Source organism: Parasteatoda tepidariorum, chromosome 11, assembly GCF_982258835.1.
Source record: "Parasteatoda tepidariorum strain Cologne lab strain chromosome 11, Ptep-v5.0, whole genome shotgun sequence".
Lineage (NCBI taxonomy): Eukaryota > Metazoa > Arthropoda > Arachnida > Araneae > Theridiidae > Parasteatoda > Parasteatoda tepidariorum.
Window position 1 is genome coordinate 44048077 of NC_141765.1, and position 123344 is coordinate 44171420.

At 34.1% G+C, this 123344-nt stretch overlaps 1 protein-coding gene and 190 non-coding genes across 191 annotated transcripts in view; 1 reads left to right on the plus strand and 190 right to left on the minus strand.

The window, feature by feature from the left end:
- Positions 1 to 25970: 25970 nt before the first annotated feature.
- Positions 25971 to 26052, minus strand: TRNAL-AAG (transfer RNA leucine (anticodon AAG)). The gene has a single exon. It is a non-coding gene; the product is annotated as a tRNA-Leu (tRNA).
- Positions 26053 to 26240: 188 nt separating this feature from the next.
- On the minus strand, positions 26241 to 26320 carry TRNAL-UAG (transfer RNA leucine (anticodon UAG)). The gene has a single exon. It is a non-coding gene; the product is annotated as a tRNA-Leu (tRNA).
- Positions 26321 to 26562: 242 nt separating this feature from the next.
- Positions 26563 to 26644, minus strand: TRNAL-AAG (transfer RNA leucine (anticodon AAG)). The gene has a single exon. It is a non-coding gene; the product is annotated as a tRNA-Leu (tRNA).
- A 188-nt stretch (positions 26645 to 26832) lies between these two features.
- TRNAL-UAG (transfer RNA leucine (anticodon UAG)) lies at positions 26833 to 26912 on the minus strand. Its single transcript has one exon. It is a non-coding gene; the product is annotated as a tRNA-Leu (tRNA).
- A 245-nt stretch (positions 26913 to 27157) lies between these two features.
- On the minus strand, positions 27158 to 27239 carry TRNAL-AAG (transfer RNA leucine (anticodon AAG)). Its single transcript has one exon. It is a non-coding gene; the product is annotated as a tRNA-Leu (tRNA).
- A 188-nt stretch (positions 27240 to 27427) lies between these two features.
- On the minus strand, positions 27428 to 27507 carry TRNAL-UAG (transfer RNA leucine (anticodon UAG)). Its single transcript has one exon. It is a non-coding gene; the product is annotated as a tRNA-Leu (tRNA).
- Positions 27508 to 27750: 243 nt separating this feature from the next.
- TRNAL-AAG (transfer RNA leucine (anticodon AAG)) lies at positions 27751 to 27832 on the minus strand. The gene has a single exon. It is a non-coding gene; the product is annotated as a tRNA-Leu (tRNA).
- A 188-nt stretch (positions 27833 to 28020) lies between these two features.
- On the minus strand, positions 28021 to 28100 carry TRNAL-UAG (transfer RNA leucine (anticodon UAG)). Its single transcript has one exon. It is a non-coding gene; the product is annotated as a tRNA-Leu (tRNA).
- Positions 28101 to 28344: 244 nt separating this feature from the next.
- On the minus strand, positions 28345 to 28426 carry TRNAL-AAG (transfer RNA leucine (anticodon AAG)). Its single transcript has one exon. It is a non-coding gene; the product is annotated as a tRNA-Leu (tRNA).
- A 188-nt stretch (positions 28427 to 28614) lies between these two features.
- TRNAL-UAG (transfer RNA leucine (anticodon UAG)) lies at positions 28615 to 28694 on the minus strand. Its single transcript has one exon. It is a non-coding gene; the product is annotated as a tRNA-Leu (tRNA).
- Positions 28695 to 28936: 242 nt separating this feature from the next.
- Positions 28937 to 29018, minus strand: TRNAL-AAG (transfer RNA leucine (anticodon AAG)). Its single transcript has one exon. It is a non-coding gene; the product is annotated as a tRNA-Leu (tRNA).
- A 188-nt stretch (positions 29019 to 29206) lies between these two features.
- On the minus strand, positions 29207 to 29286 carry TRNAL-UAG (transfer RNA leucine (anticodon UAG)). The gene has a single exon. It is a non-coding gene; the product is annotated as a tRNA-Leu (tRNA).
- A 243-nt stretch (positions 29287 to 29529) lies between these two features.
- Positions 29530 to 29611, minus strand: TRNAL-AAG (transfer RNA leucine (anticodon AAG)). Its single transcript has one exon. It is a non-coding gene; the product is annotated as a tRNA-Leu (tRNA).
- Positions 29612 to 29799: 188 nt separating this feature from the next.
- Positions 29800 to 29879, minus strand: TRNAL-UAG (transfer RNA leucine (anticodon UAG)). Its single transcript has one exon. It is a non-coding gene; the product is annotated as a tRNA-Leu (tRNA).
- Positions 29880 to 30121: 242 nt separating this feature from the next.
- Positions 30122 to 30203, minus strand: TRNAL-AAG (transfer RNA leucine (anticodon AAG)). The gene has a single exon. It is a non-coding gene; the product is annotated as a tRNA-Leu (tRNA).
- Positions 30204 to 30391: 188 nt separating this feature from the next.
- Positions 30392 to 30471, minus strand: TRNAL-UAG (transfer RNA leucine (anticodon UAG)). Its single transcript has one exon. It is a non-coding gene; the product is annotated as a tRNA-Leu (tRNA).
- A 244-nt stretch (positions 30472 to 30715) lies between these two features.
- Positions 30716 to 30797, minus strand: TRNAL-AAG (transfer RNA leucine (anticodon AAG)). Its single transcript has one exon. It is a non-coding gene; the product is annotated as a tRNA-Leu (tRNA).
- A 188-nt stretch (positions 30798 to 30985) lies between these two features.
- Positions 30986 to 31065, minus strand: TRNAL-UAG (transfer RNA leucine (anticodon UAG)). Its single transcript has one exon. It is a non-coding gene; the product is annotated as a tRNA-Leu (tRNA).
- Positions 31066 to 31308: 243 nt separating this feature from the next.
- TRNAL-AAG (transfer RNA leucine (anticodon AAG)) lies at positions 31309 to 31390 on the minus strand. Its single transcript has one exon. It is a non-coding gene; the product is annotated as a tRNA-Leu (tRNA).
- A 188-nt stretch (positions 31391 to 31578) lies between these two features.
- On the minus strand, positions 31579 to 31658 carry TRNAL-UAG (transfer RNA leucine (anticodon UAG)). Its single transcript has one exon. It is a non-coding gene; the product is annotated as a tRNA-Leu (tRNA).
- A 243-nt stretch (positions 31659 to 31901) lies between these two features.
- Positions 31902 to 31983, minus strand: TRNAL-AAG (transfer RNA leucine (anticodon AAG)). Its single transcript has one exon. It is a non-coding gene; the product is annotated as a tRNA-Leu (tRNA).
- A 188-nt stretch (positions 31984 to 32171) lies between these two features.
- TRNAL-UAG (transfer RNA leucine (anticodon UAG)) lies at positions 32172 to 32251 on the minus strand. Its single transcript has one exon. It is a non-coding gene; the product is annotated as a tRNA-Leu (tRNA).
- A 242-nt stretch (positions 32252 to 32493) lies between these two features.
- TRNAL-AAG (transfer RNA leucine (anticodon AAG)) lies at positions 32494 to 32575 on the minus strand. The gene has a single exon. It is a non-coding gene; the product is annotated as a tRNA-Leu (tRNA).
- A 188-nt stretch (positions 32576 to 32763) lies between these two features.
- Positions 32764 to 32843, minus strand: TRNAL-UAG (transfer RNA leucine (anticodon UAG)). Its single transcript has one exon. It is a non-coding gene; the product is annotated as a tRNA-Leu (tRNA).
- A 244-nt stretch (positions 32844 to 33087) lies between these two features.
- Positions 33088 to 33169, minus strand: TRNAL-AAG (transfer RNA leucine (anticodon AAG)). Its single transcript has one exon. It is a non-coding gene; the product is annotated as a tRNA-Leu (tRNA).
- Positions 33170 to 33357: 188 nt separating this feature from the next.
- Positions 33358 to 33437, minus strand: TRNAL-UAG (transfer RNA leucine (anticodon UAG)). Its single transcript has one exon. It is a non-coding gene; the product is annotated as a tRNA-Leu (tRNA).
- A 243-nt stretch (positions 33438 to 33680) lies between these two features.
- TRNAL-AAG (transfer RNA leucine (anticodon AAG)) lies at positions 33681 to 33762 on the minus strand. Its single transcript has one exon. It is a non-coding gene; the product is annotated as a tRNA-Leu (tRNA).
- A 188-nt stretch (positions 33763 to 33950) lies between these two features.
- On the minus strand, positions 33951 to 34030 carry TRNAL-UAG (transfer RNA leucine (anticodon UAG)). Its single transcript has one exon. It is a non-coding gene; the product is annotated as a tRNA-Leu (tRNA).
- Positions 34031 to 34274: 244 nt separating this feature from the next.
- TRNAL-AAG (transfer RNA leucine (anticodon AAG)) lies at positions 34275 to 34356 on the minus strand. Its single transcript has one exon. It is a non-coding gene; the product is annotated as a tRNA-Leu (tRNA).
- A 188-nt stretch (positions 34357 to 34544) lies between these two features.
- Positions 34545 to 34624, minus strand: TRNAL-UAG (transfer RNA leucine (anticodon UAG)). Its single transcript has one exon. It is a non-coding gene; the product is annotated as a tRNA-Leu (tRNA).
- Positions 34625 to 34868: 244 nt separating this feature from the next.
- TRNAL-AAG (transfer RNA leucine (anticodon AAG)) lies at positions 34869 to 34950 on the minus strand. The gene has a single exon. It is a non-coding gene; the product is annotated as a tRNA-Leu (tRNA).
- A 188-nt stretch (positions 34951 to 35138) lies between these two features.
- On the minus strand, positions 35139 to 35218 carry TRNAL-UAG (transfer RNA leucine (anticodon UAG)). Its single transcript has one exon. It is a non-coding gene; the product is annotated as a tRNA-Leu (tRNA).
- A 245-nt stretch (positions 35219 to 35463) lies between these two features.
- TRNAL-AAG (transfer RNA leucine (anticodon AAG)) lies at positions 35464 to 35545 on the minus strand. Its single transcript has one exon. It is a non-coding gene; the product is annotated as a tRNA-Leu (tRNA).
- Positions 35546 to 35733: 188 nt separating this feature from the next.
- On the minus strand, positions 35734 to 35813 carry TRNAL-UAG (transfer RNA leucine (anticodon UAG)). Its single transcript has one exon. It is a non-coding gene; the product is annotated as a tRNA-Leu (tRNA).
- Positions 35814 to 36060: 247 nt separating this feature from the next.
- On the minus strand, positions 36061 to 36142 carry TRNAL-AAG (transfer RNA leucine (anticodon AAG)). The gene has a single exon. It is a non-coding gene; the product is annotated as a tRNA-Leu (tRNA).
- A 188-nt stretch (positions 36143 to 36330) lies between these two features.
- Positions 36331 to 36410, minus strand: TRNAL-UAG (transfer RNA leucine (anticodon UAG)). Its single transcript has one exon. It is a non-coding gene; the product is annotated as a tRNA-Leu (tRNA).
- Positions 36411 to 36653: 243 nt separating this feature from the next.
- Positions 36654 to 36735, minus strand: TRNAL-AAG (transfer RNA leucine (anticodon AAG)). Its single transcript has one exon. It is a non-coding gene; the product is annotated as a tRNA-Leu (tRNA).
- Positions 36736 to 36923: 188 nt separating this feature from the next.
- On the minus strand, positions 36924 to 37003 carry TRNAL-UAG (transfer RNA leucine (anticodon UAG)). Its single transcript has one exon. It is a non-coding gene; the product is annotated as a tRNA-Leu (tRNA).
- Positions 37004 to 37246: 243 nt separating this feature from the next.
- On the minus strand, positions 37247 to 37328 carry TRNAL-AAG (transfer RNA leucine (anticodon AAG)). The gene has a single exon. It is a non-coding gene; the product is annotated as a tRNA-Leu (tRNA).
- Positions 37329 to 37516: 188 nt separating this feature from the next.
- TRNAL-UAG (transfer RNA leucine (anticodon UAG)) lies at positions 37517 to 37596 on the minus strand. The gene has a single exon. It is a non-coding gene; the product is annotated as a tRNA-Leu (tRNA).
- A 243-nt stretch (positions 37597 to 37839) lies between these two features.
- Positions 37840 to 37921, minus strand: TRNAL-AAG (transfer RNA leucine (anticodon AAG)). The gene has a single exon. It is a non-coding gene; the product is annotated as a tRNA-Leu (tRNA).
- Positions 37922 to 38109: 188 nt separating this feature from the next.
- TRNAL-UAG (transfer RNA leucine (anticodon UAG)) lies at positions 38110 to 38189 on the minus strand. Its single transcript has one exon. It is a non-coding gene; the product is annotated as a tRNA-Leu (tRNA).
- Positions 38190 to 38433: 244 nt separating this feature from the next.
- TRNAL-AAG (transfer RNA leucine (anticodon AAG)) lies at positions 38434 to 38515 on the minus strand. The gene has a single exon. It is a non-coding gene; the product is annotated as a tRNA-Leu (tRNA).
- A 188-nt stretch (positions 38516 to 38703) lies between these two features.
- On the minus strand, positions 38704 to 38783 carry TRNAL-UAG (transfer RNA leucine (anticodon UAG)). Its single transcript has one exon. It is a non-coding gene; the product is annotated as a tRNA-Leu (tRNA).
- Positions 38784 to 39027: 244 nt separating this feature from the next.
- Positions 39028 to 39109, minus strand: TRNAL-AAG (transfer RNA leucine (anticodon AAG)). The gene has a single exon. It is a non-coding gene; the product is annotated as a tRNA-Leu (tRNA).
- Positions 39110 to 39298: 189 nt separating this feature from the next.
- On the minus strand, positions 39299 to 39378 carry TRNAL-UAG (transfer RNA leucine (anticodon UAG)). The gene has a single exon. It is a non-coding gene; the product is annotated as a tRNA-Leu (tRNA).
- A 243-nt stretch (positions 39379 to 39621) lies between these two features.
- TRNAL-AAG (transfer RNA leucine (anticodon AAG)) lies at positions 39622 to 39703 on the minus strand. The gene has a single exon. It is a non-coding gene; the product is annotated as a tRNA-Leu (tRNA).
- A 188-nt stretch (positions 39704 to 39891) lies between these two features.
- TRNAL-UAG (transfer RNA leucine (anticodon UAG)) lies at positions 39892 to 39971 on the minus strand. The gene has a single exon. It is a non-coding gene; the product is annotated as a tRNA-Leu (tRNA).
- Positions 39972 to 40215: 244 nt separating this feature from the next.
- TRNAL-AAG (transfer RNA leucine (anticodon AAG)) lies at positions 40216 to 40297 on the minus strand. The gene has a single exon. It is a non-coding gene; the product is annotated as a tRNA-Leu (tRNA).
- A 188-nt stretch (positions 40298 to 40485) lies between these two features.
- On the minus strand, positions 40486 to 40565 carry TRNAL-UAG (transfer RNA leucine (anticodon UAG)). The gene has a single exon. It is a non-coding gene; the product is annotated as a tRNA-Leu (tRNA).
- Positions 40566 to 40808: 243 nt separating this feature from the next.
- TRNAL-AAG (transfer RNA leucine (anticodon AAG)) lies at positions 40809 to 40890 on the minus strand. The gene has a single exon. It is a non-coding gene; the product is annotated as a tRNA-Leu (tRNA).
- Positions 40891 to 41078: 188 nt separating this feature from the next.
- Positions 41079 to 41158, minus strand: TRNAL-UAG (transfer RNA leucine (anticodon UAG)). The gene has a single exon. It is a non-coding gene; the product is annotated as a tRNA-Leu (tRNA).
- A 243-nt stretch (positions 41159 to 41401) lies between these two features.
- TRNAL-AAG (transfer RNA leucine (anticodon AAG)) lies at positions 41402 to 41483 on the minus strand. The gene has a single exon. It is a non-coding gene; the product is annotated as a tRNA-Leu (tRNA).
- A 188-nt stretch (positions 41484 to 41671) lies between these two features.
- Positions 41672 to 41751, minus strand: TRNAL-UAG (transfer RNA leucine (anticodon UAG)). The gene has a single exon. It is a non-coding gene; the product is annotated as a tRNA-Leu (tRNA).
- A 244-nt stretch (positions 41752 to 41995) lies between these two features.
- On the minus strand, positions 41996 to 42077 carry TRNAL-AAG (transfer RNA leucine (anticodon AAG)). The gene has a single exon. It is a non-coding gene; the product is annotated as a tRNA-Leu (tRNA).
- Positions 42078 to 42265: 188 nt separating this feature from the next.
- TRNAL-UAG (transfer RNA leucine (anticodon UAG)) lies at positions 42266 to 42345 on the minus strand. The gene has a single exon. It is a non-coding gene; the product is annotated as a tRNA-Leu (tRNA).
- A 243-nt stretch (positions 42346 to 42588) lies between these two features.
- Positions 42589 to 42670, minus strand: TRNAL-AAG (transfer RNA leucine (anticodon AAG)). The gene has a single exon. It is a non-coding gene; the product is annotated as a tRNA-Leu (tRNA).
- Positions 42671 to 42858: 188 nt separating this feature from the next.
- TRNAL-UAG (transfer RNA leucine (anticodon UAG)) lies at positions 42859 to 42938 on the minus strand. Its single transcript has one exon. It is a non-coding gene; the product is annotated as a tRNA-Leu (tRNA).
- Positions 42939 to 43181: 243 nt separating this feature from the next.
- Positions 43182 to 43263, minus strand: TRNAL-AAG (transfer RNA leucine (anticodon AAG)). The gene has a single exon. It is a non-coding gene; the product is annotated as a tRNA-Leu (tRNA).
- A 188-nt stretch (positions 43264 to 43451) lies between these two features.
- TRNAL-UAG (transfer RNA leucine (anticodon UAG)) lies at positions 43452 to 43531 on the minus strand. The gene has a single exon. It is a non-coding gene; the product is annotated as a tRNA-Leu (tRNA).
- Positions 43532 to 43774: 243 nt separating this feature from the next.
- Positions 43775 to 43856, minus strand: TRNAL-AAG (transfer RNA leucine (anticodon AAG)). The gene has a single exon. It is a non-coding gene; the product is annotated as a tRNA-Leu (tRNA).
- Positions 43857 to 44044: 188 nt separating this feature from the next.
- TRNAL-UAG (transfer RNA leucine (anticodon UAG)) lies at positions 44045 to 44124 on the minus strand. Its single transcript has one exon. It is a non-coding gene; the product is annotated as a tRNA-Leu (tRNA).
- Positions 44125 to 44368: 244 nt separating this feature from the next.
- Positions 44369 to 44450, minus strand: TRNAL-AAG (transfer RNA leucine (anticodon AAG)). The gene has a single exon. It is a non-coding gene; the product is annotated as a tRNA-Leu (tRNA).
- A 188-nt stretch (positions 44451 to 44638) lies between these two features.
- TRNAL-UAG (transfer RNA leucine (anticodon UAG)) lies at positions 44639 to 44718 on the minus strand. The gene has a single exon. It is a non-coding gene; the product is annotated as a tRNA-Leu (tRNA).
- Positions 44719 to 44962: 244 nt separating this feature from the next.
- On the minus strand, positions 44963 to 45044 carry TRNAL-AAG (transfer RNA leucine (anticodon AAG)). Its single transcript has one exon. It is a non-coding gene; the product is annotated as a tRNA-Leu (tRNA).
- A 188-nt stretch (positions 45045 to 45232) lies between these two features.
- On the minus strand, positions 45233 to 45312 carry TRNAL-UAG (transfer RNA leucine (anticodon UAG)). Its single transcript has one exon. It is a non-coding gene; the product is annotated as a tRNA-Leu (tRNA).
- Positions 45313 to 45557: 245 nt separating this feature from the next.
- Positions 45558 to 45639, minus strand: TRNAL-AAG (transfer RNA leucine (anticodon AAG)). Its single transcript has one exon. It is a non-coding gene; the product is annotated as a tRNA-Leu (tRNA).
- A 188-nt stretch (positions 45640 to 45827) lies between these two features.
- TRNAL-UAG (transfer RNA leucine (anticodon UAG)) lies at positions 45828 to 45907 on the minus strand. Its single transcript has one exon. It is a non-coding gene; the product is annotated as a tRNA-Leu (tRNA).
- A 244-nt stretch (positions 45908 to 46151) lies between these two features.
- TRNAL-AAG (transfer RNA leucine (anticodon AAG)) lies at positions 46152 to 46233 on the minus strand. Its single transcript has one exon. It is a non-coding gene; the product is annotated as a tRNA-Leu (tRNA).
- Positions 46234 to 46421: 188 nt separating this feature from the next.
- On the minus strand, positions 46422 to 46501 carry TRNAL-UAG (transfer RNA leucine (anticodon UAG)). The gene has a single exon. It is a non-coding gene; the product is annotated as a tRNA-Leu (tRNA).
- Positions 46502 to 46744: 243 nt separating this feature from the next.
- TRNAL-AAG (transfer RNA leucine (anticodon AAG)) lies at positions 46745 to 46826 on the minus strand. Its single transcript has one exon. It is a non-coding gene; the product is annotated as a tRNA-Leu (tRNA).
- A 188-nt stretch (positions 46827 to 47014) lies between these two features.
- TRNAL-UAG (transfer RNA leucine (anticodon UAG)) lies at positions 47015 to 47094 on the minus strand. The gene has a single exon. It is a non-coding gene; the product is annotated as a tRNA-Leu (tRNA).
- Positions 47095 to 47338: 244 nt separating this feature from the next.
- On the minus strand, positions 47339 to 47420 carry TRNAL-AAG (transfer RNA leucine (anticodon AAG)). The gene has a single exon. It is a non-coding gene; the product is annotated as a tRNA-Leu (tRNA).
- Positions 47421 to 47608: 188 nt separating this feature from the next.
- Positions 47609 to 47688, minus strand: TRNAL-UAG (transfer RNA leucine (anticodon UAG)). The gene has a single exon. It is a non-coding gene; the product is annotated as a tRNA-Leu (tRNA).
- Positions 47689 to 47932: 244 nt separating this feature from the next.
- TRNAL-AAG (transfer RNA leucine (anticodon AAG)) lies at positions 47933 to 48014 on the minus strand. The gene has a single exon. It is a non-coding gene; the product is annotated as a tRNA-Leu (tRNA).
- A 188-nt stretch (positions 48015 to 48202) lies between these two features.
- On the minus strand, positions 48203 to 48282 carry TRNAL-UAG (transfer RNA leucine (anticodon UAG)). Its single transcript has one exon. It is a non-coding gene; the product is annotated as a tRNA-Leu (tRNA).
- A 244-nt stretch (positions 48283 to 48526) lies between these two features.
- On the minus strand, positions 48527 to 48608 carry TRNAL-AAG (transfer RNA leucine (anticodon AAG)). Its single transcript has one exon. It is a non-coding gene; the product is annotated as a tRNA-Leu (tRNA).
- A 188-nt stretch (positions 48609 to 48796) lies between these two features.
- On the minus strand, positions 48797 to 48876 carry TRNAL-UAG (transfer RNA leucine (anticodon UAG)). Its single transcript has one exon. It is a non-coding gene; the product is annotated as a tRNA-Leu (tRNA).
- Positions 48877 to 49120: 244 nt separating this feature from the next.
- TRNAL-AAG (transfer RNA leucine (anticodon AAG)) lies at positions 49121 to 49202 on the minus strand. Its single transcript has one exon. It is a non-coding gene; the product is annotated as a tRNA-Leu (tRNA).
- A 188-nt stretch (positions 49203 to 49390) lies between these two features.
- TRNAL-UAG (transfer RNA leucine (anticodon UAG)) lies at positions 49391 to 49470 on the minus strand. The gene has a single exon. It is a non-coding gene; the product is annotated as a tRNA-Leu (tRNA).
- A 244-nt stretch (positions 49471 to 49714) lies between these two features.
- On the minus strand, positions 49715 to 49796 carry TRNAL-AAG (transfer RNA leucine (anticodon AAG)). The gene has a single exon. It is a non-coding gene; the product is annotated as a tRNA-Leu (tRNA).
- Positions 49797 to 49984: 188 nt separating this feature from the next.
- TRNAL-UAG (transfer RNA leucine (anticodon UAG)) lies at positions 49985 to 50064 on the minus strand. Its single transcript has one exon. It is a non-coding gene; the product is annotated as a tRNA-Leu (tRNA).
- Positions 50065 to 50308: 244 nt separating this feature from the next.
- TRNAL-AAG (transfer RNA leucine (anticodon AAG)) lies at positions 50309 to 50390 on the minus strand. Its single transcript has one exon. It is a non-coding gene; the product is annotated as a tRNA-Leu (tRNA).
- A 188-nt stretch (positions 50391 to 50578) lies between these two features.
- Positions 50579 to 50658, minus strand: TRNAL-UAG (transfer RNA leucine (anticodon UAG)). The gene has a single exon. It is a non-coding gene; the product is annotated as a tRNA-Leu (tRNA).
- Positions 50659 to 50902: 244 nt separating this feature from the next.
- Positions 50903 to 50984, minus strand: TRNAL-AAG (transfer RNA leucine (anticodon AAG)). The gene has a single exon. It is a non-coding gene; the product is annotated as a tRNA-Leu (tRNA).
- A 188-nt stretch (positions 50985 to 51172) lies between these two features.
- On the minus strand, positions 51173 to 51252 carry TRNAL-UAG (transfer RNA leucine (anticodon UAG)). Its single transcript has one exon. It is a non-coding gene; the product is annotated as a tRNA-Leu (tRNA).
- A 244-nt stretch (positions 51253 to 51496) lies between these two features.
- On the minus strand, positions 51497 to 51578 carry TRNAL-AAG (transfer RNA leucine (anticodon AAG)). Its single transcript has one exon. It is a non-coding gene; the product is annotated as a tRNA-Leu (tRNA).
- Positions 51579 to 51766: 188 nt separating this feature from the next.
- TRNAL-UAG (transfer RNA leucine (anticodon UAG)) lies at positions 51767 to 51846 on the minus strand. Its single transcript has one exon. It is a non-coding gene; the product is annotated as a tRNA-Leu (tRNA).
- Positions 51847 to 52090: 244 nt separating this feature from the next.
- Positions 52091 to 52172, minus strand: TRNAL-AAG (transfer RNA leucine (anticodon AAG)). Its single transcript has one exon. It is a non-coding gene; the product is annotated as a tRNA-Leu (tRNA).
- A 188-nt stretch (positions 52173 to 52360) lies between these two features.
- TRNAL-UAG (transfer RNA leucine (anticodon UAG)) lies at positions 52361 to 52440 on the minus strand. The gene has a single exon. It is a non-coding gene; the product is annotated as a tRNA-Leu (tRNA).
- Positions 52441 to 52684: 244 nt separating this feature from the next.
- On the minus strand, positions 52685 to 52766 carry TRNAL-AAG (transfer RNA leucine (anticodon AAG)). Its single transcript has one exon. It is a non-coding gene; the product is annotated as a tRNA-Leu (tRNA).
- Positions 52767 to 52954: 188 nt separating this feature from the next.
- On the minus strand, positions 52955 to 53034 carry TRNAL-UAG (transfer RNA leucine (anticodon UAG)). Its single transcript has one exon. It is a non-coding gene; the product is annotated as a tRNA-Leu (tRNA).
- A 244-nt stretch (positions 53035 to 53278) lies between these two features.
- TRNAL-AAG (transfer RNA leucine (anticodon AAG)) lies at positions 53279 to 53360 on the minus strand. The gene has a single exon. It is a non-coding gene; the product is annotated as a tRNA-Leu (tRNA).
- A 188-nt stretch (positions 53361 to 53548) lies between these two features.
- On the minus strand, positions 53549 to 53628 carry TRNAL-UAG (transfer RNA leucine (anticodon UAG)). Its single transcript has one exon. It is a non-coding gene; the product is annotated as a tRNA-Leu (tRNA).
- Positions 53629 to 53872: 244 nt separating this feature from the next.
- On the minus strand, positions 53873 to 53954 carry TRNAL-AAG (transfer RNA leucine (anticodon AAG)). Its single transcript has one exon. It is a non-coding gene; the product is annotated as a tRNA-Leu (tRNA).
- A 188-nt stretch (positions 53955 to 54142) lies between these two features.
- TRNAL-UAG (transfer RNA leucine (anticodon UAG)) lies at positions 54143 to 54222 on the minus strand. Its single transcript has one exon. It is a non-coding gene; the product is annotated as a tRNA-Leu (tRNA).
- Positions 54223 to 54466: 244 nt separating this feature from the next.
- TRNAL-AAG (transfer RNA leucine (anticodon AAG)) lies at positions 54467 to 54548 on the minus strand. The gene has a single exon. It is a non-coding gene; the product is annotated as a tRNA-Leu (tRNA).
- A 188-nt stretch (positions 54549 to 54736) lies between these two features.
- TRNAL-UAG (transfer RNA leucine (anticodon UAG)) lies at positions 54737 to 54816 on the minus strand. The gene has a single exon. It is a non-coding gene; the product is annotated as a tRNA-Leu (tRNA).
- Positions 54817 to 55060: 244 nt separating this feature from the next.
- On the minus strand, positions 55061 to 55142 carry TRNAL-AAG (transfer RNA leucine (anticodon AAG)). Its single transcript has one exon. It is a non-coding gene; the product is annotated as a tRNA-Leu (tRNA).
- Positions 55143 to 55330: 188 nt separating this feature from the next.
- On the minus strand, positions 55331 to 55410 carry TRNAL-UAG (transfer RNA leucine (anticodon UAG)). The gene has a single exon. It is a non-coding gene; the product is annotated as a tRNA-Leu (tRNA).
- A 244-nt stretch (positions 55411 to 55654) lies between these two features.
- TRNAL-AAG (transfer RNA leucine (anticodon AAG)) lies at positions 55655 to 55736 on the minus strand. Its single transcript has one exon. It is a non-coding gene; the product is annotated as a tRNA-Leu (tRNA).
- Positions 55737 to 55924: 188 nt separating this feature from the next.
- On the minus strand, positions 55925 to 56004 carry TRNAL-UAG (transfer RNA leucine (anticodon UAG)). Its single transcript has one exon. It is a non-coding gene; the product is annotated as a tRNA-Leu (tRNA).
- Positions 56005 to 56248: 244 nt separating this feature from the next.
- Positions 56249 to 56330, minus strand: TRNAL-AAG (transfer RNA leucine (anticodon AAG)). Its single transcript has one exon. It is a non-coding gene; the product is annotated as a tRNA-Leu (tRNA).
- A 188-nt stretch (positions 56331 to 56518) lies between these two features.
- On the minus strand, positions 56519 to 56598 carry TRNAL-UAG (transfer RNA leucine (anticodon UAG)). Its single transcript has one exon. It is a non-coding gene; the product is annotated as a tRNA-Leu (tRNA).
- Positions 56599 to 56844: 246 nt separating this feature from the next.
- Positions 56845 to 56926, minus strand: TRNAL-AAG (transfer RNA leucine (anticodon AAG)). Its single transcript has one exon. It is a non-coding gene; the product is annotated as a tRNA-Leu (tRNA).
- Positions 56927 to 57114: 188 nt separating this feature from the next.
- Positions 57115 to 57194, minus strand: TRNAL-UAG (transfer RNA leucine (anticodon UAG)). Its single transcript has one exon. It is a non-coding gene; the product is annotated as a tRNA-Leu (tRNA).
- Positions 57195 to 57438: 244 nt separating this feature from the next.
- Positions 57439 to 57522, minus strand: TRNAL-AAG (transfer RNA leucine (anticodon AAG)). The gene has a single exon. It is a non-coding gene; the product is annotated as a tRNA-Leu (tRNA).
- A 186-nt stretch (positions 57523 to 57708) lies between these two features.
- On the minus strand, positions 57709 to 57788 carry TRNAL-UAG (transfer RNA leucine (anticodon UAG)). The gene has a single exon. It is a non-coding gene; the product is annotated as a tRNA-Leu (tRNA).
- A 243-nt stretch (positions 57789 to 58031) lies between these two features.
- TRNAL-AAG (transfer RNA leucine (anticodon AAG)) lies at positions 58032 to 58112 on the minus strand. The gene has a single exon. It is a non-coding gene; the product is annotated as a tRNA-Leu (tRNA).
- A 188-nt stretch (positions 58113 to 58300) lies between these two features.
- Positions 58301 to 58380, minus strand: TRNAL-UAG (transfer RNA leucine (anticodon UAG)). Its single transcript has one exon. It is a non-coding gene; the product is annotated as a tRNA-Leu (tRNA).
- A 245-nt stretch (positions 58381 to 58625) lies between these two features.
- TRNAL-AAG (transfer RNA leucine (anticodon AAG)) lies at positions 58626 to 58707 on the minus strand. The gene has a single exon. It is a non-coding gene; the product is annotated as a tRNA-Leu (tRNA).
- A 188-nt stretch (positions 58708 to 58895) lies between these two features.
- TRNAL-UAG (transfer RNA leucine (anticodon UAG)) lies at positions 58896 to 58975 on the minus strand. Its single transcript has one exon. It is a non-coding gene; the product is annotated as a tRNA-Leu (tRNA).
- Positions 58976 to 59218: 243 nt separating this feature from the next.
- On the minus strand, positions 59219 to 59300 carry TRNAL-AAG (transfer RNA leucine (anticodon AAG)). The gene has a single exon. It is a non-coding gene; the product is annotated as a tRNA-Leu (tRNA).
- A 188-nt stretch (positions 59301 to 59488) lies between these two features.
- Positions 59489 to 59568, minus strand: TRNAL-UAG (transfer RNA leucine (anticodon UAG)). The gene has a single exon. It is a non-coding gene; the product is annotated as a tRNA-Leu (tRNA).
- A 244-nt stretch (positions 59569 to 59812) lies between these two features.
- TRNAL-AAG (transfer RNA leucine (anticodon AAG)) lies at positions 59813 to 59894 on the minus strand. The gene has a single exon. It is a non-coding gene; the product is annotated as a tRNA-Leu (tRNA).
- Positions 59895 to 60082: 188 nt separating this feature from the next.
- TRNAL-UAG (transfer RNA leucine (anticodon UAG)) lies at positions 60083 to 60162 on the minus strand. Its single transcript has one exon. It is a non-coding gene; the product is annotated as a tRNA-Leu (tRNA).
- A 244-nt stretch (positions 60163 to 60406) lies between these two features.
- Positions 60407 to 60488, minus strand: TRNAL-AAG (transfer RNA leucine (anticodon AAG)). Its single transcript has one exon. It is a non-coding gene; the product is annotated as a tRNA-Leu (tRNA).
- A 188-nt stretch (positions 60489 to 60676) lies between these two features.
- Positions 60677 to 60756, minus strand: TRNAL-UAG (transfer RNA leucine (anticodon UAG)). The gene has a single exon. It is a non-coding gene; the product is annotated as a tRNA-Leu (tRNA).
- A 245-nt stretch (positions 60757 to 61001) lies between these two features.
- On the minus strand, positions 61002 to 61083 carry TRNAL-AAG (transfer RNA leucine (anticodon AAG)). Its single transcript has one exon. It is a non-coding gene; the product is annotated as a tRNA-Leu (tRNA).
- Positions 61084 to 61271: 188 nt separating this feature from the next.
- TRNAL-UAG (transfer RNA leucine (anticodon UAG)) lies at positions 61272 to 61351 on the minus strand. The gene has a single exon. It is a non-coding gene; the product is annotated as a tRNA-Leu (tRNA).
- Positions 61352 to 61595: 244 nt separating this feature from the next.
- Positions 61596 to 61677, minus strand: TRNAL-AAG (transfer RNA leucine (anticodon AAG)). The gene has a single exon. It is a non-coding gene; the product is annotated as a tRNA-Leu (tRNA).
- A 188-nt stretch (positions 61678 to 61865) lies between these two features.
- TRNAL-UAG (transfer RNA leucine (anticodon UAG)) lies at positions 61866 to 61945 on the minus strand. Its single transcript has one exon. It is a non-coding gene; the product is annotated as a tRNA-Leu (tRNA).
- A 244-nt stretch (positions 61946 to 62189) lies between these two features.
- Positions 62190 to 62271, minus strand: TRNAL-AAG (transfer RNA leucine (anticodon AAG)). Its single transcript has one exon. It is a non-coding gene; the product is annotated as a tRNA-Leu (tRNA).
- A 188-nt stretch (positions 62272 to 62459) lies between these two features.
- TRNAL-UAG (transfer RNA leucine (anticodon UAG)) lies at positions 62460 to 62539 on the minus strand. Its single transcript has one exon. It is a non-coding gene; the product is annotated as a tRNA-Leu (tRNA).
- Positions 62540 to 62783: 244 nt separating this feature from the next.
- On the minus strand, positions 62784 to 62865 carry TRNAL-AAG (transfer RNA leucine (anticodon AAG)). The gene has a single exon. It is a non-coding gene; the product is annotated as a tRNA-Leu (tRNA).
- A 188-nt stretch (positions 62866 to 63053) lies between these two features.
- Positions 63054 to 63133, minus strand: TRNAL-UAG (transfer RNA leucine (anticodon UAG)). Its single transcript has one exon. It is a non-coding gene; the product is annotated as a tRNA-Leu (tRNA).
- Positions 63134 to 63377: 244 nt separating this feature from the next.
- Positions 63378 to 63459, minus strand: TRNAL-AAG (transfer RNA leucine (anticodon AAG)). The gene has a single exon. It is a non-coding gene; the product is annotated as a tRNA-Leu (tRNA).
- Positions 63460 to 63647: 188 nt separating this feature from the next.
- On the minus strand, positions 63648 to 63727 carry TRNAL-UAG (transfer RNA leucine (anticodon UAG)). The gene has a single exon. It is a non-coding gene; the product is annotated as a tRNA-Leu (tRNA).
- A 244-nt stretch (positions 63728 to 63971) lies between these two features.
- Positions 63972 to 64053, minus strand: TRNAL-AAG (transfer RNA leucine (anticodon AAG)). Its single transcript has one exon. It is a non-coding gene; the product is annotated as a tRNA-Leu (tRNA).
- A 188-nt stretch (positions 64054 to 64241) lies between these two features.
- TRNAL-UAG (transfer RNA leucine (anticodon UAG)) lies at positions 64242 to 64321 on the minus strand. The gene has a single exon. It is a non-coding gene; the product is annotated as a tRNA-Leu (tRNA).
- Positions 64322 to 64565: 244 nt separating this feature from the next.
- On the minus strand, positions 64566 to 64647 carry TRNAL-AAG (transfer RNA leucine (anticodon AAG)). Its single transcript has one exon. It is a non-coding gene; the product is annotated as a tRNA-Leu (tRNA).
- Positions 64648 to 64835: 188 nt separating this feature from the next.
- TRNAL-UAG (transfer RNA leucine (anticodon UAG)) lies at positions 64836 to 64915 on the minus strand. The gene has a single exon. It is a non-coding gene; the product is annotated as a tRNA-Leu (tRNA).
- Positions 64916 to 65159: 244 nt separating this feature from the next.
- On the minus strand, positions 65160 to 65241 carry TRNAL-AAG (transfer RNA leucine (anticodon AAG)). The gene has a single exon. It is a non-coding gene; the product is annotated as a tRNA-Leu (tRNA).
- A 188-nt stretch (positions 65242 to 65429) lies between these two features.
- On the minus strand, positions 65430 to 65509 carry TRNAL-UAG (transfer RNA leucine (anticodon UAG)). The gene has a single exon. It is a non-coding gene; the product is annotated as a tRNA-Leu (tRNA).
- Positions 65510 to 65753: 244 nt separating this feature from the next.
- On the minus strand, positions 65754 to 65835 carry TRNAL-AAG (transfer RNA leucine (anticodon AAG)). Its single transcript has one exon. It is a non-coding gene; the product is annotated as a tRNA-Leu (tRNA).
- Positions 65836 to 66023: 188 nt separating this feature from the next.
- On the minus strand, positions 66024 to 66103 carry TRNAL-UAG (transfer RNA leucine (anticodon UAG)). The gene has a single exon. It is a non-coding gene; the product is annotated as a tRNA-Leu (tRNA).
- A 244-nt stretch (positions 66104 to 66347) lies between these two features.
- TRNAL-AAG (transfer RNA leucine (anticodon AAG)) lies at positions 66348 to 66429 on the minus strand. The gene has a single exon. It is a non-coding gene; the product is annotated as a tRNA-Leu (tRNA).
- Positions 66430 to 66617: 188 nt separating this feature from the next.
- On the minus strand, positions 66618 to 66697 carry TRNAL-UAG (transfer RNA leucine (anticodon UAG)). Its single transcript has one exon. It is a non-coding gene; the product is annotated as a tRNA-Leu (tRNA).
- A 244-nt stretch (positions 66698 to 66941) lies between these two features.
- On the minus strand, positions 66942 to 67023 carry TRNAL-AAG (transfer RNA leucine (anticodon AAG)). Its single transcript has one exon. It is a non-coding gene; the product is annotated as a tRNA-Leu (tRNA).
- A 188-nt stretch (positions 67024 to 67211) lies between these two features.
- TRNAL-UAG (transfer RNA leucine (anticodon UAG)) lies at positions 67212 to 67291 on the minus strand. The gene has a single exon. It is a non-coding gene; the product is annotated as a tRNA-Leu (tRNA).
- A 244-nt stretch (positions 67292 to 67535) lies between these two features.
- On the minus strand, positions 67536 to 67617 carry TRNAL-AAG (transfer RNA leucine (anticodon AAG)). Its single transcript has one exon. It is a non-coding gene; the product is annotated as a tRNA-Leu (tRNA).
- Positions 67618 to 67805: 188 nt separating this feature from the next.
- Positions 67806 to 67885, minus strand: TRNAL-UAG (transfer RNA leucine (anticodon UAG)). The gene has a single exon. It is a non-coding gene; the product is annotated as a tRNA-Leu (tRNA).
- Positions 67886 to 68129: 244 nt separating this feature from the next.
- On the minus strand, positions 68130 to 68211 carry TRNAL-AAG (transfer RNA leucine (anticodon AAG)). Its single transcript has one exon. It is a non-coding gene; the product is annotated as a tRNA-Leu (tRNA).
- Positions 68212 to 68399: 188 nt separating this feature from the next.
- On the minus strand, positions 68400 to 68479 carry TRNAL-UAG (transfer RNA leucine (anticodon UAG)). Its single transcript has one exon. It is a non-coding gene; the product is annotated as a tRNA-Leu (tRNA).
- Positions 68480 to 68723: 244 nt separating this feature from the next.
- Positions 68724 to 68805, minus strand: TRNAL-AAG (transfer RNA leucine (anticodon AAG)). Its single transcript has one exon. It is a non-coding gene; the product is annotated as a tRNA-Leu (tRNA).
- A 188-nt stretch (positions 68806 to 68993) lies between these two features.
- On the minus strand, positions 68994 to 69073 carry TRNAL-UAG (transfer RNA leucine (anticodon UAG)). The gene has a single exon. It is a non-coding gene; the product is annotated as a tRNA-Leu (tRNA).
- A 244-nt stretch (positions 69074 to 69317) lies between these two features.
- On the minus strand, positions 69318 to 69399 carry TRNAL-AAG (transfer RNA leucine (anticodon AAG)). Its single transcript has one exon. It is a non-coding gene; the product is annotated as a tRNA-Leu (tRNA).
- A 188-nt stretch (positions 69400 to 69587) lies between these two features.
- TRNAL-UAG (transfer RNA leucine (anticodon UAG)) lies at positions 69588 to 69667 on the minus strand. Its single transcript has one exon. It is a non-coding gene; the product is annotated as a tRNA-Leu (tRNA).
- Positions 69668 to 69911: 244 nt separating this feature from the next.
- On the minus strand, positions 69912 to 69993 carry TRNAL-AAG (transfer RNA leucine (anticodon AAG)). Its single transcript has one exon. It is a non-coding gene; the product is annotated as a tRNA-Leu (tRNA).
- A 188-nt stretch (positions 69994 to 70181) lies between these two features.
- Positions 70182 to 70261, minus strand: TRNAL-UAG (transfer RNA leucine (anticodon UAG)). The gene has a single exon. It is a non-coding gene; the product is annotated as a tRNA-Leu (tRNA).
- Positions 70262 to 70505: 244 nt separating this feature from the next.
- TRNAL-AAG (transfer RNA leucine (anticodon AAG)) lies at positions 70506 to 70587 on the minus strand. The gene has a single exon. It is a non-coding gene; the product is annotated as a tRNA-Leu (tRNA).
- A 188-nt stretch (positions 70588 to 70775) lies between these two features.
- Positions 70776 to 70855, minus strand: TRNAL-UAG (transfer RNA leucine (anticodon UAG)). The gene has a single exon. It is a non-coding gene; the product is annotated as a tRNA-Leu (tRNA).
- A 244-nt stretch (positions 70856 to 71099) lies between these two features.
- On the minus strand, positions 71100 to 71181 carry TRNAL-AAG (transfer RNA leucine (anticodon AAG)). The gene has a single exon. It is a non-coding gene; the product is annotated as a tRNA-Leu (tRNA).
- Positions 71182 to 71369: 188 nt separating this feature from the next.
- Positions 71370 to 71449, minus strand: TRNAL-UAG (transfer RNA leucine (anticodon UAG)). The gene has a single exon. It is a non-coding gene; the product is annotated as a tRNA-Leu (tRNA).
- Positions 71450 to 71693: 244 nt separating this feature from the next.
- Positions 71694 to 71775, minus strand: TRNAL-AAG (transfer RNA leucine (anticodon AAG)). Its single transcript has one exon. It is a non-coding gene; the product is annotated as a tRNA-Leu (tRNA).
- A 188-nt stretch (positions 71776 to 71963) lies between these two features.
- On the minus strand, positions 71964 to 72043 carry TRNAL-UAG (transfer RNA leucine (anticodon UAG)). The gene has a single exon. It is a non-coding gene; the product is annotated as a tRNA-Leu (tRNA).
- A 244-nt stretch (positions 72044 to 72287) lies between these two features.
- On the minus strand, positions 72288 to 72369 carry TRNAL-AAG (transfer RNA leucine (anticodon AAG)). The gene has a single exon. It is a non-coding gene; the product is annotated as a tRNA-Leu (tRNA).
- Positions 72370 to 72557: 188 nt separating this feature from the next.
- Positions 72558 to 72637, minus strand: TRNAL-UAG (transfer RNA leucine (anticodon UAG)). Its single transcript has one exon. It is a non-coding gene; the product is annotated as a tRNA-Leu (tRNA).
- A 244-nt stretch (positions 72638 to 72881) lies between these two features.
- Positions 72882 to 72963, minus strand: TRNAL-AAG (transfer RNA leucine (anticodon AAG)). The gene has a single exon. It is a non-coding gene; the product is annotated as a tRNA-Leu (tRNA).
- A 188-nt stretch (positions 72964 to 73151) lies between these two features.
- On the minus strand, positions 73152 to 73231 carry TRNAL-UAG (transfer RNA leucine (anticodon UAG)). Its single transcript has one exon. It is a non-coding gene; the product is annotated as a tRNA-Leu (tRNA).
- A 244-nt stretch (positions 73232 to 73475) lies between these two features.
- TRNAL-AAG (transfer RNA leucine (anticodon AAG)) lies at positions 73476 to 73557 on the minus strand. The gene has a single exon. It is a non-coding gene; the product is annotated as a tRNA-Leu (tRNA).
- Positions 73558 to 73745: 188 nt separating this feature from the next.
- On the minus strand, positions 73746 to 73825 carry TRNAL-UAG (transfer RNA leucine (anticodon UAG)). Its single transcript has one exon. It is a non-coding gene; the product is annotated as a tRNA-Leu (tRNA).
- Positions 73826 to 74069: 244 nt separating this feature from the next.
- TRNAL-AAG (transfer RNA leucine (anticodon AAG)) lies at positions 74070 to 74151 on the minus strand. Its single transcript has one exon. It is a non-coding gene; the product is annotated as a tRNA-Leu (tRNA).
- Positions 74152 to 74339: 188 nt separating this feature from the next.
- On the minus strand, positions 74340 to 74419 carry TRNAL-UAG (transfer RNA leucine (anticodon UAG)). Its single transcript has one exon. It is a non-coding gene; the product is annotated as a tRNA-Leu (tRNA).
- Positions 74420 to 74663: 244 nt separating this feature from the next.
- On the minus strand, positions 74664 to 74745 carry TRNAL-AAG (transfer RNA leucine (anticodon AAG)). Its single transcript has one exon. It is a non-coding gene; the product is annotated as a tRNA-Leu (tRNA).
- Positions 74746 to 74933: 188 nt separating this feature from the next.
- On the minus strand, positions 74934 to 75013 carry TRNAL-UAG (transfer RNA leucine (anticodon UAG)). The gene has a single exon. It is a non-coding gene; the product is annotated as a tRNA-Leu (tRNA).
- A 244-nt stretch (positions 75014 to 75257) lies between these two features.
- Positions 75258 to 75339, minus strand: TRNAL-AAG (transfer RNA leucine (anticodon AAG)). Its single transcript has one exon. It is a non-coding gene; the product is annotated as a tRNA-Leu (tRNA).
- A 188-nt stretch (positions 75340 to 75527) lies between these two features.
- TRNAL-UAG (transfer RNA leucine (anticodon UAG)) lies at positions 75528 to 75607 on the minus strand. The gene has a single exon. It is a non-coding gene; the product is annotated as a tRNA-Leu (tRNA).
- A 244-nt stretch (positions 75608 to 75851) lies between these two features.
- On the minus strand, positions 75852 to 75933 carry TRNAL-AAG (transfer RNA leucine (anticodon AAG)). Its single transcript has one exon. It is a non-coding gene; the product is annotated as a tRNA-Leu (tRNA).
- A 188-nt stretch (positions 75934 to 76121) lies between these two features.
- Positions 76122 to 76201, minus strand: TRNAL-UAG (transfer RNA leucine (anticodon UAG)). The gene has a single exon. It is a non-coding gene; the product is annotated as a tRNA-Leu (tRNA).
- A 244-nt stretch (positions 76202 to 76445) lies between these two features.
- Positions 76446 to 76527, minus strand: TRNAL-AAG (transfer RNA leucine (anticodon AAG)). The gene has a single exon. It is a non-coding gene; the product is annotated as a tRNA-Leu (tRNA).
- A 188-nt stretch (positions 76528 to 76715) lies between these two features.
- TRNAL-UAG (transfer RNA leucine (anticodon UAG)) lies at positions 76716 to 76795 on the minus strand. The gene has a single exon. It is a non-coding gene; the product is annotated as a tRNA-Leu (tRNA).
- Positions 76796 to 77039: 244 nt separating this feature from the next.
- TRNAL-AAG (transfer RNA leucine (anticodon AAG)) lies at positions 77040 to 77121 on the minus strand. Its single transcript has one exon. It is a non-coding gene; the product is annotated as a tRNA-Leu (tRNA).
- A 188-nt stretch (positions 77122 to 77309) lies between these two features.
- On the minus strand, positions 77310 to 77389 carry TRNAL-UAG (transfer RNA leucine (anticodon UAG)). The gene has a single exon. It is a non-coding gene; the product is annotated as a tRNA-Leu (tRNA).
- Positions 77390 to 77633: 244 nt separating this feature from the next.
- TRNAL-AAG (transfer RNA leucine (anticodon AAG)) lies at positions 77634 to 77715 on the minus strand. The gene has a single exon. It is a non-coding gene; the product is annotated as a tRNA-Leu (tRNA).
- A 188-nt stretch (positions 77716 to 77903) lies between these two features.
- Positions 77904 to 77983, minus strand: TRNAL-UAG (transfer RNA leucine (anticodon UAG)). Its single transcript has one exon. It is a non-coding gene; the product is annotated as a tRNA-Leu (tRNA).
- Positions 77984 to 78227: 244 nt separating this feature from the next.
- Positions 78228 to 78309, minus strand: TRNAL-AAG (transfer RNA leucine (anticodon AAG)). Its single transcript has one exon. It is a non-coding gene; the product is annotated as a tRNA-Leu (tRNA).
- Positions 78310 to 78497: 188 nt separating this feature from the next.
- Positions 78498 to 78577, minus strand: TRNAL-UAG (transfer RNA leucine (anticodon UAG)). Its single transcript has one exon. It is a non-coding gene; the product is annotated as a tRNA-Leu (tRNA).
- A 244-nt stretch (positions 78578 to 78821) lies between these two features.
- TRNAL-AAG (transfer RNA leucine (anticodon AAG)) lies at positions 78822 to 78903 on the minus strand. The gene has a single exon. It is a non-coding gene; the product is annotated as a tRNA-Leu (tRNA).
- Positions 78904 to 79091: 188 nt separating this feature from the next.
- TRNAL-UAG (transfer RNA leucine (anticodon UAG)) lies at positions 79092 to 79171 on the minus strand. Its single transcript has one exon. It is a non-coding gene; the product is annotated as a tRNA-Leu (tRNA).
- Positions 79172 to 79415: 244 nt separating this feature from the next.
- On the minus strand, positions 79416 to 79497 carry TRNAL-AAG (transfer RNA leucine (anticodon AAG)). The gene has a single exon. It is a non-coding gene; the product is annotated as a tRNA-Leu (tRNA).
- Positions 79498 to 79685: 188 nt separating this feature from the next.
- Positions 79686 to 79765, minus strand: TRNAL-UAG (transfer RNA leucine (anticodon UAG)). Its single transcript has one exon. It is a non-coding gene; the product is annotated as a tRNA-Leu (tRNA).
- A 244-nt stretch (positions 79766 to 80009) lies between these two features.
- On the minus strand, positions 80010 to 80091 carry TRNAL-AAG (transfer RNA leucine (anticodon AAG)). Its single transcript has one exon. It is a non-coding gene; the product is annotated as a tRNA-Leu (tRNA).
- A 188-nt stretch (positions 80092 to 80279) lies between these two features.
- Positions 80280 to 80359, minus strand: TRNAL-UAG (transfer RNA leucine (anticodon UAG)). The gene has a single exon. It is a non-coding gene; the product is annotated as a tRNA-Leu (tRNA).
- Positions 80360 to 80603: 244 nt separating this feature from the next.
- Positions 80604 to 80685, minus strand: TRNAL-AAG (transfer RNA leucine (anticodon AAG)). The gene has a single exon. It is a non-coding gene; the product is annotated as a tRNA-Leu (tRNA).
- A 188-nt stretch (positions 80686 to 80873) lies between these two features.
- TRNAL-UAG (transfer RNA leucine (anticodon UAG)) lies at positions 80874 to 80953 on the minus strand. Its single transcript has one exon. It is a non-coding gene; the product is annotated as a tRNA-Leu (tRNA).
- A 244-nt stretch (positions 80954 to 81197) lies between these two features.
- Positions 81198 to 81279, minus strand: TRNAL-AAG (transfer RNA leucine (anticodon AAG)). The gene has a single exon. It is a non-coding gene; the product is annotated as a tRNA-Leu (tRNA).
- Positions 81280 to 81467: 188 nt separating this feature from the next.
- Positions 81468 to 81547, minus strand: TRNAL-UAG (transfer RNA leucine (anticodon UAG)). Its single transcript has one exon. It is a non-coding gene; the product is annotated as a tRNA-Leu (tRNA).
- Positions 81548 to 81791: 244 nt separating this feature from the next.
- On the minus strand, positions 81792 to 81873 carry TRNAL-AAG (transfer RNA leucine (anticodon AAG)). Its single transcript has one exon. It is a non-coding gene; the product is annotated as a tRNA-Leu (tRNA).
- A 188-nt stretch (positions 81874 to 82061) lies between these two features.
- Positions 82062 to 82141, minus strand: TRNAL-UAG (transfer RNA leucine (anticodon UAG)). Its single transcript has one exon. It is a non-coding gene; the product is annotated as a tRNA-Leu (tRNA).
- Positions 82142 to 104209: 22068 nt separating this feature from the next.
- The window catches only part of LOC107450522 (fatty acyl-CoA reductase 1), a 32196-nt gene continuing 13061 nt past the window's right edge, over positions 104210 to 123344 (plus strand). The window contains exons 1-4 of the mRNA XM_016066337.2: positions 104210 to 104445; positions 118407 to 118536; positions 119395 to 119511; positions 121967 to 122142. Coding sequence (XP_015921823.1) covers positions 118453 to 118536; positions 119395 to 119511; positions 121967 to 122142 — 377 coding nt within the window. The 5' untranslated portion in view covers positions 104210 to 104445; positions 118407 to 118452. The remainder of the gene's footprint in view (positions 104446 to 118406; positions 118537 to 119394; positions 119512 to 121966; positions 122143 to 123344) is intronic.

The following is a 123344-nucleotide window of genomic DNA, read 5'->3' on the forward strand; positions in this document are numbered from 1 at the left end:
GTCACTGATATATTGTCACAGATATACTAATATTTATTGTACCTATATTTTGTAAATCAAAAGCTCTAGTAGCACTTACTACGTATTCAGATTTGTAGGGAATTTCCGAAGAACATTAAATTATTATCAATTATAATCTTCAATTATAATTATAGTTGATAAGTGATCAATGATAAATTATAATTATCGATATATATATATATATATATATATATGTTTAAATATTGAGAAAATATGGAAAATAATAAAAAAATAATGACAAAAGAAGAAAAATTATTAAAATTATTTTTTAAAGGTATTTGAAGAAACATATTTTATTTATTTAAAAAAAAATTGTTAAAAATCCGGAAAACAAAATAAAGAAAAAAAGACATAATCCCTTCATCAGCTCACACGATTATATCCGCAAAAAGGGGTGCTTTCTAATATTGTATGAATAAAGCCAAAGCAAAAATATATCAATACAATAGTGTGAGGAACACTAAAAAAATCATTATTATTATATGTATTGTAAATAATATATATATATAATAATAATAATAATAATAATATATGCAGGATAATAAAGCATTTTATGAAAACAGAGCGGCATTGCTTTCGAAATTCACAACGTACAAAGATAGTCCCTAGAGATACGAAGAAAAAGTTTCAGACAAAAGTAATGAATAATAAAGGAAAATTTATATTTAAGTTCAATTCTTTTTTAATTCAATTAATTTTTATTTGAGTTATTGCGAAATATGCAAAAAACAGAATTATCACGGAGAGAGACAACTTTTCATCACTATTATGATCTAAAATATTAAGATAATATTTTCTAGATTTTAACAACCCCTCTATATTTGAACCGTGAAAAATCTGAATTTTTAAATACAAAGAAAAGATACGAAAGTTTGTTCAGAGAATGAACGATTTCGTTTTTCCAATACCTTAACTTTAATTAACTTCTGTGAAAACTATACTTTTTCTATCCCTTGAACCTTGCAAATGAAAAATCCGTATAATAAATCAAAAGTTATTCAGGTGTTCTAATTCTCTTTTCATTTTCCTTTTCACATAATAGAATCACCGAATATGAAATGAAAATTAATAATAATTACAAACAAGACGAATGGTAAAATAAAGTAATTAACATTCCAAGTCCAATTCGTTTAAATTGATCTTATTTACTCTAGTTTCGATATATTGCTGAGACGATATTCATAATACTCTAAATTATTTTTTTAAAAAACGAATCGACAATATATCCATATTTCGATAGATGACTGTTATACATATATGGCAACGTTACTTTTAAAAAGTAACGAGTAAAAGTACAAGTATTTTTAAAAAAAGTAACGAGTAAAAAGTAAAAAGTTCATATTTTAAAAAGTAACGAGTAAAAAGTACAAGTTAAAGTACAAGTACTAAGCAAAAAAAGTAACGAGTAAAAAGTACAAGTTAAAGTACAAGTACTAAGCAAAAAAAGTAACGATTTAAAAGTACATTTCTAGGAAATCGAAAATTCAAAGTAACCTAAAATTTTATTGAATAATATTCTTATGTTCTTTAAAGTTTTTGCCAAATTGTTGTCATTTATTTAATTATTTTTAATTTTGAAAGTTATGGATTTAAATGTATTTTTAAATTCGAAAGAATATTATAATATAATTTTATAATATAATCGTATAATATAATTTTAAAATCAAATATAGTTTTAATTTCAAACTTTTTATGGATTTGCACGAAAAAGAAATTTTATCTATTGATTTTAATTTTTAGTTTATTATTTTTATTTATTTAAATTACCATTGATTTAAGATTGTTTTACTCTTTAGAGACGCGTTTCAAAAGCACAAACGTAAACAAAGCAAACACAGGGTTTCAGATAGCTTTGTGATCTTTGAGCTAGTAAAAAATAATTGAATGTGCTGTATAAGTTGAAACAGAAGGTATTTAAACACGAAGTTAGCTGTGAATGCATGTATATTGCACATTAATTTTATTAATTAAAAAAAAAACATAAGCATTTTTTTTCAATTTAATATTTTTTTTACTTTACCTACCGACTTTGCTTACCGAGTTTTAGAAAAAAAGTAACGATTTCGTTCGATATTTCCGTTGCAAATACTTGTACTTTTTCCCTAAAAAAGTAACGAAAGTACAAGTAAAAGTACTAAATTTAAAAAGTAGCGAAGTACAAGTAAAAGTAAGTACTTTTTACTTGTTCCGGCGGTACAAGTAACGAAAGTAAAAGTACTGCCATATATGCTGTTATATGAATGTTAATTTCAATTTAACAACAATAAGCATAAAAATAATCTTTCGTAAGAGGAAAAATGACCACATGAAATATTTCTTACAAATAAAAATAATTGAAATTTAATTTTATTAACGAAATTTAATGTTTGTTTAAATTCCATTATTTTTGAATGTCAGCCCCAATTGGTTCTACATGTTTAACATTAAATAAATTACGGAAAACAATGAATCTTTTAACAATAAACAAGCTATTATTTTTAGAGTATGTCACCGATGCTTTCCCTGAAATATGACATTAATAAAAATTAAGGAAATAATAAATAAAAAATAAAACAAATTTTGAGAAATAATTATCAAACTCATTAGGTATATAAATGGTAAGAATTTAATATAAAAACTGAGTAAGAAACTTTCGATTATTTTTCTTTGTTAAAAACAGCCCAGATTTCTACTTTTTGATGACGTTATTTTATATTTCATCATGCTTGATATAGATGTCAAGGTTTTTGCCCTACCCTTGAAAAGGTTATTGGACTTAAGTTGAATTTACTTTAGAAAGTGGTATAAGTAAGGTCACGTGGCTCTTGATTTTCTAGAAATTCTGTTGCGAAAATATTCAGACAAAAAACTTTACTAAAATGTTGTATTTTGTGCTTAATGTTTATAGCCTAAATATTTGCTATACAAAAGCTATCAAGCCTGCACCAATTATATATTAATTAATTAATTAATATTTTAGGCATTTAAATTGTATGAAATTAATTTTTAATTTTTTGTTGCATAAATATATGGAGAAATATTACTTTGCTAAACTATTAAGATAAAGGAAAAAACGACGCATAATGACCAGTGCTTTCGAATAGAATTTTACCGTTTCGAAAGCACAACACGGAGTTTTCGTCCAGTTCCTTTTTGTTTCCATTTTTTTTAAAAACTTATAGGGAACTTATACTAATAATATAAGTAGACTGTTAAAATCCAGGGCAGGTAAAATCTCATTCACTTTCAAATCAACTCCTGCCTGAATACCTGACAAATCATACCAACACCTGTCTGAATACCTGACAAATCATACCAAAACCTGTCTGAATACCTGACAAATCATACCAACACCTGTCTGAATACCTGACAAATCATACTAACACCTGATAAATCATATCACCCTTTGGACCTCATACAAAACCGAGTGCAAAAAATTTCAAAGAGTTGCGAAGAAAAAAAAGTTATAGCAAATTACAAAAGATGAAATATGAAAGTTTTAACTTATAGATAAGGTATTATTTTCACTGAATAGAACAAAACTAAATCATATAATTTCAGAGAAAAAAAAAGAAATAAATAATAAATATTTATGTTATCTTCTAGAACAGTGTTCCCCAACCTTTTTATCACCGCGGACTTGTCAACGTTTGATAATTTTACCGTGGCCCGCTGGGGGACGGGCGCTGATTATTTATATTTTAGATTATTTTGATTTATTAATTTGACTTATAAACATTATTAGTTTAAACATTAATTAGTTTAAGCATTAATATTAATTTAAGCATTATTAATTTTAATTTGCATTTAAACATGCCTTCAAAATAAAATACAGATGCTCCCCAAAAAATAAATATAAAGTGATTTAATACTTTAACTTACTAACATTTTAACTTACTTAAATCAATTAGTCACGATCGAGAGAGAAGGCGAAGTTCTTCATTAGTTCTAATGTAAATTTCACGCCGCACTTTCGTGTTTTATTTATGATATTTACAGTTATGATGATTGATTTTTTTAAAAAACAAATTGAAAAAGAAAATAGTTGTAGTAGTTTTCTTTTTTTACTTTTTAAAACATTAAAAAAATTATGTCACTACTTTCGGGGCATCTTTTTTTCAAATTAATAAAATTTTAATGGAACGATTTTTAATTTGGGATTTATTTTTAATTTGGAGTATAAACCTCGGAATTTAAATTCAGTTTTAATGAAATGGGCGGCCCGGTACCATTTGACCCACGGACCGGGAGAACACTGTTCTAGAATATGAAGGTACTGATCAATAAAAAGTGGCGTTTAAGAATAGAAACTCTGTCACAAGAGAGTTGCGCTATCACAAGAGAGTTGCAGTCACCAAGATGGCGGCGTGTCGCTACTTAATCAACTACTCAATCAAGTTATCCAGGGCTTTAATGAAAAGAACGTCTTGTTCGGGGGCCTTTATCAAATTCAAATTGCATATACAGTGCGCAAAATAATAACACGGACCATCCCGAATAACTTTTGATCTAATGATCGAATCTTCACGTTCCAGGATTCAATCTTAATGGTTTGACGTGGTGATCTCAAATAAAATAATTAATTACTGCAGACGATATTTTAAGTTATGAAATCGGACACAAAAAAGCACCTTCTCTGAATAAATATACTTTTTTTGACGGATTCGGATTTCTAACCCCCAAAATATAGGGGGTAGCCACAATTTAGGAAATATGGTCCCCATAGTTTGGTCAGGAGAGTGCTCCAAAGTTTGAACCCCTTAATGTTAATTTTACTTCATACGTATTTCGCTATATCTCGAGAACTTCTTAAGGGAATCGAAAATTTTTTGCACACAATTATAAAATTCGTTTATCCAAAGATAATTCCATCCAAAAAATAATTTTCAGTAAATATTTATTATTTTTTTAAGTTTTATTTAATGATGGTCGAAAATTGCTAAAATGTAAGGTAAACAAATTTTTCATCATTTAAAAGAACATAATTTTACAAAGGAAAATACAAAATATGAGCAAAATTGGTCGAATAGTTCATGAGAAATTAAATTTTGAATATCTGACTTTTTTAAAATTTAATTTCCCACTATTCGACCGATTTTGCTCAAATTTCGTATTTTACCATTTAAAATTGCAGACTTTAAAATGATGCACAAAATTTATAGCTTACAATTATAAATATTTCCGACCATCATTAAATAAAATAATAAATATTTACTAAAAATTATTTTTGACAAGGTATTATTTTTAGATGAACAAATTTTATAATTGAATTAAAAAAACCATGCATACACCTTAAAAGTTCGAGATATAACAAAGTATGCAGAAAGTAAAATTTCCATTACTTTGAAGCTCTATCCTGAAAATATTTCCCAGATTGCAGCTACCACCTATATTTTGGGCGTCAGAATTCCGATTCCATCCAAAAAATGTATGTTTATTCCGAGAAATCATGTTTCTGTATCAAATTTCGTAACTTAAAATATCGACTGCACTTATTAATTAGCATATTTGAATTCACCAATACGAGCCATTAAAGTAGAGTCCTAGAGCGTGAAGATCCGATCATTAGATCAAAAGTTATTCAGGATAGTCCGTTTATTTTTCGGCTCACTTTACATGTTATTCGGGCATATGTATTTATATTTTAATTTTCGCCACAATTTTTTCATTGAGAAATTGTTCAAAAATTTGTGACATACAAATATGTACACACAAAATATGTTTAATTATTTAATAATATAAATTCAGATACTGATTTTTTAAACAGTTCTTAAATTACAAATCTAAATAAATTAAAACTATAAATTATTTGTAATTTTAGTAAGTAATTGTACTTATATTGCATTACATATTTGTATTTCTTAATTGAGCAACAATTATTTCAGCTAAAATTTATTTATTTCTCTAGAAGCTAAAGAAATTAGTTATTTCAATTTGTTAAAATATGAACAAAATATTATAAATGATTTTAAAATGAGTTTAACTTTAGAAAAGCTGAAATATAGTAGTAGGAAACCGATTATCCGGAACGATCGGGACCATCGCTATTCCGGAAAACTGATTTTTCCGGTTTTCTGAATAGCTACAAAAAGCCGTTCTTTTATTGTTAAACCCAGCTAAAAAAAAAAAAATTTGGAATTAATCTTAAAAAGAAGAAAAAACTATGAAGTAATACACTAATGATTATTTCCAAAATGATGGTAAGGTAAACATCTTTCAAAAAAGAAAGAAAAATCCTAAAATCTTATGAGGAAAAAAATTTTTTTTTTTTAAAAAATGCGAGAAAATTTATCGAAATTCGTTCCGGTTTTTTGATTTTCCGGTTTTCTGATTTCCGGATAACGGGTACTGTACTGTATATACCTATATTGCCCAAAAGTAGTCAAAATGACTAGATTGTGGAAGAATAAAGAAATTTGTTTAAAATTAATTTTTAAATTTCTTTTATAATATTTAAAGTTAAATAACAAGTTATTAGTAAATATTGACAACAAAAAAATTATATGTTGTACGAAAAGTCACAAAATTCTAAGAAATACGCCATTGTTTTTCTAATTGAAATTAAAAAGCAGTCAAAATGACTTCCTGAGGCAATCTAGTGTTTAATAAACTGATTTTGCTACTGCAAACTTTAAAAACCGAAATAAATAAACACTAAGAGATAGAACCCCATCTAATTACTTACATAATTCATTGGGGATAAATAATCATTTTATTTGAATCTTATACTTAGCACTGATTTCAGAGATAATAGCTTTTTGTTTCATTGACTGATGGTAAATTAAGGAAATTATGAAAAATGAAAATCTTCTAGGTAGAAATAACATTGTGTGGTTTCGCAAAAGGAGGGAACCGGTCACATGACTGGGGGTTGCTGGTTTCCGCGTGTAATACTTCGTGAGTAGTCTACCCATATTATAAGTTTATGATATGGAAGAAACTTTTCCGCATGGTTATTCTTCAAAAGATTAATATAGGTACACAACTTCAAATGAATTACACAGTTTAACAATTTTTTGAAGTTAGTTTTTTGTTGTTGTCATTTTTAAGTTACATGAAGGAATTTTAGTACAACAAATGAGTATAAAACAGTATTTTTAGCGTCATAGATTAAGTTTTTACCATATCTAGATATGGTTTTGTTATGTTTATTTTTGAGTCTAATGAATTCCCTTAAAGCAATAATTTCTTTTTAATACTTTATAGAATATTCATTGAATATGTATTTAAAAAAACCACTTTGATTATTTTTTATTATAATAGCGTTAGTTATATATTTTTAACAAGACACAAGCTGTGACAATTTAAGTAGACCGCGACATTTTCAGTAGCTAGTTCGCCATTGGCGAACGAATATTTAGGCGCGGGCGATTTTAACAAGACGCAACTTCGGTAAACTATCGAGACCATGAGACACGAAATTCGCTAGAATGATTTGCTCAGAATTTCTATAAATGGAACCTCTAATATATTTTGACCCAGATAAATGTTATTTTAGTGCTAAAAGGTAGCGGTATACAAACATTAAGAGTTAAGAATATAGGAACATTTCTGATATTTTTCTTATTTTAATAGCTTTTAATAATATTTGGATGATATTGGAACCATTGAAACCATTAGGCGACCTTATTTTAAATTAATATTATTACTATTATGTATTTGTATTAAACATGTTTCTATTTTTCTGGACGCCTTTTTTTAGTTGTAATCACTAAAAATTTTTCATTCTATTCTTAAAATTTTAAAAATTATTCGTATTTTTCGAGAAAATTCTATGGAGCAAAAAATTTAGTCTGGCTAGAACATTAAGAACTGAAATTTCCTATCCTGAATTTCTATAAGTATAAATGCTTAATTTTGAGCACCAGTTAATATTGTTTGATGTCATTGAAATAAAAAAAAATATCCAAAGAACAAAAAAATTTATAGGGAAAATCTTTTAACGAAAAAAATAAATGGTAAAAAGTGAATCTAAGAAAGCACTAGTTATTATTTGACCAAAGAGAATAAGTAGAAAATATTTCAAACTTAAAATATTTTGAGTTAAAAAATATGTTCAAGGTTTTTTTCTTCTTCTTAATTTGACAATATCTCCGAAACTTAAAGTTATGATAAAAGCTTATATTATCTCTTAGTAATATTTTCTTTTTAAAGAGCGTTATTAAGATAACATTTGAATCAATACTCAAGCAACGAAAATGCCATCATAAAAACATATGTTTCCAAAGATATGTTTAAAAGTTTATCTATTTTTTAAATATTCATTTTAATATTTTATCTTTTTTCGCAGATGAATGTCATAAATACTATTATAAATTTATTGGAAAGGAATATTTTAATTAATTCTCACATGAATAAATATTTTTGTTCAGTGCGTATGACATATGATTTATAGATAGACTCTTCATGCAATGTCAAAATAGCGGAATATTTTTACTAATGAAAGACATTAATTTCTTCTCACATGAAGTAATATTTTTGTTTAATGCGTATGACATATGATTTATAGATAGACTATTCATGCAATGCCAAAATAACGGAATATTTTTAATAATAAAATAAATTAATTTCTTCTCACATGAAATAATATTTTGTGTTTAATGCGTATGACATATGATTAATAGATACTCTTCATATAATGCCAAAATAACGGAAGACATTAATAAGTTTTATTTGTTAATGATGTTGCAGTTATAATTTGATGACTTGAACATTAAAATGGGTTAACAATTGTGTTTTATTTGCTTGGTAGTTGAGTAACCTAGATGCAAAACCTGCTGCTAATTGCTTCTTAGGCGAAATGGAAAATTGTTATAAAAAAGTGAACTACGAAACGTCTTTAGTAGAAATTCCCTTGAAAAAACTAAAATATTAAGCTAATAAAATTTAAACAAGAGTTTGTTCATATTATTCCGCAAAAACACCTTAATTGATGATAATCCAAAAACTAAAAACTTTATTTGAAATTGCAGTTAGCAGGATTCACATCTGAATTACTAAAAAAAAAAGAACTTTACAACTTAGATAAAAAATTTACCAAAAGTTCACATATTATAAATTTAGAATTATTCAAACAGGCGACATTCGAATTTATCGGAAAGTATTCTATATAACAAACTAAACTTATTAGCAAAGAAAAATTGGTTTATTCTTATTGAGGGTGACGTAAGTTTTCAAATCTTTTTGTTTTAAATTTTGTTATGAAAAATAAAAGAATGAATTAAACATAAGATTTGGCTACACATTTACAAACTGTGTAATTGAGACCAAAATAAAAATAATTAGTAATTGAGTAACAGAAATAGAATGGTGCTAGAAACTATGTGAGATGTAAAATTAAAAGTAAAACCACAAAAAAGGGAAGAAAAAACATTTGCTACTTGGTGTTTTGATCTGTGCATTTATCTTAAAAGGTAAACCCTCTCAAAAATAGAATTATATATCAAGAATTAATGACTATAGCTAATTCCCAGAACTTAAAAATATCTTATATACTTTTCGAAATAAATGAAGATGCACGTTTTTTTCCCTAAATTCAATAAAATTTCAACTTTCAGGAATAAAATGTCAAGAAATCAGCAAATATTTTTAAACAAAAATATTTTTCCTTAGTGATTTTTCAGAAAATTTTGATTTAAATTTACAATATCAAACTGCACATTTTCAAAAGGCTGCAATATTTTCAATTAATGCAAAATCCAATCCATGCTACCTTGTAGAAATGTTTTGAAGTTTAAGGTTATCGTTTTTTATGCATAATTAATTTTAAGATACAGTACTTGTGAGTATATATTTACAAAGCTTAATTTTTTCAAAATGCACAGTTTTTACGTAATATATACATTTGACGAACTTGATGACTCGGTTTTCTCTCACACAATGCAATATTCAGAAATGATCGAAATAAAAAAGACCTAAACAAACACACTTAAGCTGAAATTGTTTGATTAAGTATTGAAACTGAAGAAAGAAATAAGCATTTTACCTTAGCAAAGTGTAAGAAATTACGAACCCATGATATAAAACATTATATTTAAATTGTGATTGAGTGCACTTTAAAAATTAGTGATAATGATGCTGCATCGAATCTCTTTCAACTTTGAGTTCAAACATTCGTTATAACCGAGTTAAACTTTTTAAGTGTTTATAGATTATAATTGATTTTCTGATGCAATTTTATTTTTTAATGTAGCATCACTTATATTCCATTTTGTTTACGGTTTGTTGTTATCGTCGCACTAGTGTTTCACTAATAGGCTATTGGTGAAGGTCTAGGATTGGTTATTGGTTATTGCAATTACATAAATTTTCAGGCTTGTGTGCTCAAAATAGGCTTAGCTCTAGTGCGACGTAAATTAACAACAACAACAACAAACTAGGCTTATAAACCTTCGTCAAGTAGAAGAGGACAGATAGCACAATAGGAGAGACAGCACCAAGTAGTACCGCCGCTGAAGGTCTAGGATTCATCCTTAATGTACACTACTAGAAAGATAACCCACATGATCCAATAACAATACTGGTGGGCTCACACTACACTACCAAAATTTAGATCGGAAGACAGATGATGTTAATAATCACCGGAATCCGTACCATACTTCAAATCCATCCAATTGTGTGTGGACTTTTCTGGCTATGAAACCGAAGGAAACATTACATTTAAAAGGATTCCGAATATAGAAAGATAACCCACACGACTATAGAAAGAGAAATCTGGTCAATCAGCCTTTAACATACAGAAGCGAACCTCAGTCCCAGCCGTGGTAGGCGAAACTCTACTTACCACACCGACTGGGTGGTGTAGTACCCAGCCTCATTATATTTGTACATGATATCGAAAGGACCAGCACTGAAAGTATTTTACACTTAAATCAAGCATTTGTGTGCTATAAGTGATGAGGTTTTTTTAAATGACTTCAAGGCACGAAGTTAGATACTGCTATGTAGCAATCCTAGAAAATGGTATCTTAGTAAGCGTGACATGTTAAGAAATAAAAGGCCTTATTTCAATTATATAATATTAAATTGAAGGACAACACATCGCAAAGAGAGGTTGGAGGAAAACTTCTCAATTGATTGAAAACTTCTCAACTGTCATGAGAATCAAACCTGTGACCTTCTTCACTCTAGATCGATTGGAGAAAAACTACTCACTACTGCAGCAATTCCCACTTTCTTTTCTAACTGCTTAATTTTATATTTAAATCAAGCGAATCATTAAGATTCGTTTATTTCTTTAGATAAAGAATGGTTTTACCCTTGTCAAACAAAAAGACAGCACAAATTACAGAAAAAAGCTTCTCTACGAATACAGATAAGCATTGGCAAGTCACCTGCTCCAGGTGTTAAAGCAGTGCAAACGCTGCGTAAGGACAAATTCGCTTGAAAAACAATTAAAAAAACTTCTAACGGGGAACAAAGAACGGATTGAACTCAAATTTTGAAATTAATTAGTGCACTTAGAGCATTTTACTTTTTGATAAAAACGCGCAGAAAAATCTTGATTTAAGCTTAGGTTAATTGGTTTGGTTGTTAGCGTCGCAACTAGAGCTAACCTTCCTGATTATCAATGATGGTTTGGAATTAAACCTAAATAATGATTCGAAGACAATATTTGCTCATGATCACACTACACAACCACAATTTAGATCGGAGGGCAGATGGAGGTAGTAAATCACATCCGCCTACACCCCACGCTCCGAAACCGTGCATGGACTCTTCCAGCTCTGAAACTGATGGGGACATTACATTATTCTATTTTATAATCGGCGTGGAACAGCCGACCCGATTTCGAGCTAACCACTATCAATATTCAACTCCATAGCCTAGTAATTTTGAACCCAACCCAGAAAACAAGATAAGTGCTAGATCAAATATTCGGACAAACAAGACATCGTGGAGGGTTTTTTTGGTGGAACCAAACCGCATTTGTTTCATATGGAGAGGAAAACCTCCAAAATATCTCACGGTCAGCTCGATGTCAAGGGGATTCTAACCATAATCCTTCTACCACTGAGGATATTTTACGTCAGCACTGTGGTTGGTGGGATCCAGGAGCAGAATTCCTATCGGCCATCCACCTGACTAGTCATTCGAAAATGGGTCATCTCATTGGAAGGCAATTACCCTTTCCCATGAGCCTATCGTCTTGGACTATCGTTTAACCTGAGACTTCATCCGTTAATTGTCCCACAGTGAACAACAGATCGTGAAGACAAGGTTCCGAGTAAACCACCAAAGTCACTTTCTGCTGTCAGTAAGCGGGTGAGTGACCGCTTTCATTTGCGTATGGAAAGAGGGTGCTGGATATTAGTCATCATTAAACTGATGTACCGTAAAGTGTTCAACTTCGCGCGCAGGTTGTCGGGCTATCAAAGCGAGGGAGCCATCCCGTCTGCATAGGATCAAAATTCTGATGGAATGTCTTCTGATCATTCTCAAGGATGTTTCCCCGACCGTCGCCAATAGCCCATAGGACAGCCTTACTGGAACCGAGCTAAAGTGCCTACCTACCTTCATCCTTCAATTATGAAATTTTAATATGAACTATGAGATTTTAATATTAAATATGAAATTTAAAAATTTGAAGAGCTTAAGGAGAAGGAATGTTCCAAGCGAAGTTTTATTTTTCGTTTCTTCACTCAATATCTGTTTCATTGATAACTTTGTCAATGTATATCACACGAAATGTTTTGGCTATATTGATTTAGAATAAGTATATAGGATGAATATATAATAACTTTGCCCACATATGACCTCTGGTGAGCATACCATTCAAAAGAATGGAATAAAGTTTTGTATCACGATACTGTTAGGTATGCACTGAAGAATAGTATTAAAAGCGATTATTCAGCAGACACAGTTACTGTTACAATTACAGAATTTCGAAAATTTTTTAAATGAAAACAGCGTTTTTTCCCCAGCGCTGCATGATTCATACAGTAAAAAACTAGAATTGAGTTCAAATATATTTAGTGCCGACCAGGTGGCCGAGTGGTAAACGTGTCTGACTGCGGAGCCATTGGCCACGGGCTCGAATCCTGCTCAGTGTACGGATGTTTCTTTCTCTCTGTGTTCTTTCTCCTTTGTGTGAATGTGTCCAGCCATATAAACGGGCTTGTGGTTGTGGGACGTGGGCGACGCTGCTCCCCCGCGTGGCTTCGCCATAGGTGCCCACTGGGTAACGAGAAAAGAGTAGCAGTTCTGGCATTCCTGTAGCCAATGGGACAATCCCCAAGTGCCCGCCATTAATATATATATATATATATATATATATATATATATATATATATATATATATATATATATATATATATATATATATATATATATATATATATATATATATATATATATATATATATATATATATATATATATATGTATATATTAAGTATGGAAAAGGCGGATAAGCAAAAAAGTGGAAAAGGATATTTTATAAATTTTCGACTTCTCAGCAATTCATTTCAGCTCTGTTGTACGTGCTCTGACGACAACAGGTAAAAAGAAAAATGATTTTTATGCTTCTGAGCGAGGAACACGTTTTAATAAGCAAAAACACGTGTTGCCATTTGATAATTTAGAAAATTTACTACTGTAACCGTGAAAGCTGGGTAATCGTTTTTAACACTATTCTAGAGCGCACACATGCCTTATACAATACTTTATTGTATTTCCTTATAGAATGTTCTAGGTTTCCGTTTCGTTTTCTTAGGCTCACTAAAAGGTCATACGTTGGCAATAGGTTAAATATATTCAAGGCCATACAGGAGGCGCGACAATCTACCGGACTAGTGTTAAAAACTACCTTTATTGAAAACATTATACAAATATCTTCTAGTCCCCTTCAGCATACTTCCCTTCCCTATCAATACATTGGTGCAGTTTTCCATTGTTCAAAGCAGTGATGCAGGTCATTAGGTGTCGCCTTTTTTAGAAAGTTTGCCGTTTTTGCTTTCACCTACTATACAGGCTGAAAATGTGTTCCCTTCAATTTACTTTTAACTTTTGTAAACAGGTAGATGTAGCATGGTGCGAGATCTGGTGAGTACTGTAGATGCTTGAGCACATTAATGCGCTGGTCCACCAAGAACTGTTTTGCAGAGTGAGCCTGGCATGTCAGGTTTTTGGTACCAGTTTTGCGCAAACCTTTGTCATACATAAGTCTTCGGTTAAAATTTTTCACTGAAAGCATCTAGGTAACTACATTCTATATCCATTCCCCACCCCAAGCCCAATGGCGCTAGGGCATGCACAGTTCGGTTATTTAATTGTCACACCTCGTACTGTACAACCCTCTATTTTTTAAATCACTTAGTTATTTTTTAGAGAACTTTTAGGCTGTGCGATAAAAAAAAATTTCTCAAAATAGAATGCACTTTTTTTAATGTGTAAAAATAAATGAATCAGTTTAATCAAATTATTTTTATGATTCATCAAAAACCTGTTGACTTATAAGAATCTGAAATTAAATTTAGAAAAATTATTGCACAGACATTTCAATGTCGGAAAAACCTACGCAATCTCTAAGTTTCTTCTGATAAAAAAAAATTATTTAATGATAAAATCAGTTCATGACAATAAAATTGGTTTATCAACAGAAATTAATATTCGTTTAAACAATAAAGATTATTTATTTTATCCTAAGAGCTCTTTTGACGATAATTATTATAATTATTACTCGACAAGATGTTATTCGAACTTTATTGTTGCAAAACGTCGAGTAATGTTTTAATGGGGATAATTAAATGTTAATATGAAAGTTTAATAAAGCAATAACTTTTAGAAAGGAACATTGTTTTTAAATGCATCGCATGTATACGCATAAAATATAAAATAAAATTTGAAAAGTTTAATGCAGAAAGAGGTGGTAGTTTCTATTTTGGGTTTTCTAAGTTACATAAGAAAAAAAAATAATTCCCCTCCACAACAAAACATTATTTTTGATGAAAAAGTTAGAAATTGTTATGGGCAGGTGCATGAGATTTTTTTAAACAGAACTTAGATACTTTCGTATCTCTGATTTCAAATCTGCAATCGATTGCTGTCTTCAAGCTACAATTTTTAAGACTTTTTTTGTCAAAATGTACAAATTTAAAAACGGTAAATTAAAAAGGGGTTGTATAAATGTTTCGACAAACTTTTAGGGGAATTAGGGCACAAAACCAGATTTAAAATTGCAAAGCAATCAATGGCTGGAAATGTCATCTACCGCCGCTAGAGTCGCCTACCTATAATGAACTGATTCTTCGTGTGTTTCTGAACAGGTCATAATAGGGAGGCTATATAGCTTTAGCTTTATAGTACTATAGCTTTAACTATAACTTTATGAAAACTATAGCTTTAGGAACGAAACTAATTTCAGATTTGAAATCCCAGCACAAAATTGGGCAAGACCAAGTATTTATATAAATGCAACGAAAAATGTATTTCCTAGTGTTATCTTTGGTAACATACCTGGCTGACCGGACAAAGCAATTAATAGACAATACGAAACAATTAATATGTACCAGGAAATTTTTAAAAAAAACAAGGATATCTTCTAGATTATTTCAATAAATCGATTTTTTTTTTAAAAAATATATAAGTGTTTTGAAGTTATTTTGCATTTTGGAAATTGGTAAAATATAATAAAGACATTTGACAATATAATCCTAGACATCCCATTTTCTAAGATTGTTCTTTGTTAAAATTTTATAGAAAATAGAGCGTTTGACAAATTCCTATAATATTATGCATAATAACTCTTACTCATATATATTTTTGAAAATCTCAAACGTCTAAGGCAATAGACTAAATTCCCTAATAAGGGCCGGGATAGCCTGGTTGGTAGGATACTGGGCTCATGTCCAAGAGATCGTGGGTTCGATCCCCGCCAACCGAAGACTCTCCGTGTAGTAAATAGTGACTGATGCACCTTAAATCTGTCGAGTCGCAAAGTCCACCATGTTCCCATAACAAATCAATACCTTCGGGGGTACTGATCCAGGAGTTTCCTTGTCTTCTAGATTGGTTCAAAATTACAAGGCTACGGAGTTGAGCATTAGTAGTCGTGTAAACCCAAAATTGGGTCGGCTGTTCAACGACGGATATAAAATAAAAAAAAAATAAAATTCCAAAATAAGAAATATTCCTTTGTCGGACATAAAAAACGCCTCAAATTTGAAATTGTAAACAAAATCATTATTATGGAAGTGGAATAAAACTTTTGAATAGAACACATTAATTACAATTCCCGTAACTAAGAAGAAAAAAAAACTTCCAATAAAGAGTGTACCTATTTTTGATAAGTGTCATGGGCAGCTCAACCCTCCAAACAACTATTATGATTTTTAGCAACAATTCATGACTTTTAAATCCCTACCCATTGCCTTGCATTTTTTTTTAAGTCAAGCAACACGTGACGCACGAATTTTTCAAGCGTCAAAACACGTGCATGGTCATCTTTTCATCGAAGTGAATGGGTACTGACCCGAAGCTATTATTAATCATTTCTCTTTCGTAAGATTAGTTTGATCATTTGTATCAGTATCCCTGAACCTGAAATTTATAAAAAGTAGTTCATGGTCAACTGTTACTTCTAGAATAGATTGTTGATGAGTCTTATTATATATTCAAATTATATATAATTGATCGACTACGTGATGATTGTATACCTAATAATATTTATCCCTGGCCGATGCAAGGCAGTGCCGAGATTTGAATTGGTTACATTTAATTGCTGAAATGGTCATGAAAGTATTGTGTAAGAAATTATTCGAAAACAGCTGGAGACATAGCTGCATTGAGAATTTAGAAAAGATTGTTGATATTTAAAATAAAAATAATTAACTACTGGATTATGTTTCACTCGTTTATCAAAATACAAACAAAAGGCTTTCGCTATGCAAATTGACAAATAACCTTACGGGGACTACGAATCAAAATATGTATTACCATATGTCCTGATATGAATATTAAACTTGGGCTCGTCGTAATATTAGGATGAAATGAGAATATAATTAATGATATTTAGTGTAATAGATGCTTAAATATTTCATAATTTTAAGTATCATTTGTTTATAAACAATGCTTCTTCCTCCTGTATATTTACGAATGTATTTTAAACTTTCTATCACGAGTACAAAGCGAACGTAACAAAAATATTTATCTTTTTTAATAACATTATTTTTACAAAATTGCATTTTGTACTCTGGCCTTATCGTGCTTATCGGAAGAAAAAGAAATAAAGTGGGGGTTTTAAAGGGTGTTCTGTAATGACTACCCTTATTATATAATTTTAGAGTTTTCGTTAAAAAATCATTTAAGCTTGCAAAAAAAGACGATGTCGAAACGAATCACTATTGAAGCGAATTTTCAAAAACTTCAAAACTTGTTTGATTGCAAGAAGAAGCAGAGAGGAGACAAAAGGTGATTATTAAAAAGATTCTTAAGTTTAAACAGGCAATCAAACTTGTTTAGATGGTTTTTGACGCTACTTGCTCTATGAGTGATTTATTTATTTTGTCACTTAAATACTGGTTTCTTACTCCTATGGTGCGTATTTTTATTCAGTTTATCGTAAAGAGTCTAAAACTTTACGATAAAAGCTGTGAGAGGGGAACTCTCTGAAAGAGCTGCATAATGAAGGTCACTATAAACAAAATGTCAGTGCGTTCAATGTTGTTGTTGTCTTGTCCAGTAGTGCAAAGAAAATTAAATTTGTCCAAAAGTATCTAAAACAGCTTTGGCCACATCAATAATCTCCATGGAATAGAGGAGTTGCTGCGGGGGTTCCAGGTGGATCCTGACAAGCTTCGCTAGTATGGCTGGGCAATCAAAGACATGGTCGGGAGAGAGTTGTGTGTCGACACAGTGAGGACAACTTCTGTAGCTTCGATGGCTATCTGGAGATATTTTCATTTCCTTGAAGTGTTTAGTCCTCAATCTAGCTATGGTTGCGGAAATGACTCGATCACAGTTTAGGGCAGGGATGGAGTGCTTCAGAGAGGTAGTAGAAAGTAGTCTGCGATTGGCTATCGCATCAGCATCAGTTAGGGTAAGGCTGTTGGAAAATTGGGAGTTATCTCGGGACACCTTGGCTAGGACATCAGCTTTCTCATTACCAATAAAAGACTGAATAACTTTTGAACCTAATATAAATCTTAAGGGTTCGAGCGACTAATCTTAAATGTGTACATTATTTTGTGCAGGTGCATTTTAAGTTACGAAATCAGACACAAAAACATATTTTTCATGAATAATAAAAAAAAAAATTTCTCAGTACTTTTTAATTTTTGATCGTTTGAACGATTTAAGCAATTCCAAAAATTTTTGTAAAAAATTTTAGGATTTATTTATCTGAAAATAATTCCATAGATAATATTTTTTCTAAATTAATTCTTATTATTTAATTGACTAATAGTAGAGAATTTTTAAATAATATAATACTCAAATTTTTACATAATTTTTAGCTATGAAATTTTAAATGCTGAACATCACTTTTTTATTATTTGCACACAATGTAAGATTAGTAATCCTGAATCCCCATTAATATACCTGGGGAAAAGTGACATAGTTCTGATGTCATGGACTAAAACAGATTCTTGCACCTAAAATGGTAACGAATTCGTTAAACATAATTCCTTTTTATCAGGCAAAAAAATAATTCTCTTGTTTTCCTGCAATCCAGAGAATCAGATAACAAAGTGATTATAATTCCTTGTTCGAAAAACGTGTACAAAAGTCTATCTACGCACGGTAATATTTAAAACATTTCGCATACTATGTTATTCTATGTTAGCAATTAATTCAGTCCTAGAGAATTCACCAGTTCATTTAAGTTTAACGTTCTAAATTTATTCTGTAAATGAAAAGACAAGGTTTTGCTTTCTGATATTTTAGTTTTTTTAATACTAATCTTAATGAATGAGGTTCGCCTAATACAACCCTTTTCCGAGTAACTGATATATATATATATATATGTGTGTGTGTGTGTGGGCAAATCCGTGGGCAAAATTATTTACTAAAAAATTCCTTTGTTAATTTATATAATTTTTCCATGCGCAAATCCATTTCGGACCAATCTGTGGCTAAAATTATTTACTGAAAACTTCTTTATTAATTTATAAAATTTTTCCGGTTGCAAATCCATTTCGGGCAAATCCGTGGCTAAATTTCCCCCCCCCCCAGTTGTTTGTTATTTTTATTATTATTCCCCCCCCTTTTTTTTCCATCTGTCTGTAATTTCCTTTGTTATTATCTTCATTTTGAACTTATGAAATTATGACTTAAGGATTTTGGATCCTTGATACTCATACAATCTTTGTTTTCTTTGTTTTCTGGCCATGTAACTATATTTATCTTAACTCATCAGAGCTTCTTTTGAAATAATAACAGATATATATATATATATATATATATATATATATATATATATATATATATATATATATATATATGTATATATATTTCGTTTTTTTTTTGTTTGTTTGTTTTGTTTTGCTTTTTTTTTTAAATTTTTTTTTCTGTTATTATTTCAAAATAAGTTCTGATGAGTTAAGATAAATATAGTTACATGGCCAGGAAGCAACGAAAACAAAGATTGTATGAGTATCAAGGATCCAAAATCCTTATGTCATAATTTTCTTAGAAGAGATTCGTGGTTTTTATATATTCAATCCTGAAAAAGACCGGTTTATGTCAGTATCTCAGCAAGAGTTCCACTAAAAAAAAAAAACTTTATGATAGAATATATTTTCTAGTTTTCTTCAGCAATAATATTCTTATGCTTTTGTTCGATGACGGATTCAATTATGTTGCAATAGGTTATTTCCTTCTCCCCTTTTATTACCCACGTGGAATCAACATTTTTTAAAAGTCGTTAACAGTTTTCTGATGGTACTTCTGTAACTTTCTTTTGAATCTGGAAATTGTAATAACTGTAGTGGAAAAACCAGCGTCATTTGCAAGAAGATGACGTTTAGAAGAAAGACTGCCCAGTCCTTGTCTGTAGGAGAAGATTGCCCAATTGCTATAAAATGCTTTCAAAAAGTGAAGTTCTATCGCCTTTGCTTCCTTCCCTTGACCCTCTCATTAAATGACCCTGAAACATTTTCGCCAAGGAAAATAAACTCGCATTGCTCTCGCAAATATAAAAAATATAATCGTTAAGGCCCAAAACTCCGAGAACATTCATAAAAATAGAATTTTTTTTGCATAACTTTAGACCAAAAAGGGCTCAGAATTTCGAGAACCTTTTTAAATTTTATTTATTTCATTACTTTAAAACGTTAAGGTCCAAAACAGTCCAGAATTTCGAGCACCCTTTTAAGAATGAAATATTATTCCTTTCATTACTTTAAAACGTCAAGGCCCAAAATGGTCAGGAGTTTTAAAAACTTTTTTAAGAACAACTTTAATAAAAATGTTGTTCCTTTTACAACTTTAAAAATATAAAAGCACGGAAGTTTTAACACTTCTGAAGCTGAATATTTTATGTTAACACAAAATAAAAAATGTATAGCTTAAATTTTTGACGCAGATGGGACACTTGTGTCCCTTTTATATCTTTTTTTCTGACGCTCTAATTACAAGCAAAAATATAATTTGTTATTTTTCAATTATATCGTACTAAAATATAACATCTAAAAAAAGTATTTGAACTTTTTTTCCATTCATATCCAAAAATGTATCAATAAATGATTTTGAAAATTAAAGAAATTTCAATGATGAGTAACTGCTTCTCTTAGATGCAAATAAGTGCAAATTTGAAAAAGTTTCGTTTGGAAGTCAGTCGTGTTTAGAAGATTTTATCTTTAACGAGAAAAAGAAACCGGGGTTACATGCAGTATTTCATAACCCTAAATTATTAAATGCTAATTATAATATTTTTCACTTATTTTGACCTAAATATTTTAAAAATTAACTAAAATAAATAATTCCAACAAAATAATTAAAAAGTACTAAAAAAATCCTGCATCAAAAGTTTAATCAGAAATAACATTTGAAGATCTTAGTGTAAAATAATGTTAAGTAACATACTTTATAATTATTCAAATTTCGGAAGTTAAGAAAATGTTATGGTCACAATAAGTCATTTATTTTTGCCAAAACTTTGAATGAGTTAGTTTTTAACAAATAAATAAAAAAAAATTAAACAGCTTCATGATACATTTCTATACACTACAAAGATGAGTTTCTCAAATTTACCTCAACATATTCTTTGACTAAACAAAGTATTTCCTTTATTAAACTAAATGTTTTCATACATCTAAAACTGAAAATGTGACATTCTGATGAAAAAATGTAAAATAAGGAATACAAGTTTTAACTTTAACTAACATGGTTAGTTTTTAAAATGTTTAAAATACATATAAATGCTTCTGAAGTTTATATTTGATTCGAACTTTTTAAAAATGTTTAACACGTTTAACGAAAGTTTTTTAAATAAAACAAATATTTGTAAAAAGCAAATCGTATCATATCTTCATTTTTTTTCGTTATATCTTCATTTTTGTATTTTCACATTTATTGTCGCTCGCCAACCGTTACAGTTAGAGTGGTAAACAAAAAATTTAAGTAGTTTGATACGCGTTCTTTAGAAAATGTAACTGAATAGTTTAATTACTCTAAAATATTTCGAAATCTGTTCTCCATTCGAAATCTAAACAAAGTTGGAAGTCAGACGTTCTAAAACGTAATTGCAAAAAATCATAATTCCCCAGTTATTAACTATAATTTTCAACTTCGGCATAAAATAACTTAAAAACTAATGCTCTCTTATATTCTAAATTATAAAACGGGCTACATCCCCGCTTGTTACTGCTCGTCAGCTCTTGGAACTGTTGGCGCAGTTCTTTTCAAATAGTTTAGCCAACTCATCTCACACGTTATAAAGTTAAAATAATTAATATTGTCCAAAAAATTCAAAATAAAATAGTATGGGTTTTGATACCGAAATTGCAAAATCAAACTAAAACGCGATCATAGTGAAATTATTTCTTTTAGTTTTTACCCAGCGTAAATGTGTTTTAATTTCAAGACGCAACTTGAAAGAAAATATCATAAAAGCTACTAAAGTTCAGAATAAAAAATAGCAATGCAAATCGAATAGCGAAAATGGAACTCAAATTGAAAGTCTTAAAAGTTAAATTCAATCTTTTAATTTTCACGTGATAGTAAGTGCATTGAAATTATTTGACTCTGTAAGAAAACTTTCAATAACATATATATGTTTAAAAATTTAAATCGCAAAGATTTAAATGAAGAAAAAAAATAATGATTCTCTGGAAATTAGAGATATCAGAAAGAGGAAAGGATTGATGTCACTATGCGTTACTTGAGCAAGGATCATATTGAAATTATTTCTTTCAATTTTTCGCTGGTGTTAAATGTATTTCAATTGCTATAGGCAACCTGAAGGAAGTTAAAATAAATCTACTGAAGTTCAGAATAAAAAATAGAAATTCAAATTGAAAATGGAACAAAAGTTAAATAAAATTTTTTAATTTTCAGTCGATAGTAAATGCATTTAAATTATCTGATTCAACCTGTAAAAAAATTTAAATAACATATATATGTTTAAAAATTCAAATCGCGAAGATTTAAATAAAGAAAAAAATTGATTCTCTAGAAATTATTAAAAAATTCGGAAGGAGGAAAGAAAGAATGTCCCACACGTCACTTCAACGAAGATCATATTGGAAAAAATCATATTGGAGCGAAGATATTCAGCGAAGATCACATTGGAGAAAATTGATCATTTTCAAATTATTTCGTTTAATTTTCCCCTGGTGGTATGGAAAATGATCATTAAACAAATGATTATCGCGCAATGGATTTTTATAATTTTGATTTCAAGAAATTTAGTGGTCAATGGGAGAAATAAAACCGTTTTTGGAAATGAAAGGTTTTGACTTACTGACCCATAAAGGAATTTTAAAAAAAAAACATGCTAATTTCTTCTTCAGTTACTAAATAATAACAAATTAGTGAAGGTTTATTTGAAAACCTTTGATTTCTACTTTAATTCTTAGGCTCGGAAGATCACTGCCTAGAGATTTAATCATTTTCAGGATGTGGAGAAATTTTTGCTTCTAATTTTAATGAAAATCTTATCCACGGACAAAGATTTAAAAGTTTCAAGTCGTTTTTATAAAGATTTACATTTAAAGAAAGTTAAAGTGATTTATTCATTGCAAATTCATTTTAACTCGCCTATTTATCCTTTTCAACATAATAGTCAAATCGGTAATTTTTTAAGCGGGATCAAATACTATATCTATTTTCTTAAACGCGCATTTTAAATTGTGTTCCTTTTTAAAATACGCATTTCAAACCATGTCCATTTTCATATACGCGTAGTTTAAGCTGGTTTATTTTTTTAAAACCCGCGTATCGAGCTGTTCCCATTACAAAAAGCTCACCACGAGGTTTTAACCTCTTAATTTAACTTAATTTAATTCTAATATTCAACTGCATTGTTCCAGATAATTCATGTACATCAAGTTTTATATTTAAGCCGGAAAATTAATATCGTAGATAATTAGGTTCTAGCTTTAAAAGAGAATATGCGTTGTAGAAATACTAAGAAATAATAGAAAAATATTCTTTTTTCTTTGACAATTTAATATGTTTTATCAATCGAAAGAAAGAGTTTGTTTTCGGAGCAATGAAAAAGGCAGGAAGGAAGTTAGCCACGGGATACTTTATAAAAATAATAACATGTTGTTTGAAAATTTTTCATGGATTTTTGATTGACAACTGACAGCAACTATCACGCATGTCTAATGTGGAACATTGAATTTTCTTTTGAATTTAGGTGCAAAAGTTAACCTTGGTATCAATGACGATCGTAATTCTCTTGAGTTATAGATATTTTGTCTGAAATTCTGAATGAAATCTGAAGGAATTATGTGACGTCTAAAGAACGAAAATTAGATTCTGTTATTTTTATCATCAGCTTAAATTGAGGAAAAATAGTGTAAAAACATCTAAACACCATTGCAAATGTCAGGTCCTTGATTTTAGTGTTTAATTTCTGGGTAAATTAAATAATAGAAATGTCTCTATAAAGGGACAATACACTCTCAGACGATTGATTTATAAAGAGTTGTTTTCTCAAAAATATAAGTTTTTTAAACAAAAAGTGACAGTAAGCTTAAAAAATTCAAAAACCTTGATTTTTGGAAATATACACGGAAGTTAATTAAGAAACTGTGACTGTGAAAATGTCGCGTTAGTTGGAATTTTTTTTTCTTTGTTTAATAGTTAAAAATTGGGATTCTATAATTAACATTTGGGAGTGATAAGCATTGCTTTGGATTCCGACATAGCTTGGGACTCAAAAAAATAAAATGTTAAACCAAATTTCATGAAAATAATTTAATAAATGCTCTATAAAATTTAAAATTGGGTGAGTCATCTGTTTAAAATGTCCCAAATGGCGCAACACGCTCATACTATCTGAATAAATGCAATATTTTCATGAAGGCCGTGATTAGATTAATCGCAGAGCTAAAAGAATAGCTACAACTTCGGCCCTGAAAATTGAACAAACATCAGGAGTTTTAAAATTTTACTTGGAATCAGCAATAATGACGCCAGAACCGACGTGTCCAAGAGATTTTGAGCCATCTGTAAATATAGGAACGTATTGAGAAATCTGATGATGATGAGAAATGAAGAGTTGCAAAAATATAATCGACACTTGAAATTTATTATATGCAACAAACTGAGAATCAAATTGGTATTGTGAGATGGTCCATGGTGAAATAAGCAAATGCTCAACTGATTGCGATGGTGAATCGCAAATAGGCGGTTTTACAGTAAGTGATAGCATGCCAACGTTAAAAGGGTGAATATGAGAAGGACAAGCTTCATAAAATCGCAGAAAACTTGATGGTGTAAAATTACGTTGTAGAGGATGTGTGGCAGGAGACTTGACGCGAAAGTAATGCGTCAGGCACAGCTGCATGTGGCGTAGGTCCGGAGGTAATTGATTACAGGTAACATAAAGGCTTTCAACAGGTGAAGTGCGGTAGGCGCAGCTACATATACGCGAGGCAGTATGATGCACTGTATTCAAGCGTCTTAACCTTTTGCTTACGACTGGTATAACAGGTGGACCAGAATGGCTTGCCTCATCGTACCAAGCTCCGTAAGCAAAGGGTTAAGTTAGAAGGAAAACAGTGTCATGTACTGCACATGCGTAATCAAGACGCTATAGTATTAGCGCTTGATATATTCGCAGTAGAGCTATAGGATCAGCATCTCAAGACGTGTTTGAAAGCACTCGTAATATGTTTAAAGCCTTCTCGCATCGTTTTCTAAGTTGTTTGATGTGAGGCAAAAGTTCTCTTTGTCTAATATCAGCAATAGAAATAATTTTGTGTTCTCAGCGATAGGTATAACAGTGTTATTGATGTGAATGGCAGGTTCATTATGAAGCTTGCGCAACCATCAGAAATGCACGCATGAACTTTTAAAGGAAGAACTAGAATGGGCATTTAGTTCACACCACTCCACTATTTTATCACGCTCATTTGATTTGCTCTCATGTCTGATCTTGAGCATGATACTTTCAAATCATCAACATAAAGCGAACCATAAACTGTAGATGGTAGTATGTTTAATATAAGAGAAACATGAACAATGAAAAATATGGCACTTAAAACAATGCCATATGGAACACCTTCAGAACCTGATGAAAACATCAGAAAACGTATTGTGTGACATTAAATGGCCGTGTCGAGTCCATTTTCGAATTGCCACCCTTAACAATCAAATTGCCCCCCAGTGGGGCGTGGGCACAACTTAGGGAAGCACTGCTTTAGACTCTCTTTATTCGAAAGTACGCGAACCGCCGTCAAAATACCGGATAAATATGTCATGATATAAAAAAAAAAAATGTTTACGATAGATTCATTGTAAATCTGCTTGAGGGCAAAATACTCTAAGTTTTTTTTTCTCAGTATACTTAAAAAGCTCCCTGGCAGCGGTGGGATTCGAACCCACGCCTCCGAAGAGACTGGTGCCTTAAACCAGCGCCTTAGACCGCTCGGCCACGCTACCGATAACGCACGAATTTCCCCCCTCTTTTTACAGCTTTCCGTCTGTGAAATAACGAATTCGGATCAGCGCTTTTATTAAAAAGAATTATTATCCAACATAAAGCATTTATTTTTTATGAAGTACTTGCATTTTTTTTCTCCGTAATTACATGTTTTTTGCAAAATGTTTGGGAACCAAAAGTACAATATTGGCAGCGGTGGGATTCGAACCCACGCCTCGAGAGACTGGTGCCTAAAACCAGCGCCTTAGACCACTCGGCCACGCTACCTCATTTCAACCAAGTGTTGAAAACTTTTTTTTACAAATAATGCAGTTAATTCTTGCTCGGACTCTAAGTTTTTTCAAATACTTTAGACTCTCTTTATTCGAAAGTATGCGAACCGCCGTCAAAATACCGGATAAATATGTCATGATATAAAAAAAAAAAATGTTTACGATAGATTCATTGTAAATCTGCTTGAGGGCAAAATACTCTAAGTTTTTTTTTCTCAGTATACTTAAAAAGCTCCCTGGCAGCGGTGGGATTCGAACCCACGCCTCCGAAGAGACTGGTGCCTTAAACCAGCGCCTTAGACCGCTCGGCCACGCTACCGATAACGCACGAATTTCCCCCCTCTTTTTACAGCTTTCCGTCTGTGAAATAACGAATTCGGATCAGCGCTTTTATTAAAAAGAATTATTATCCAACATAAAGCATTTATTTTTTATGAAGTACTTGCATTTTTTTTCTCCGTAATTACATGTTTTTTGCAAAATGTTTGGGAACCAAAAGTACAATATTGGCAGCGGTGGGATTCGAACCCACGCCTCGAGAGACTGGTGCCTAAAACCAGCGCCTTAGACCACTCGGCCACGCTACCTCATTTCAACCAAGTGTTGAAAACTTTTTTTTACAAATAATGCAGATAATTCTTGCTCGGACTCTAAGTTTTTTCAAATACTTTAGACTCTCTTTATTCGAAAGTATGCGAACCGCCGTCAAAATACCGGATAAATATGTCATGATATAAAAAAAAAAAAAAATGTTTACGATAGATTCATTGTAAATCTGCTTGAGGGCAAAATACTCTAAGTTTTTTTTTCTCAGTATACTTAAAAAGCTCCCTGGCAGCGGTGGGATTCGAACCCACGCCTCCGAAGAGACTGGTGCCTTAAACCAGCGCCTTAGACCGCTCGGCCACGCTACCGATAACGCACGAATTTCCCCCCTCTTTTTACAGCTTTCCGTCTGTGAAATAACGAATTCGGATCAGCGCTTTTATTAAAAAGAATTATTATCCAACATAAAGCATTTATTTTTTATGAAGTACTTGCATTTTTTTTCTCCGTAATTACATGTTTTTTGCAAAATGTTTGGGAACCAAAAGTACAATATTGGCAGCGGTGGGATTCGAACCCACGCCTCGAGAGACTGGTGCCTAAAACCAGCGCCTTAGACCACTCGGCCACGCTACCTCATTTCAACCAAGTGTTGAAAACTTTTTTTTACAAATAATGCAGTTAATTCTTGCTCGGACTCTAAGTTTTTTCAAATACTTTAGACTCTCTTTATTCGAAAGTATGCGAACCGCCGTCAAAATACCGGATAAATATGTCATGATATAAAAAAAAAAAAATGTTTACGATAGATTCATTGTAAATCTGCTTGAGGGCAAAATACTCTAAGTTTTTTTTTCTCAGTATACTTAAAAAGCTCCCTGGCAGCGGTGGGATTCGAACCCACGCCTCCGAAGAGACTGGTGCCTTAAACCAGCGCCTTAGACCGCTCGGCCACGCTACCGATAACGCACGAATTTCCCCCCTCTTTTTACAGCTTTCCGTCTGTGAAATAACGAATTCGGATCAGCGCTTTTATTAAAAAGAATTATTATCCAACATAAAGCATTTATTTTTTATGAAGTACTTGCATTTTTTTTCTCCGTAATTACATGTTTTTTGCAAAATGTTTGGGAACCAAAAGTACAATATTGGCAGCGGTGGGATTCGAACCCACGCCTCGAGAGACTGGTGCCTAAAACCAGCGCCTTAGACCACTCGGCCACGCTACCTCATTTCAACCAAGTGTTGAAAACTTTTTTTTACAAATAATGCAGTTAATTCTTGCTCGGACTCTAAGTTTTTTCAAATACTTTAGACTCTCTTTATTCGAAAGTATGCGAACCGCCGTCAAAATACCGGATAAATATGTCATGATATAAAAAAAAAAAAAATGTTTACGATAGATTCATTGTAAATCTGCTTGAGGGCAAAATACTCTAAGTTTTTTTTTCTCAGTATACTTAAAAAGCTCCCTGGCAGCGGTGGGATTCGAACCCACGCCTCCGAAGAGACTGGTGCCTTAAACCAGCGCCTTAGACCGCTCGGCCACGCTACCGATAACGCACGAATTTCTCCCCTCTTTTTACAGCTTTCCGTCTGTGAAATAACGAATTCGGATCAGCGCTTTTATTAAAAAGAATTATTATCCAACATAAAGCATTTATTTTTTATGAAGTACTTGCATTTTTTTTCTCCGTAATTACATGTTTTTTGCAAAATGTTTGGGAACCAAAAGTACAATATTGGCAGCGGTGGGATTCGAACCCACGCCTCGAGAGACTGGTGCCTAAAACCAGCGCCTTAGACCACTCGGCCACGCTACCTCATTTCAACCAAGTGTTGAAAACTTTTTTTTACAAATAATGCAGTTAATTCTTGCTCGGACTCTAAGTTTTTTCAAATACTTTAGACTCTCTTTATTCGAAAGTATGCGAACCGCCGTCAAAATACCGGATAAATATGTCATGATATAAAAAAAAAAAATGTTTACGATAGATTCATTGTAAATCTGCTTGAGGGCAAAATACTCTAAGTTTTTTTTTCTCAGTATACTTAAAAAGCTCCCTGGCAGCGGTGGGATTCGAACCCACGCCTCCGAAGAGACTGGTGCCTTAAACCAGCGCCTTAGACCGCTCGGCCACGCTACCGATAACGCACGAATTTCCCCCCTCTTTTTACAGCTTTCCGTCTGTGAAATAACGAATTCGGATCAGCGCTTTTATTAAAAAGAATTATTATCCAACATAAAGCATTTATTTTTTATGAAGTACTTGCATTTTTTTTCTCCGTAATTACATGTTTTTTGCAAAATGTTTGGGAACCAAAAGTACAATATTGGCAGCGGTGGGATTCGAACCCACGCCTCGAGAGACTGGTGCCTAAAACCAGCGCCTTAGACCACTCGGCCACGCTACCTCATTTCAACCAAGTGTTGAAAACTTTTTTTTACAAATAATGCAGTTAATTCTTGCTCGGACTCTAAGTTTTTTCAAATACTTTAGACTCTCTTTATTCGAAAGTATGCGAACCGCCGTCAAAATACCGGATAAATATGTCATGATATAAAAAAAAAAAAATGTTTACGATAGATTCATTGTAAATCTGCTTGAGGGCAAAATACTCTAAGTTTTTTTTTCTCAGTATACTTAAAAAGCTCCCTGGCAGCGGTGGGATTCGAACCCACGCCTCCGAAGAGACTGGTGCCTTAAACCAGCGCCTTAGACCGCTCGGCCACGCTACCGATAACGCACGAATTTCCCCCCTCTTTTTACAGCTTTCCGTCTGTGAAATAACGAATTCGGATCAGCGCTTTTATTAAAAAGAATTATTATCCAACATAAAGCATTTATTTTTTATGAAGTACTTGCATTTTTTTTCTCCGTAATTACATGTTTTTTGCAAAATGTTTGGGAACCAAAAGTACAATATTGGCAGCGGTGGGATTCGAACCCACGCCTCGAGAGACTGGTGCCTAAAACCAGCGCCTTAGACCACTCGGCCACGCTACCTCATTTCAACCAAGTGTTGAAAACTTTTTTTTACAAATAATGCAGTTAATTCTTGCTCGGACTCTAAGTTTTTTCAAATACTTTAGATTCTCTTTATTCGAAAGTATGCGAACCGCCGTCAAAATACCGGATAAATATGTCATGATATAAAAAAAAAAAATGTTTACGATAGATTCATTGTAAATCTGCTTGAGGGCAAAATACTCTAAGTTTTTTTTTCTCAGTATACTTAAAAAGCTCCCTGGCAGCGGTGGGATTCGAACCCACGCCTCCGAAGAGACTGGTGCCTTAAACCAGCGCCTTAGACCGCTCGGCCACGCTACCGATAACGCACGAATTTCCCCCCTCTTTTTACAGCTTTCCGTCTGTGAAATAACGAATTCGGATCAGCGCTTTTATTAAAAAGAATTATTATCCAACATAAAGCATTTATTTTTTATGAAGTACTTGCATTTTTTTTCTCCGTAATTACATGTTTTTTGCAAAATGTTTGGGAACCAAAAGTACAATATTGGCAGCGGTGGGATTCGAACCCACGCCTCGAGAGACTGGTGCCTAAAACCAGCGCCTTAGACCACTCGGCCACGCTACCTCATTTCAACCAAGTGTTGAAAACTTTTTTTTACAAATAATGCAGTTAATTCTTGCTCGGACTCTAAGTTTTTTCAAATACTTTAGACTCTCTTTATTCGAAAGTATGCGAACCGCCGTCAAAATACCGGATAAATATGTCATGATATAAAAAAAAAAAAAATGTTTACGATAGATTCATTGTAAATCTGCTTGAGGGCAAAATACTCTAAGTTTTTTTTTCTCAGTATACTTAAAAAGCTCCCTGGCAGCGGTGGGATTCGAACCCACGCCTCCGAAGAGACTGGTGCCTTAAACCAGCGCCTTAGACCGCTCGGCCACGCTACCGATAACGCACGAATTTCCCCCCTCTTTTTACAGCTTTCCGTCTGTGAAATAACGAATTCGGATCAGCGCTTTTATTAAAAAGAATTATTATCCAACATAAAGCATTTATTTTTTATGAAGTACTTGCATTTTTTTTCTCCGTAATTACATGTTTTTTGCAAAATGTTTGGGAACCAAAAGTACAATATTGGCAGCGGTGGGATTCGAACCCACGCCTCGAGAGACTGGTGCCTAAAACCAGCGCCTTAGACCACTCGGCCACGCTACCTCATTTCAACCAAGTGTTGAAAACTTTTTTTTACAAATAATGCAGTTAATTCTTGCTCGGACTCTAAGTTTTTTCAAATACTTTAGACTCTCTTTATTCGAAAGTATGCGAACCGCCGTCAAAATACCGGATAAATATGTCATGATATAAAAAAAAAAAAATGTTTACGATAGATTCATTGTAAATCTGCTTGAGGGCAAAATACTCAAAGTTTTTTTTTCTCAGTATACTTAAAAAGCTCCCTGGCAGCGGTGGGATTCGAACCCACGCCTCCGAAGAGACTGGTGCCTTAAACCAGCGCCTTAGACCGCTCGGCCACGCTACCGATAACGCACGAATTTCCCCCCTCTTTTTACAGCTTTCCGTCTGGGAAATAACGAATTCGGATCAGCGCTTTTATTAAAAAGAATTATTATCCAACATAAAGCATTTATTTTTTATGAAGTACTTGCATTTTTTTTCTCCGTAATTACATGTTTTTTGCAAAATGTTTGGGAACCAAAAGTACAATATTGGCAGCGGTGGGATTCGAACCCACGCCTCGAGAGACTGGTGCCTAAAACCAGCGCCTTAGACCACTCGGCCACGCTACCTCATTTCAACCAAGTGTTGAAAACTTTTTTTTACAAATAATGCAGTTAATTCTTGCTCGGACTCTAAGTTTTTTCAAATACTTTAGACTCTCTTTATTCGAAAGTATGCGAACCGCCGTCAAAATACCGGATAAATATGTCATGATATAAAAAAAAAAAAATGTTTACGATAGATTCATTGTAAATCTGCTTGAGGGCAAAATACTCTAAGTTTTTTTTTCTCAGTATACTTAAAAAGCTCCCTGGCAGCGGTGGGATTCGAACCCACGCCTCCGAAGAGACTGGTGCCTTAAACCAGCGCCTTAGACCGCTCGGCCACGCTACCGATAACGCACGAATTTCCCCCCTCTTTTTACAGCTTTCCGTCTGTGAAATAACGAATTCGGATCAGCGCTTTTATTAAAAAGAATTATTATCCAACATAAAGCATTTATTTTTTATGAAGTACTTGCATTTTTTTTCTCCGTAATTACATGTTTTTTGCAAAATGTTTGGGAACCAAAAGTACAATATTGGCAGCGGTGGGATTCGAACCCACGCCTCGAGAGACTGGTGCCTAAAACCAGCGCCTTAGACCACTCGGCCACGCTACCTCATTTCAACCAAGTGTTGAAAACTTTTTTTTACAAATAATGCAGTTAATTCTTGCTCGGACTCTAAGTTTTTTCAAATACTTTAGACTCTCTTTATTCGAAAGTATGCGAACCGCCGTCAAAATACCGGATAAATATGTCATGATATAAAAAAAAAAAATGTTTACGATAGATTCATTGTAAATCTGCTTGAGGGCAAAATACTCTAAGTTTTTTTTTCTCAGTATACTTAAAAAGCTCCCTGGCAGCGGTGGGATTCGAACCCACGCCTCCGAAGAGACTGGTGCCTTAAACCAGCGCCTTAGACCGCTCGGCCACGCTACCGATAACGCACGAATTTCCCCCCTCTTTTTACAGCTTTCCGTCTGTGAAATAACGAATTCGGATCAGCGCTTTTATTAAAAAGAATTATTATCCAACATAAAGCATTTATTTTTTATGAAGTACTTGCATTTTTTTTCTCCGTAATTACATGTTTTTTGCAAAATGTTTGGGAACCAAAAGTACAATATTGGCAGCGGTGGGATTCGAACCCACGCCTCGAGAGACTGGTGCCTAAAACCAGCGCCTTAGACCACTCGGCCACGCTACCTCATTTCAACCAAGTGTTGAAAACTTTTTTTTACAAATAATGCAGTTAATTCTTGCTCGGACTCTAAGTTTTTTCAAATACTTTAGACTCTCTTTATTCGAAAGTATGCGAACCGCCGTCAAAATACCGGATAAATATGTCATGATATAAAAAAAAAAAAAATGTTTACGATAGATTCATTGTAAATCTGCTTGAGGGCAAAATACTCTAAGTTTTTTTTTCTCAGTATACTTAAAAAGCTCCCTGGCAGCGGTGGGATTCGAACCCACGCCTCCGAAGAGACTGGTGCCTTAAACCAGCGCCTTAGACCGCTCGGCCACGCTACCGATAACGCACGAATTTCCCCCCTCTTTTTACAGCTTTCCGTCTGTGAAATAACGAATTCGGATCAGCGCTTTTATTAAAAAGAATTATTATCCAACATAAAGCATTTATTTTTTATGAAGTACTTGCATTTTTTTTCTCCGTAATTACATGTTTTTTGCAAAATGTTTGGGAACCAAAAGTACAATATTGGCAGCGGTGGGATTCGAACCCACGCCTCGAGAGACTGGTGCCTAAAACCAGCGCCTTAGACCACTCGGCCACGCTACCTCATTTCAACCAAGTGTTGAAAACTTTTTTTTACAAATAATGCAGTTAATTCTTGCTCGGACTCTAAGTTTTTTCAAATACTTTAGACTCTCTTTATTCGAAAGTATGCGAACCGCCGTCAAAATACCGGATAAATATGTCATGATATAAAAAAAAAAAAATGTTTACGATAGATTCATTGTAAATCTGCTTGAGGGCAAAATACTCTAAGTTTTTTTTTCTCAGTATACTTAAAAAGCTCCCTGGCAGCGGTGGGATTCGAACCCACGCCTCCGAAGAGACTGGTGCCTTAAACCAGCGCCTTAGACCGCTCGGCCACGCTACCGATAACGCACGAATTTCCCCCCTCTTTTTACAGCTTTCCGTCTGTGAAATAACGAATTCGGATCAGCGCTTTTATTAAAAAGAATTATTATCCAACATAAAGCATTTATTTTTTATGAAGTACTTGCATTTTTTTTCTCCGTAATTACATGTTTTTTGCAAAATGTTTGGGAACCAAAAGTACAATATTGGCAGCGGTGGGATTCGAACCCACGCCTCGAGAGACTGGTGCCTAAAACCAGCGCCTTAGACCACTCGGCCACGCTACCTCATTTCAACCAAGTGTTGAAAACTTTTTTTTACAAATAATGCAGTTAATTCTTGCTCGGACTCTAAGTTTTTTCAAATACTTTAGACTCTCTTTATTCGAAAGTATGCGAACCGCCGTCAAAATACCGGATAAATATGTCATGATATAAAAAAAAAAAAAATGTTTACGATAGATTCATTGTAAATCTGCTTGAGGGCAAAATACTCTAAGTTTTTTTTTCTCAGTATACTTAAAAAGCTCCCTGGCAGCGGTGGGATTCGAACCCACGCCTCCGAAGAGACTGGTGCCTTAAACCAGCGCCTTAGACCGCTCGGCCACGCTACCGATAACGCACGAATTTCCCCCCTCTTTTTACAGCTTTCCGTCTGTGAAATAACGAATTCGGATCAGCGCTTTTATTAAAAAGAATTATTATCCAACATAAAGCATTTATTTTTTATGAAGTACTTGCATTTTTTTTCTCCGTAATTACATGTTTTTTGCAAAATGTTTGGGAACCAAAAGTACAATATTGGCAGCGGTGGGATTCGAACCCACGCCTCGAGAGACTGGTGCCTAAAACCAGCGCCTTAGACCACTCGGCCACGCTACCTCATTTCAACCAAGTGTTGAAAACTTTTTTTTACAAATAATGCAGTTAATTCTTGCTCGGACTCTAAGTTTTTTCAAATACTTTAGACTCTCTTTATTCGAAAGTATGCGAACCGCCGTCAAAATACCGGATAAATATGTCATGATATAAAAAAAAAAAAAATGTTTACGATAGATTCATTGTAAATCTGCTTGAGGGCAAAATACTCTAAGTTTTTTTTTCTCAGTATACTTAAAAAGCTCCCTGGCAGCGGTGGGATTCGAACCCACGCCTCCGAAGAGACTGGTGCCTTAAACCAGCGCCTTAGACCGCTCGGCCACGCTACCGATAACGCACGAATTTCCCCCCTCTTTTTACAGCTTTCCGTCTGTGAAATAACGAATTCGGATCAGCGCTTTTATTAAAAAGAATTATTATCCAACATAAAGCATTTATTTTTTATGAAGTACTTGCATTTTTTTTCTCCGTAATTACATGTTTTTTGCAAAATGTTTGGGAACCAAAAGTACAATATTGGCAGCGGTGGGATTCGAACCCACGCCTCGAGAGACTGGTGCCTAAAACCAGCGCCTTAGACCACTCGGCCACGCTACCTCATTTCAACCAAGTGTTGAAAACTTTTTTTTACAAATAATGCAGTTAATTCTTGCTCGGACTCTAAGTTTTTTCAAATACTTTAGACTCTCTTTATTCGAAAGTATGCGAACCGCCGTCAAAATACCGGATAAATATGTCATGATATAAAAAAAAAAAAAAATGTTTACGATAGATTCATTGTAAATCTGCTTGAGGGCAAAATACTCTAAGTTTTTTTTTCTCAGTATACTTAAAAAGCTCCCTGGCAGCGGTGGGATTCGAACCCACGCCTCCGAAGAGACTGGTGCCTTAAACCAGCGCCTTAGACCGCTCGGCCACGCTACCGATAACGCACGAATTTCCCCCCTCTTTTTACAGCTTTCCGTCTGTGAAATAACGAATTCGGATCAGCGCTTTTATTAAAAAGAATTATTATCCAACATAAAGCATTTATTTTTTATGAAGTACTTGCATTTTTTTTCTCCGTAATTACATGTTTTTTGCAAAATGTTTGGGAACCAAAAGTACAATATTGGCAGCGGTGGGATTCGAACCCACGCCTCGAGAGACTGGTGCCTAAAACCAGCGCCTTAGACCACTCGGCCACGCTACCTCATTTCAACCAAGTGTTGAAAACTTTTTTTTACAAATAATGCAGTTAATTCTTGCTCGGACTCTTAAGTTTTTTCAAATACTTTAGACTCTCTTTATTCGAAAGTATGCGAACCGCCGTCAAAATACCGGATAAATATGTCATGATATAAAAAAAAAAAAAAAATGTTTACGATAGATTCATTGTAAATCTGCTTGAGGGCAAAATACTCTAAGTTTTTTTTTCTCAGTATACTTAAAAAGCTCCCTGGCAGCGGTGGGATTCGAACCCACGCCTCCGAAGAGACTGGTGCCTTAAACCAGCGCCTTAGACCGCTCGGCCACGCTACCGATAACGCACGAATTTCCCCCCTCTTTTTACAGCTTTCCGTCTGTGAAATAACGAATTCGGATCAGCGCTTTTATTAAAAAGAATTATTATCCAACATAAAGCATTTATTTTTTATGAAGTACTTGCATTTTTTTTCTCCGTAATTACATGTTTTTTGCAAAATGTTTGGGAACCAAAAGTACAATATTGGCAGCGGTGGGATTCGAACCCACGCCTCGAGAGACTGGTGCCTAAAACCAGCGCCTTAGACCACTCGGCCACGCTACCTCATTTCAACCAAGTGTTGAAAACTTTTTTTTACAAATAATGCAGTTAATTCTTGCTCGGACTCTAAGTTTTTTCAAATACTTTAGACTCTCTTTATTCGAAAGTATGCGAACCGCCGTCAAAATACCGGATAAATATGTCATGATATAAAAAAAAAAAAATGTTTACGATAGATTCATTGTAAATCTGCTTGAGGGCAAAATACTCTAAGTTTTTTTTTCTCAGTATACTTAAAAAGCTCCCTGGCAGCGGTGGGATTCGAACCCACGCCTCCGAAGAGACTGGTGCCTTAAACCAGCGCCTTAGACCGCTCGGCCACGCTACCGATAACGCACGAATTTCCCCCCTCTTTTTACAGCTTTCCGTCTGTGAAATAACGAATTCGGATCAGCGCTTTTATTAAAAAGAATTATTATCCAACATAAAGCATTTATTTTTTATGAAGTACTTGCATTTTTTTCCTCCGTAATTACATGTTTTTTGCAAAATGTTTGGGAACCAAAAGTACAATATTGGCAGCGGTGGGATTCGAACCCACGCCTCGAGAGACTGGTGCCTAAAACCAGCGCCTTAGACCACTCGGCCACGCTACCTCATTTCAACCAAGTGTTGAAAACTTTTTTTTACAAATAATGCAGTTAATTCTTGCTCGGACTCTAAGTTTTTTCAAATACTTTAGACTCTCTTTATTCGAAAGTATGCGAACCGCCGTCAAAATACCGGATAAATATGTCATGATATAAAAAAAAAAAAATGTTTACGATAGATTCATTGTAAATCTGCTTGAGGGCAAAATACTCTAAGTTTTTTTTTCTCAGTATACTTAAAAAGCTCCCTGGCAGCGGTGGGATTCGAACCCACGCCTCCGAAGAGACTGGTGCCTTAAACCAGCGCCTTAGACCGCTCGGCCACGCTACCGATAACGCACGAATTCCCCCCCTCTTTTTACAGCTTTCCGTCTGTGAAATAACGAATTCGGATCAGCGCTTTTATTAAAAAGAATTATTATCCAACATAAAGCATTTATTTTTTATGAAGTACTTGCATTTTTTTTCTCCGTAATTACATGTTTTTTGCAAAATGTTTGGGAACCAAAAGTACAATATTGGCAGCGGTGGGATTCGAACCCACGCCTCGAGAGACTGGTGCCTAAAACCAGCGCCTTAGACCACTCGGCCACGCTACCTCATTTCAACCAAGTGTTGAAAACTTTTTTTTACAAATAATGCAGTTAATTCTTGCTCGGACTCTAAGTTTTTTCAAATACTTTAGACTCTCTTTATTCGAAAGTATGCGAACCGCCGTCAAAATACCGGATAAATATGTCATGATATAAAAAAAAAAAAATGTTTACGATAGATTCATTGTAAATCTGCTTGAGGGCAAAATACTCTAAGTTTTTTTTTCTCAGTATACTTAAAAAGCTCCCTGGCAGCGGTGGGATTCGAACCCACGCCTCCGAAGAGACTGGTGCCTTAAACCAGCGCCTTAGACCGCTCGGCCACGCTACCGATAACGCACGAATTCCCCCCCTCTTTTTACAGCTTTCCGTCTGTGAAATAACGAATTCGGATCAGCGCTTTTATTAAAAAGAATTATTATCCAACATAAAGCATTTATTTTTTATGAAGTACTTGCATTTTTTTTCTCCGTAATTACATGTTTTTTGCAAAATGTTTGGGAACCAAAAGTACAATATTGGCAGCGGTGGGATTCGAACCCACGCCTCGAGAGACTGGTGCCTAAAACCAGCGCCTTAGACCACTCGGCCACGCTACCTCATTTCAACCAAGTGTTGAAAACTTTTTTTTACAAATAATGCAGTTAATTCTTGCTCGGACTCTAAGTTTTTTCAAATACTTTAGACTCTCTTTATTCGAAAGTATGCGAACCGCCGTCAAAATACCGGATAAATATGTCATGATATAAAAAAAAAAAAAATGTTTACGATAGATTCATTGTAAATCTGCTTGAGGGCAAAATACTCTAAGTTTTTTTTTCTCAGTATACTTAAAAAGCTCCCTGGCAGCGGTGGGATTCGAACCCACGCCTCCGAAGAGACTGGTGCCTTAAACCAGCGCCTTAGACCGCTCGGCCACGCTACCGATAACGCACGAATTTCCCCCCTCTTTTTACAGCTTTCCGTCTGTGAAATAACGAATTCGGATCAGCGCTTTTATTAAAAAGAATTATTATCCAACATAAAGCATTTATTTTTTATGAAGTACTTGCATTTTTTTTCTCCGTAATTACATGTTTTTTGCAAAATGTTTGGGAACCAAAAGTACAATATTGGCAGCGGTGGGATTCGAACCCACGCCTCGAGAGACTGGTGCCTAAAACCAGCGCCTTAGACCACTCGGCCACGCTACCTCATTTCAACCAAGTGTTGAAAACTTTTTTTTACAAATAATGCAGTTAATTCTTGCTCGGACTCTAAGTTTTTTCAAATACTTTAGACTCTCTTTATTCGAAAGTATGCGAACCGCCGTCAAAATACCGGATAAATATGTCATGATATAAAAAAAAAAAAAATGTTTACGATAGATTCATTGTAAATCTGCTTGAGGGCAAAATACTCTAAGTTTTTTTTTCTCAGTATACTTAAAAAGCTCCCTGGCAGCGGTGGGATTCGAACCCACGCCTCCGAAGAGACTGGTGCCTTAAACCAGCGCCTTAGACCGCTCGGCCACGCTACCGATAACGCACGAATTTCCCCCCTCTTTTTACAGCTTTCCGTCTGTGAAATAACGAATTCGGATCAGCGCTTTTATTAAAAAGAATTATTATCCAACATAAAGCATTTATTTTTTATGAAGTACTTGCATTTTTTTTTCTCCGTAATTACATGTTTTTTGCAAAATGTTTGGGAACCAAAAGTACAATATTGGCAGCGGTGGGATTCGAACCCACGCCTCGAGAGACTGGTGCCTAAAACCAGCGCCTTAGACCACTCGGCCACGCTACCTCATTTCAACCAAGTGTTGAAAACTTTTTTTTACAAATAATGCAGTTAATTCTTGCTCGGACTCTAAGTTTTTTCAAATACTTTAGACTCTCTTTATTCGAAAGTATGCGAACCGCCGTCAAAATACCGGATAAATATGTCATGATATAAAAAAAAAAAAATGTTTACGATAGATTCATTGTAAATCTGCTTGAGGGCAAAATACTCTAAGTTTTTTTTTCTCAGTATACTTAAAAAGCTCCCTGGCAGCGGTGGGATTCGAACCCACGCCTCCGAAGAGACTGGTGCCTTAAACCAGCGCCTTAGACCGCTCGGCCACGCTACCGATAACGCACGAATTTCCCCCCTCTTTTTACAGCTTTCCGTCTGTGAAATAACGAATTCGGATCAGCGCTTTTATTAAAAAGAATTATTATCCAACATAAAGCATTTATTTTTTATGAAGTACTTGCATTTTTTTTCTCCGTAATTACATGTTTTTTGCAAAATGTTTGGGAACCAAAAGTACAATATTGGCAGCGGTGGGATTCGAACCCACGCCTCGAGAGACTGGTGCCTAAAACCAGCGCCTTAGACCACTCGGCCACGCTACCTCATTTCAACCAAGTGTTGAAAACTTTTTTTTACAAATAATGCAGTTAATTCTTGCTCGGACTCTAAGTTTTTTCAAATACTTTAGACTCTCTTTATTCGAAAGTATGCGAACCGCCGTCAAAATACCGGATAAATATGTCATGATATAAAAAAAAAAAAAATGTTTACGATAGATTCATTGTAAATCTGCTTGAGGGCAAAATACTCTAAGTTTTTTTTTCTCAGTATACTTAAAAAGCTCCCTGGCAGCGGTGGGATTCGAACCCACGCCTCCGAAGAGACTGGTGCCTTAAACCAGCGCCTTAGACCGCTCGGCCACGCTACCGATAACGCACGAATTTCCCCCCTCTTTTTACAGCTTTCCGTCTGTGAAATAACGAATTCGGATCAGCGCTTTTATTAAAAAGAATTATTATCCAACATAAAGCATTTATTTTTTATGAAGTACTTGCATTTTTTTTCTCCGTAATTACATGTTTTTTGCAAAATGTTTGGGAACCAAAAGTACAATATTGGCAGCGGTGGGATTCGAACCCACGCCTCGAGAGACTGGTGCCTAAAACCAGCGCCTTAGACCACTCGGCCACGCTACCTCATTTCAACCAAGTGTTGAAAACTTTTTTTTACAAATAATGCAGTTAATTCTTGCTCGGACTCTAAGTTTTTTCAAATACTTTAGACTCTCTTTATTCGAAAGTATGCGAACCGCCGTCAAAATACCGGATAAATATGTCATGATATAAAAAAAAAAAAATGTTTACGATAGATTCATTGTAAATCTGCTTGAGGGCAAAATACTCTAAGTTTTTTTTTCTCAGTATACTTAAAAAGCTCCCTGGCAGCGGTGGGATTCGAACCCACGCCTCCGAAGAGACTGGTGCCTTAAACCAGCGCCTTAGACCGCTCGGCCACGCTACCGATAACGCACGAATTTCCCCCCTCTTTTTACAGCTTTCCGTCTGTGAAATAACGAATTCGGATCAGCGCTTTTATTAAAAAGAATTATTATCCAACATAAAGCATTTATTTTTTATGAAGTACTTGCATTTTTTTTCTCCGTAATTACATGTTTTTTGCAAAATGTTTGGGAACCAAAAGTACAATATTGGCAGCGGTGGGATTCGAACCCACGCCTCGAGAGACTGGTGCCTAAAACCAGCGCCTTAGACCACTCGGCCACGCTACCTCATTTCAACCAAGTGTTGAAAACTTTTTTTTACAAATAATGCAGTTAATTCTTGCTCGGACTCTAAGTTTTTTCAAATACTTTAGACTCTCTTTATTCGAAAGTATGCGAACCGCCGTCAAAATACCGGATAAATATGTCATGATATAAAAAAAAAAAAATGTTTACGATAGATTCATTGTAAATCTGCTTGAGGGCAAAATACTCTAAGTTTTTTTTTCTCAGTATACTTAAAAAGCTCCCTGGCAGCGGTGGGATTCGAACCCACGCCTCCGAAGAGACTGGTGCCTTAAACCAGCGCCTTAGACCGCTCGGCCACGCTACCGATAACGCACGAATTATCCCCCTCTTTTTACAGCTTTCCGTCTGTGAAATAACGAATTCGGATCAGCGCTTTTATTAAAAAGAATTATTATCCAACATAAAGCATTTATTTTTTATGAAGTACTTGCATTTTTTTTCTCCGTAATTACATGTTTTTTGCAAAATGTTTGGGAACCAAAAGTACAATATTGGCAGCGGTGGGATTCGAACCCACGCCTCGAGAGACTGGTGCCTAAAACCAGCGCCTTAGACCACTCGGCCACGCTACCTCATTTCAACCAAGTGTTGAAAACTTTTTTTTACAAATAATGCAGTTAATTCTTGCTCGGACTCTAAGTTTTTTCAAATACTTTAGACTCTCTTTATTCGAAAGTATGCGAACCGCCGTCAAAATACCGGATAAATATGTCATGATATAAAAAAAAAAAAAATGTTTACGATAGATTCATTGTAAATCTGCTTGAGGGCAAAATACTCTAAGTTTTTTTTTCTCAGTATACTTAAAAAGCTCCCTGGCAGCGGTGGGATTCGAACCCACGCCTCCGAAGAGACTGGTGCCTTAAACCAGCGCCTTAGACCGCTCGGCCACGCTACCGATAACGCACGAATTTCCCCCCTCTTTTTACAGCTTTCCGTCTGTGAAATAACGAATTCGGATCAGCGCTTTTATTAAAAAGAATTATTATCCAACATAAAGCATTTATTTTTTATGAAGTACTTGCATTTTTTTTCTCCGTAATTACATGTTTTTTGCAAAATGTTTGGGAACCAAAAGTACAATATTGGCAGCGGTGGGATTCGAACCCACGCCTCGAGAGACTGGTGCCTAAAACCAGCGCCTTAGACCACTCGGCCACGCTACCTCATTTCAACCAAGTGTTGAAAACTTTTTTTTACAAATAATGCAGTTAATTCTTGCTCGGACTCTAAGTTTTTTCAAATACTTTAGACTCTCTTTATTCGAAAGTATGCGAACCGCCGTCAAAATACCGGATAAATATGTCATGATATAAAAAAAAAAAAATGTTTACGATAGATTCATTGTAAATCTGCTTGAGGGCAAAATACTCTAAGTTTTTTTTTCTCAGTATACTTAAAAAGCTCCCTGGCAGCGGTGGGATTCGAACCCACGCCTCCGAAGAGACTGGTGCCTTAAACCAGCGCCTTAGACCGCTCGGCCACGCTACCGATAACGCACGAATTCCCCCCCTCTTTTTACAGCTTTCCGTCTGTGAAATAACGAATTCGGATCAGCGCTTTTATTAAAAAGAATTATTATCCAACATAAAGCATTTATTTTTTATGAAGTACTTGCATTTTTTTTCTCCGTAATTACATGTTTTTTGCAAAATGTTTGGGAACCAAAAGTACAATATTGGCAGCGGTGGGATTCGAACCCACGCCTCGAGAGACTGGTGCCTAAAACCAGCGCCTTAGACCACTCGGCCACGCTACCTCATTTCAACCAAGTGTTGAAAACTTTTTTTTACAAATAATGCAGTTAATTCTTGCTCGGACTCTAAGTTTTTTCAAATACTTTAGACTCTCTTTATTCGAAAGTATGCGAACCGCCGTCAAAATACCGGATAAATATGTCATGATATAAAAAAAAACAAATGTTTACGATAGATTCATTGTAAATCTGCTTGAGGGCAAAATACTCTAAGTTTTTTTTTCTCAGTATACTTAAAAAGCTCCCTGGCAGCGGTGGGATTCGAACCCACGCCTCCGAAGAGACTGGTGCCTTAAACCAGCGCCTTAGACCGCTCGGCCACGCTACCGATAACGCACGAATTCCCCCCCTCTTTTTACAGCTTTCCGTCTGTGAAATAACGAATTCGGATCAGCGCTTTTATTAAAAAGAATTATTATCCAACATAAAGCATTTATTTTTTATGAAGTACTTGCATTTTTTTTCTCCGTAATTACATGTTTTTTGCAAAATGTTTGGGAACCAAAAGTACAATATTGGCAGCGGTGGGATTCGAACCCACGCCTCGAGAGACTGGTGCCTAAAACCAGCGCCTTAGACCACTCGGCCACGCTACCTCATTTCAACCAAGTGTTGAAAACTTTTTTTTACAAATAATGCAGTTAATTCTTGCTCGGACTCTAAGTTTTTTCAAATACTTTAGACTCTCTTTATTCGAAAGTATGCGAACCGCCGTCAAAATACCGGATAAATATGTCATGATATAAAAAAAAAAAAATGTTTTCGATAGATTCATTGTAAATCTGCTTGAGGGCAAAATACTCTAAGTTTTTTTTTCTCAGTATACTTAAAAAGCTCCCTGGCAGCGGTGGGATTCGAACCCACGCCTCCGAAGAGACTGGTGCCTTAAACCAGCGCCTTAGACCGCTCGGCCACGCTACCGATAACGCACGAATTCCCCCCCTCTTTTTACAGCTTTCCGTCTGTGAAATAACGAATTCGGATCAGCGCTTTTATTAAAAAGAATTATTATCCAACATAAAGCATTTATTTTTTATGAAGTACTTGCATTTTTTTTCTCCGTAATTACATGTTTTTTGCAAAATGTTTGGGAACCAAAAGTACAATATTGGCAGCGGTGGGATTCGAACCCACGCCTCGAGAGACTGGTGCCTAAAACCAGCGCCTTAGACCACTCGGCCACGCTACCTCATTTCAACCAAGTGTTGAAAACTTTTTTTTACAAATAATGCAGTTAATTCTTGCTCGGACTCTAAGTTTTTTCAAATACTTTAGACTCTCTTTATTCGAAAGTATGCGAACCGCCGTCAAAATACCGGATAAATATGTCATGATATAAAAAAAAAAAAAATGTTTACGATAGATTCATTGTAAATCTGCTTGAGGGCAAAATACTCTAAGTTTTTTTTTCTCAGTATACTTAAAAAGCTCCCTGGCAGCGGTGGGATTCGAACCCACGCCTCCGAAGAGACTGGTGCCTTAAACCAGCGCCTTAGACCGCTCGGCCACGCTACCGATAACGCACGAATTTCCCCCCTCTTTTTACAGCTTTCCGTCTGTGAAATAACGAATTCGGATCAGCGCTTTTATTAAAAAGAATTATTATCCAACATAAAGCATTTATTTTTTATGAAGTACTTGCATTTTTTTTCTCCGTAATTACATGTTTTTTGCAAAATGTTTGGGAACCAAAAGTACAATATTGGCAGCGGTGGGATTCGAACCCACGCCTCGAGAGACTGGTGCCTAAAACCAGCGCCTTAGACCACTCGGCCACGCTACCTCATTTCAACCAAGTGTTGAAAACTTTTTTTTACAAATAATGCAGTTAATTCTTGCTCGGACTCTAAGTTTTTTCAAATACTTTAGACTCTCTTTATTCGAAAGTATGCGAACCGCCGTCAAAATACCGGATAAATATGTCATGATATAAAAAAAAAAAAAATGTTTACGATAGATTCATTGTAAATCTGCTTGAGGGCAAAATACTCTAAGTTTTTTTTTCTCAGTATACTTAAAAAGCTCCCTGGCAGCGGTGGGATTCGAACCCACGCCTCCGAAGAGACTGGTGCCTTAAACCAGCGCCTTAGACCGCTCGGCCACGCTACCGATAACGCACGAATTCCCCCCCTCTTTTTACAGCTTTCCGTCTGTGAAATAACGAATTCGGATCAGCGCTTTTATTAAAAAGAATTATTATCCAACATAAAGCATTTATTTTTTATGAAGTACTTGCATTTTTTTTCTCCGTAATTACATGTTTTTTGCAAAATGTTTGGGAACCAAAAGTACAATATTGGCAGCGGTGGGATTCGAACCCACGCCTCGAGAGACTGGTGCCTAAAACCAGCGCCTTAGACCACTCGGCCACGCTACCTCATTTCAACCAAGTGTTGAAAACTTTTTTTTACAAATAATGCAGTTAATTCTTGCTCGGACTCTAAGTTTTTTCAAATACTTTAGACTCTCTTTATTCGAAAGTATGCGAACCACCGTCAAAATACCGGATAAATATGTCATGATATAAAAAAAAAAAAAAATGTTTACGATAGATTCATTGAAAATCTGCTTGAGGGCAAAATACTCTAAGTTTTTTTTTCTCAGTATACTTAAAAAGCTCCCTGGCAGCGGTGGGATTCGAACCCACGCCTCCGAAGAGACTGGTGCCTTAAACCAGCGCCTTAGACCGCTCGGCCACGCTACCGATAACGCACGAATTCCCCCCCTCTTTTTACAGCTTTCCGTCTGTGAAATAACGAATTCGGATCAGCGCTTTTATTAAAAAGAATTATTATCCAACATAAAGCATTTATTTTTTATGAAGTACTTGCATTTTTTTTCTCCGTAATTACATGTTTTTTGCAAAATGTTTGGGAACCAAAAGTGCAATATTGGCAGCGGTGGGATTCGAACCCACGCCTCGAGAGACTGGTGCCTAAAACCAGCGCCTTAGACCACTCGGCCACGCTACCTCATTTCAACCAAGTGTTGAAAACTTTTTTTTACAAATAATGCAGTTAATTCTTGCTCGGACTCTAAGTTTTTTCAAATACTTTAGACTCTCTTTATTCGAAAGTATGCGAACCGCCGTCAAAATACCGGATAAATATGTCATGATATAAAAAAAAAAAAAATGTTTACGATAGATTCATTGTAAATCTGCTTGAGGGCAAAATACTCTAAGTTTTTTTTTCTCAGTATACTTAAAAAGCTCCCTGGCAGCGGTGGGATTCGAACCCACGCCTCCGAAGAGACTGGTGCCTTAAACCAGCGCCTTAGACCGCTCGGCCACGCTACCGATAACGCACGAATTCCCCCCCTCTTTTTACAGCTTTCCGTCTGTGAAATAACGAATTCGGATCAGCGCTTTTATTAAAAAGAATTATTATCCAACATAAAGCATTTATTTTTTATGAAGTACTTGCATTTTTTTTCTCCGTAATTACATGTTTTTTGCAAAATGTTTGGGAACCAAAAGTACAATATTGGCAGCGGTGGGATTCGAACCCACGCCTCGAGAGACTGGTGCCTAAAACCAGCGCCTTAGACCACTCGGCCACGCTACCTCATTTCAACCAAGTGTTGAAAACTTTTTTTTACAAATAATGCAGTTAATTCTTGCTCGGACTCTAAGTTTTTTCAAATACTTTAGACTCTCTTTATTCGAAAGTATGCGAACCGCCGTCAAAATACCGGATAAATATGTCATGATATAAAAAAAAAAAAATGTTTACGATAGATTCATTGTAAATCTGCTTGAGGGCAAAATACTCTAAGTTTTTTTTTCTCAGTATACTTAAAAAGCTCCCTGGCAGCGGTGGGATTCGAACCCACGCCTCCGAAGAGACTGGTGCCTTAAACCAGCGCCTTAGACCGCTCGGCCACGCTACCGATAACGCACGAATTCCCCCCCTCTTTTTACAGCTTTCCGTCTGTGAAATAACGAATTCGGATCAGCGCTTTTATTAAAAAGAATTATTATCCAACATAAAGCATTTATTTTTTATGAAGTACTTGCATTTTTTTTCTCCGTAATTACATGTTTTTTGCAAAATGTTTGGGAACCAAAAGTACAATATTGGCAGCGGTGGGATTCGAACCCACGCCTCGAGAGACTGGTGCCTAAAACCAGCGCCTTAGACCACTCGGCCACGCTACCTCATTTCAACCAAGTGTTGAAAACTTTTTTTTACAAATAATGCAGTTAATTCTTGCTCGGACTCTAAGTTTTTTCAAATACTTTAGACTCTCTTTATTCGAAAGTATGCGAACCGCCGTCAAAATACCGGATAAATATGTCATGATATAAAAAAAAAAAAAATGTTTACGATAGATTCATTGTAAATCTGCTTGAGGGCAAAATACTCTAAGTTTTTTTTTCTCAGTATACTTAAAAAGCTCCCTGGCAGCGGTGGGATTCGAACCCACGCCTCCGAAGAGACTGGTGCCTTAAACCAGCGCCTTAGACCGCTCGGCCACGCTACCGATAACGCACGAATTCCCCCCCTCTTTTTACAGCTTTCCGTCTGTGAAATAACGAATTCGGATCAGCGCTTTTATTAAAAAGAATTATTATCCAACATAAAGCATTTATTTTTTATGAAGTACTTGCATTTTTTTTCTCCGTAATTACATGTTTTTTGCAAAATGTTTGGGAACCAAAAGTACAATATTGGCAGCGGTGGGATTCGAACCCACGCCTCGAGAGACTGGTGCCTAAAACCAGCGCCTTAGACCACTCGGCCACGCTACCTCATTTCAACCAAGTGTTGAAAACTTTTTTTTACAAATAATGCAGTTAATTCTTGCTCGGACTCTAAGTTTTTTCAAATACTTTAGACTCTCTTTATTCGAAAGTATGCGAACCGCCGTCAAAATACCGGATAAATATGTCATGATATAAAAAAAAAAAAAATGTTTACGATAGATTCATTGTAAATCTGCTTGAGGGCAAAATACTCTAAGTTTTTTTTTCTCAGTATACTTAAAAAGCTCCCTGGCAGCGGTGGGATTCGAACCCACGCCTCCGAAGAGACTGGTGCCTTAAACCAGCGCCTTAGACCGCTCGGCCACGCTACCGATAACGCACGAATTCCCCCCCTCTTTTTACAGCTTTCCGTCTGTGAAATAACGAATTCGGATCAGCGCTTTTATTAAAAAGAATTATTATCCAACATAAAGCATTTATTTTTTATGAAGTACTTGCATTTTTTTTCTCCGTAATTACATGTTTTTTGCAAAATGTTTGGGAACCAAAAGTACAATATTGGCAGCGGTGGGATTCGAACCCACGCCTCGAGAGACTGGTGCCTAAAACCAGCGCCTTAGACCACTCGGCCACGCTACCTCATTTCAACCAAGTGTTGAAAACTTTTTTTTACAAATAATGCAGTTAATTCTTGCTCGGACTCTAAGTTTTTTCAAATACTTTAGACTCTCTTTATTCGAAAGTATGCGAACCGCCGTCAAAATACCGGATAAATATGTCATGATATAAAAAAAAAAAAAATGTTTACGATAGATTCATTGTAAATCTGCTTGAGGGCAAAATACTCTAAGTTTTTTTTTCTCAGTATACTTAAAAAGCTCCCTGGCAGCGGTGGGATTCGAACCCACGCCTCCGAAGAGACTGGTGCCTTAAACCAGCGCCTTAGACCGCTCGGCCACGCTACCGATAACGCACGAATTCCCCCCCTCTTTTTACAGCTTTCCGTCTGTGAAATAACGAATTCGGATCAGCGCTTTTATTAAAAAGAATTATTATCCAACATAAAGCATTTATTTTTTATGAAGTACTTGCATTTTTTTTCTCCGTAATTACATGTTTTTTGCAAAATGTTTGGGAACCAAAAGTACAATATTGGCAGCGGTGGGATTCGAACCCACGCCTCGAGAGACTGGTGCCTAAAACCAGCGCCTTAGACCACTCGGCCACGCTACCTCATTTCAACCAAGTGTTGAAAACTTTTTTTTACAAATAATGCAGTTAATTCTTGCTCGGACTCTAAGTTTTTTCAAATACTTTAGACTCTCTTTATTCGAAAGTATGCGAACCGCCGTCAAAATACCGGATAAATATGTCATGATATAAAAAAAAAAAAAATGTTTACGATAGATTCATTGTAAATCTGCTTGAGGGCAAAATACTCTAAGTTTTTTTTTCTCAGTATACTTAAAAAGCTCCCTGGCAGCGGTGGGATTCGAACCCACGCCTCCGAAGAGACTGGTGCCTTAAACCAGCGCCTTAGACCGCTCGGCCACGCTACCGATAACGCACGAATTCCCCCCCTCTTTTTACAGCTTTCCGTCTGTGAAATAACGAATTCGGATCAGCGCTTTTATTAAAAAGAATTATTATCCAACATAAAGCATTTATTTTTTATGAAGTACTTGCATTTTTTTTCTCCGTAATTACATGTTTTTTGCAAAATGTTTGGGAACCAAAAGTACAATATTGGCAGCGGTGGGATTCGAACCCACGCCTCGAGAGACTGGTGCCTAAAACCAGCGCCTTAGACCACTCGGCCACGCTACCTCATTTCAACCAAGTGTTGAAAACTTTTTTTTACAAATAATGCAGTTAATTCTTGCTCGGACTCTAAGTTTTTTCAAATACTTTAGACTCTCTTTATTCGAAAGTATGCGAACCGCCGTCAAAATACCGGATAAATATGTCATGATATAAAAAAAAAAAAAATGTTTACGATAGATTCATTGTAAATCTGCTTGAGGGCAAAATACTCTAAGTTTTTTTTTCTCAGTATACTTAAAAAGCTCCCTGGCAGCGGTGGGATTCGAACCCACGCCTCCGAAGAGACTGGTGCCTTAAACCAGCGCCTTAGACCGCTCGGCCACGCTACCGATAACGCACGAATTCCCCCCCTCTTTTTACAGCTTTCCGTCTGTGAAATAACGAATTCGGATCAGCGCTTTTATTAAAAAGAATTATTATCCAACATAAAGCATTTATTTTTTATGAAGTACTTGCATTTTTTTTCTCCGTAATTACATGTTTTTTGCAAAATGTTTGGGAACCAAAAGTACAATATTGGCAGCGGTGGGATTCGAACCCACGCCTCGAGAGACTGGTGCCTAAAACCAGCGCCTTAGACCACTCGGCCACGCTACCTCATTTCAACCAAGTGTTGAAAACTTTTTTTTACAAATAATGCAGTTAATTCTTGCTCGGACTCTAAGTTTTTTCAAATACTTTAGACTCTCTTTATTCGAAAGTATGCGAACCGCCGTCAAAATACCGGATAAATATGTCATGATATAAAAAAAAAAAAAATGTTTACGATAGATTCATTGTAAATCTGCTTGAGGGCAAAATACTCTAAGTTTTTTTTTCTCAGTATACTTAAAAAGCTCCCTGGCAGCGGTGGGATTCGAACCCACGCCTCCGAAGAGACTGGTGCCTTAAACCAGCGCCTTAGACCGCTCGGCCACGCTACCGATAACGCACGAATTCCCCCCCTCTTTTTACAGCTTTCCGTCTGTGAAATAACGAATTCGGATCAGCGCTTTTATTAAAAAGAATTATTATCCAACATAAAGCATTTATTTTTTATGAAGTACTTGCATTTTTTTTCTCCGTAATTACATGTTTTTTGCAAAATGTTTGGGAACCAAAAGTACAATATTGGCAGCGGTGGGATTCGAACCCACGCCTCGAGAGACTGGTGCCTAAAACCAGCGCCTTAGACCACTCGGCCACGCTACCTCATTTCAACCAAGTGTTGAAAACTTTTTTTTACAAATAATGCAGTTAATTCTTGCTCGGACTCTAAGTTTTTTCAAATACTTTAGACTCTCTTTATTCGAAAGTATGCGAACCGCCGTCAAAATACCGGATAAATATGTCATGATATAAAAAAAAAAAAAATGTTTACGATAGATTCATTGTAAATCTGCTTGAGGGCAAAATACTCTAAGTTTTTTTTTCTCAGTATACTTAAAAAGCTCCCTGGCAGCGGTGGGATTCGAACCCACGCCTCCGAAGAGACTGGTGCCTTAAACCAGCGCCTTAGACCGCTCGGCCACGCTACCGATAACGCACGAATTCCCCCCCTCTTTTTACAGCTTTCCGTCTGTGAAATAACGAATTCGGATCAGCGCTTTTATTAAAAAGAATTATTATCCAACATAAAGCATTTATTTTTTATGAAGTACTTGCATTTTTTTTCTCCGTAATTACATGTTTTTTGCAAAATGTTTGGGAACCAAAAGTACAATATTGGCAGCGGTGGGATTCGAACCCACGCCTCGAGAGACTGGTGCCTAAAACCAGCGCCTTAGACCACTCGGCCACGCTACCTCATTTCAACCAAGTGTTGAAAACTTTTTTTTACAAATAATGCAGTTAATTCTTGCTCGGACTCTAAGTTTTTTCAAATACTTTAGACTCTCTTTATTCGAAAGTATGCGAACCGCCGTCAAAATACCGGATAAATATGTCATGATATAAAAAAAAAAAAAATGTTTACGATAGATTCATTGTAAATCTGCTTGAGGGCAAAATACTCTAAGTTTTTTTTTCTCAGTATACTTAAAAAGCTCCCTGGCAGCGGTGGGATTCGAACCCACGCCTCCGAAGAGACTGGTGCCTTAAACCAGCGCCTTAGACCGCTCGGCCACGCTACCGATAACGCACGAATTCCCCCCCTCTTTTTACAGCTTTCCGTCTGTGAAATAACGAATTCGGATCAGCGCTTTTATTAAAAAGAATTATTATCCAACATAAAGCATTTATTTTTTATGAAGTACTTGCATTTTTTTTCTCCGTAATTACATGTTTTTTGCAAAATGTTTGGGAACCAAAAGTACAATATTGGCAGCGGTGGGATTCGAACCCACGCCTCGAGAGACTGGTGCCTAAAACCAGCGCCTTAGACCACTCGGCCACGCTACCTCATTTCAACCAAGTGTTGAAAACTTTTTTTTACAAATAATGCAGTTAATTCTTGCTCGGACTCTAAGTTTTTTCAAATACTTTAGACTCTCTTTATTCGAAAGTATGCGAACCGCCGTCAAAATACCGGATAAATATGTCATGATATAAAAAAAAAAAAAATGTTTACGATAGATTCATTGTAAATCTGCTTGAGGGCAAAATACTCTAAGTTTTTTTTTCTCAGTATACTTAAAAAGCTCCCTGGCAGCGGTGGGATTCGAACCCACGCCTCCGAAGAGACTGGTGCCTTAAACCAGCGCCTTAGACCGCTCGGCCACGCTACCGATAACGCACGAATTCCCCCCCTCTTTTTACAGCTTTCCGTCTGTGAAATAACGAATTCGGATCAGCGCTTTTATTAAAAAGAATTATTATCCAACATAAAGCATTTATTTTTTATGAAGTACTTGCATTTTTTTTCTCCGTAATTACATGTTTTTTGCAAAATGTTTGGGAACCAAAAGTACAATATTGGCAGCGGTGGGATTCGAACCCACGCCTCGAGAGACTGGTGCCTAAAACCAGCGCCTTAGACCACTCGGCCACGCTACCTCATTTCAACCAAGTGTTGAAAACTTTTTTTTACAAATAATGCAGTTAATTCTTGCTCGGACTCTAAGTTTTTTCAAATACTTTAGACTCTCTTTATTCGAAAGTATGCGAACCGCCGTCAAAATACCGGATAAATATGTCATGATATAAAAAAAAAAAAAATGTTTACGATAGATTCATTGTAAATCTGCTTGAGGGCAAAATACTCTAAGTTTTTTTTTCTCAGTATACTTAAAAAGCTCCCTGGCAGCGGTGGGATTCGAACCCACGCCTCCGAAGAGACTGGTGCCTTAAACCAGCGCCTTAGACCGCTCGGCCACGCTACCGATAACGCACGAATTCCCCCCCTCTTTTTACAGCTTTCCGTCTGTGAAATAACGAATTCGGATCAGCGCTTTTATTAAAAAGAATTATTATCCAACATAAAGCATTTATTTTTTATGAAGTACTTGCATTTTTTTTCTCCGTAATTACATGTTTTTTGCAAAATGTTTGGGAACCAAAAGTACAATATTGGCAGCGGTGGGATTCGAACCCACGCCTCGAGAGACTGGTGCCTAAAACCAGCGCCTTAGACCACTCGGCCACGCTACCTCATTTCAACCAAGTGTTGAAAACTTTTTTTTACAAATAATGCAGTTAATTCTTGCTCGGACTCTAAGTTTTTTCAAATACTTTAGACTCTCTTTATTCGAAAGTATGCGAACCGCCGTCAAAATACCGGATAAATATGTCATGATATAAAAAAAAAAAAAATGTTTACGATAGATTCATTGTAAATCTGCTTGAGGGCAAAATACTCTAAGTTTTTTTTTCTCAGTATACTTAAAAAGCTCCCTGGCAGCGGTGGGATTCGAACCCACGCCTCCGAAGAGACTGGTGCCTTAAACCAGCGCCTTAGACCGCTCGGCCACGCTACCGATAACGCACGAATTCCCCCCCTCTTTTTACAGCTTTCCGTCTGTGAAATAACGAATTCGGATCAGCGCTTTTATTAAAAAGAATTATTATCCAACATAAAGCATTTATTTTTTATGAAGTACTTGCATTTTTTTTCTCCGTAATTACATGTTTTTTGCAAAATGTTTGGGAACCAAAAGTACAATATTGGCAGCGGTGGGATTCGAACCCACGCCTCGAGAGACTGGTGCCTAAAACCAGCGCCTTAGACCACTCGGCCACGCTACCTCATTTCAACCAAGTGTTGAAAACTTTTTTTTACAAATAATGCAGTTAATTCTTGCTCGGACTCTAAGTTTTTTCAAATACTTTAGACTCTCTTTATTCGAAAGTATGCGAACCGCCGTCAAAATACCGGATAAATATGTCATGATATAAAAAAAAAAAAAATGTTTACGATAGATTCATTGTAAATCTGCTTGAGGGCAAAATACTCTAAGTTTTTTTTTCTCAGTATACTTAAAAAGCTCCCTGGCAGCGGTGGGATTCGAACCCACGCCTCCGAAGAGACTGGTGCCTTAAACCAGCGCCTTAGACCGCTCGGCCACGCTACCGATAACGCACGAATTCCCCCCCTCTTTTTACAGCTTTCCGTCTGTGAAATAACGAATTCGGATCAGCGCTTTTATTAAAAAGAATTATTATCCAACATAAAGCATTTATTTTTTATGAAGTACTTGCATTTTTTTTCTCCGTAATTACATGTTTTTTGCAAAATGTTTGGGAACCAAAAGTACAATATTGGCAGCGGTGGGATTCGAACCCACGCCTCGAGAGACTGGTGCCTAAAACCAGCGCCTTAGACCACTCGGCCACGCTACCTCATTTCAACCAAGTGTTGAAAACTTTTTTTTACAAATAATGCAGTTAATTCTTGCTCGGACTCTAAGTTTTTTCAAATACTTTAGACTCTCTTTATTCGAAAGTATGCGAACCGCCGTCAAAATACCGGATAAATATGTCATGATATAAAAAAAAAAAAAATGTTTACGATAGATTCATTGTAAATCTGCTTGAGGGCAAAATACTCTAAGTTTTTTTTTCTCAGTATACTTAAAAAGCTCCCTGGCAGCGGTGGGATTCGAACCCACGCCTCCGAAGAGACTGGTGCCTTAAACCAGCGCCTTAGACCGCTCGGCCACGCTACCGATAACGCACGAATTCCCCCCCTCTTTTTACAGCTTTCCGTCTGTGAAATAACGAATTCGGATCAGCGCTTTTATTAAAAAGAATTATTATCCAACATAAAGCATTTATTTTTTATGAAGTACTTGCATTTTTTTTCTCCGTAATTACATGTTTTTTGCAAAATGTTTGGGAACCAAAAGTACAATATTGGCAGCGGTGGGATTCGAACCCACGCCTCGAGAGACTGGTGCCTAAAACCAGCGCCTTAGACCACTCGGCCACGCTACCTCATTTCAACCAAGTGTTGAAAACTTTTTTTTACAAATAATGCAGTTAATTCTTGCTCGGACTCTAAGTTTTTTCAAATACTTTAGACTCTCTTTATTCGAAAGTATGCGAACCGCCGTCAAAATACCGGATAAATATGTCATGATATAAAAAAAAAAAAAATGTTTACGATAGATTCATTGTAAATCTGCTTGAGGGCAAAATACTCTAAGTTTTTTTTTCTCAGTATACTTAAAAAGCTCCCTGGCAGCGGTGGGATTCGAACCCACGCCTCCGAAGAGACTGGTGCCTTAAACCAGCGCCTTAGACCGCTCGGCCACGCTACCGATAACGCACGAATTCCCCCCCTCTTTTTACAGCTTTCCGTCTGTGAAATAACGAATTCGGATCAGCGCTTTTATTAAAAAGAATTATTATCCAACATAAAGCATTTATTTTTTATGAAGTACTTGCATTTTTTTTCTCCGTAATTACATGTTTTTTGCAAAATGTTTGGGAACCAAAAGTACAATATTGGCAGCGGTGGGATTCGAACCCACGCCTCGAGAGACTGGTGCCTAAAACCAGCGCCTTAGACCACTCGGCCACGCTACCTCATTTCAACCAAGTGTTGAAAACTTTTTTTTACAAATAATGCAGTTAATTCTTGCTCGGACTCTAAGTTTTTTCAAATACTTTAGACTCTCTTTATTCGAAAGTATGCGAACCGCCGTCAAAATACCGGATAAATATGTCATGATATAAAAAAAAAAAAAATGTTTACGATAGATTCATTGTAAATCTGCTTGAGGGCAAAATACTCTAAGTTTTTTTTTCTCAGTATACTTAAAAAGCTCCCTGGCAGCGGTGGGATTCGAACCCACGCCTCCGAAGAGACTGGTGCCTTAAACCAGCGCCTTAGACCGCTCGGCCACGCTACCGATAACGCACGAATTCCCCCCCTCTTTTTACAGCTTTCCGTCTGTGAAATAACGAATTCGGATCAGCGCTTTTATTAAAAAGAATTATTATCCAACATAAAGCATTTATTTTTTATGAAGTACTTGCATTTTTTTTCTCCGTAATTACATGTTTTTTGCAAAATGTTTGGGAACCAAAAGTACAATATTGGCAGCGGTGGGATTCGAACCCACGCCTCGAGAGACTGGTGCCTAAAACCAGCGCCTTAGACCACTCGGCCACGCTACCTCATTTCAACCAAGTGTTGAAAACTTTTTTTTACAAATAATGCAGTTAATTCTTGCTCGGACTCTAAGTTTTTTCAAATACTTTAGACTCTCTTTATTCGAAAGTATGCGAACCGCCGTCAAAATACCGGATAAATATGTCATGATATAAAAAAAAAAAAAATGTTTACGATAGATTCATTGTAAATCTGCTTGAGGGCAAAATACTCTAAGTTTTTTTTTCTCAGTATACTTAAAAAGCTCCCTGGCAGCGGTGGGATTCGAACCCACGCCTCCGAAGAGACTGGTGCCTTAAACCAGCGCCTTAGACCGCTCGGCCACGCTACCGATAACGCACGAATTCCCCCCCTCTTTTTACAGCTTTCCGTCTGTGAAATAACGAATTCGGATCAGCGCTTTTATTAAAAAGAATTATTATCCAACATAAAGCATTTATTTTTTATGAAGTACTTGCATTTTTTTTCTCCGTAATTACATGTTTTTTGCAAAATGTTTGGGAACCAAAAGTACAATATTGGCAGCGGTGGGATTCGAACCCACGCCTCGAGAGACTGGTGCCTAAAACCAGCGCCTTAGACCACTCGGCCACGCTACCTCATTTCAACCAAGTGTTGAAAACTTTTTTTTTTACAAATAATGCAGTTAATTCTTGCTCGGACTCTAAGTTTTTTCAAATACTTTAGACTCTCTTTATTCGAAAGTATGCGAACCGCCGTCAAAATACCGGATAAATATGTCATGATATAAAAAAAAAAAAATGTTTACGATAGATTCATTGTAAATCTGCTTGAGGGCAAAATACTCTAAGTTTTTTTTTTCTCAGTATACTTAAAAAGCTCCCTGGCAGCGGTGGGATTCGAACCCACGCCTCCGAAGAGACTGGTGCCTTAAACCAGCGCCTTAGACCGCTCGGCCACGCTACCGATAACGCACGAATTCCCCCCCTCTTTTTACAGCTTTCCGTCTGTGAAATAACGAATTCGGATCAGCGCTTTTATTAAAAAGAATTATTATCCAACATAAAGCATTTATTTTTTATGAAGTACTTGCATTTTTTTTCTCCGTAATTACATGTTTTTTGCAAAATGTTTGGGAACCAAAAGTACAATATTGGCAGCGGTGGGATTCGAACCCACGCCTCGAGAGACTGGTGCCTAAAACCAGCGCCTTAGACCACTCGGCCACGCTACCTCATTTCAACCAAGTGTTGAAACTTTTTTTTACAAATAATGCAGTTAATTCTTGCTCGGACTCTAAGTTTTTTCAAATACTTTAGACTCTCTTTATTCGAAAGTATGCGAACCGCCGTCAAAATACCGGATAAATATGTCAGATGATATAAAAAAAAAAAAAATGTTTACGATAGATTCATTGTAAATCTGCTTGAGGGCAAATACTCTAAGTTTTTTTTTCTCAGTATACTTAAAAAGCTCCCTGGCAGCGGTGGGATTCGAACCCACGCCTCCGAAGAGACTGGTGCCTTAAACCAGGCGCCTTAGACCCGCTCGGCCACGCTACCGATAACGCACGAATTCCCCCCTCTTTTTACAGCTTTCCGTCTGTGAAATAACGAATTCGGATCAGCGCTTTTATTAAAAAGAATTATATCCAACATAAAGCATTTATTTTTTATGAAGTACTTGCATTTTTTTTCTCAGTAATTACATGTTTTTTGCAAAATGTTTGGGAACCAAAAGTACAATATTGGCAGCGGTGGGATTCGAACCCACGCCTCGAGAGACTGGTGCCTAAAACCAGCGCCTTAGACCACTCGGCCACGCTACCTCATTTCAACCAAGTGTTGAAAACTTTTTTTTACAAATAATGCAGTTAATTCTTGCTCGGACTCTAAGTTTTTTCAAATACTTTAGACTCTCTTTATTCGAAAGTATGCGAACCGCCGTCAAAATACCGGATAAATATGTCATGATATAAAAAAAAAAAAATGTTTACGATAGATTCATTGTAAATCTGCTTGAGGGCAAAATACTCTAAGTTTTTTTTTCTCAGTATACTTAAAAAGCTCCCTGGCAGCGGTGGATTCGAACCCACGCCTCCGAAGAGACTGGTGCCTTAAACCAGCGCCTTAGACCGCTCGGCCACGCTACCGATAACGCACGAATTCCCCCCCTCTTTTTACAGCTTTCCGTCTGTGAAATAACGAATTCGGATCAGCGCTTTTATTAAAAAGAATTATTATCCAACATAAAGCATTTATTTTTTATGAAGTACTTGCATTTTTTTTCTCCGTAATTACATGTTTTTTGCAAAATGTTTGGGAACCAAAAGTACAATATTGGCAGCGGTGGGATTCGAACCCACGCCTCGAGAGACTGGTGCCTAAAACCAGCGCCTTAGACCACTCGGCCACGCTACCTCATTTCAACCAAGTGTTGAAAACTTTTTTTTACAAATAATGCAGTTAATTCTTGCTCGGACTCTAAGTTTTTTCAAATACTTTAGACTCTCTTTATTCGAAAGTATGCGAACCGCCGTCAAAATACCGGATAAATATGTCATGATATAAAAAATAAAAAAAATGTTTACGATAGATTCATTGTAAATCTGCTTGAGGGCAAAATACTCTAAGTTTTTTTTTCTCAGTATACTTAAAAAGCTCCCTGGCAGCGGTGGGATTCGAACCCACGCCTCCGAAGAGACTGGTGCCTTAAACCAGCGCCTTAGACCGCTCGGCCACGCTACCGATAACGCACGAATTCCCCCCCTCTTTTTACAGCTTTCCGTCTGTGAAATAACGAATTCGGATCAGCGCTTTTATTAAAAAGAATTATTATCCAACATAAAGCATTTATTTTTTATGAAGTACTTGCATTTTTTTTCTCCGTAATTACATGTTTTTTGCAAAATGTTTGGGAACCAAAAGTACAATATTGGCAGCGGTGGGATTCGAACCCACGCCTCGAGAGACTGGTGCCTAAAACCAGCGCCTTAGACCACTCGGCCACGCTACCTCATTTCAACCAAGTGTTGAAAACTTTTTTTTACAAATAATGCAGTTAATTCTTGCTCGGACTCTAAGTTTTTTCAAATACTTTAGACTCTCTTTATTCGAAAGTATGCGAACCGCCGTCAAAATACCGGATAAATATGTCATGATATAAAAAAAAAAAAATGTTTACGATAGATTCATTGTAAATCTGCTTGAGGGCAAAATACTCTAAGTTTTTTTTTCTCAGTATACTTAAAAAGCTCCCTGGCAGCGGTGGGATTCGAACCCACGCCTCCGAAGAGACTGGTGCCTTAAACCAGCGCCTTAGACCGCTCGGCCACGCTACCGATAACGCACGAATTCCCCCCCTCTTTTTACAGCTTTCCGTCTGTGAAATAACGAATTCGGATCAGCGCTTTTATTAAAAAGAATTATTATCCAACATAAAGCATTTATTTTTTATGAAGTACTTGCATTTTTTTTCTCCGTAATTACATGTTTTTTGCAAAATGTTTGGGAACCAAAAGTACAATATTGGCAGCGGTGGGATTCGAACCCACGCCTCGAGAGACTGGTGCCTAAAACCAGCGCCTTAGACCACTCGGCCACGCTACCTCATTTCAACCAAGTGTTGAAAACTTTTTTTTACAAATAATGCAGTTAATTCTTGCTCGGACTCTAAGTTTTTTCAAATACTTTAGACTCTCTTTATTCGAAAGTATGCGAACCGCCGTCAAAATACCGGATAAATATGTCATGATATAAAAAAAAAAAAAATGTTTACGATAGATTCATTGTAAATCTGCTTGAGGGCAAAATACTCTAAGTTTTTTTTTCTCAGTATACTTAAAAAGCTCCCTGGCAGCGGTGGGATTCGAACCCACGCCTCCGAAGAGACTGGTGCCTTAAACCAGCGCCTTAGACCGCTCGGCCACGCTACCGATAACGCACGAATTCCCCCCCTCTTTTTACAGCTTTCCGTCTGTGAAATAACGAATTCGGATCAGCGCTTTTATTAAAAAGAATTATTATCCAACATAAAGCATTTATTTTTTATGAAGTACTTGCATTTTTTTTCTCCGTAATTACATGTTTTTTGCAAAATGTTTGGGAACCAAAAGTACAATATTGGCAGCGGTGGGATTCGAACCCACGCCTCGAGAGACTGGTGCCTAAAACCAGCGCCTTAGACCACTCGGCCACGCTACCTCATTTCAACCAAGTGTTGAAAACTTTTTTTTACAAATAATGCAGTTAATTCTTGCTCGGACTCTAAGTTTTTTCAAATACTTTAGACTCTCTTTATTCGAAAGTATGCGAACCGCCGTCAAAATACCGGATAAATATGTCATGATATAAAAAAAAAAAAAATGTTTACGATAGATTCATTGTAAATCTGCTTGAGGGCAAAATACTCTAAGTTTTTTTTTCTCAGTATACTTAAAAAGCTCCCTGGCAGCGGTGGGATTCGAACCCACGCCTCCGAAGAGACTGGTGCCTTAAACCAGCGCCTTAGACCGCTCGGCCACGCTACCGATAACGCACGAATTCCCCCCCTCTTTTTACAGCTTTCCGTCTGTGAAATAACGAATTCGGATCAGCGCTTTTATTAAAAAGAATTATTATCCAACATAAAGCATTTATTTTTTATGAAGTACTTGCATTTTTTTTCTCCGTAATTACATGTTTTTTGCAAAATGTTTGGGAACCAAAAGTACAATATTGGCAGCGGTGGGATTCGAACCCACGCCTCGAGAGACTGGTGCCTAAAACCAGCGCCTTAGACCACTCGGCCACGCTACCTCATTTCAACCAAGTGTTGAAAACTTTTTTTTACAAATAATGCAGTTAATTCTTGCTCGGACTCTAAGTTTTTTCAAATACTTTAGACTCTCTTTATTCGAAAGTATGCGAACCGCCGTCAAAATACCGGATAAATATGTCATGATATAAAAAAAAAAAAAAATGTTTACGATAGATTCATTGTAAATCTGCTTGAGGGCAAAATACTCTAAGTTTTTTTTTCTCAGTATACTTAAAAAGCTCCCTGGCAGCGGTGGGATTCGAACCCACGCCTCCGAAGAGACTGGTGCCTTAAACCAGCGCCTTAGACCGCTCGGCCACGCTACCGATAACGCACGAATTCCCCCCCTCTTTTTACAGCTTTCCGTCTGTGAAATAACGAATTCGGATCAGCGCTTTTATTAAAAAGAATTATTATCCAACATAAAGCATTTATTTTTTATGAAGTACTTGCATTTTTTTTCTCCGTAATTACATGTTTTTTGCAAAATGTTTGGGAACCAAAAGTACAATATTGGCAGCGGTGGGATTCGAACCCACGCCTCGAGAGACTGGTGCCTAAAACCAGCGCCTTAGACCACTCGGCCACGCTACCTCATTTCAACCAAGTGTTGAAAACTTTTTTTTACAAATAATGCAGTTAATTCTTGCTCGGACTCTAAGTTTTTTCAAATACTTTAGACTCTCTTTATTCGAAAGTATGCGAACCGCCGTCAAAATACCGGATAAATATGTCATGATATAAAAAAAAAAAAAATGTTTACGATAGATTCATTGTAAATCTGCTTGAGGGCAAAATACTCTAAGTTTTTTTTTCTCAGTATACTTAAAAAGCTCCCTGGCAGCGGTGGGATTCGAACCCACGCCTCCGAAGAGACTGGTGCCTTAAACCAGCGCCTTAGACCGCTCGGCCACGCTACCGATAACGCACGAATTCCCCCCCTCTTTTTACAGCTTTCCGTCTGTGAAATAACGAATTCGGATCAGCGCTTTTATTAAAAAGAATTATTATCCAACATAAAGCATTTATTTTTTATGAAGTACTTGCATTTTTTTTCTCCGTAATTACATGTTTTTTGCAAAATGTTTGGGAACCAAAAGTACAATATTGGCAGCGGTGGGATTCGAACCCACGCCTCGAGAGACTGGTGCCTAAAACCAGCGCCTTAGACCACTCGGCCACGCTACCTCATTTCAACCAAGTGTTGAAAACTTTTTTTTACAAATAATGCAGTTAATTCTTGCTCGGACTCTAAGTTTTTTCAAATACTTTAGACTCTCTTTATTCGAAAGTATGCGAACCGCCGTCAAAATACCGGATAAATATGTCATGATATTAAAAAAAAAAAAATGTTTACGATAGATTCATTGTAAATCTGCTTGAGGGCAAAATACTCTAAGTTTTTTTTTCTCAGTATACTTAAAAAGCTCCCTGGCAGCGGTGGGATTCGAACCCACGCCTCCGAAGAGACTGGTGCCTTAAACCAGCGCCTTAGACCGCTCGGCCACGCTACCGATAACGCACGAATTCCCCCCCTCTTTTTACAGCTTTCCGTCTGTGAAATAACGAATTCGGATCAGCGCTTTTATTAAAAAGAATTATTATCCAACATAAAGCATTTATTTTTTATGAAGTACTTGCATTTTTTTTCTCCGTAATTACATGTTTTTTGCAAAATGTTTGGGAACCAAAAGTACAATATTGGCAGCGGTGGGATTCGAACCCACGCCTCGAGAGACTGGTGCCTAAAACCAGCGCCTTAGACCACTCGGCCACGCTACCTCATTTCAACCAAGTGTTGAAAACTTTTTTTTACAAATAATGCAGTTAATTCTTGCTCGGACTCTAAGTTTTTTCAAATACTTTAGACTCTCTTTATTCGAAAGTATGCGAACCGCCGTCAAAATACCGGATAAATATGTCATGATATAAAAAAAAAAAAAATGTTTACGATAGATTCATTGTAAATCTGCTTGAGGGCAAAATACTCTAAGTTTTTTTTTCTCAGTATACTTAAAAAGCTCCCTGGCAGCGGTGGGATTCGAACCCACGCCTCCGAAGAGACTGGTGCCTTAAACCAGCGCCTTAGACCGCTCGGCCACGCTACCGATAACGCACGAATTCCCCCCCTCTTTTTACAGCTTTCCGTCTGTGAAATAACGAATTCGGATCAGCGCTTTTATTAAAAAGAATTATTATCCAACATAAAGCATTTATTTTTTATGAAGTACTTGCATTTTTTTTCTCCGTAATTACATGTTTTTTGCAAAATGTTTGGGAACCAAAAGTACAATATTGGCAGCGGTGGGATTCGAACCCACGCCTCGAGAGACTGGTGCCTAAAACCAGCGCCTTAGACCACTCGGCCACGCTACCTCATTTCAACCAAGTGTTGAAAACTTTTTTTTACAAATAATGCAGTTAATTCTTGCTCGGACTCTAAGTTTTTTCAAATACTTTAGACTCTCTTTATTCGAAAGTATGCGAACCGCCGTCAAAATACCGGATAAATATGTCATGATATAAAAAAAAAAAAAATGTTTACGATAGATTCATTGTAAATCTGCTTGAGGGCAAAATACTCTAAGTTTTTTTTTCTCAGTATACTTAAAAAGCTCCCTGGCAGCGGTGGGATTCGAACCCACGCCTCCGAAGAGACTGGTGCCTTAAACCAGCGCCTTAGACCGCTCGGCCACGCTACCGATAACGCACGAATTCCCCCCCTCTTTTTACAGCTTTCCGTCTGTGAAATAACGAATTCGGATCAGCGCTTTTATTAAAAAGAATTATTATCCAACATAAAGCATTTATTTTTTATGAAGTACTTGCATTTTTTTTCTCCGTAATTACATGTTTTTTGCAAAATGTTTGGGAACCAAAAGTACAATATTGGCAGCGGTGGGATTCGAACCCACGCCTCGAGAGACTGGTGCCTAAAACCAGCGCCTTAGACCACTCGGCCACGCTACCTCATTTCAACCAAGTGTTGAAAACTTTTTTTTACAAATAATGCAGTTAATTCTTGCTCGGACTCTAAGTTTTTTCAAATACTTTAGACTCTCTTTATTCGAAAGTATGCGAACCGCCGTCAAAATACCGGATAAATATGTCATGATATAAAAAAAAAAAAAATGTTTACGATAGATTCATTGTAAATCTGCTTGAGGGCAAAATACTCTAAGTTTTTTTTTCTCAGTATACTTAAAAAGCTCCCTGGCAGCGGTGGGATTCGAACCCACGCCTCCGAAGAGACTGGTGCCTTAAACCAGCGCCTTAGACCGCTCGGCCACGCTACCGATAACGCACGAATTCCCCCCCTCTTTTTACAGCTTTCCGTCTGTGAAATAACGAATTCGGATCAGCGCTTTTATTAAAAAGAATTATTATCCAACATAAAGCATTTATTTTTTATGAAGTACTTGCATTTTTTTTCTCCGTAATTACATGTTTTTTGCAAAATGTTTGGGAACCAAAAGTACAATATTGGCAGCGGTGGGATTCGAACCCACGCCTCGAGAGACTGGTGCCTAAAACCAGCGCCTTAGACCACTCGGCCACGCTACCTCATTTCAACCAAGTGTTGAAAACTTTTTTTTACAAATAATGCAGTTAATTCTTGCTCGGACTCTAAGTTTTTTCAAATACTTTAGACTCTCTTTATTCGAAAGTATGCGAACCGCCGTCAAAATACCGGATAAATATGTCATGATATAAAAAAAAAAAAAATGTTTACGATAGATTCATTGTAAATCTGCTTGAGGGCAAAATACTCTAAGTTTTTTTTTCTCAGTATACTTAAAAAGCTCCCTGGCAGCGGTGGGATTCGAACCCACGCCTCCGAAGAGACTGGTGCCTTAAACCAGCGCCTTAGACCGCTCGGCCACGCTACCGATAACGCACGAATTCCCCCCCTCTTTTTACAGCTTTCCGTCTGTGAAATAACGAATTCGGATCAGCGCTTTTATTAAAAAGAATTATTATCCAACATAAAGCATTTATTTTTTATGAAGTACTTGCATTTTTTTTCTCCGTAATTACATGTTTTTTGCAAAATGTTTGGGAACCAAAAGTACAATATTGGCAGCGGTGGGATTCGAACCCACGCCTCGAGAGACTGGTGCCTAAAACCAGCGCCTTAGACCACTCGGCCACGCTACCTCATTTCAACCAAGTGTTGAAAACTTTTTTTTACAAATAATGCAGTTAATTCTTGCTCGGACTCTAAGTTTTTTCAAATACTTTAGACTCTCTTTATTCGAAAGTATGCGAACCGCCGTCAAAATACCGGATAAATATGTCATGATATAAAAAAAAAAAAAATGTTTACGATAGATTCATTGTAAATCTGCTTGAGGGCAAAATACTCTAAGTTTTTTTTTCTCAGTATACTTAAAAAGCTCCCTGGCAGCGGTGGGATTCGAACCCACGCCTCCGAAGAGACTGGTGCCTTAAACCAGCGCCTTAGACCGCTCGGCCACGCTACCGATAACGCACGAATTCCCCCCCTCTTTTTACAGCTTTCCGTCTGTGAAATAACGAATTCGGATCAGCGCTTTTATTAAAAAGAATTATTATCCAACATAAAGCATTTATTTTTTATGAAGTACTTGCATTTTTTTTCTCCGTAATTACATGTTTTTTGCAAAATGTTTGGGAACCAAAAGTACAATATTGGCAGCGGTGGGATTCGAACCCACGCCTCGAGAGACTGGTGCCTAAAACCAGCGCCTTAGACCACTCGGCCACGCTACCTCATTTCAACCAAGTGTTGAAAACTTTTTTTTACAAATAATGCAGTTAATTCTTGCTCGGACTCTAAGTTTTTTCAAATACTTTAGACTCTCTTTATTCGAAAGTATGCGAACCGCCGTCAAAATACCGGATAAATATGTCATGATATAAAAAAAAAAAAAATGTTTACGATAGATTCATTGTAAATCTGCTTGAGGGCAAAATACTCTAAGTTTTTTTTTCTCAGTATACTTAAAAAGCTCCCTGGCAGCGGTGGGATTCGAACCCACGCCTCCGAAGAGACTGGTGCCTTAAACCAGCGCCTTAGACCGCTCGGCCACGCTACCGATAACGCACGAATTCCCCCCCTCTTTTTACAGCTTTCCGTCTGTGAAATAACGAATTCGGATCAGCGCTTTTATTAAAAAGAATTATTATCCAACATAAAGCATTTATTTTTTATGAAGTACTTGCATTTTTTTTCTCCGTAATTACATGTTTTTTGCAAAATGTTTGGGAACCAAAAGTACAATATTGGCAGCGGTGGGATTCGAACCCACGCCTCGAGAGACTGGTGCCTAAAACCAGCGCCTTAGACCACTCGGCCACGCTACCTCATTTCAACCAAGTGTTGAAAACTTTTTTTTACAAATAATGCAGTTAATTCTTGCTCGGACTCTAAGTTTTTTCAAATACTTTAGACTCTCTTTATTCGAAAGTATGCGAACCGCCGTCAAAATACCGGATAAATATGTCATGATATAAAAAAAAAAAAAATGTTTACGATAGATTCATTGTAAATCTGCTTGAGGGCAAAATACTCTAAGTTTTTTTTTCTCAGTATACTTAAAAAGCTCCCTGGCAGCGGTGGGATTCGAACCCACGCCTCCGAAGAGACTGGTGCCTTAAACCAGCGCCTTAGACCGCTCGGCCACGCTACCGATAACGCACGAATTCCCCCCCTCTTTTTACAGCTTTCCGTCTGTGAAATAACGAATTCGGATCAGCGCTTTTATTAAAAAGAATTATTATCCAACATAAAGCATTTATTTTTTATGAAGTACTTGCATTTTTTTTCTCCGTAATTACATGTTTTTTGCAAAATGTTTGGGAACCAAAAGTACAATATTGGCAGCGGTGGGATTCGAACCCACGCCTCGAGAGACTGGTGCCTAAAACCAGCGCCTTAGACCACTCGGCCACGCTACCTCATTTCAACCAAGTGTTGAAAACTTTTTTTTACAAATAATGCAGTTAATTCTTGCTCGGACTCTAAGTTTTTTCAAATACTTTAGACTCTCTTTATTCGAAAGTATGCGAACCGCCGTCAAAATACCGGATAAATATGTCATGATATAAAAAAAAAAAAAATGTTTACGATAGATTCATTGTAAATCTGCTTGAGGGCAAAATACTCTAAGTTTTTTTTTCTCAGTATACTTAAAAAGCTCCCTGGCAGCGGTGGGATTCGAACCCACGCCTCCGAAGAGACTGGTGCCTTAAACCAGCGCCTTAGACCGCTCGGCCACGCTACCGATAACGCACGAATTCCCCCCCTCTTTTTACAGCTTTCCGTCTGTGAAATAACGAATTCGGATCAGCGCTTTTATTAAAAAGAATTATTATCCAACATAAAGCATTTATTTTTTATGAAGTACTTGCATTTTTTTTCTCCGTAATTACATGTTTTTTGCAAAATGTTTGGGAACCAAAAGTACAATATTGGCAGCGGTGGGATTCGAACCCACGCCTCGAGAGACTGGTGCCTAAAACCAGCGCCTTAGACCACTCGGCCACGCTACCTCATTTCAACCAAGTGTTGAAAACTTTTTTTTACAAATAATGCAGTTAATTCTTGCTCGGACTCTAAGTTTTTTCAAATACTTTAGACTCTCTTTATTCGAAAGTATGCGAACCGCCGTCAAAATACCGGATAAATATGTCATGATATAAAAAAAAAAAAAATGTTTACGATAGATTCATTGTAAATCTGCTTGAGGGCAAAATACTCTAAGTTTTTTTTTCTCAGTATACTTAAAAAGCTCCCTGGCAGCGGTGGGATTCGAACCCACGCCTCCGAAGAGACTGGTGCCTTAAACCAGCGCCTTAGACCGCTCGGCCACGCTACCGATAACGCACGAATTCCCCCCCTCTTTTTACAGCTTTCCGTCTGTGAAATAACGAATTCGGATCAGCGCTTTTATTAAAAAGAATTATTATCCAACATAAAGCATTTATTTTTTATGAAGTACTTGCATTTTTTTTCTCCGTAATTACATGTTTTTTGCAAAATGTTTGGGAACCAAAAGTACAATATTGGCAGCGGTGGGATTCGAACCCACGCCTCGAGAGACTGGTGCCTAAAACCAGCGCCTTAGACCACTCGGCCACGCTACCTCATTTCAACCAAGTGTTGAAAACTTTTTTTTACAAATAATGCAGTTAATTCTTGCTCGGACTCTAAGTTTTTTCAAATACTTTAGACTCTCTTTATTCGAAAGTATGCGAACCGCCGTCAAAATACCGGATAAATATGTCATGATATAAAAAAAAAAAAAATGTTTACGATAGATTCATTGTAAATCTGCTTGAGGGCAAAATACTCTAAGTTTTTTTTTCTCAGTATACTTAAAAAGCTCCCTGGCAGCGGTGGGATTCGAACCCACGCCTCCGAAGAGACTGGTGCCTTAAACCAGCGCCTTAGACCGCTCGGCCACGCTACCGATAACGCACGAATTCCCCCCCTCTTTTTACAGCTTTCCGTCTGTGAAATAACGAATTCGGATCAGCGCTTTTATTAAAAAGAATTATTATCCAACATAAAGCATTTATTTTTTATGAAGTACTTGCATTTTTTTTCTCCGTAATTACATGTTTTTTGCAAAATGTTTGGGAACCAAAAGTACAATATTGGCAGCGGTGGGATTCGAACCCACGCCTCGAGAGACTGGTGCCTAAAACCAGCGCCTTAGACCACTCGGCCACGCTACCTCATTTCAACCAAGTGTTGAAAACTTTTTTTTACAAATAATGCAGTTAATTCTTGCTCGGACTCTAAGTTTTTTCAAATACTTTAGACTCTCTTTATTCGAAAGTATGCGAACCGCCGTCAAAATACCGGATAAATATGTCATGATATAAAAAAAAAAAAAATGTTTACGATAGATTCATTGTAAATCTGCTTGAGGGCAAAATACTCTAAGTTTTTTTTTCTCAGTATACTTAAAAAGCTCCCTGGCAGCGGTGGGATTCGAACCCACGCCTCCGAAGAGACTGGTGCCTTAAACCAGCGCCTTAGACCGCTCGGCCACGCTACCGATAACGCACGAATTCCCCCCCTCTTTTTACAGCTTTCCGTCTGTGAAATAACGAATTCGGATCAGCGCTTTTATTAAAAAGAATTATTATCCAACATAAAGCATTTATTTTTTATGAAGTACTTGCATTTTTTTTCTCCGTAATTACATGTTTTTTGCAAAATGTTTGGGAACCAAAAGTACAATATTGGCAGCGGTGGGATTCGAACCCACGCCTCGAGAGACTGGTGCCTAAAACCAGCGCCTTAGACCACTCGGCCACGCTACCTCATTTCAACCAAGTGTTGAAAACTTTTTTTTACAAATAATGCAGTTAATTCTTGCTCGGACTCTAAGTTTTTTCAAATACTTTAGACTCTCTTTATTCGAAAGTATGCGAACCGCCGTCAAAATACCGGATAAATATGTCATGATATAAAAAAAAAAAAAATGTTTACGATAGATTCATTGTAAATCTGCTTGAGGGCAAAATACTCTAAGTTTTTTTTTCTCAGTATACTTAAAAAGCTCCCTGGCAGCGGTGGGATTCGAACCCACGCCTCCGAAGAGACTGGTGCCTTAAACCAGCGCCTTAGACCGCTCGGCCACGCTACCGATAACGCACGAATTCCCCCCCTCTTTTTACAGCTTTCCGTCTGTGAAATAACGAATTCGGATCAGCGCTTTTATTAAAAAGAATTATTATCCAACATAAAGCATTTATTTTTTATGAAGTACTTGCATTTTTTTTCTCCGTAATTACATGTTTTTTGCAAAATGTTTGGGAACCAAAAGTACAATATTGGCAGCGGTGGGATTCGAACCCACGCCTCGAGAGACTGGTGCCTAAAACCAGCGCCTTAGACCACTCGGCCACGCTACCTCATTTCAACCAAGTGTTGAAAACTTTTTTTTACAAATAATGCAGTTAATTCTTGCTCGGACTCTAAGTTTTTTCAAATACTTTAGACTCTCTTTATTCGAAAGTATGCGAACCGCCGTCAAAATACCGGATAAATATGTCATGATATAAAAAAAAAAAAAATGTTTACGATAGATTCATTGTAAATCTGCTTGAGGGCAAAATACTCTAAGTTTTTTTTTCTCAGTATACTTAAAAAGCTCCCTGGCAGCGGTGGGATTCGAACCCACGCCTCCGAAGAGACTGGTGCCTTAAACCAGCGCCTTAGACCGCTCGGCCACGCTACCGATAACGCACGAATTCCCCCCCTCTTTTTACAGCTTTCCGTCTGTGAAATAACGAATTCGGATCAGCGCTTTTATTAAAAAGAATTATTATCCAACATAAAGCATTTATTTTTTATGAAGTACTTGCATTTTTTTTCTCCGTAATTACATGTTTTTTGCAAAATGTTTGGGAACCAAAAGTACAATATTGGCAGCGGTGGGATTCGAACCCACGCCTCGAGAGACTGGTGCCTAAAACCAGCGCCTTAGACCACTCGGCCACGCTACCTCATTTCAACCAAGTGTTGAAAACTTTTTTTTACAAATAATGCAGTTAATTCTTGCTCGGACTCTAAGTTTTTTCAAATACTTTAGACTCTCTTTATTCGAAAGTATGCGAACCGCCGTCAAAATACCGGATAAATATGTCATGATATAAAAAAAAAAAAAATGTTTACGATAGATTCATTGTAAATCTGCTTGAGGGCAAAATACTCTAAGTTTTTTTTTCTCAGTATACTTAAAAAGCTCCCTGGCAGCGGTGGGATTCGAACCCACGCCTCCGAAGAGACTGGTGCCTTAAACCAGCGCCTTAGACCGCTCGGCCACGCTACCGATAACGCACGAATTCCCCCCCTCTTTTTACAGCTTTCCGTCTGTGAAATAACGAATTCGGATCAGCGCTTTTATTAAAAAGAATTATTATCCAACATAAAGCATTTATTTTTTATGAAGTACTTGCATTTTTTTTCTCCGTAATTACATGTTTTTTGCAAAATGTTTGGGAACCAAAAGTACAATATTGGCAGCGGTGGGATTCGAACCCACGCCTCGAGAGACTGGTGCCTAAAACCAGCGCCTTAGACCACTCGGCCACGCTACCTCATTTCAACCAAGTGTTGAAAACTTTTTTTTACAAATAATGCAGTTAATTCTTGCTCGGACTCTAAGTTTTTTCAAATACTTTAGACTCTCTTTATTCGAAAGTATGCGAACCGCCGTCAAAATACCGGATAAATATGTCATGATATAAAAAAAAAAAAAATGTTTACGATAGATTCATTGTAAATCTGCTTGAGGGCAAAATACTCTAAGTTTTTTTTTCTCAGTATACTTAAAAAGCTCCCTGGCAGCGGTGGGATTCGAACCCACGCCTCCGAAGAGACTGGTGCCTTAAACCAGCGCCTTAGACCGCTCGGCCACGCTACCGATAACGCACGAATTCCCCCCCTCTTTTTACAGCTTTCCGTCTGTGAAATAACGAATTCGGATCAGCGCTTTTATTAAAAAGAATTATTATCCAACATAAAGCATTTATTTTTTATGAAGTACTTGCATTTTTTTTCTCCGTAATTACATGTTTTTTGCAAAATGTTTGGGAACCAAAAGTACAATATTGGCAGCGGTGGGATTCGAACCCACGCCTCGAGAGACTGGTGCCTAAAACCAGCGCCTTAGACCACTCGGCCACGCTACCTCATTTCAACCAAGTGTTGAAAACTTTTTTTTACAAATAATGCAGTTAATTCTTGCTCGGACTCTAAGTTTTTTCAAATACTTTAGACTCTCTTTATTCGAAAGTATGCGAACCGCCGTCAAAATACCGGATAAATATGTCATGATATAAAAAAAAAAAAAATGTTTACGATAGATTCATTGTAAATCTGCTTGAGGGCAAAATACTCTAAGTTTTTTTTTCTCAGTATACTTAAAAAGCTCCCTGGCAGCGGTGGGATTCGAACCCACGCCTCCGAAGAGACTGGTGCCTTAAACCAGCGCCTTAGACCGCTCGGCCACGCTACCGATAACGCACGAATTCCCCCCCTCTTTTTACAGCTTTCCGTCTGTGAAATAACGAATTCGGATCAGCGCTTTTATTAAAAAGAATTATTATCCAACATAAAGCATTTATTTTTTATGAAGTACTTGCATTTTTTTTCTCCGTAATTACATGTTTTTTGCAAAATGTTTGGGAACCAAAAGTACAATATTGGCAGCGGTGGGATTCGAACCCACGCCTCGAGAGACTGGTGCCTAAAACCAGCGCCTTAGACCACTCGGCCACGCTACCTCATTTCAACCAAGTGTTGAAAACTTTTTTTTACAAATAATGCAGTTAATTCTTGCTCGGACTCTAAGTTTTTTCAAATACTTTAGACTCTCTTTATTCGAAAGTATGCGAACCGCCGTCAAAATACCGGATAAATATGTCATGATATAAAAAAAAAAAAAATGTTTACGATAGATTCATTGTAAATCTGCTTGAGGGCAAAATACTCTAAGTTTTTTTTTCTCAGTATACTTAAAAAGCTCCCTGGCAGCGGTGGGATTCGAACCCACGCCTCCGAAGAGACTGGTGCCTTAAACCAGCGCCTTAGACCGCTCGGCCACGCTACCGATAACGCACGAATTCCCCCCCTCTTTTTACAGCTTTCCGTCTGTGAAATAACGAATTCGGATCAGCGCTTTTATTAAAAAGAATTATTATCCAACATAAAGCATTTATTTTTTATGAAGTACTTGCATTTTTTTTCTCCGTAATTACATGTTTTTTGCAAAATGTTTGGGAACCAAAAGTACAATATTGGCAGCGGTGGGATTCGAACCCACGCCTCGAGAGACTGGTGCCTAAAACCAGCGCCTTAGACCACTCGGCCACGCTACCTCATTTCAACCAAGTGTTGAAAACTTTTTTTTACAAATAATGCAGTTAATTCTTGCTCGGACTCTAAGTTTTTTCAAATACTTTAGACTCTCTTTATTCGAAAGTATGCGAACCGCCGTCAAAATACCGGATAAATATGTCATGATATAAAAAAAAAAAAAATGTTTACGATAGATTCATTGTAAATCTGCTTGAGGGCAAAATACTCTAAGTTTTTTTTTCTCAGTATACTTAAAAAGCTCCCTGGCAGCGGTGGGATTCGAACCCACGCCTCCGAAGAGACTGGTGCCTTAAACCAGCGCCTTAGACCGCTCGGCCACGCTACCGATAACGCACGAATTCCCCCCCTCTTTTTACAGCTTTCCGTCTGTGAAATAACGAATTCGGATCAGCGCTTTTATTAAAAAGAATTATTATCCAACATAAAGCATTTATTTTTTATGAAGTACTTGCATTTTTTTTCTCCGTAATTACATGTTTTTTGCAAAATGTTTGGGAACCAAAAGTACAATATTGGCAGCGGTGGGATTCGAACCCACGCCTCGAGAGACTGGTGCCTAAAACCAGCGCCTTAGACCACTCGGCCACGCTACCTCATTTCAACCAAGTGTTGAAAACTTTTTTTTACAAATAATGCAGTTAATTCTTGCTCGGACTCTAAGTTTTTTCAAATACTTTAGACTCTCTTTATTCGAAAGTATGCGAACCGCCGTCAAAATACCGGATAAATATGTCATGATATAAAAAAAAAAAAAATGTTTACGATAGATTCATTGTAAATCTGCTTGAGGGCAAAATACTCTAAGTTTTTTTTTCTCAGTATACTTAAAAAGCTCCCTGGCAGCGGTGGGATTCGAACCCACGCCTCCGAAGAGACTGGTGCCTTAAACCAGCGCCTTAGACCGCTCGGCCACGCTACCGATAACGCACGAATTCCCCCCCTCTTTTTACAGCTTTCCGTCTGTGAAATAACGAATTCGGATCAGCGCTTTTATTAAAAAGAATTATTATCCAACATAAAGCATTTATTTTTTATGAAGTACTTGCATTTTTTTTCTCCGTAATTACATGTTTTTTGCAAAATGTTTGGGAACCAAAAGTACAATATTGGCAGCGGTGGGATTCGAACCCACGCCTCGAGAGACTGGTGCCTAAAACCAGCGCCTTAGACCACTCGGCCACGCTACCTCATTTCAACCAAGTGTTGAAAACTTTTTTTTACAAATAATGCAGTTAATTCTTGCTCGGACTCTAAGTTTTTTCAAATACTTTAGACTCTCTTTATTCGAAAGTATGCGAACCGCCGTCAAAATACCGGATAAATATGTCATGATATAAAAAAAAAAAAAATGTTTACGATAGATTCATTGTAAATCTGCTTGAGGGCAAAATACTCTAAGTTTTTTTTTCTCAGTATACTTAAAAAGCTCCCTGGCAGCGGTGGGATTCGAACCCACGCCTCCGAAGAGACTGGTGCCTTAAACCAGCGCCTTAGACCGCTCGGCCACGCTACCGATAACGCACGAATTCCCCCCCTCTTTTTACAGCTTTCCGTCTGTGAAATAACGAATTCGGATCAGCGCTTTTATTAAAAAGAATTATTATCCAACATAAAGCATTTATTTTTTATGAAGTACTTGCATTTTTTTTCTCCGTAATTACATGTTTTTTGCAAAATGTTTGGGAACCAAAAGTACAATATTGGCAGCGGTGGGATTCGAACCCACGCCTCGAGAGACTGGTGCCTAAAACCAGCGCCTTAGACCACTCGGCCACGCTACCTCATTTCAACCAAGTGTTGAAAACTTTTTTTTACAAATAATGCAGTTAATTCTTGCTCGGACTCTAAGTTTTTTCAAATACTTTAGACTCTCTTTATTCGAAAGTATGCGAACCGCCGTCAAAATACCGGATAAATATGTCATGATATAAAAAAAAAAAAAATGTTTACGATAGATTCATTGTAAATCTGCTTGAGGGCAAAATACTCTAAGTTTTTTTTTCTCAGTATACTTAAAAAGCTCCCTGGCAGCGGTGGGATTCGAACCCACGCCTCCGAAGAGACTGGTGCCTTAAACCAGCGCCTTAGACCGCTCGGCCACGCTACCGATAACGCACGAATTCCCCCCCTCTTTTTACAGCTTTCCGTCTGTGAAATAACGAATTCGGATCAGCGCTTTTATTAAAAAGAATTATTATCCAACATAAAGCATTTATTTTTTATGAAGTACTTGCATTTTTTTTCTCCGTAATTACATGTTTTTTGCAAAATGTTTGGGAACCAAAAGTACAATATTGGCAGCGGTGGGATTCGAACCCACGCCTCGAGAGACTGGTGCCTAAAACCAGCGCCTTAGACCACTCGGCCACGCTACCTCATTTCAACCAAGTGTTGAAAACTTTTTTTTACAAATAATGCAGTTAATTCTTGCTCGGACTCTAAGTTTTTTCAAATACTTTAGACTCTCTTTATTCGAAAGTATGCGAACCGCCGTCAAAATACCGGATAAATATGTCATGATATAAAAAAAAAAAAAATGTTTACGATAGATTCATTGTAAATCTGCTTGAGGGCAAAATACTCTAAGTTTTTTTTTCTCAGTATACTTAAAAAGCTCCCTGGCAGCGGTGGGATTCGAACCCACGCCTCCGAAGAGACTGGTGCCTTAAACCAGCGCCTTAGACCGCTCGGCCACGCTACCGATAACGCACGAATTCCCCCCCTCTTTTTACAGCTTTCCGTCTGTGAAATAACGAATTCGGATCAGCGCTTTTATTAAAAAGAATTATTATCCAACATAAAGCATTTATTTTTTATGAAGTACTTGCATTTTTTTTCTCCGTAATTACATGTTTTTTGCAAAATGTTTGGGAACCAAAAGTACAATATTGGCAGCGGTGGGATTCGAACCCACGCCTCGAGAGACTGGTGCCTAAAACCAGCGCCTTAGACCACTCGGCCACGCTACCTCATTTCAACCAAGTGTTGAAAACTTTTTTTTACAAATAATGCAGTTAATTCTTGCTCGGACTCTAAGTTTTTTCAAATACTTTAGACTCTCTTTATTCGAAAGTATGCGAACCGCCGTCAAAATACCGGATAAATATGTCATGATATAAAAAAAAAAAAAATGTTTACGATAGATTCATTGTAAATCTGCTTGAGGGCAAAATACTCTAAGTTTTTTTTTCTCAGTATACTTAAAAAGCTCCCTGGCAGCGGTGGGATTCGAACCCACGCCTCCGAAGAGACTGGTGCCTTAAACCAGCGCCTTAGACCGCTCGGCCACGCTACCGATAACGCACGAATTCCCCCCCTCTTTTTACAGCTTTCCGTCTGTGAAATAACGAATTCGGATCAGCGCTTTTATTAAAAAGAATTATTATCCAACATAAAGCATTTATTTTTTATGAAGTACTTGCATTTTTTTTCTCCGTAATTACATGTTTTTTGCAAAATGTTTGGGAACCAAAAGTACAATATTGGCAGCGGTGGGATTCGAACCCACGCCTCGAGAGACTGGTGCCTAAAACCAGCGCCTTAGACCACTCGGCCACGCTACCTCATTTCAACCAAGTGTTGAAAACTTTTTTTTACAAATAATGCAGTTAATTCTTGCTCGGACTCTAAGTTTTTTCAAATACTTTAGACTCTCTTTATTCGAAAGTATGCGAACCGCCGTCAAAATACCGGATAAATATGTCATGATATAAAAAAAAAAAAAATGTTTACGATAGATTCATTGTAAATCTGCTTGAGGGCAAAATACTCTAAGTTTTTTTTTCTCAGTATACTTAAAAAGCTCCCTGGCAGCGGTGGGATTCGAACCCACGCCTCCGAAGAGACTGGTGCCTTAAACCAGCGCCTTAGACCGCTCGGCCACGCTACCGATAACGCACGAATTCCCCCCCTCTTTTTACAGCTTTCCGTCTGTGAAATAACGAATTCGGATCAGCGCTTTTATTAAAAAGAATTATTATCCAACATAAAGCATTTATTTTTTATGAAGTACTTGCATTTTTTTTCTCCGTAATTACATGTTTTTTGCAAAATGTTTGGGAACCAAAAGTACAATATTGGCAGCGGTGGGATTCGAACCCACGCCTCGAGAGACTGGTGCCTAAAACCAGCGCCTTAGACCACTCGGCCACGCTACCTCATTTCAACCAAGTGTTGAAAACTTTTTTTTACAAATAATGCAGTTAATTCTTGCTCGGACTCTAAGTTTTTTCAAATACTTTAGACTCTCTTTATTCGAAAGTATGCGAACCGCCGTCAAAATACCGGATAAATATGTCATGATATAAAAAAAAAAAAAATGTTTACGATAGATTCATTGTAAATCTGCTTGAGGGCAAAATACTCTAAGTTTTTTTTTCTCAGTATACTTAAAAAGCTCCCTGGCAGCGGTGGGATTCGAACCCACGCCTCCGAAGAGACTGGTGCCTTAAACCAGCGCCTTAGACCGCTCGGCCACGCTACCGATAACGCACGAATTCCCCCCCTCTTTTTACAGCTTTCCGTCTGTGAAATAACGAATTCGGATCAGCGCTTTTATTAAAAAGAATTATTATCCAACATAAAGCATTTATTTTTTATGAAGTACTTGCATTTTTTTTCTCCGTAATTACATGTTTTTTGCAAAATGTTTGGGAACCAAAAGTACAATATTGGCAGCGGTGGGATTCGAACCCACGCCTCGAGAGACTGGTGCCTAAAACCAGCGCCTTAGACCACTCGGCCACGCTACCTCATTTCAACCAAGTGTTGAAAACTTTTTTTTACAAATAATGCAGTTAATTCTTGCTCGGACTCTAAGTTTTTTCAAATACTTTAGACTCTCTTTATTCGAAAGTATGCGAACCGCCGTCAAAATACCGGATAAATATGTCATGATATAAAAAAAAAAAAAATGTTTACGATAGATTCATTGTAAATCTGCTTGAGGGCAAAATACTCTAAGTTTTTTTTTCTCAGTATACTTAAAAAGCTCCCTGGCAGCGGTGGGATTCGAACCCACGCCTCCGAAGAGACTGGTGCCTTAAACCAGCGCCTTAGACCGCTCGGCCACGCTACCGATAACGCACGAATTCCCCCCCTCTTTTTACAGCTTTCCGTCTGTGAAATAACGAATTCGGATCAGCGCTTTTATTAAAAAGAATTATTATCCAACATAAAGCATTTATTTTTTATGAAGTACTTGCATTTTTTTTCTCCGTAATTACATGTTTTTTGCAAAATGTTTGGGAACCAAAAGTACAATATTGGCAGCGGTGGGATTCGAACCCACGCCTCGAGAGACTGGTGCCTAAAACCAGCGCCTTAGACCACTCGGCCACGCTACCTCATTTCAACCAAGTGTTGAAAACTTTTTTTTACAAATAATGCAGTTAATTCTTGCTCGGACTCTAAGTTTTTTCAAATACTTTAGACTCTCTTTATTCGAAAGTATGCGAACCGCCGTCAAAATACCGGATAAATATGTCATGATATAAAAAAAAAAAAAATGTTTACGATAGATTCATTGTAAATCTGCTTGAGGGCAAAATACTCTAAGTTTTTTTTTCTCAGTATACTTAAAAAGCTCCCTGGCAGCGGTGGGATTCGAACCCACGCCTCCGAAGAGACTGGTGCCTTAAACCAGCGCCTTAGACCGCTCGGCCACGCTACCGATAACGCACGAATTCCCCCCCTCTTTTTACAGCTTTCCGTCTGTGAAATAACGAATTCGGATCAGCGCTTTTATTAAAAAGAATTATTATCCAACATAAAGCATTTATTTTTTATGAAGTACTTGCATTTTTTTTCTCCGTAATTACATGTTTTTTGCAAAATGTTTGGGAACCAAAAGTACAATATTGGCAGCGGTGGGATTCGAACCCACGCCTCGAGAGACTGGTGCCTAAAACCAGCGCCTTAGACCACTCGGCCACGCTACCTCATTTCAACCAAGTGTTGAAAACTTTTTTTTACAAATAATGCAGTTAATTCTTGCTCGGACTCTAAGTTTTTTCAAATACTTTAGACTCTCTTTATTCGAAAGTATGCGAACCGCCGTCAAAATACCGGATAAATATGTCATGATATAAAAAAAAAAAAAATGTTTACGATAGATTCATTGTAAATCTGCTTGAGGGCAAAATACTCTAAGTTTTTTTTTCTCAGTATACTTAAAAAGCTCCCTGGCAGCGGTGGGATTCGAACCCACGCCTCCGAAGAGACTGGTGCCTTAAACCAGCGCCTTAGACCGCTCGGCCACGCTACCGATAACGCACGAATTCCCCCCCTCTTTTTACAGCTTTCCGTCTGTGAAATAACGAATTCGGATCAGCGCTTTTATTAAAAAGAATTATTATCCAACATAAAGCATTTATTTTTTATGAAGTACTTGCATTTTTTTTCTCCGTAATTACATGTTTTTTGCAAAATGTTTGGGAACCAAAAGTACAATATTGGCAGCGGTGGGATTCGAACCCACGCCTCGAGAGACTGGTGCCTAAAACCAGCGCCTTAGACCACTCGGCCACGCTACCTCATTTCAACCAAGTGTTGAAAACTTTTTTTTACAAATAATGCAGTTAATTCTTGCTCGGACTCTAAGTTTTTTCAAATACTTTAGACTCTCTTTATTCGAAAGTATGCGAACCGCCGTCAAAATACCGGATAAATATGTCATGATATAAAAAAAAAAAAAATGTTTACGATAGATTCATTGTAAATCTGCTTGAGGGCAAAATACTCTAAGTTTTTTTTTCTCAGTATACTTAAAAAGCTCCCTGGCAGCGGTGGGATTCGAACCCACGCCTCCGAAGAGACTGGTGCCTTAAACCAGCGCCTTAGACCGCTCGGCCACGCTACCGATAACGCACGAATTCCCCCCCTCTTTTTACAGCTTTCCGTCTGTGAAATAACGAATTCGGATCAGCGCTTTTATTAAAAAGAATTATTATCCAACATAAAGCATTTATTTTTTATGAAGTACTTGCATTTTTTTTCTCCGTAATTACATGTTTTTTGCAAAATGTTTGGGAACCAAAAGTACAATATTGGCAGCGGTGGGATTCGAACCCACGCCTCGAGAGACTGGTGCCTAAAACCAGCGCCTTAGACCACTCGGCCACGCTACCTCATTTCAACCAAGTGTTGAAAACTTTTTTTTACAAATAATGCAGTTAATTCTTGCTCGGACTCTAAGTTTTTTCAAATACTTTAGACTCTCTTTATTCGAAAGTATGCGAACCGCCGTCAAAATACCGGATAAATATGTCATGATATAAAAAAAAAAAAAATGTTTACGATAGATTCATTGTAAATCTGCTTGAGGGCAAAATACTCTAAGTTTTTTTTTCTCAGTATACTTAAAAAGCTCCCTGGCAGCGGTGGGATTCGAACCCACGCCTCCGAAGAGACTGGTGCCTTAAACCAGCGCCTTAGACCGCTCGGCCACGCTACCGATAACGCACGAATTCCCCCCCTCTTTTTACAGCTTTCCGTCTGTGAAATAACGAATTCGGATCAGCGCTTTTATTAAAAAGAATTATTATCCAACATAAAGCATTTATTTTTTATGAAGTACTTGCATTTTTTTTCTCCGTAATTACATGTTTTTTGCAAAATGTTTGGGAACCAAAAGTACAATATTGGCAGCGGTGGGATTCGAACCCACGCCTCGAGAGACTGGTGCCTAAAACCAGCGCCTTAGACCACTCGGCCACGCTACCTCATTTCAACCAAGTGTTGAAAACTTTTTTTTACAAATAATGCAGTTAATTCTTGCTCGGACTCTAAGTTTTTTCAAATACTTTAGACTCTCTTTATTCGAAAGTATGCGAACCGCCGTCAAAATACCGGATAAATATGTCATGATATAAAAAAAAAAAAAATGTTTACGATAGATTCATTGTAAATCTGCTTGAGGGCAAAATACTCTAAGTTTTTTTTTCTCAGTATACTTAAAAAGCTCCCTGGCAGCGGTGGGATTCGAACCCACGCCTCCGAAGAGACTGGTGCCTTAAACCAGCGCCTTAGACCGCTCGGCCACGCTACCGATAACGCACGAATTCCCCCCCTCTTTTTACAGCTTTCCGTCTGTGAAATAACGAATTCGGATCAGCGCTTTTATTAAAAAGAATTATTATCCAACATAAAGCATTTATTTTTTATGAAGTACTTGCATTTTTTTTCTCCGTAATTACATGTTTTTTGCAAAATGTTTGGGAACCAAAAGTACAATATTGGCAGCGGTGGGATTCGAACCCACGCCTCGAGAGACTGGTGCCTAAAACCAGCGCCTTAGACCACTCGGCCACGCTACCTCATTTCAACCAAGTGTTGAAAACTTTTTTTTACAAATAATGCAGTTAATTCTTGCTCGGACTCTAAGTTTTTTCAAATACTTTAGACTCTCTTTATTCGAAAGTATGCGAACCGCCGTCAAAATACCGGATAAATATGTCATGATATAAAAAAAAAAAAAATGTTTACGATAGATTCATTGTAAATCTGCTTGAGGGCAAAATACTCTAAGTTTTTTTTTCTCAGTATACTTAAAAAGCTCCCTGGCAGCGGTGGGATTCGAACCCACGCCTCCGAAGAGACTGGTGCCTTAAACCAGCGCCTTAGACCGCTCGGCCACGCTACCGATAACGCACGAATTCCCCCCCTCTTTTTACAGCTTTCCGTCTGTGAAATAACGAATTCGGATCAGCGCTTTTATTAAAAAGAATTATTATCCAACATAAAGCATTTATTTTTTATGAAGTACTTGCATTTTTTTTCTCCGTAATTACATGTTTTTTGCAAAATGTTTGGGAACCAAAAGTACAATATTGGCAGCGGTGGGATTCGAACCCACGCCTCGAGAGACTGGTGCCTAAAACCAGCGCCTTAGACCACTCGGCCACGCTACCTCATTTCAACCAAGTGTTGAAAACTTTTTTTTACAAATAATGCAGTTAATTCTTGCTCGGACTCTAAGTTTTTTCAAATACTTTAGACTCTCTTTATTCGAAAGTATGCGAACCGCCGTCAAAATACCGGATAAATATGTCATGATATAAAAAAAAAAAAAATGTTTACGATAGATTCATTGTAAATCTGCTTGAGGGCAAAATACTCTAAGTTTTTTTTTCTCAGTATACTTAAAAAGCTCCCTGGCAGCGGTGGGATTCGAACCCACGCCTCCGAAGAGACTGGTGCCTTAAACCAGCGCCTTAGACCGCTCGGCCACGCTACCGATAACGCACGAATTCCCCCCCTCTTTTTACAGCTTTCCGTCTGTGAAATAACGAATTCGGATCAGCGCTTTTATTAAAAAGAATTATTATCCAACATAAAGCATTTATTTTTTATGAAGTACTTGCATTTTTTTTCTCCGTAATTACATGTTTTTTGCAAAATGTTTGGGAACCAAAAGTACAATATTGGCAGCGGTGGGATTCGAACCCACGCCTCGAGAGACTGGTGCCTAAAACCAGCGCCTTAGACCACTCGGCCACGCTACCTCATTTCAACCAAGTGTTGAAAACTTTTTTTTACAAATAATGCAGTTAATTCTTGCTCGGACTCTAAGTTTTTTCAAATACTTTAGACTCTCTTTATTCGAAAGTACGCGAACCGATATAAAAGCGCAGATAATAAAACAATTTTCAAATTATGCAGTTAAACTCTGTACAATTATCTGCGGTAGAGTAATGTACATTTGGTTTTCCTTTCTCTGTATACTTAAAAGGCGTAAGCTAGTCCCTGATTAGAAAATTCAGCTCATTGTAATGTCTAAACGAAGTACTTGATCCTTTTTCTCCTTTGTGCGCAATCTCGTGGACTCCATAAAATTTGAACTTCTAATGTTAGTTAGGATCGGCTCCCTTATTTGGCGATTTATTAGTATTTTTTTTATGAATACTTTTTTTTCATGGGGAACTTTTATATTTTAAATATTTACTTTATGTTGTTGTTGTTTTATTTTTGTATTACTTTTTTCCTGTTGTCATTTTTATTTCTCTCTTAAATGATTTTTATGATTCTTGCTCGATTTAATATTATACTTAAGAATATTACATTTTTATTTCCTCTCCAAATTGATGATTAAATTAAAAAATCGACTCTGCTGCAGACATAATATTTCTTTCCTTTTTAAATTTGCAGCTTTCATCGCATTGCTGTGGCAAATAGTTTGTTCCGTAGATAGAATAATATATCTTGTTTAATAATATAGATAAAATAGTTTGTTCAGTGCGCGATTATTTTTTTTTTAGATAAAAATCATGTCGAGAAAAATTAAAAAAAAAATTTTTTAAGCAAAATGGAGAAACATACTTTACGATATAGCACAGAAAAACGTGTTTCGTAATATTTTTCTGTGCAGACAAGCTGTGGTATTCACTTTTATTTAATTTATTTATTCATTTTCTTTTGGTTTATAAGTTCTTTTTTATTGGAGATAGAAATGAATTTCATAAGTTTAAGGTGAGGTAAAAATAAATATATTAATTTATATACGATTCTAAAATTTGCTGATTTAATCAAAATTTGTCTAAAGAGGTGTTCTAGTAGTCTAAACAGGGAGTTAACTTTGTATTAAGATTCAAAATTTGGAGCTATCTTACGCCGGTGATATAGTCCGATATGATAAGAAATGCAAAAACAAAATAAAAAATTCTCTTTAATAGTGATTTATTTTACAAAATTTTCTCAAAACACATTAATGTTCCATTTTGAGTGTATCTTGGGAAATAAACTTTGGTGTGAAATTTGGAGTACTAGACAGCCTATTTCGAGAAAAACACGTTTGAAAATTGAAGCACAGTTAGTGTACTACTATTTAAGTTTTCCCCTCACATACTCTGCTCGCTATATGTTTATTTTCTTTAAAGCGGGTTTTTCTTAAAATTAAATATATATTTTACAAATGTCATTGATTTAAATAACTTTATTTATTGTATATTTATACATTAGATATAACGTGATAATTAAATTATGATAGTAATTCAAACTTACAATAATGGTTATAATTATTATATTTATAAATTGCGCTTACGATAATAATTTTATTAAATACTATACTATTGATTTATTATAAAATTAATTATTATTACTATATATTATTTATTTTATTATTCATTCTCACAAAAACAGTCAGTATCAATCCCCATTTTACTTTTTGTTTATGACTAATATTTATATTTTGTTGTGTAAAATGTTAGTGTCTGTTAGAATGTATTTAAACAAAATCATAAAAATAATATTATTATTTAGAATTTTTATTTATTTTATGTAAATAAAATGTACCTGCATCTTCCCTGTCCCTACTGTTGAATTAAAACAAGAGAAAAATTTTCTCTGAAAATGAGCAATAAATTAAACAGACTTGTATTTTTCTTTTTGGAATGTTGGATTATAATGTGAAATGTTGTTGAATGTTGTATGTTAAATTCAGAAAAGTATTTAATAATTCAAGTAGTATTTAAATTCAGTTTCTGATTTCAAAAAAATATAGCTGCAGTATTATTTTAAAATTGCCCTAAATCTGTTGTATCATTTCCCTACAACATTGTATCAAAATCATCATAAATCAAGCATATCAAAATTTCAATATATCAAAATATTAATATACCAAAATCACCATGTATCTAAATCAGCATAGAATAAAATCTTTTGATAATAACTTTAATGCTTTACAACTAGTAACATTCAATCAAAATTGCAGAATGTTTTTATCACTGAAACTTTACCAGTTGTACTCACACAATCAGGAAACATTTTTTGCATTTATTCCCTGGAGTTTTTATTTATTTACTTTAAGCAAAATAGTACCTTAAAAGTGAATCAGTCAGTCACTTATTTTTATCATTTTTTTAAATTTATATGAACACGACACTTTTCATAAGAATGCGACACTTTGCATAAGAATGACCCAAATAATAATATTTATGAATATTGGTTTCAATAATAATTATAAAATAAAATTTTTTTATATTGATTTATTTTTATTTTTTATTAATTGTTTATTAATTTATTATTTTTTTTTCCTATCATTTTTTATAGAAATATTGAATTATTATTGTAATTTAACTATCAAGTAAAATCTAATAAACAATAAAAAATATTTAAACATGGATCATTAATTTCCTTAAAAAATTGTTTTTTTTAAAAAAATAAAATTGGTTTTTAAAAAAAACTGAAGAAAGCGAGATCGAGTGTGTAGGTGCCAAACAAATATATTACCACCCACAGGCCGCTGAGTCCTTCTAACACTCAACCATGAGTCAATTTCCCGAGTCCTCCTCTTATCTTGATAGAATACGTGATAGGATATAGAGTAAATATTACGATAAGCAGTTATAAATGCTGAATAAAAAATATTGAGACTCGAGATCCTGAAAAATCACACAAATTAAATATCAGATATTTTAATAATAATTACTTGCTCAAGATGTTTTCCAAAGCTATTCCTCTTTTCCTTTTATTATCCCTGGAGGTCAGAAAACTTCAAAATTTTCAAGAAGACTCCTTTTATTTCTGTTCCAAAATAAACTAGAAAAATAAATGAATAAATAAATAAATAAATGAAAACGTAATTTTAAATTACTATTTTTATTTATTAATGGCGATTGCTAGATATGAGTCGTAAATAGATAAAAACAAAAGAAAATAATAGAATTAACTGGGTGTTTCGTAATATTCTCTCTCATATGTTTTTGGAATCAGTAAAAATGTATTAAAAACTGTGCTCATTAGAGTTTGTCAATTGATATTTAAGTGAGTAACAAAATAAAAAAGTTTCTAAAATCTGATTAATCATTATTAAGCTCGGATAAACATCAAAATACAGTTTCGTTTGTTTATTGGGATTGCCTTTTGTTTATTACAGTCTTTTTACACGACGTTATCGTGTTAAAAATATTCATAACTTACCGTTAGAACTCAAAAAAACAACTAAACAAAATTTCAATTAAATGTAATCTTTACAACAAATCATGCGAGTAGACACCTAATACATTGAATTATTTCAATCGTAAATGATGGTAAATAAAAGTATCATAAGCCATAATTAAAGATGAAAATAATGAAGTTAAAATCAATACTGAATAATTTAAATAGAATTACGTAAAAACTGTTAACTATTGTATGGATATGCAGCGCTAGCTGTTCATCAGAGTTGAGTCATGATTAAAAAATGTATCACATTGTTTTATTTATTATTATTTTTTGTTTGACCGGAAGGGAGTAATACTTCCTGTAATTTAGAAAGATGCTTATAGTCAATACTGTAACCAATCAGTAAGTTTCGAGCAATTTTTTTCTGGTAAATAAATTGCATAATGTCGAAATAATAATAAAAAGCATCAATGTTTAGTACTAGGTATAAAATAAAAGTTATGGTAATCAAATGTTGTTCAATAATAAAAGAAATAAGAGTTGAAAGAGTGACTGATCCCTAAGGGATTAGGCGGGATAAGTCAAGTGTTCCCATGTAAATAACCAATTAAACGTTCGTCGTGATCCATTTTCGAAAGTGAATTAACTTCTTACACGTGCGGCTTTTATCACGTGGAACTTTGATCACGAGATTGAAAGTTTTTAGAAAGAAGTTGAGAAAGAAAAAATAAATGGAAGAGTTGTGGATCTCAAAAACAATGTAGAACAGGAAATTTGATCCAAAGAAAAGAAGTTACAGTGACGCTGGAAAGGAAGGAAAGGAACAGTTCGCAATTCATCTTCAAAATTCCCCCTCCCTAACACCAAATAGAGCATTCGAAAAGGGTGAATTTACCAGTGAACTTGTTTTCTTCTTAAAGGGGAGCAACACAGTAGAAGCTTGTAAAAAATAAAGATTTCTTTATAAGTTTTGCAACGATTGGGAGTAACTAACATTTTTTTTTATCTTATTGTACATATTTTAATCTTCATTTTATTATGTTACAAAGTCAAAATTTTAAAAAATCAGTGCTTATATAATACAACTCTTATTACTTTCTTTTAAATCATCCATAAGTTTGCTATAAGTTGAAAAATTATTTTTTTCGTTACTCGTAAAAAGTGATAAATGATTTAAAAATGATTTAAAAAAATGATTTTTTTTTCACAAAGTGTTGAAGTATCGAAAAAATATTTTAAAAGAAGGATATAAAATAAGTTACATTTTTGTGGATTATTCAAAACCTGTCAACCCGAATAAAAAATTCCTAGGAGCAAGGAAAACTCTATATATTGTGAACATTGTGTCAAAATTTGAAGTAAATCGGTTGAATGTTGTATTTGTTTCAGCAAGTAAATAATACCAGCAAGCAATAATACAATAAGAGAAACATAGTTTCGAGTAAATCGCGTTTTAAGTTTTATGATCCAAAATCGATATAAATCGATAAAATTTTGAGACCAACTACACTGGTTATCATAAATTAAGGAAAAATCACAAAAATAGCGATAACTCTTTCAAAAGTAAGCCAAACCGTGCAAAATTTGCATATGTTGTCCACTAAGAGTAGCTGAGTAAAATTGCAATATGCAAATTAGTGGCGCTGCACTCGGCTTACGTCATCTGCCTGGAGCATAAAAGTCCAAGTTTGAGAGAAAGCACACAAATTTTACTGTGATTGCGACATTGAAAATCTGAGATAGCCAATTCGTAATAATGACCTCTAGGCATCATTTGCCTGAAGAACTACGATGGAGAGCCATCGGGAGACTAGAGGCAGGGCAGAGTCAATCAGAAGTGGCCAGATGGCTAAATGTGAGTCCATCTGTGGTTCATAGACTTTGGAGGCAATTTCAAACCACAGATTCGGCATCTAGGAGGTTCAGTCAAGGACGGCCAACTGTTACGACCAGTGCCGATGACCGATATTTGACATTAAGTGCACGCAGGAATAGAACCGCTACTCCGACACATCTTAGATCCTCTCTTGCTGCAGCCACCGGAAGGTTGGTGTCAACGTCAACTGTGCGCAGAAGGCTCCACGAAGGTGGTCTGTATGCGAGACGACCAGCCATTTGCGTGCCGCTCACATCACGCCATAGGAGAGACCGTTTGCAGTGGGCCCGACAACATGTCCACTGGACGTCAGATCAATGGAGGCCTGTTCTCTTTACGGATGAGTCCAGGTTTAGTCTAGAAAGTGACAGTAGACATTATTTGATATGGAGAGAACCTGGGACCCGTTATCATCCATCAAACATCCGTGAAAGAGATGCATACGGAAGAGGCAGTGTCTGTGTTTGGGGAGGCATATCCTTAGGAGGGCGCACATACCTCCATGTCTTTCCAAGGGGAACCGTGAATGCTCAGGTTTATCGAGACAACATCCTTGATGCTTATGTGCGCCCATATGCCGGGGCAATTGGTGATTGCTTCCTGTTACAGGACGATAATGCAAGACCACACAGAGCTCGCATTGTTGATGATTATCTTCAACAGGAAACAATTACTCGCATGGAGTGGCCAGCTCGATCCCCGGACTTGAATCCTATCGAGCACGTTTGGGATGCTCTAGGGAGGCGTGTATCTGCCATCAATCCGCCCCCTCAGACCCTTGCCACGCTTGCAACTGCTTTACAAGAGCAATGGCTCTCACTTCCTATTGAACTGATAGACCGCATAATTGAAAGCATCACACATCGCTGTTTGTGCTGTATTGCTTCTAGAGGCAATCATATTCCATATTAAAGGTACTTTTTCTATTGCAAACCGATACTTCCAATTTGTTTATTTTATACATGTGCTAATTTCTATACTACTATTAATGTCTGATAATTTCTTTTTATGTTGTTTAATACCTTACTATGTGTTGTATATTGTGGGTAAGTTTCATAAAATTCCATGTGTAATTTCTTGAGTTATCGCGATTTTTGTGAATTTTCCTTAATTTATGATAACCAGTGTATAATGCATCAATACCAGGTATATAAAATGCTTCTTCTCTATCTTTTACAGCCGTCTCAAGTGCTAGTTAAACTAGTTTTTCCTTGCCGATCTACTCTCATGTGGCCCTTCATGTATTTTTAGAGTAGCGGCCGAAATTCTACGGTCATCTTCATTTAAAGCATATTCTTTGGCTGATAGGCTTGCATTTCTTTCTAAATATTCCATAACTGTGAATTACCTTTTTCAACCTTCAATAAAAATTATTACTACGAAATTAGTGCAGTGTTTATAATGAAAGTGCCATTAATTCCTTTTCCTACTTAATTTTGAACTAGCTATTTCAATAAAACAGTTAAAATTATAGTATTTTACTAAAATATTTTGATAGGAGTGAACAAATCCATTAATCAACTTAGCGTACAAGTTCACGGGATCATACATGTCACACCGTGTACTGTGCATCGTGTTGTGCTCTACATATTATGCTGCAACTTTTTCCGTAAAAATTAATTCAATATTTTGATATAATTATCTTAAAAGGACAAGCTATCGAAAAATGCAATAATTTTTTTATTTTTTGAAAATATAACTGCGTTGTTCCCCCCTTAATACTGTACGCCACAAACGTTTAGACACGTATAAAATTTTTCTATGAATTATAAAATGATGCATACTTTTTTCCCAATAATTTTACTGAATGTGTAAGGAAGACGAAACAAATACCTTAAAACATTAAGCAGAAAAAAATAAATATTCCCATTTTGACCTGTTTCAACTGCCTCAAAAGCTTAGGCGCCAATGGCAATATTTATTCAGAGAAAAAAAAATTTAAATAACTGATTTGATAAGCCATTTTTTAATCAACTGGAGCACGAAGTTTTCCATTGAAAGGAACTTTTTTTTAATATTTTCTAGATCGATAATCAGCCATACTGTTTTAATGGTATACTGTTCAAATGCCAGTACTAATGAAGCCTGTTTTCAGTTCTCATATGCAGCTCATAGAATGATATCTAAAATTTTTTGAAGGGTTTAAATCTGGACTAAATAGGAGTAGTTTTAAACTGCTATATTTTTTAACTCTAAGTCATTATTCTACAAACGTAGAGTTATGGATGCTTGCATTGTCTCGTTGCAAAACCCATTTAGGCACAATGAAATGGGTTTTCTCTGAAAGGTAGTAAATAGCTACCAAATGTGTTTTGATAATCAACTGAGTCTTCGCGACTTCTCAAAAATGCTAAACTTATTTGACCATTGAATCCAAAAGAACCCCTAACAATAAGTGAAGCTCTACTATGTTGTTTGCTTAATACATCGATCCGGCTATTGCAATAATGCCAATAATAACTTGCCGTCTGGAATTCCTATTACGTTGTTTTTTCATCGTCAAAAATCTTATTTGTCTATTCATAGCCGCATAACATGTACTTGTGGGTCCAATTAGTCTTGCTTGTTTATGATGTATTTTAAGACAAGAAATTCAGACCATCTTGTGCTTTTTTTTTTGCTGTATCTAGTTTCATGAGTTTGTCTACGAATGAGATATTTTACAAAAATATGGCCCATTTAATTTGAAATTGATTTAATTTGAATAATTTTGAAATTGAAATTTTAAATTCCTAGTGCTACTAAATTTTTGTAGCACTTTGAATTAGTTTTCATCTAATACCCACTTTTTAGTATCCAATTATCTCTTAGGAAATAATGGTTTTATATTGATAATACATAATAATAGTTATACATAATACTTAATAGTTATATATACATACATACATTGTAAAAGTACTGAATGTAAAGAATTTCTCTCAATTTTACTCTAATAAAGGTAATAAAAAATAGAGAGTGAAAGAGAGATACCTCCATTCAACAGCTGAAATTTTTGCAGCACATCCTGAATCAATTCAGAGAAAAGATGTGAGTAAGAGGTTTTTAGGCAGGGGTACAAATTAAGAAAAGTTAGCCACTGGTCCGAGGGACCAGTAACTTAAAGTCATTACTAGTACATGCATATTTACACTGATCTGTTTACATGTTTCTATAAGATTTTTTAAAAGTTTTAATAAAAAAATTTTAATAAATAAAAAATTTTAATATAGCGAACGTTAAATCACGCAAAATTGATGAATAATACTTTTTTGTAACAAACATATGGAAGAATACATGAAACTAAAAAACAAAAACAGCCTGGACTACTTATAATTATTTTTTAGTGGTCCGAGTAAAATTTTAGTAGACTTTTTTGTCCACATTTTTTAGTAGTCTTTTGTTCCGTAATTTTTTGTCCACACTAACCCACACGGGGCGGGCTTATGTGAACAAGCTATGGAGCTTGTGGGAACATATTTGATGAAGTATTAAGTGGTCATTTGTTACAACTCAGAAATATATATCTAAAGCCAAAATGAAATTATCTTCAATCTACGCTTTATTGAAGAACGAATATTACCATATTTGAGTTAAAATACTAATTTATAATAGAGTATTTCCCTGTACTACGAAAGACATTTTAAACGTAAATCAGTACATTTGAAAACCATTATTCAATCTAACTTGAAAGCACAGAACCAGTTTCAAATAACTATAGTTTTATAACAATTTTGATAACCTTAGTTTTAATTTGATGATGAAATGATCCGAATCGCAGCAACCGGAAAAGTGTTACTAAAGCCTTCACTGGAGCAATATTAAAAAAAAAAATCGCGAAAAAGAGATCCTTATCATTCACTAATGTTCTATTTTATTTTAATGCATGGCAAAAAATAAATATTTATTGAAAACTTTCTTTACTTCATTAATTCATCTTTTAATATCTCCTTTAAATTTTCTTAAAATCTTTGAAAAAATGGATTAATATAAAAGCTTACTGGTAAATTTTGTACTTGAGATTGAAATCACTATTTGCAAAGGTATATCATTCTACAAAATTATGCTAATTTAGAAAATTGATGACATCAGTCTAGTATCCTTTATTGTATTACACTTGAATTGTGTTATACTTTTGTCAATTTATATTCCTATAATGTATTTGGGGAAAAGATTTTCTCGTGTCTCAAATAATGCCAGCAACTGAGTTTTTCAAAATTATTGAAAATTAAAACACGAGGTATAAATCGCTCATGGGTTGCAATAGTGGCACAACTCAAAAAACACGCGTTTTGGACTAAGAACATGTGTAAATATGAAAATACACATTCTTTCTGTAGCAATACTAGCGTAACTCATAATTCAACTCGAAGGTAATCTTTGTTTAAGCAAACTGAAGCATTTCTTATGCATTTTCCTTAGCAATGAAAACTTTAAACCCACTTATCTCAAAGCAAGATTTTTTAAGTTGTGCCGCTATTGCAGCTCATGAGCGAAATGTTTATACTTTTTTGCGAATTTTGTAGAATTTATAACAGAAATTCCTCTAAATTGTTTTAATTTTCAAGATTAAGCTAAACGATTATTACCAATAAATTTGATGCATTCCTATATATTCTATAGAAAATATATAAAGGGTTTCTCGTGTCTCAAATAATGTCAACACTTCAAATTTTCTCAATTGGTGATATTTGAGACACGAGAGAGAAATTTTTATAATTTGTTTTTTAGAATTTTGCAGAATTTAGAAACAGAAATTCCTCTAAATTGTTACATCAAAATTAAACTTAATGATTTATGAAATTTACAAATAAATTTGAAGCAAAAATTAAATGAGGAAGGATGGTGAATGCCCTCCTGGTGATGAAAAACACTCTATAGGTAGCACGCGTATCATAATGGTTCATAATTGTCATAAGTCTTCAACGATTAACAAATAAACAAAAACTAAAACAGAATTTTTTTTAACTTTAATATACTGTCAAGTTTTTCTTTTTTTCTTAAAAGAAATACCTTAAGAGAGCCATCGCGCTTTTTTCCTATTTTTTAACACTAGGAAGAGTTGTTAAATAATGAACTTTTTTTTTTATCTAAAATAATATGTTCTAACTGGAGCACTTGCAGTTAAAATAAAATTTTACGATACGTCAATAAAGTAAAATTCGGAAACACTTGCCAAAGTGGACGGAATCGAATAACCAAATAGGAAATAGATAACTTTAAAATATGACCTAATGTGACATATAAGTAGAATAAATTTGCGTAATCTATACTATTTTATCAGTTTTCAATAAATCTCGCTTATGTTGAATGCATGACTGATAATTACGAACATATTTTTAAAACAGAAAAATATTTGATTTTAATGTTATTTCGTTGAATTTATTTATTTGAAGCATTTCTGTTTTATTTGTTTTTGAATTTTTATTAAAATGAAATAAAAGACAAAAAGTAGAATTTTAAAGTTTTACCTTGAAAATTTAACGCTTCTGTTGGATTAAAAAATTTTTGATATTAAATAGATAAGTACTTGAGTTAATAAAATCATCAAAAAACAAGTGATTCTTTGTCATTGACTATCGTACTATCGAAATGACCATCTACTTCATAATCGCAATATGACTGTTCTTAAAAAAGAAGTATTTTCTACTCAGTTTTTGGTGTTGATTTTAATTAAATAAAACTATATAATACATTGCTTCATTAATAATTTTCGTTGCAAAAAGCGACACTATATCTTAGAAGCAAGTTGTTAAACTAATTCATATTTTCAATTTTTATTGCTATTTTTTGACAAAAAGCAAATGTGTTGTGAGTGTGGTTTTTCTGTATAATGGTTTAAAATGTTTGCATTAAAGCCAGAAAGTAGAGGAAGTACCAGAAGAAACTTCTAATAATTAAAAAGATCGAATGATTGAAAATAAAATAATTGACAGAAAAGAATTATTAAGCTAAGAAATTTTCTGATTGCAAAATGATGCTATAAATGTTTGAAGAAATTTTGTTTAAGAATGAAAAGTGATACTTGAAGTGAAAGCAATAATTTTCTTTGTAATTTTTAAAATGTAGTAAAACTAGTGATTTTTTTAAAAAAAATCTAAAAATAATGAATAAAAAATACAGTTCTGTTTTCTTTTTTTTCCAACACTAATTCGTAAATCTTGTAATACTCTTATAGTCAGACAATGAGCTTTTCCTGATTTAAATAATTTATTCAAAAAATTACAAATGCCAAAATTTTATTAGTTTTCATTTTTTAATTAGGCACAATTCTGGGAATATAATGGATAAAGATAAATAATGATGGATTTTGGTAAATCGTTAAATACCAGACAAAACGAGTTTTCCATCATATTGTTAGATGCATTTGAATATCTACATAAAGTTCTTTTAAATGCTTTAAATTATTTTTTTTTACATAGTTATCGCATCACACTAAATGAAAAGTTTCATTATTGTTATTTAGAGTAAAGGAAGAGAGTTCGAACCTGTTTTGGTAATGTAAAAAAACGTGGTGCAGAACAAAACAGGTTTAATGTTTGCAACTATATAATAATTAGAATTGCAACACCAACATACCAAGGCACTCCCAAGCATCTAGATTTTTCTTCGTTTTTTTTAACTAAGTTGTAGATCAATCTTTCAAACGACGGGATTAGGGTTTGAACTGGTAGCCCGTTTCAAAACTTTCACGCCATATTTGACGCTCACTTTATTACATGCATACACCAAAAGCTGCAGCATTTAGTCAAGCTCCAGGACCAAACCCACGACTCTTAATTTAACTAAAATTTAGAATTCATTGCCCTTAGGGGCCGTTCACACTGCATCTGATTGCGGCAGCCGAGTGTTTAGAAATTACACATTAGACTAACTGCTCCCTCATGCGCGAACTGTATTCATATGCAATCGTATGTCGTGAAAATGCTCCATAAGTCACTGCACTACGTTGCTATTGCACGTTCCGAGACGGGCGCATTAAATTCAATCATTATGTCAGTAATCTTAATAGTTTTTGTATTTTTAACTAGAATCAATAGACTAAGACAAAACAATTGTCCTTAGCTTTTTTTTTGTCCCGCAGTGGACTGATCGTTAAGACACGGTTCCCAGTAGATCACCGAATTCAAGCTTCACTGGTTGCGGTGAGTGTGCGGGTGGGTGACCACTTGGATCAGTCTGCGTAGGGACCGAGGGTGTGCTGTATTGGTCCTCGTTAAACTGTTCTACCGTAAAGTGCTCGACTTCGCGTGCAGGTCGTTGGGCTACTGAAGCAGGGGTGCCATCCCCTCTGCAGAGGATCAAAATTGTGATGGCTTGTCTTCGGATCATCCTCAGGGATGGTTCCCAGACCGTCGCCAATAGCCCATTGTGCAGCTCTAGTGCGACGTAAATTAACGACAACTACAACTACAACAGCAAGCTTTTTTTGTGCACTGAATGTTAAATCTCAAAAGTTTTAAAATGATTTGAAACGGTTATTGAAGAACAATGATGGATCAAAGAATTTTGGACACTTTCGATGCAGAAAGGGTTGACATTTCTTTCAACGAATACTCCAAATGGAGGAAGCAGCCGGTACGATTCTGTAGGATATTTGTGCTTTAATTCGACAAAGGCTGAAAGGCTGTTCGAACTTGCAGATTTCAGTATTACAAAAGTATCCAAAGGGTATTGTCAATCCACCAAACACTCTGGAGTATGGAGGCAGTTGAATTGAATCCTGCCATAACCATGGATGTATCTTTGTGGAGTCCTTCTCTAATTTGTGCTACATGATCTTCTACTTGACAAGGGCTTATAAGCCGTATTTATAAAGAGCACACATGCCTGCATATGTATGAGTAAAAAAATTTATAAATTGCATGTATTTATTTATTTTTACCGTAAAAGTGTATGCTTGTGTACTCAGGGGCTCTCTGACCAAGCGGCATCGCCCACCAAAGAAACTGCGGTGGGAAGGTTGCGGGTTCGAATCCCACCGTAACCCTGGAATTATTTTCATGTTGCCCTTCTGAAAACTTTTTTATTTGACAAGGGATTATAAGCCATAGGTACGTAACTGAGCACACAAGCCTTCATGTATATGTACAAATAAATAAGGTAGATACTTTATTTACGCTGCACTAGAGCTGCACCACGAGCTATTAGTGACGGTCTGTGAAACATCCCTGGAAATGATTCGATGACATACAATCACAATTTTGATCCTCAGCAGATGGGATCTCATTTCTGAGGTCACTATCTCAATTTAGACAAAGATCTGAAGGGGAAGGAAATTTTCTCCAGATCCCGGTACCCATGTTACTGCTCAAGGTAAGACCTCCGGATTTCTACAAATTTTACTGGCAGGTTCATCGGAGGAGCGAGCAGAGGATCGAATCCCGACCCCTCCGAAGCGAAGTACGATTCTCTAACCACTGGGCTACCACTGCCAGTACCAATAAATAAATTGTGTACTCAATACAAAAAAAATATTTTTAAGCCCTTATCATGTGGAAGAGCAGATAGGACATATTGAAGGATAGATCAAAGAACCAAGATAGTTGCAAGGATACATCCAGGGCTATGACGGGTTTCAACCAGTTACCTCTAAATTACAAAATATTTTAAAAACAAAAGGGCTTTGTATTATTTTTTCTCAACAAAAGCTTATGAGTCGCATTTTGTAAAGAGCACATAAGACAGCATATGTATGTGTAACAATAAATAAATAGTAATTACTGCAAAAGGTTGAATGTTAGTCGCTTTAATTCTCTGTAGAATAGTAGGTAATTACTACGTCACACTAGAGTTGCACAAAGAGCTATTGGTGACGGTCTGGAAAACATCCCTGAGGATTATCCGAAGACATGCCATCGCAATTTTGATTCTCTTCAGAGAGGATGACTCCCCCCTCTTTGGTACCCCAACAACCTGCTCTCTTAGTCGAGCTCTTCACTGTAAAAAGTTTAATGAGAACTGATGCCGTGCACCCGCGGTCCCTACACAGGCTGATCAAAATGGTCATCCAATTGCTTTCTGACCTCCGAGAGGAATGGAGATACGCGTCTGAAAATAAAAGTATGATAAAAGTTCAATAGGTGTTGGTATAAGATGAAAAAAACAGTTGGTAAATTAAATAAAATACGATGAAAACGCAAGCAAGTAAGAATTTTCAGACTGTGGATCACTGATAAATGTTAAGCAAAAAAGTAAAATGCGTGAAACATTCTTTTTTATCTTGATTTTACTCCAAGAAAGTGGGGGGGGGGACAGAAAGAACCAGAAACAAACCAGACGGCAGACAAACATCAATCTACTGATCCTGATTTGTATACGCAGTAATATGCTTGTTAAATTTATCGCTGTCAAATTACATTACGATGGTATAATAGGTTGGAGAGCATTGGCTTAAACGTAAAACGTGCTGAATAAGAGCTGGAATCGGCTATACATTGTTTAGCTTAAACGATAGTACTTACACAAGATAGCGAGATAAAAGCAGCGTTATATACCAAATCTACCACAAAAATAAGTAGAGTCAAGATCTCCTAAGCATCTCAAAGACATACTAACCCGAAGAAGGTGAAGTCCATGAGGAGAGAGGGTTAGAGCACAGAAAGCACCTTTCTGGCAACACAAGCACAATAAGATCGAAAAACATCTATCTCATTGTAAATGATCAATAAATAAGTAAAAAAAAGTAGTTTAATACACTGCCAAATTTTTTCTAAGAAAGTTCTTAAAAATAGTTTTTTCTTCCAGTAGTTACACTAGAAAGTGTTATTAAATAATGATAATAATATATTTTTATAAATATTAGAAGTTAAAATTGGGCTTTACTGTAATTTAATAAAACAGAATTCAAAAACCATTAAAATAAAAGAAGGGTTTAATTTAGCAAATAGGAAACCCATAACTTTAAAGTAGCATTGTATTAACACAGAAATGGAATAAAATTGCGTAACCCATGTCCGTTCTGTCATTTATCAAAAAAATATAGCTTTTACTTTACCCGTGATTGATATTTACAGTATCTTAAAGATATGAAATACTTTCTTCTTCTTAATTCGTCAATTCGGTACTTCTCTGACAAGTAAACACTCTACGGTGAAAAATTCATCTCAGAAAAGTTAGTTGCTCTACAACCATGAGAAAAAATCTAGTATCGCTGAGTAAAATGACAGAATTTTAGGAAAATTTCCTCAATTTCCTAACAACAAAAAGAGATTTGTTAAAATCTCTCCTGAGAAGTGAAACTCCAACCCTGAACTCACATTTCAGGTTTCACATTTTTAAAGAGTGTCCAAAAAATTCACGCTATATTTCATTGATTCACGTCATTTTTGCTTTAAAATATTGACACTGAAAAAAAAATGCATATAGCTGATAGTTCAGGGCTATTGAAAATAATGCGTTACACTAAAGAAGAAAGCGTTTTTATTCTTGAGGCATATTTTGAGCATTGTGGTGTCACTAACTTGTCGTGTAGTTTCCTGTTTCAGTTCTTAGAATCGGCCACTCAAATCATGTGATTTAACGCAAATAGCGATTTCTCTTTTGTCCAGAAAATCGGCAAGATTTGGAACTAGAAAAGTCAGTAACATTATGACGAAATTCAGTCCAATCCATACAAAATAATCATTAAAGATTTCGATAAAAAGAGTATACATATGACAACATCCCGTTATCCGATATTGGATAACAGATATTGAATAAAGAGAGAATGAGAGAAAAAAGAAAACAAGTCAGCTTCAACTGCATTTTCAAACTAGTATCAATTTCCAAAAGCTGATTAATTATCATCGGAGTAAGATTGTGCAGGCTTCCAGCACATAAAGTTTTAATTATGTATAAACAAATATATGAAAATAAATTGCATTTAATTCGTTTGAATCTATTTGTTCGAATTAAATTTAGTTAATTACTCTAAATGATTATTGTATTATCGTTTAAAGGCAGTTTATTTTAAATTGGAATATTTAACAGCAATTCTCCTTTGGATTAAGACATAGATTATATAAACGAGCTACCGTTTCTTAATATAAAAAAAAATTTATATTCAAAATTACTGTTTGTTTTCTTACTTAAGATATCATTTTTATTTCATAGTTGCAAAGTTATTCAGTGTGATAAATATAGCGTGAAACGTTTCATGCTATTATTTTTCTTTTACCTGAAATGTAAAATGTTTTGTTGTTAACTGCTCTAAAATGCAAACTAATATTAATAATAATAACTGCATGTTAAAATTTAAAACGGAAAAAATGTGTCACAAAAACTTTATCATTGTACGTAGCTTAAAAAGAATTTCTTGGTAAAATTTCTTGATTTTTAAAATAATTAAATTAAATACAATTAAATATGAAATTGGCTAAAAATCTATTATTAACTCATTTCAATTTTAGAACTCAGGCTTATTTTGCATTTTAAATATTAGAAAAATTTATGTATTTAAAGATTCTTTATTTTTATTTTTCCCTCAACATAGATTAATAAAAGAAAAAGCCCCACATATGACGCACCGAAAAATCATCAAGGTAAAATTAAACTTCTGTTCCTCAAAAACTTATAAATTAAGTTTTTATACGTAATTAACTCTTGATTGCCGACCTGGTGGCCGAGTGGTTAGCGTGTCTGACTGCGGAGCCGCTGGTCGCGGGTTCGAATCCTGCTCAGGGCATGGTTGTTTCTTTCTCTCTCTGTGTTCTATGTCCTTTCTCCATTGTGTGTGAATGTGACCCGCCCTATAAACTGGTTTGTGGTGTATGACGTGGGCGACGCTGCTCCACCACCGTGGCTTCGCCACAGGTGCCCACTGGGTAACGAGAAGAGAGTAAGCAGTTCTGGCATTCCAGTGGCCAATGGGACAGCCCCTAAGTGCCCGCCATTAAAAAAATAATAATAGTAACTCTTGACTAACGAGAAGAGAGTAAGCAGTTCTGGCATTCCAGTGGCCAATGGGACAGCCCCTAAGTGCCCGCCATTAAAAAAGTAATAATAGTAACTCTTGACTACACGACCTAATTTTGATTGTAAGAAATTTTCCAGCAGGGTCATTTTATGTCTGACGAAAAACTTATTTTATGTCTGACTTGTTTGAAAACATCACACTCTCTTAACCCATTCATGCCCAAGTTTCAATTTATCAGTAATATTTAAATACGTCAAGCACAATAATTTTTTTTCCTTCAAATTACTAAAATATGCTGTCATACACAGGATGAACTTTAAACAAAATTCACGCCTATCGCTAAAATCACCGAACTTGAATAATTGAACCACTATATACTGGAAGAGTACTATGCCCAGTTAACCAAGAAAGAAACCACAGAATAACTTTTGTTCCAATGATCAGATTTTCACGTACAGAGCATCATTCGTAATGGTTTTAAATAATGAACTCAATGTGCTAATCAATTAGTGCCAAATATTAAATTGCTAAATCAGACACAAAAATGACCTTTCTTTGAAGAAATAATTTTCTTTCAATACTTTAAGATTTTCGATTATCAAAATATAGGGAATAGCCGCAATCAGGAAAAAAATGATACAAATAGTTCAGTTAGGACCACGGTCGAAAGTTTAGGTCCAGTTTACCTTTCATCACTATAAAAATGTAAATGTATCCGGGCAAACTATAGAACTTTTGAAGTGTGAAACCAATATATATTCCATTACAAGTTGAAGTAAACCATAAAATTCTTCATGGTTAGTACAATGATAGTGTTACTACAACTCTCAATCTTTCTACCATTATGGATAATTTAGGTCACTACTGTGTTTGGTGCGGGCTGGAATCAGTAAACGCATCAACAAGCTATCTATTGGGATTCAAACCTCAACCTCTTGACCCTTACCTAACCTAAGTTAAAATTTGTACAAATACAATGAACAAATTGCATTCAATTCATGTGTTACATTTTAGAAAATTTTAGACTCGTTTTTAATTAAACTAGATTTTTTAAACTGGTTTATGATAATTAATTTGAAATCTCGAATTACTTGAAACAGGTTATAACAATCATTCTACCGATTTCTGTAAAACTAATTTTTTCTACATAAAATAAACTTCAATTCAAAATAAGTTTCTATATTTTTTATTTCATAAAAAATTTAGAAACTTTCCAGATGCTTAGTCCAAAATGTTGCCTTTTAGCTAATGGCTGCCATTTTTCGAATTCTTATTCAAAAATAAATTGAAAGGATGTTATTGAAGATGTAATTTTTTTTTGTTTGTTTCTTTTGGATCATTAATACACTAGCAATAATCATGTAATCATGAATCAGTCAAACGCATTTTTGTTGTAAAGTTTCAGGCAAAAGATTTTAGTAGTTGTTGTTAATTTACGTCACACTAGAGCTGCACAATGGGCTATTGGCGACGGTCTAGGAAACATCCCGGAGGATGATCCGAAGACATGCCATCACAATTTTGATCCTCTGCGGAGGAGATGGCACCCCCGCTTCGGTAGCCCGATGACCTGCGCGCGAAGTCGAGCACTTTACGGTAGCACAGTTTAACGAGGACCAATACCGCACACCCTCGGTCCCTACGCAGACTGATCCAAGTGGTCACCCGCCCGCACACTGACGGTAGCCAGTGATGCTTGACTTCGGTGATCTGCTGGGAAGTGTGTCTTAACGATCAGTCCACTGCGGGGCGTAAAAGATTTTAGAACCACCAATTTCTTATGTTGCTCAAATATTAAAGAACATTAACAACTGAAATAAATTTTCCTAGAATATACCCCCTCTATATCAATGAACACACATTCCTTTTGTTTTATCGCTGTCAAATTTTACGAAAATGACTTAAGGGTTCTTGTGTTTTGTCTTACAAATCAGAAGCTGAAGAAAGAGATATTCCGGGTAAAACGCTTAATGGTTTTATTTAAAAAAATAAATTAAAGAAACTAATTAATCTGTATTTGCTTTACATGAAAAGGAAAAAAAATATTAGCGTCCATTATAGTTGTTCCGATCGCATCTTAACACTAATTTATGATGTCTGCCGCTGAAAAATTACTAAATTGCAATTTCATTATGCATTTTATTAAAAAAAATATTTATTTTTAAAAATATTTATAATTGTATATTATTATATATATATTATTATATATATATTAATATTAATCTGTATAAAATACGGATTAATAATTATTATTTCTATTAAAAAATGTCAGTGCTATCATCGTCTCCATCACTACTGTCGTCTCAGAAAATTTTCTCCGAGGATGTTTTTCACACTTATAACTCAAACACTTTTGATGAAAAAATATAAAATTTGCCTCATTTTTAGAGAAATGAGCAAAGAAAAGCCTGTTATAAATATATAAAATATTGGTGTTTAAAGTTAGGAGACTTCTTATATTTCGCCGATAAATCAAGGACTGGTGAACCGAGTTTCTTAAAATTTGGTATGAAGATATTATGACATAATACAAGCGAACTAACATTTCAACAGTTATAATAAGCATTCATTATCGTGCATGACACTCATCAGAATCAAGAGATTCAAAACAGAGAATACTGATTTTAACAAAAAAGAAAAAGTTCAATAAAAGGTTTTGTCCCCTTTTTGTTTATTTTCATACACACTGTGATTTTATGTAAGAAACATTACAGTTTCTGTATTCCTGTATCAATTGGTTCCGCACATTCAACAATGTTGTTTTCAATACCAGGATAGTTTCTGAAAGGGATCTGTGATTTTCAAATAATCCCCCCAGAGCTACTTTACAAGATTCATGCCTGGATTAATCAATACCACAAAAGTCTTCACATTCCAGAAAATCAAAGATAAGATCTAACAAAATCGGAAATAAAGAGGTAAATTATATGTAGCTTTTTGAAAACACGTACTCTATCAACTCAAGGTAAAAAAAAATTCTTTATTTTTCTTAATTTCGAACTATATTTGATAATTTCGTTCAAATATTTATTCCCCTCGCCATTTTTTTCCTTGAAGATAACATGATAATATAGTCAACTTTCATAAAAAAATATTTGGGGTACTTTATTAAAGGACTCGACGTTATTATTTATGTGAATTAATATAGAGAGATTTTTAAAAATATATTTTTACGCTCTTCCTTTTTAGATGTGCCATCTACTTGGCCTCAGTGTATTTGGCAATATGTCCATTTCTTCGCTAGAGAAAATGAAGCTCAGCGTATTTTTTTTGGAGCGAATTTACTCCGTTGTTTTTCTTAATTAAAACAAGTTGCTAAATTTTTGGAATCAACTGAAATAAATTCTTATACTTTTAGCCGTTTTTAGTACATTACACGTTCTGCAACTCAAAAAATTGGTCGTTTTTAAAATGTACAGTGAGCCAAAAAAAAGATCCCTTTAAATAATTTTTGACTAAATGATCGGAGCTTCTCGTTCTATTACTCAACCTTAATGGTTCAAGGGTGCGACCTCAAATATGCTAATGAGTGCCGACGATATTTTAAGTTACAAAATGAGGCATAAAAACGTACCTTCGATTAAAAAATATACCTTTTCCTGACGTATTCGGATTTCTGACCCCTAAAATATAGGGGGTAGCTGCAATCTGGGAAATGTGGTCCCTATATTTTCGTCAGGAGAACGATCCAAAGTTTGGACCACTTAATGTTAATTTTACTTTTTGCATATTTCACCATGTATCGTGAACTTTTTAAGTGAATTTATAAATTTCAGCACAAAATTATAAAATTCGTTTATCCAAATATAATTCCGTGCAAAAAATTATTTTTAGTAAATATTTTCTTTTTATTATTTTATTTACTAATAGCAGAAAAAGTTTTGAATTGTAAGATATACAATTTTTTACATCATTTTAAAGTATATGTAATTTCAAATGACAAAATACAAAGTTTGAGCGGAATCGGTTGAATGATTCCTGAAAAATAGAATTTTAAAAAAGTCGTATATTTAAAATTGCATTTCTCAGAAACTATTCAACAGATCATTAGATCAAAAGTTATTCTGTGGGGTCCGTTTTTTTAGCGAATATCAGTTCATAAGCGAATTTCAGTTTACCGATTTGCAATTTTTAACTTTATGCTCAATTAGTTTGAAATTTTAATTTACAATTATTATTTTTTTTTTTGATTTGAGCAAGTAACCAACGTCATTACGATATTTCGATTTTTGAGTGATTGATGCGCGATGAGAAGGCACAGATCGAGTATTCATCTATGAAAAACTACATAAACAGTTTCGAAAGTTTTTCGAGCGATTAGCTCTCAAAATCCTCCAAACTACAAATTCGTGTAGAAAAATAAAATAATATTATAAAAACTAGATAAAACATAAGATTTAACTCCAAATCACAGTTTTTTGATGAAATAAGTATGGTAAAAGTGAGAAAAAAATTAAAATAAAAAAGTGAGTGAAATATAAATTAACTCTGTTTGCATCATATTTAAATTTTTCATTGTATTTTGAACTTACTTTTTATTTTACATAATTTAAAATTTTATCGAATTCCATTTTTTTTGCTGATTCAAATTCATAAATGAGTTTTGATAAAATATTTTTCTTTGATGAAAGATGAAATTTAAATATTCCCTGTATTACAAAATGTCAAATTTTATTTCGGTATCACAATTTTATCAGTATTCTCAATATTATTTTAATTTTCTAAGAACATTTTAGGTTAATATCTTAAATCATACTCATTTTTATCGTGTTTAATGTTTGTGGAAATTTGACCTTTGAAATTTTCTGTAATTAATTGTTCTAGTTTTAACGTCATGAGATTCTTATAGTTTTGCCCTTTAAAAATGTACTGAAAAAAATTACAGGAAGGGGAAAAATATTTTTACTTACTGTAATATTATTGGAGTATGCAATAAATAATAATAATAAAGAATTCAGATAAAGTAAGTGACGGTGTTAGTGGTATTAAAAGAGGTTTAATGCTTAGAAAGTAGAGACGGAAGTTTCGTGAAAAAGCGTATATCGCCTGTGGCATGATTGAGGAAATGAAGATCGCCAAGGCTGCCGCCAAAAAATCTATATATTATACCGACAATAAAAGCAATGGCCAACAGGTGATCGTGTTTAGTTGGTGGCTAGTCTAAAAGTTGATTAATTCAGGTAGGAACTATCAATATGGTTTTATGGGACCGTATTTAATAATTCTTGTTGTTATATTTACTATGTATTTAAGTAATTTTAACGTTGATTATTATTTTAAATAAAACTTGACTATTTTGTTTTAAGTTTTTTTAATGTTTCTAAGCTCCATTTTTTCGGATATTTTAATGAATGATATTTGAGACAAATGTTTAGTTTTCATGTTTAATTTTATAAATAATAAATTTTTCCGATTTTGAAACTGCTAATATGTTGATTTGGATAAGGTTTTAAAGAGTGCTGTTTATTTTATACTTGACATAATAAATTGCACAATTTTATTTCTTAAAATTGTTTCAAATCTTTCTAAGTGTTCAAGTTAATAAGAACTATTTACCGTAAATTAATGTCAATCATTGACACGTTCTTAATTTTGCAAGATTCAAATGTGCAATTTTTTTCAAATAACTCCTTTCATACAATAGATTAAAAATTTGTTCCTTAACAAAAATTTTTAAAAACATTCCTAGTTGCTCTTCTATTACTTTTATGCTCCTTTGCTCAAAATAAATTTTTTGTTAAAAATGTTTTCTAAAATTTTTATGCTGTATATTGAATTAACATTTTGCAGAAATTTTAACGAAAATTCATGTGTAGTCAGAATAATTTTTTGGTGAATAAGAAAAATTAAAATAAATCTGAATGCATTAACTGAAGCAGCTTTTAAAGTTTTTAAAATTCTCTAACGACTTCCTTTATAACATTCATAGCTAGATATATTAAACTTTTACGTAATCATTTGTTTATTATAATTTGGCTTACTATATTTAGATCAGGTAAGCGCTAAATTTGAACTTTCTTACTGAGAATCGGAACTACATTTGAGTTTTAATTGCTTATAAAAAAGTAAAACTGTGTGAATTCAATTAATTTTAAGCTAGTATTTTTATAAAGTTTTATGAATTACAACATTTTTAGATTTATACGAAAGGTTTAATTTGACACTTTATTTTCGAGCTACGTCAAAATAATTTTTTTTACTCTTGCTTTCAATCTTACAATTATAAAACATCGAAAGTTATAAACCTGCTAAATGTTGGAACATATTTTAATCCAGTCAATGGTTTAAAAAATATTTTGCACCGAAAGTATGCTTTGTGAGGATACTGACTGTCAGCTATACCGATTAATGTGCAAAGTGCGAAAATGTGAACTATGATTGACAATTTAAAAATAAAATATTTCGTGGTATTTTTTCCATTTGGGTGGAGCCAAAATTGTTTAATAATGAAAATTATTAAAAACTTTTATGCTGTTCCTGATGGCATAGTATTTTATCAGTGTAAAAAAATGTAAACTAGATATATCAATAGTAATAATTATATAAATTCGAACTGTCAGTGTTTGTCAAGAATAATAAATATAAAAATATGGCGTTAATGATAGAGCTAATTACTGTAATTCGATATGATCTTCAAATTACGATTAGATAAATCGCTTATCCCAGTACATGATACAATATTTTTTTTGTTATTTTGTACCTAACATTTATTTTCGTTAATTTACTTTCGGAAGGAAATCTAACTAAAAACGTCAGTTTTATTTATTTTTAACATATCACTTTGTGAACATAGTAAAGAAAGATTTTAAAGTAATTCATCCAATTTTATTAGTATTTGCATTTCCTTGGACGTAAAATGCTCCCAGGATTAAAATTTTTATAGAATTTGTTTTTCATTTCATTCAATTATGACTACAAGCAAAATTTCCTAGGCGTTATTAATTTATTCTTGTTTGATTGGAATTAAATATTTTAAAAATATTTACATAAATGTACCCAAAATTTAAAATCTTTTGAAAAGTTCTTAAAAAATCAATTTTTATCTCGTAACAATTTTTAAGTTGAAATTTTAATTTTTCGCTGAATCGAAAATGTATTCATCATGAATTTGAATGAAGTATTTTCACAAGTTTTATTCAATTGCAAACAGAATTCCGAGAACTTTATTCCTAATTTAGATTTTTGAAAATTCATGCTAAAGTAAGAATCTTAATTTTTCTGTCTCGGTTGCGGTCTTCTAACGTGTTAAGTAACGCTGTTCTTTCAATTGCTATTTCTGCTTAATGAGACTCTCATTAAGCTACCCATTGAAATGAAATTCTTTTGAACTCTAATTTCACTAGTTTAAAGTTCTTAAATTTTCAAATTTTGCTTTTTTTAAACTTGTTTTAAGGAATGAAATAAATGATTCAGCAACAAGTATCAATGAAGTTCACTAAAAGAGATTCATTTCAAAACGTCGGCAAAATTACTACAATAAGGAGATATTAAGTTTTTAATTTGTAACTGATTAGTTGCAATAAATTAATTTCTGAATTTTTAATTTATTTAACGAAAATTTATTCTTCATTTATATCAACTACGTTAGTTTACTAAATTTTTTTTAGAAAATTGTATAAAGTACTAAATAAAGATTAAAGCTAAATCAATTTGGTAATTTAAAACACACAAGAACTCTTAAATTATTGGTCGCTAAAAAGAAATAAATTTTAACTTAACAGGCTTTGAAGTATATTGAAAATAACGAAAGAAATTATACGAAACGGATCCGGCCAACTTTTGAAAACTGCCCATTTACGAGTTTCAACCAATAGAGATCTTCGAAAACCTCTTATACCCACATTTTGAAAATACTAGAATAGTATTCACCTTTAAATCCTGAATTAAAGTTTATTTCAAAATTATTAAACTCCGCTACAACGCACATTTAAATTAAAATTTAGCTTTTATTAGTAAAAACTATAAAACTTTCATTAAATATATGTGTCTAAGCAAAAATTACGGTCTGCAAAAGAAAAAAGAAAAATTACTACCTAATTATTACCTGTATAGTAAAAACAAAAATTTACTACTTCATGTTCAGAAAAAGCAATAATTACTGCCATCTGAAGTTTTCAATAATATTGTTTAAAAAATTAATGTAAATAGACTACAAGCCATCGATAAAAATTTAATGACTTTTAAACTATAAATTTAGTAAAAAATATAAAATGGAATGCTCAAAATATTGTTCCAGATGTTGCTTAGACAAGTCTGTGGACAGTCACTCCTATTTTCTAAATTCCCATGCTTGCAGTTAATAAATAAATATAAAATAATATCGATAAATAATTTCCATTTGAAAATGCTTTTAAAATACTTTAATGAAAAATGAATTAAAAATTTTAATTTATGAATAATTTCAAATTAAATGCCTTAACCTAGAATAATATATCACATCAATACAGACGCAAGGAAACTAATAAAATTTTGTAAATCACTGCAATGCCGAGTTCCTGAATATCTTCTCAGAAAACTATTATTTGAGCTATAATATAAGTGTATATTTCGTGTCTTGCTATGTTTAATTTTAAGCTTTTCAAATTCTAGTTTTAAATGCACGGGTGTCTTAGTTGTAGGAAATCTGTTTTGTCACGTCTGTCGATACAGTTTGCATAAGTGATACTGGATCAACTTTAGAATTATGGAATTCAAGCTTTAAATAGAGCTCTGGTGAACAATACAAGCTTTTATCATTTGTTATCCTCAAAGTAAATTTTGAGGGTATTTTTTTGCCTAATAGAATTTACTTCCTAACAGAATTTACTTTTAATCGAAGTTTTGACCACTCCAACAAATTTTAAACTGCAGCTCTGTGTTATGCAATAACGAGTTAAATATAACTAAATTTCATCGCCAATCTACGTTTTTACAAATTTCAAACCTAAACAAACTAAACTCTAAATCAATCAATAAAAAAATAAATAAAAATTAAATAAGTACTTTTTACAGGTAGATTAAAAAAGAAAGTAATTCGATTTTTGTCTCAGCTAAAAGGGGTTTTCGCTTTAGATGTGACAACAATTAAATTATTTCAAGTTCTTAAGATCATTTCGAAAGAAATGTAGCTTTAAAAATTATTTCTTTTAGCTATATATTTCAAAATTACTGTAATTTTCCTTCATTTATGCTCTTTAAATTAATAAATTATTGTGGACACGTTTTATGTTTAGATATCAACTCATTTGTGTATATGATCTGAAACACTGTGAGCTTTAGCTCAGATTTCTCTTAAGAATAGCAATAAAAATTCTAAGATTTTCTTAAATAAATTTAAGTAAGGAAATTACTAATTTTCCTAGTGTTGGTCCATAAGTTAAAGCAATCAGAATTACATAGCTTATAACATAGTTTAAAGTTTTACCAATTTGGCGAATCAATAGCTAAACTTGAATTTTTCTAGCATAATTAAATGACATCAAACATTTTTAAAACCAAGAAAAACGAAGGTTATTTTTTTTTTTTGATTAACTTTGTTATTTAAGCTTTGCTCACAAATATGATCTTTATATGGTTAGTTTATTTACAGGTTGTAGGTTTTGCAATAGTATTTTTAATATAGACTCTACATTCTGGAATTTATGTTTTGTAGACTAATTAAAACTCAGACAATGTAGCTAAAGGATATAAAAATGAAATTTTTTTTATTCAATATGACTAATTAAAATAGTTGCAAAGTTTGTAAAATTCGTCCTATTTAAATTTTTTGTGCAATTAACAGTATTTCTTTTACATCCATACCCCCTTTTGATTAAAAGGAAATAATTTCTTTCCTTGTGCAGATGAAAAAGTTTCAAAATAAAATCAATTTAAATAAGAACCGCAGAATGATTGCATAGTTTACAAACTATTTCAGCTGGTTGCTTTGATCTATGTAATTTGGAGCATTTGATTGCGAAACATTTTCATCAGCTTTATATGTAGATTAACAAAAATGTATCCTCGATTTCAGTCTTTCAGAGGAAGATTTTCGCTGCATTGCATTACTGAGTGGGGGGAAAAATGATGGGAATTGAAATATCGAAACAAAAAGTTTCGGTATATAAATTTCTTATATCTGTAAAATCCTTTAATTAGAACCTTCTGTTGTAGAATAAGCTTTTTTCGAATAATACTGTCTGCTTTATTTGACCAAAGTAACATCGAATTTTTAGCGTTTTTGAATGTATAAACAGCATTATCGGTCTAAACGTTTAAATTTTATTTCAAATGGTATTTTTGTCTATGAATTTAATCAGGATAATGTTAGAGTTACTGTCGAGTGAGAATCTACAGTCCGAGACTAGATTCATATAAGTAAGTTGCTATTAAGTTATGACCTAGACCGCTCATAATCTTTAAAGGGATGAGAAAAAATCCTGTAAAGATTTTTATTTCAAAGCCCTTCAATAATATTGGTTCTAATTTTCTCCATGTTTATGTTAGTATTAAATATTTTTAGGCCAAGCATAGAAATTTTATAAAATGTGGTGTTATTTTTATTAAATTGAGCTTAAACTTAAACCATGGCATATGATTAATCTCAGATGGATTAATTATACAGTTTTAAAATTTAATTTGTCAATAACCCTTTTAAGTTAGGAAACTAGCATATTTTAAAAATTCTTCGCTCATTTAGGTTACCTCTTATTAAGTGAAAGTTTGTTTATTCGATAAAATATCATTCAGTATCAGGATGTTTAGTTTTTTTGCCTCATTCTGCCCAACTATTGGAACTCTGTTTTCTTATTTATTTTAAATGTTATTCAGCTTTAGAGTTGAACGATAATTTTTGTTTCTACTCTTGCATACCCAAAAGGAAAGAGAAAAGATAAAAATTAAATCTAAATAGTGATTTAAACCAGATTATAAAATGACTTCATTTTTCTTAATTGCAACGTTTAATAAACTTAATGTAAAAACTGTTATGGAATTCACTGGTTTTTTGGTATTTTTAAATTCTTTTTATTACAAAACATTTGGTTATATTTTCGAGAATAAATTATCTTCACATTGAACAAGTAAACATAATTAATATATGTATTTAATAGTGGCAAAAGTTGTATACATTGGCTTGCACTTTTCGATGATCAAGATCTTTCATGTTTTTGCTCTTATATTAATAACTCAAAAGGGAATTAATTTCATTATTTGTAATGAAGTCAATCAAATTCGTTTTTAAAATTTACAAACATCAAATTTAAAGTTTTCATTTGTTTCATTATTTTTTCAGATTTCTATAGTTCACTGTGTTTAAAATTATTTTAGAGTAGGGATGTTGACTTCGCAATAGAACGAAATTTATTTAGATTCTCTTTATAAACGTATTTAATTTTTAAAATTTAGAATTCAATTCGAGTAAATTTCTAAATTTATGAGAAATTTTTTGGGAACAAATTCAGTCACAAAAGTTCTCTGAATTTCACGCATAAGGAAAAAAATTCATAACTCTGCCAAATATCTGCAAAATGATTACTTATTTTTTTTAAAAAATTTCATTAATTTAAATAGTTATTTCACGAAAATTTTCTTTGTCTGAAATATTGAAGGATACTTTGAGAGAGTTTTAATTGTTGAGGGAGACATACATATGCCCAGCGTCCCCCCACACCGACGCCATACGCTTACCGGTATAGATGTAGAGTGCAAATTTATGAAGAAAAAAAAATTAGGAATAACTTTTGAATTAATGAACGATTTCTCACATGCGTATGTTCTTAATGCTTCCTATGGTAGACCTTAAATATGTTTGAACTATATTTATTTTTAGTTATGAAAATGAACGCAAAAATTTATTCTAAAACTAAACATATTTTTTTGAATTGATACATACTTTTGCTCTCGAAATAGGAGGAATCCCTTAATGTTAATTTTTCTTTCTGCTTAGTTATATCCCCACAGCTATCAAAGCTAATTAAAAAAAAGTGTCAACCATTATAAAACTCTATATAACTCATTTCGTTGAGGGATATGTTTTTCTTTGTAGCTTCTAGAGAAATTGCTTACCCATATGCAATGCTTTATCAGATAAAATACATGCTGCGAAAATATAAAATTATTGATAACAAAACTTTGAAAACAGTATTGCTTCGTTTAAAAAAAAATAATTCATTAAGAAGTACGTAATTCCTTGAATTTTTTATATTCAAATTCCTTTTCTTTAAATCTTTTAATGAATGTGTTGCTACGAACAATTTCATGACTGTCGAATCCTCTTGAAAGTATAAACTTTTGACCAATTCAAGCGCTCAGCGATTAATGTCATAAATATGTAATATTTTTAATAAAATTATAATTAATTTTCATCGTAAAACTTGTTCACACTAAGTTCGTGCTTTAACTAAAGATTTCATAACTATCTACTTCTGTTTTAAACTTAAGTAAAACTCCTTGCTAAAAAAATTTTTTTTAATCAATAATAAACACTCATTATTTTATTAAAGTTATTTTATTAAAGTTATTTTATTAAAGTTATTTTATTAAAGTTATTTTATTAAAGTTATTTTATTAAAGTTATTTTATTAAAGTTATTTTATTAAAGTTATTTTATTAAAGTTATTTTATTAAAGTTATTTTATTAAAGTTATTTTATTAAAGTTATTTTATTAAAGTTATTTTATTAAAGTTATTTTATTAAAGTTATTTTATTAAAGTTATTTTATTAAAGTTATTTTATAATAACTACCAACTCAGTGTATACCGTGCAAAATAAGTTGTACGTAGTACAAATTTAGTTTAGAGAATTCAAATTTGTCCACAACGCGTCCTGTTATTCGTTTTATTTAATTAGATATTTCGGCATGTGTAACTCTTCACACGAAGTCCAAGATCGTTTTCATCGGATGTGAGAAGGTTGCGTGAGGAAATGGTGGATGTAAGCGTAATTGCATTCTTAATGTATATTTAATCTTCAGTTTATGATTTTGTTACATATTACTCTTTTACGACCTTTAAAGACTCAGTGTAAATTAACTTTTCTTAAAACAAATTATGCAAGTGGTAGTCTAATGACTCAATACACACAAGAAAGTTTAAAAAATAAACCTTATTTACCGAACATAAAAGGAGCGCTTGTGTGTTTTTCCTCTTAATAAAGAAAGAAAAAAAAGAATAGGGTCAATGTCGAAAGTTAGTTCCAGATCTTTCGCTTTTATGAACTATTTTTTCTTGTTTCTCTTTACTTAGTATTTAGCTCTTCAAATACTTTTTATAGTTAGATAAGTAAATGAAACTGTTCATCATTGCTCAAAGTTTTCCAGGAAGACTTAAATGCAAATCCTTCTAAATTAAAAATGCAATAGGTTTAACTATCTTCGACTAAAAAAAACTGAAAGTCAGTTTATTTAATAATAGTAAAGCACATTTCCAAATTTATTTTCAATGATTATATTAATTTAGTACACTAGCCTTTGACCTTGTTGGTCATTATAGCTTTTGCGTTGCCTTAAATTACACAAGAATTCTATTTATAAATATTTTTTTATAAAACTGTATTCATCAGAAAAGTAGATTTTGATGTATTTACTAAAGTATATTAATTTATTGTACAGTGGTCCAAAAAACAAAACGGACTACCTTTAATAACTTTTGATCTAATGATCGGATCATCGTTCTAGGACCCAATCTTAATTGCTTGAGGGGGTGACCTTAAATATGCTCATTAATAAGTGCAGACAATATTTTAAGTTAGGAAATCAGACACAAAAACGTACTTTCTCTGAATAAACATACCTTTGTTTCGACGGATTCGGATTTTTGACCTCCAAAATATGGTTCCTTTGGTATGGTTAAGAGAGCGCTCCAAAGTTTGGACCCCTTAATATTGATTTTGTTTTTTGTGTATTTCGCTATATCTCTAACTATTTAAACGAATTGAAACACTTTTGCAACCAATTATAAAATTGGTTTATTTTAAGATAATTTCAAGCAAAAAATAATTTTCAGTAAATATTTATTTTTTACTTTTTTATAATAAAGGTTGAAAAAAACGTTGAATTGTAACGTCTAAACTTTTTTGGGTCATTTTAACGAGTATAATTTTGCATGGTAAAATGCAAATTTTGAGCAAAATCAGTTGAATATTTCCTGAAAAATTTAATTTCAAAAAGTCAAGTATTTAAAATTCGATTTCCCAAGAACCCTTCTACTGAGTTTGCTCAAATTTTGTACTTTGCCGAGTAAAATTATGTTCCTTGAAAAAAACAAATTTCTAGATGTGTGAAAAATTATTTTTTATAATTGCTTTGTTTTATGCTTTTTAGGTATTTTAAAAAATAAAAAGGTAAATGATTTTCCGTGATGACCAATGCTGCTTTATTAACTGCAAGCACTTTTATCTGATTAGCCAAAAAACATGGATATCGATTAAGAGCTACATGCATCTCAAAACATTACAGAAATGTAAATGAATTATCATTTCTAATACATCTTTTAAGTTATAGTGCAGAGATCTGAATATTTTACGAAATATATCTTCACTATATCTTTTTTAATGTGGTAAAGCAAAACTTTATTCCCTATGTCACGTCACAAAGTAACCCCATTTTACCGTAAAAGTTTTGATAATTTTGATACAATTAAATCTGAAAATTCGAATTTAATTATTTGGTAAGTTGGAATAACATTCCCGGAAAACCGCGTGAAACATTGTAAGCACTTATGTATTGCAGTCATTTTTTCAGCAGCGGAGTGTAAGCACTTGTGTATTGCAGTCATTTTTTCAGCAGCGGAGTGTAAGCACTTATGTATTGCGGTCATTTTTTCAGCAGCGGAGTTATATCTTCAGCCAAAGACGGGCTAGATTCCGATTCACCCTTGCGACCTTTCCTTTTTCAGTAGTCTCAGTTCATAATAAAGTTTAATTTTAAATGAGTACGGTATGTCTTTTGAGTTCACGACAAAAAGCAGATTCCAGATTTTGCACTCTTTATTAAATCTCTCAACTAACGAACTTCCCTCATCTTCCTGTTGTAACAACATAATAATGCGTTTCGAATTTGATTTCTCCTTAACTTCGCAAAAACAGTAAGATTTTTGAAATGTAGTAATTTACCGAATTTATGCCATTTTTAAGTATTTTAATACAGCTTTCCAATTTATTTACAGTTTATAGAGGAATAATTTGGCTTCATATTTTTTCTAGTGAATGCCATTGATTTTTATAAATCAGTAATTCGACACCCATAAAATCTTTACAGCTCAAACTGAAGTTATAGAACATAATAAACGAGATAAAGGGAAAAAATGTCTAGAGTTTGACTTAAATCAATTGGGAAATTAAATTTTTAAGTTGCAAATCATTAATAAATCATTGCTTTCATTACCGTTAATGCTATTTTAATAAACCACGTATAGAATGCATCGAATATAAAGCAAGCACATTAAATGCATTTCATGTATTAATTCTAGTTACAAGTTTTAGAAATTTAAGTTCGAATACACCGGTAGTATTTAAAAATCTACATTTTCACTTGAACATTATTCAAGATGAAAGTAAGAAATTCAGAAGAAAAAAAAAAATGAAATTCAGCACATACAAACAATTAAAAGAACGTGTTTGGAATAAATTTCTCGCTAATTATTGATCTCCGAAACTGAAAACAAAGTAAATAAAGAATTAAGGCATTTATCATTTTCAAATTTAAAAAAAATAAAATCTGGTTTTGATCTACAAATTAAAAGATAAACTTCCGACAGGAATCTATTTCCGCAAGGCACTTTATTCTAGTTCCATTCAAGATGAAGATGAAAAAATGCCAGAAAATGGAACGCCCAGCACTCGATATTCCCTTCAGGCTTACAAACCACTTTCTCCTCTGAAATGAGGAAAAGTCGTTGACTCACATGTGCAACTTTCAATTTCGTTTGACCCACCCCAAGGGGATGGAAGTATGTGGAAATGTTTATCAGACCCCATATTTCCCCCTACATGTCCTCTTTACTGTGTTATTAGACTTTTTGGTAAAAAAGCAGCTCCCAACAGCTTCTAACAGCTTGACCAGGAAATCAACAAACTGATTTTTTTTAATCTATTTGCACGAGACCTCAATCAAAGAGTGCGCAGAACGTGATCTCTTTAATTCTGTTAATTGAGAGCAATCAATTTACCTAACTTTTGTTTTTAAGGTTTGGTTTCAAAGAGTAATAGTTTTGATAATCTAATTATCACCGAATGTTGAAAAATGAGTAAAATGTTTTGGAAGTAATAAATTAATGTACTGTGCATTTAATTCAACTAAAGTCATTTGATCTGATATGAGTTTATGCTATTTACCTTCAATTAAACCAAATTATTACCTTTTTGAAGTTATAATATGTATAACTAAAAATTTTATTAGTTTTATTAATTGATAAATCTTGACAGGATAGCGTCGGGGCTTGTTCATACATGCGTCTGTGGTTTTTAAGGAAAAACAAGGTATCTGGCATTTTTTGAGAATTTAATCTGCAATTCTCATATCATATACTTTCCTCTGACAGCACTGCTAACAAGAGTACCAATTTTTTCTAGAAGATATGAGTTATAAAAACATCAAAATGCGTAAAAAAGAAAAAATTTTCTCGTAAAATTAAATCGTCAATTTTGCTATTGCTAAGTGGATCGTATGCAGGGAAGGGGTTTAGTAGAAAGAAGAGGTTGTTTAAATTATCTTGACGACTACAATAATATTTTCTTAAGACTAACGTAATACTTAAGCATTATTTGGCCAATTTAAGCAAACTTATTTTAAATTTAGATTATTAAAATCGTAGGAACAATGCAAATTTAAAACTTAAATACGAAATAAGGGTATTTTAATAGAAAAATGAAAATAAAAAAGCAAATTACTAGTTATCAGTAACTATATCATTTGGTTGAAAGGTCAAATTATATTAAGTCCAATACTACTCAATAATCTTCATGAACAGACCCTTGAGAAAAAGAAACTCTTAAGCATCATTTTGATCCTAATTCAATGCTCTGGCATCTTCCTAAGCTCTGAAATTAATGCAAGAAGTTATTACACCTGAGTAACATGTTCAGTGAATTTCTTGTTTAAATGTTTCAGATTAGATTTAAATAACTTGATAATTATCTGTAATTACTTCTGTCTTTCATTACTACTTTGGTATAAATTGCAAAAATACGGCTTGTATTGTGATATGCATAAGTAAATAGTTTAAAGTACTTTTCTCAAAGCATATTGATGAATTTTAAAACTATTTCTCTTCAATTTTAAATTGTTTTAAATTTAATTATTTGGTTTGAAACTCATCAGCGTTAATTTCATAGCTTTTTTCATCAATAATTTGTAGTTTTATGGCCGACAACGATTTAAAAATCTTGGAATTATGCTTGATTGTCTTTGTTTCGCAGATATCGTTAAATGCATATATCAAACCCGAAAAATGTTTCTTGCGAACAGAAATTGTTTTAGTAGCTACTTACTGTTTCCTTAATTCACAAAAAACTTATAAAATAAGCATTTAAATTACTGCTATAAATACGATTTATTAATACATATTAAACAACGAAAACATAATTTAAAATCGAAATTTGTCCCACGAGGAGTTTACCCGAAGGTTAATCCTTTGACGCAAAATTTTTTATTAAACAAATTTTTGTTACTTTTTCCCTATTTTGTTATAATTTAGGTCAAGATATACGAAAAACACTATATTTAGCATTTCAATAATTTATGGTTAGGATATACAGCATGAAACACTGGAGTCTTTCTCTGAGCTAAAGGTAAAATTTTCCAAACACGGCTCACTTCCGAACAATAATTTTTAAAATTTGTACTTATTAGTAGCTTATTAATTCATCCTTGGATTTTTTTTAATTTGCAAACCAATTATTGAAATATTTCTGAATATGAATGAGAAAAATATTTCAAACTACGTTTTTAGGATTTTATATTTTAGTACAAATATAATTCCGATTATGTAATAGATTTTTAGTAACTACTAAACTTTTTTTTTTTATAGTTAACACGTTGAATGCCATGGGAGTCACCCTTGACCAGCGAAGCCAAGATTATTAGAAACTCATAATTCGAGTAAATTTTTAATGCTTTTAATTTTTTTTATAGTATCGTTACTAAAATGGTTTGAAAAAATTCACGCAATACATACTGAGAAAATCATTCTGGCCAGATCGGCAAGCCATATAAAATTAGCGTGGCATTCAACGTGTTAAAGAGTAACAAAATATATTTTTGCTTGTTATTAGAGCTCCAGGAAAAATATATAAAAGAGACACCAGTGTACCATGTGAGTCAAAGGAATAAATGCAGGTTCTGCAATCTGAAGGCACCAAACAGTTACTTTCCTCGTGTTTTGCTTATTTCTTTTCACAAAATATTTAGTTCATTACCTCGTTTGATTTCGTTAAATTATATAAGTAATAATGTTTGTGTTTGATTCATTGTAGCAGCCTTTGTTCTTATCCCTAAACTGAAACACATTATAAACGTTATAATATAAACCTATTATAAGCGTTAACTGCAGAATATTTAAGTTAGTTCATTGCAATAGCTAAAATGCAATGCAGAGTGGGAGATAAAAGAAATACTGATTGCTCAATTATTTAAGTTTTTGCCTTAAGATTGAGCAAAGAACAAAACACGTGGCTAAAGAATTTAATAATAGTTCAAATTCAAATATAAGTGAAAGTGCCAAATTGTTTTTTTTTCTTCTTTTTTTGAAATACTTCATTTAATAAGAATTGCCCTATATTTACTTAAATTAATGAGTCACTACAATCATATCTCCAGAGTACGATTTAAAAAGCAAACAATGCTTTCAGACCTCCACTTTAAATAAGGAACCTAGATTTCAACTTAACAAAGAAAGTTAAACAGGTGTGTCATAAAAATTCGTGAACTCATTTATAGTAAGACAGAAACAACTATTTCAGATTGCATTACTTTTCTTGAGATTGATGTGCAATTTACCTTGACATTGCAAAAATTAGTTCAAACAATTGCACTATCTAAATATTGTGGTTTTTGAAACCTTGTTTTTATTTTCATTTGGTTTGGCATGAGGTATCAAACTGTCAAAACTTTTAGGTCGCGGGGCGAGAAATTGACTAGTTTTCTGACATAAAACTGATTTCCCCACTGCGGTTTTCTCTTTACAGGTACAAAAATCTAGAGAGGCAAACAGTGGAGCTCCAAGACTCTGCAATGAATTTTGAAACCACCTCCATTCATGGCTTTTATGAAGGTCGATCAGTATTTATTACTGGTGCAACAGGATTTATCGGAAAGGTAAAGTGTCTTAACAAATTTCTAGGAAATGGCTTCCACAACTTCATAGGTTTAAAAAAATTTTAAATAAAATGCGAAAAAAAATTATCTTAATTTTCTTAAGTAAATGCTGAAGCAAAAATATTACCTGAAAAAAGTTTAAAATGTAATTCGTATGTGAAATAATAGTTGAAAAAAAAATTTTTTTCTTCGAATTTTTCAATAACTCCTAACTAGGTTTTTTTTTTCTGTCTGGATAGGAATGACAAGATATTTCTTAAATAATTTAGTTTCTTATTTTTTAATCGGAATTTTTCTCAAAAGTATAATTGTGGGAATTTTTTACTTAAATAAAACCTTTAATGCTGCCCCCCCCCCCCATTTGTGAGTTCAGACATTTTGATGTTCTTGGCTATGCCCATGAAGCCCCCTTTTCAATAAACTGGTAAATTTAACATCACATTCCTACTTCACCTTTTGGCTAGTTTATTTGAGCATAAATAGAAAATAATTGATCAGTAAAACGTAATCAACATTTTAGCTTTTGGTTTATTGTTTTGGTTATTTTTGTATAAATTTAATACTCATTTAAACACAAATAAACACACAATTTTAAAATGGTTGTAGCATTATATATCTATAAAAATGAAAACTATCGGTTTATAAATTATGTAAATGATATAATGTATTTCTTAATTATTGTATAAATAAAGTAAACTCACGTTTTCACAAATAAACTCAAATGCGAACTTATATTTACGCTCTATGAAACTAAACCTTTGCTTAACTAAACGAGCTTAAAAAATGCAAAGTAATATAAACTTAATTGTTTCTCATGCGAAGAGTTAATGAAAATAAATTATATTTTATTAATTTTAGGTAATGGTAGAAAAACTTCTCAGATCATGTCCTGGAATAAAAAATATATTCATTCTTATGAGAGAAAAAAAAGGTAAGGATGCAAGACAGCGTCTGGAAGAGCTCCTCAGCTGTAGGGTAAGTATAACGATATTTGTAACTATTTAGTAAATTTTAAAAATTTTAAAAAAAAATTTAAAAATTTTAAAAGCTTTAAAAATTTTGAGGTCAACTTGTGGAAACCGATAAAAAAAACTATTGATTACAAATTAATATCATACAAAAGTTTTCAACTAAGTTCAAAGTAATGCCCAAAAAATTTCCAAAACTTTTTCAACATAAATTTAGTAACACCACAAACTAATTTCTATACTTCTTACAGTACCTGTAAAAATTGTGTTACAATTTTCCCGTAAATTAAGGAAGGAGTAAATCGCAAAACTGATCTGGAGCTATGTGATGTACTACAGGCATTAACCTTGAATAAATTCTGGAGGATATTATATATAAAAAACGAAGCTTACCAAAATGTTTCGTGATTGAAATTCAAAGTTGAAAAATATATCATCTCTTTGCTTTATATAATATTATGCTTTACATAGTATGGTTAATAATTAAATTGGCACTGATAAGCAGTGGACAAAACTGAAAAAAATTGCATCAAATGAAGCAAAATAAAACATTCTTATCAAAGGTAATTAAAAACAAGTATGGTTCCCTTTAAAATATGTATAACTTAAGTGAACAGAGGTAAAAAAAAGGGTATTGCTTCTGTACTTATCAAGTGAATTTAAGATTTGAACTTACTTTTTTAACATTAAGCTGCCATTTTCAAGAAAATCCATACTAAAAAAAATTTTGTTTCATGATTTGTAATCTACTTTTGTATAATGTATTTTTTAATTGTAATCTGCCTTTATTGAATGAAAAAATATGAGTATATCAAAATAAAATTTATTGTAACACAAATCATAAATCATTAATATCATTGATTTTAATTTTCATTAATAACGAGCTATAATAAAGTATTAATTTTATGCTTTTTCTTAATTAGGAATTAATTTAAGCGAAGTCTGATGTGTTAAAATCCTTGTTTAATAAATATTGTTTCGTCAGACCTCAAATCATAGTTTATAGCTTTTTCTATTCACTGTATTTTAATTTAAGGTATTAACCTTAGGTATTCGATCACAAGAGGAAAGAAAAACCAGATTCGCAATTTTCAATTTTTTGGTCGACATAAAGTTACTCAGTTTAATTCCAATTATAATCTTGTAGTAACAATGCAAAGTGATTAATTTAAGTGTTGTTTTTATGCAGACATTAATAATTTAAGTATAAGAAACTAATATAAATATTTTTTTGGCATACTTATTCTTAACTTGAAAATCTTTATAAAACCTTTAAACCTTAATTCAACTCTCAGAGTAAATAGTGGATACACTTAGTGATATAGAACTGTCTCCTGTCAGCTGCTTACGTTGCTCGAATCAAGCAAAAATGTATAAGTTTAAGATTCGTAATGTAACAATAAATTTATTCTGTAAAATTTTATTCAATATAATATAACTTAAGTATTATGAACAATGATATTCGTTTTAGTAACAAACGTTTTTATTTAGATCAAAAGTGAGGATGTTAATTATTTGTTTAATATTTAACAGAATTTTATTTTTATTATGGAAATGAGTAACTGATAAATATGCTAATAACCGAACCACATTTTTTTTTGTAAGACTTCATTTTGGATTGCGTACTGTTCTTGTTATAGTCGATTGTTACCAGTAAGGAAAAGAGTATATCTGTAAGAATGGCGAGCTTAGGGTATCAGATTAGTTACAACTTTTTTTAATAAAGTATTAGTATAAATCTTCAAAAAGCCAGTTTATTTGTTTTAATATGTGTAAAATCTTATAAATATAGCAACAAAAAATTTTTTTTTAATATATATGGTCAGTTTCAGGTAAAGAGGCATTTTTTTGCATGAACGCTAAGCACTGTAAAAAATTTCTATCACATAAAACAAAAACAAAAAAGGATTTTATTTAGGCCATCAGCTATGTTTTGAACTCATCTTAAAAGCAAGTGCATATACCACTGAGTTAGGGATCAATGTAGTTAAAAAAGCAAATTTTTGAAAATTATCGCACTTGTCTTTTCGAAAAAACAGGCATGAAAATGAAACTCTTAAATGAACTTTTTTCTCTTAGTCTATAGTTCAGAACATGTGCGCTATAACCATAAGCACTCATAAAAAAAAATTATAGACAATTATTTTAACAACATGAGATCGTGTTTAAGGTGGCGTAAAATATGAAAAAAACCTGATTTCAGACAAACGCATTTAAAGACTTAATAACAATGGATAGACCAATGAGTTTACCTTGCACAAAAACTGCTACAACTTCGCAAATAATTTAGAGTACAAACAAAATTATTTTTCGAAAGTTAAAAGTATATGGATTCTAAATTTATAATGAACTAAATATAAAAAATTTTGACAAATGTTTTTGCTCTAGTCAGATACCCAAAGTATTGAATGTTCAGTCCCATGTTTCAGTTTTCAGGTTTTCTGTCATTCATTTAATTTTAGGTATTCGATCGGCTGAGGAAAGAAAAACCAGAATCTTTAAACAAAGTAGTTAGTATCACAGGTGACTTATCCTTACCATACTTAGGAGTATCAGCGAATGATATAGAAATCATGTCTAAGTCTGTATCAGTTGTATTCCATTCTGCAGCTACAGTAAGGTTCGATGAACCAATGAAGTAAGTACAACAAATTAATGGTGACTAGACATTAAACATTGAAATTATAAATATAATTGCAATCGCAAAATTTAAGTAAATAAGATATTTATTTGTTGGAATAATAAATAATTTAAACTATTTCTTTAAAAGATAAAACATTTATCTATCTTTTAAAAGCCACAAATTAATCATAAAGGATGTACTGCTATTTCGGAGCTTTATAGTGAAACGAAAATTAAATTCGATTTTCGATGTTTTTGTAAGAAGTAAATTGTTGCTAAGCTAAGTTTCTGACAGAAAGATTTTCAAAAATTGGATTTCTACACTCATTCCTTGCACAAGGAACAAAAAAAAAAAAGTAAAGGTTCACCCTGATCCTATGATCGGATTGTCACGTTCTAGGACTTAACGGTTCGAGAGAGGGAGCTCAAATATGCTAATTAGTGCCGACGATATTGTAAATTACGAAATCGGACACAAAAACGTACTTTCTCTGAATAAACATACCCTCTTTCGACGGATTTGGAATTCTGACACTCCGAAATAATCTGGCCGCAATCTGGGAGACATGGTCCCAATAGTTTGGTCAGAAGAGCTGTCCGAAGTTTGGACCCCTTAATGTTAATTTTACTCTTTGCGTATTCAGTAATATCTCGAACTTTTTAAGCGAATTGAGAAATTTTTGCACACAATTTTAAAATTCGCTTATCCAAGGATAATTCCATACAAAAAATTCTAGCAAATATTTATTATTTTATTTAATAATAGTCTAAAAATTTTGGAATTGTAAGGTATAAGAATTTTATGTCGTTTTTAAAGTATGCAATTTCACATAGCAAAATAGAAAATTTGAGCGAAATCAGTTTAACTGCTTCTGAGATATCTAATTTCAAAAAAGTCTTATACTTAAATTTTGATTTCTCAGGCACTATTAGACTAATTTTCTCAAATTTTGTATTTTTCCATAAAAATTAGATAATTTGAAATGAAGAAAATTTGTATACCTTGCAATTCAAAAAATTTTCAACTATTGTTAAATAAAATAATGAAAAATAATAAATATTTGCTAAAATTTATTTTTTGCAAGGAATTATCTTTAGTTAAAGGAATTTTATAATTATGTGCAAAAAAAGTTTTAAAGTCGCTTACAAAATTTGCGAAATACGCAAAAGTATAATTAACATTAAAGGGTCTAAACTTCGGATCGCTCTCTTGAACTA